The following is a 144,179-nucleotide window of genomic DNA, read 5'->3' on the forward strand; positions in this document are numbered from 1 at the left end:
GCAGAGTTGTGCAGCCTCAGGACAATGGAGCTTTGGAGGAATACGCAGATTTAAAGAGGAGTCCGTAATTTGCTTTCTAATGACCATGATCTTTTCCTCAAAGAAGTTCCTAAATTTATTTCTGCTGAATTGAAAGCCATTTTTAGTTAGCTTTGCGACAGTATCAAAAAGAAATTTCGGATTGTTCTTATTTTCCTCAATTAAGTTGGAAAAATAGGATGATCGAGCAGCAGTGAGGGCTCTTCGATACTGCACGGTACTGTCTTTCCAAGCTAGTCGGAAGACTTCCAGTTTGGTGTGGCGCCATTTCCGTTCCAATTTTTTGGAAGCTTGCTTCAGAGCTCGTGTATTTTCTGTATACCAGGGAGCTAGTTTCTTATGACAGATATTTTTAGTTTTTAGGGGTGCAACTGCATCTAGGGTATTGCGCAAGGTTAAATTGAGTTCCTCGGTTAGGTGGTTAACTGATTTTTGTCCTCTGACGTCCTTGGGTAGGCAGAGGGAGTCTGGAAGGGCATCAAGGAATCTTTGGGTTGTCTGAGAATTTATAGCACGACTTTTGATGCTCCTTGGTTGGGGTCTGAGCAGATTATTTGTTGCAATTGCAAACGTAATAAAATGGTGGTCCGATTATCTAGGATTATGAGGAAAAACATTTATTCCATGGGACAAAACTAGGTCCAGAGTATGACTGTGGCAGTGAGTAGGTCCAGAGACATGTTGGACAAAACCCACTGAGTCGATGATGGCTCTGAAAGCCTTTTGGAGTGGGTCTGTGGACTTTTCCATGTGAATGTTGAAGTCACCAAAAATTAGAATATTATCTGCTATGACTACAAGATCCGATAGGAATTCAGGGAACTCAGTGAGGAACACTGCATATGGCCCAGGAGGCCTGTAAACTGTAGCTATAAAAAGTGATTGAGTAGGCTGCATAGATTTCATGACTAGAAGCTCAAAAGACGAAAACGTCATTGTTTTTTTTTGTAAATTGACATTTGCTATCATAAATGTTAGCAACACCTCCGCCTTTGCCGGATGCACGGGGGGTATGGTCACTAGTGTAACCAGGGAGTGAGGCCTCATTTAACACAGTAAATTCATCATAGGTGGCACCAAATCGTCCCACCTACGTAACAGCCAGTGTGATCCCGTGGCGCGTTATTCAAAAACCTCAAAAATGCAAAAACTTCCATTTTTCAAACATATGACTATTTTACACCATTTTAAAGACAAGACTCTCGTTAATCTAACCACACTATCCGATTTCAAAAAGGCTTTACAACGAAAGCAAAACATTAGATTATGTCAGCAGAGTACCCAGCCAGAAATAATCAGACACCCATTTTTCAAGCTAGTATATAATGTCACATAAACCCAAACCACAGCTAAATGCAGCACTAACCTTTGATGATCTTCATCAGATGACAACCCTAGGACATTATGTTATACAATACATGCATGTCAAGTTCATATTTATATCAAAAACCAGCTTTTTACATTAGCATGTGACTAGCATGTGACTAGCATTCCCACCGAACACTGCCGGTGAATTTACTAAATTACTCACGATAAACGTTCACAAAAAGCATAACAATTATTTTAAGAATTATAGATACAGAACTCCTCTATGCACTCGATATGTCCGATTTTAAAATAGCTTTTCGGTGAAAGCACATTTTGCAATATTCTCAGTAGATATCCCAGCATCACAGGTCTAGCTATTTAGACACCCAGCAAGTTTAGCACTCAGAAAAGTCACATTTACTATAAGAAAAATGTTATTACCTTTGCTGTCTTCGTCAGAATGCACTCCCAGGACTTCTACTTCAATAACAAATGTTGGTTTGGTTCAAAATAATCCATAGTTATATCCAAACAGCGGTGTTTTGTTCGTGCGTTCAAGACATTATCCGAAAGGGTAAATAAGGGTGACGAGCATGGCGCAATTCGTGACAAAAAATTCTAAATATTCCATTACCGTACTTCGAAGCATGTCAACCACTGTTTAAAATCAATTTTTATGCCATTTTTCTCATAAAAAAGCGATAATATTCCGACCGGGAATCTGCGTTTAGGTAAACAGACAAAAGAAAATAAAGCATTCGGTCGACTCGGGCACGCGCCTAAGCCCATAGTACTCTGAGCGGCCACTTGCCAAAAGCGATAATGTGTTTCAGCCAGAGCCTGCCTCGATATCGTTCAGCTTTTTCCCGGGCTCTGAGAGCCTATGGGAGCCGTAGGAAGTGTCACGTTAGAGCAAAGATCCTCAGTCTTCAATAAAAAGAGCCAAGATGAAACACCACTTGTCAGACAGGCCACTTCCTGCATGGAATCTTCTCAGGTTTTGGCCTGCCATTTGAGTTCTGTTATACTCACAGACACCATTCAAACAGTTTTAGAAACGTTAGGGTGTTTTCTATCCAAAGCCAATAATTATATGCATATTCTAGTTACTGGGCAGGAGTAGTAACCAGATTAAATCGGGTACGTTTTTTATCCGGCCGTGTCAATACTGCCCCTAGCCCTAACAGGTTAAGCCATGTTTCAGTCAGGCCAATCACATCAAGATTATGATCAGTGATTAGTTCATTGACTATAACTGCCTTGGAAGTGAGGGATCTAACATTAAGTAACCCAATTTTGAGATGTGAGGTATCACAATCTCTTTCAATAATGGCAGGAATGGAGGAGGTCTTTATACTAGTGAGATTGCTAAAGCGAACACCGCCATCTTTAATTTTGCCCAACCTAGATCGAGGCACAGACACGGTCTCAGTGGGGAAAGCTGAGCTGACTACACTGACTGTGCTAGTGGCAGACTCCACTAAACTAGATGTAATGTAAGAAATCCAGCTATGCCCTCCGACGAACCATTAAACAGGCAAAGCTTCAATACAGGACTAAGATCGAATCGTATTACACCGGCTCCGACGCTCGTCGGATGTTGCAGGGCTTGCAAACTATTACAGACTACAAAGAGAAGTACAACCGAGAGCTACCCAGTGACACGAGCCTACCAGACGAGCTAAATAACTTCCATGCTCGCTTCGAGGGAAATAACACTGAAACATGCATGAGAGCACCAGCTGTTTCCCGGAAGACTGTGTGATCACGCTCTCCGCAGCCGATGTGAGTAAGACTTTCAAACAGGTCAACATTCACAAGGCCGCAAGGCCAGACAGATTACCAGGACGTGTACTGCGAGCATGCGCTGACCAACTGACAAGTGTCTTCACTGACATCTTCAACTTCGCCCTAAAAAGTGTCATAGACTCCAGCCACCCAAGTCATAGACTGTTCTCTCTGCTACCACACGGCAAGTGGTACCGGAGTGCCAAGTCTAGGTCCAAGAGGCTTCTAAACAGCTTTGTTGGTTAGGGGCTCGTAAGTAAGCATTTCACTGTAAAGTCTACACCTGTTGTATTTGGCGTATGTGACTAATAACATTTGACTTGATTTGACTTCTGTTAATATAGTTAAACACTTCCAAATACACACACACACACACACACACACACACACACACACACACACACACACACACACACACACACACACACACACACACACACACACACACACACACACACACACACACACACACACACACACTCTCTCTCTCTCTACGGACATCATGTTTGATGTGTGAGCATGAATATCTGGATTAGCCTACTCAGACCATGGCCCAAGGATGAGAGAGGGAGAGAGGGAGAGAGAGACGGAGAGAGAGACAGATATTCACAACAAACACCTGTACTAATTATATATGGAGATTCCTCAAAACTGAGCCAATATAGATCTCTAGTTTTTATCACCCTGTCATCACTGAGGGCGCTTTATACTTGTACCCGTATACAGCTTGAGAATGGCAGATTTGGGCTCTCATATATGCCGAAATTAGAACGCAGTGACTGTACAGTAACATGCTATGCATGACATCAGAGCTCTAGCTTTGTGCTTTGTAGCGCTGTACTGGTTTTGACTGACAGCCATTCTGAACTTGAGCACCTTGCACAACAATAAGTTGTCCCCAACACTCCCACTAATTTGGCAACTGTTTTGTTGTCTGAGTGAGGGAATTGCTGTCAACTCATATCAACATAATATCAACATTAATTGTTAATCTTTTGCAACTGGGGACTCCTTCCACATTCAGCTACCGTGTAGGTTGGTCCACAGTGAAGAGCATTGTGTCCACGGTGGCGAAAGCCCTCTTGGTTGGTCTGGTTCAGGAGTACATGCCTGTCCCCAAGGAGGAAGACTGGAGGGCCATTTTTAGAAAGTTCAAGGAGAAGTGGAACTTTCGCTGCCTTGGAGCAATCAATGGAAACGAATGTGGATATCCAGGTACTACCGTGCTCTGGGTCCAGTTTTACAACTAGAAGTGGACCTATTCCATCGTCCTCTTGGCAGTGGTCGATGCAATCTACTGCTTCAGAGTCGTTGACGTCGGTGCCTATGGCAGGACAAGTGATGGAGGGACTCTCTGGGATACTGCCTTCGGCCAAGCTCTCCGAGATGGCACTCTGGTGATCTCACCATCAGCTACAATCCCAGGTGCAGACAACTTGGGACCAGTCCCTTATTGTATTTTAGGAGAGGAGGCCTTCCCCCTGAAGCCCAACCTCATGAGGTCCTATGCAGGACCCCAGGAGCCAGGGAGTCCTCTAACTACCGGCTGTCATCTTCCTCCTCCACAGTGCCACCTTAAAGGCTCTTTTAACAGCCACCCACAGCTATCACAAAATGAACAAAAATATTCCATTAAAGTCATATCTGTGTTTGTGTCATTTAGTCATAATTTGCTTTTATATTGCACTTAATACCAAAGCATAAATGTGTATAGTTTGTCCTTGCTACACCTACTATACACTATACCATACACTATGTGTGTGCATAGATTTATTTACATAATCATAATTATTCACCACATGACAAACTTCAGAACAACGTGTTTTTGAATGACTTACAATAACACTGCAATGAAAGGAAATAGAGATTAGACTGTAGGGCAGTGCTTCCCAACCCTCTCCTTGGGTTCACAAGATGTTTCATATAGTTGTTGTAGCCCTGAACTGGCACACGTGATTCAATTAGTCAAGGGCTTGGTGATCGCTGACTAATTGAATCAGGTGTGCCAGTTTAGGGCTGCAACAAATATGTGAAACGCCTGGTGAACCCCGAGAATGTTTGGAAGCACTGCTGTAGGCTATATTTCCTGTCATTGAAGTGTTATTACACTGACTCAGGGGAAAGACAAAGGTGTATAAGAGAGACACTGTATGAATTCCTACATGTACATAATATATGCATTATAACATTTCCAAATAAGCATCACACATCATTTATTCATTCCCTGTTATGACTGCACCCTAATTATGTTGTAGCCACATGTATACAGTGTTTTAATTAAAGAATAAACAGAGTGATGATTGCAATGCAAATACCTGAGCGCTGACCTTGTTAATAACCTTCCAAAAGAAAAACTAAAGAACATTGATGCGTACATGCTGACCATTCCACACCGCTCGCTCTGAAAAATAATTCTACACATACATGTTATTCAATAATTTAATCTAAACTGCTCGAGAGTGTCTGCGTAGCCAGGCGGTAAAATAGAACTTGGTTCTATTATTGATGCTTGACATACTGCAAGTCCCGCCTTTCCCATCTCCTCATTGGTTTTTAGTAGCATAAACCCACGTGGTTGATTGAAAGATGAACTGAGGTCCACACTCCAGTCCAGTTGATGGTGGTAATGCACCTTAAAGTGAAGAAGAAGACTACTACTGAAGGAGAGATCATTAGAAACTAGCAACAGCAACAGCAAGCTAGCTTCAGTGCCTTGCAAAAGTATTCATACCCCTTGGCATTTTTCCTATTTTGTTGCATTACAACCTGTAATTTAAATTGATTTTTATTTGGATTTTATGTAATGGACATACACAAAATAGGCCAAATTGGTGAAGTGAAATGAAGAAAAAAAATCCTTCGAAAAAAATTCAAAAAACAAAACGGAAAAGTGGTGCATGCATATGTATTCACCCCCTTTGCTATGAAGACCCTAAATAAGAACTAGTGCAACACATTACCTTCAGAAGTCACATAGTTAGTTAAACAAAGTCCACCTGTGTGCAATCTAAGTGTCACATGATTTCAGTATATACCTGTTACTAATGGCCCCAGAGTCTGTAACACCACTAAGCAAGGGGTACCACCAAGCAAGTGGCACCATGAAGACCAAGGAGCTCTCCAAACAGATCAGGGACAAAGTTGTGGAGAAGTGCAGGTCAGGGTTGGGTTCTAAAAATATATCCAAAACTTTAAACATCACATCAGAGCACCATTAAATCCAATATTAAAAAATGGAAAGAATATGGTACCACAACAAACCTGCCAAGAGAGGACCGCCCACCAAAACTCACGGACCAGGCAATTCATCAGAGAGGCAACAAAGAGACCAAAGATAACCCTAAAGGAGCTGCAAAGCTCCACAGCGGAGATTGGAGTATCTGTCCATAGGACCAATTTAAGCCATACAGTCCACAGAGCTGGGCTTTACGGAAGAGTGGCCATAAAAAAGTAATTGCTTAAAGAAAAAAAATAAGCAACATGTTTGGTGTTCACCAAAAGGCATGTGGGAGACTCCCCAAACATATGGAAGAAGGTACTCTGGTCAGATGAGACTAAAATTGAGCTTTTTGGCCATCAAGGAAAACGCTATATCTGGCACAAATCCAACACCTCTCATCACCCCGAGAACACCATGCCTACAGTGAAGCATTGTGGTGGCAGCATCATGCTGTGGGGACGTTTTTCATCGGCAGGGACTGGGAAACTGGTCAGAATTGAAGGAATGATGGATGGTGCTAAACACAGGGAAATTCTTGAGGGAAACCAGTTTCACTCTTCCAGAGATTTGAAACTGGGACGGAGGTTCATCTTCCAGCAGGACAATGACCCGAAGCATACTGCTAATGTAACACTCGAGTGGTTTAAGGGAAAATATTTAAATGTCTTGGAATGGCCTAGTCAAAGTCCAGACCTCATTCCAATTGAGAATCTGTGGTATGACTTAAAGATTGCTGTACACCAGCGGAACCCATCCAACTGAAAGGAGCTGGTGCAGTTTTGTCTTGAAGAATGGGCAACAATCCCAGTGGCTAGTTGTGCCAAGCTTATAGAGACATACCCAAAGAGACTTTCAGCTGTAATTTCTGCAAAAGGTGGCTCTACAAAGTATTGCCTTTGGGGGGGTGAAGAGAAATGCACGCTCAAGTTTTCAGTTTTTTTGTGTTATTTCTTGTTTGTTTCACAAAATATTTTGCATCTTCAAAGTGGTAGGCATGTTGTGTAAATCAAATGATACAACCCCCCCCCCAAAATCTATTTTAATTCCAGGTTGTAAGGCAACAAAACAGGAAAAATGCCAAGGGGGTGAATACTTTGTAAGCCACTGCAGCTAAATGTCCATGAATTTTTCATGTTTTTCGACCTTTCCCCAAATTAATATAGTTGGTTCAGAGTTCGTGTGGATATTTCAACCTGCGTGTCTTGGATCGCATCTGGTGTGGATGTACGAAATCAACAGGCGCGCGCGATGGCGCACACGGACACAGATGTGTGTCGGGTCTAAACAGCATATTAGTGAAGACGTTTAGTGAGAGGACATTTATCTGGATCATATAAAACAAATGTTTAAATGTTTAATAGAGTAGAGCATGGCTCTCCAACCCTCTTCCTGGAGGGCTACTATCCTGTAGGTTCTCTCCAACCCTCTTCCTGGAGGGGTACTATCCTATAGGTTTTCTCTCCAACCCTAATCTAGCACAGTTGATTCTAATAATTAGCTGGTTGTAAAACTGAATGAGGTTACTTACAACTGGGGCTGGATTGAAAACCTACAGGAGGGTAGCTCTCCAGGAACAGGGTTGGAGAGCCCTGTAGTAAAGAATCTAAACGCATAACAATATACAATAGCAGTGGTGTCTCAGAGAAGTAGAGCCAGGTACACAAACATCCTGACGCCTTCTCAGAGAGAACGTAAGAGGAGGATATCGGTGTATGTTTTAGAATGGCTCAATTCCGCCTCTCCCATCTCCTCATTGGTTTTTAGAAGCATGTACCCACGTGGGTGATTGAAAGATTTTAAGTAAGAATTTGTTCTTAAAACCTACTTATCCCCTAAACCAGTGGTCACCAACCTTTTCTGAGTCAAGATCACTTTTTGAGTCAAAATGCAAGCTGAGATCTACCGCTATTTTTTTTTAAACATGACTTAAAAAACGTAAGTCTATGCAACATTAACCAATTAATAGTTCTGTAGCGATGAGGTTTGTGCAGTAGGCTATAGGCCCAATACATTATCACTGCATATTGGCTATGTTTGATTTGCCCTGCCAATGTAGTTCTTCTCAGACCATTTAGAAATGTTATTTAAAAAAATAGATCATTTGTGGTATTACTTGTAAGGTACAGATAAGTGAGCATAATAATTCACTTTTTTTCACTGGACTGATGGCCTGCATCCGATGGTCAGTCTGAGGGGAGGCAGGGAGCAGCAGTGAGGCTACCTCTCACCTGACTCACCCTCCCGCCGCCCTCCTTCCCTCCGCTGAGAAAAGAGAACCCAGCTGATGGCGAAACTTAAGTGGCACTGCATTATATCTGCCTCATGCACAAATTCATGTTGTTACTCCTATGACCAGAGAAAGTGAAATAGTCCTAGATATTAAAAAAGACACAAGCTGCCAATAATAACATTGCAAGCTTATCGGAACACTTTGCTGGAGAATGGCGCCGGATGGGATGGCTGTCGTTTTACGGGCTCCTATCCAATTGTGCTATTTTCTGTGTTTTTTTGCATTGTTTTTAAATTACTTTGTACATAATGTTGATGCTACTGTCTCTTATGACCGGAAAGAGCTTCTGGATATCAGAACAGCGATTATTCACCTCAAACTGGATGAAGATTTTTTCTTTAATGAGTCTGACGCGAGGGATATAATGTTGCTCCCAGACAAGGCTCAAATCCCCGCCATTCACATGAAGAAAAGAAGGAAATACATGGGGCGGAGATCAGGGTGCCTTGTGAGATTTCGTTGGCAAGTGGGTAGTCCACCTCTACCATCCGTTCTATTAGCCAACGTGCAATCACTGGAGAATAAACTGGATGAGCTCCGTTTGAGACTATTCCACCAATGGGACATTAAAAACTGTTTATATCTTGTGTTTTACCAAGTCGTGGCTGAACAATGACATGGATAATATACAGAACAGCTACGTCCGGTAAGACGAGGGGTGGGGGTTTGTGTCTATATGTCAATTACAGCTGGTGCGCGATGTCTAATATTAAGGTAGATCTCGAGGTATTGCTCGTCTGTGGTAGAGAATCTCATAATAAGCTTTAGACCACACTATCTACCAAGAGGGTTTTCACCTATATTTTTCATAGCCATCTATTTACCACCACAAACCGAAGCTGGCACTAAGACAGCACTCAACGAGCTATATAAGGCCATAAGCAAACAAGAAAATCCAGAGTGGGCACCCATAGTGGCCCGAGGACTTTAATGCAAGCAAACTTAAATCCGTTTTACCTAATTTCTACCAGCATGTCACATGTGCAACCAGAGGGAAAAAAACTCTAGACCACCATTACTCCACACAAAGAGACACGTACAAAATGTCCCTCTCCCTCCATTTGGCAAATCTGACCATAACTGTATCCTCTTGATTCCTGATTACAAGCAAAAACTAAAGAAGGAAGTACCAGTGACTAGCTCAATACGGAAGACATCAGATGACGCAGATGTTAAGCTCCAGGACTGTTTTGCTCGCACAGACTGGAATATGTTCCGGGATTCTTCCAATGGCATTGAGGAGTACACCACATCAGTCACTGCCTTCATCAATAGGTGCATCGATGATGTCGTCCCCACAGTGACCGTACGTACTACCTCAACTAGAAGCCATGGATTACAGGCAACATCCACACTGAGCTAAAGGGTAGAGTTGCCGCTTTCAAAGAGCGGGACTCTAACCTGGACGCTTATAAGATATCCTGCTATGCCTGCCTACGAACTATAAGAACAGGCAAGGCGTTGAATCCTACTACAGTGGCTCTGACACTCGACGGCTGGGGCAGGGTTTGCAAACTATTACGGACTACAAAGGGAAGCACAGCCACGAGCTTCCCAGTGACACAAGCCTACCAGACGAGCTAAATGGCTTCTATGCGCCCCGCTCCTCTTTCTTTCCTTCTCTGCTCATTTCTCTTTTATGGATGTATCTGTCTATGTATCTGTCTCTCAGGTAATTCAGGAACTAAATGACTACCAACCAGTAACACTCACTTCCGTCATCATTGAAGTGCTTTGAAGGGCTAGTTAAAGAGCATATCACCTTCTCCTTCCCCAACACACTCGGCCCTCTCCAATTCGTCTACCGCCCTGACAGATCCACGGACGGACGCAATAACCATTGCACTGCACACTGCCCTTACCCACTTGGACAAAAGGAACATGTGAGGATGCTGTTCATCGACTACAGCTTGGCCTTCAATACCATGGCAACCTTTAAGCTCGGAAAACGTCATTTCCGGTCACATCTTGCAGACTTGTTTACGTGCTGCTGTGTGTTTTGTTGCCAACCTTACTTTGCTACTTGACAACTTTGCGGTTTTTACTTTTTACTGTTTATATTTTTAGTTTTTCCCTCACTCAACTTTTTTTCATTCAACTTTTTCACTCAGGACGCTTTATCTGGACATGGTTCGTCAGGACCTGCAACAGCCAAAGCGAAGTAGTAACATTAACATGATGCCTTCTAATTGCAGTCGCTGTACTCATAATATACAGGAGAACGATCACCTTAAGGCGAGGATAACTGTGCTGCAAGCCCAGCTTCAGACGCAATTGTTAGGCAAGGGTAATTTCAGTGTAGGGAAGGATGAAACAGCGTCTGTACCACCAGTAAGTACAGATAGTAGTATAAATCCCCTCGCACGGTCCCCGCAGCCGGACAATTTTCTCATGGCTTCAGGAGGGAAATGCTGTAGGAATGCTCAACCGGTGTCGCTCATTCAGCTGACAGAAACTTTCAACCGGTTCTCCCCATTAACCTCTAGGGGCTAGGGGGCAGTATTTTCACGGCCGGATGACAAACGTACCCAATTTAAACAGGTTACTACTCCGGCCGGCCCAGAAAATAGAATATCCATATTATTAGTGGATTTGGATAGAAAACACTCTGAGGTTTCTAAAACTGTTTGAATGGTGTCTCTAACTATAACAGAACTCATATAGCAGGCAAAAACCTGAGAAAAAATACAAGCAGGAAATGAAAATTTTGTGGCTGTACTATTTTCAAGTCATTGGTAATAAATCACACAGTGACAAAGGATTCATTTTGCACTTCCTATGGCTTCCACTAGATGTCAACGATCTTTATAAAGTTGTTTGAAGCGTCTATGATGAACAGAGACCGGATGAGAAGGAAGGGAAGTTGACGTCCCTGGGAGGTCGTCACTTCATTATTGCGCGCACATGCGCATTCATGTGAGGCGAGACATTTTTCAAAACTTGTTTCAAGACACAGGAGAGGTCGGGTTGAAATATTACTGATGTTTCACGTTAAAAATGGACCAAAAGATTGATGCTAAACAACGTTTGACATGTTTGAACGAACGTAAATAGATTTTTTTGGGGGACTTTTCGTCATGACTTTTCCCTCCCATTTTGAGTAGCCTACCGAACGGCTAACAACTCGGAACAGCATGGAGTTATTTGGACATAAATTATGAACTTCATCGAAAAAAAGAACATTTGTTGTGGACCTGAGATTCCTGGAAGTGCCTTATTAAAGTTAAGGGAATATTGCTGATGTTATTGATGGTTTTAGATGATTCCAACATAGCGGCTAGCTGTTTAGCCTAGTGTATTTTTCTGACCAGAGTACTCAGATTATTGCAAAGTATGCTTTCCCAGTAAAGTTATTTTGAAATCTGTCAATGCGGTTGCATTCAGAATGCAACCGTTATTCTTTGAATAACAGTTTAATACTTTAACCACGTTTTATAATGAGTCTCTTTTTGTAAATTCACTGGCAGTTTTGGGGGAGACACATTTTCTCAATGACACGCGCCGATGTAGAATGCTGCTTTTGGATATAAATATGAACTTGATAGAACAAAAATGCATGAATTGTCTAACATAATGTCCAAGGAGTGTCATCTGATGAAGATTGTCAAAGGTTAGTGCATCATTTTAGCTGGTTTTCTGCTTTTGGTGACGCCTGTCCTTGAATTGAAAATGGATGTGTGTACTTTTTTGGCTATGTACTCTCCTAACATAATCTAACTTTATGCTTTCGCCGTAAAGCCTCTTTGAAAATCGGACAATGTGGTTCGATTAAGGAGATGTTTATCTTTTAACCTGTTGGGGATAGGGGGCAGTATTTGCACGGCCGGATAAAAAACGTACCCGATTTAATCTGGTTACTACTCCTGCCCAGTAACTAGAATATGCATATAATTATTGGCTTTGGATAGAAAACACCCTATAGTTTCTAAAACTGTTTGAATGGTGTCTGTGAGTATAACAGAACTCATATGGCAGGCAAAAACCTGAGAAGATTCCTTACAGGAAGTGGCCTGTCTGACCATTCCTTGACCTTCTTGACTCTGTTTATTGAAAACTGAGGATCTTTGCTGTAACGTGACACTTCCTACGGCTCCCATAGGCTCTCAGAAGCCGGGAAAAAAACATAACAATTATTTTAAGAATTATAGATACAGAACTCCTCTATGCACTCGCTATGTCCGATTTTAAAATAGCTTTTCGGTGAAAGCACATTTTGCAATATTCTCAGTAGATAGCCCGGCATCACAGGGCTAGCTATTTAGACACCCAGCAAGTTTAGCACTCACCAAAGTCAGATTTACTATAAGAAAAATGTTATTACCTTTGCTGTTCTTCGTCAGAATGCACTCCCAGGACTTCTACTTCAATAACAAATGTTGGTTTGGTCCCAAATAATCCATAGTTATATCCAAATAGCGGCGTTTTGTTCGTGCGTTCAAGACACTATCCGAATGGTAAAGAAGGGTGACGAGCACGACGCATTTCGTGACAAAAAAATTGTAAATATTCCATTACCGTACTTCGAAGCATGTCAACCGCTGTTTAAAATCAATTTTTATGCAATTTTTCTCGTAAAAAAGCGATAATATTCCGACCGGGAAAGCGTGTTTACGTTCAAAGAGAGAGAAAATAAAAACATCTCGTGCCCTCGTGCACGAGCCCCAGTCTGATGGTCCTCTGACAGGCCACTATCCAAACGCGCTAATGTGTTTCAGCCAGGGGCTGCCTCGATATCATTCAGCTTTTTCCCGGGTTCTGAGAGCCTATGGGAGAAGTAGGAAGTGTCACGTTACAGCAAAGATCCTCAGTCTTCAATAAACAGAGCCAAGATGAACAAGAACTTGTCAGACAGGCCACTTCCAGTAAGGAATCTTCTCAGGTTTTTGCCTGCCATATGAGTTCTGTTATACTCACAGACACCATTCAAACAGTTTTAGAAACTTTAGGGTGTTTTCTATCCAAAGCCAATACTTATATGCATATTCTAGTTACTGGGCAGGAGTAGTAACCAGATTAAATCGGGTACGTTTTTTATCCGGCCGTGTAAATACTGCCCCCTATCCCCAACAGGTTTTAACCACCTAACTGAGGAACTCAATTTAACCTTGCGCAATACCCTAGATGCAAATTGCACCCCTAAAAATGAAAAACATTTGTTTTCAGAAACTAGCTCCCTGGTATACAGAAAATACCTGAGCTCTGAAGCAAGCTTCCAGAAAATTGGAACGGAAATGGCGCCACACCAAACTGGAAGTCGTAGAGGAAAATAAGAACAATCCAAAATTTATTTTTGATACTGTCGCAAAGCTAACTAAAAAGCAGCATTCCCCAAGAGAGGATGGCTTTCACTTCAGCAGTAATACATTCATGAACTTCTTTGAGGAAAAGATCATGATCATTAGAAAGCAAATTACGGACTCCTCTTTAAATCTGCGTATTCCTCCAAAGCTCAGTTGTCCTCAGACTGCACAACTCTGCCAGGACCTAGGATCAAGGGAGACACTCAAGTGTTTTAGTACTATATCTCTTGACACAATGATGAAAATAATTATGGCCTCTAAACCTTCAAGCTGCATACTGGACCCTATTCCAACTAAACTACTGAAAGAGCTGCTTCCTGTGCTTGGCCCTCCTATGTTGAACTTAATAAACGGCTCTCTATCCACCATATCCAAACTCCCTAAAAGTGGCAGTAATAAAGCTTCTCTTGAAAAAGCCAAACCTTGACCCAGAAAATATTTAAAAAACTATCGGCCTATATCGAATCTCCCATTCCTCTAAAAAATGTTAGAAAAAGCAGTTGCATAGCAACTCACTGCATTCCTGAAGACAAACAATGTATACGAAATGCTTCAGTCTGGTTTTAGACCCCATCATACCACTGATACCACTTGTGAAGATGGTAATGACGTTTTAATGGCGTCAGACTGAGGCTCTGCATCTGTCCTCGTGCTCCTAGACCTTAGTGCTGCTTTTGATACCATCGATCACCACATTCTTTTGGAGAGATTGGAAACCCAAATTGGTCTACACGGACATGTTCTGGCCTGGTTTAGATCTTATCTTTCGGAAAGATATCAGTTTGACTCTGTGAATGGTTTGTCCTCTGACAAATCAACTGTAAATTTCAGTGTTCCTCAAGGTTCCGTTTTAACACTATTGTTTTCACTATATATTTTACCTCTTGGGGGATGTCATTTGAAAACATAATGTTAACTTTCACTGCTATGCGGATGAGAGGGGTTATATCCTGCCTGTTTTAGCCCTGTCCGGGGGTATCATCGGATGGGGCCACAGTGTCTCCTGACCCCTCCTGTCTCAGCATCCAGTATTTATGCTGCAGTAGTTTATGTGTCGGGGGGCTAGGGTCAGTCTGTTATATCTGGAGTATTTATCCTGTCTTATCCGGTGTTCTGTGTGAAATTAGTTATGCTCTCTCCAATTCTCTCTTTCTCACTTTTTTCTTTCTCTCTCTCGGAGGACCTGAGCCCTAGGACCATGCCTCAGGACTACCTGGCATGATGACTCCTTGTTGTCCCCAGTCTACCTGGCCATGCTGCTGCTCCAGTTTCAACTGTTCTGCCTGCGGCTATAGAACCCTGACCTGTTCACTGTGATTACTATTATTTGACCATGCTGGTCATTTATGAACATTTGAACATATTGGCCATGTTCTGTTATAATCTCCACCCGGCACAGCCAGAAGAGGACTGGCCACTCCTCATAGCCTGGTTCCTCTCTAGGTTTCTTCCTAGGTTTTGGCCTTTCTAGGGAGTTTTTCCTAGCCACCGTGCTTCTACACCTGCATTGCTTGCTGTTTGGGGTTTTAGGCTGGGTTTCTGTACAGCACTTTGATATATCAGTAGATGTAAGAGGGGCTATATAAATACATTTGATTTGATTACAAAGCTCACGGCCCTGGATCTAAACTCCTCCCTATGCAACTGGGTCCAGGACTTCCTAACGGGTGCCCCACAAGGGTGCGTCATCACACTGCCTGCCCTACGGGACACCTACAATACCAGGTGTCACAGGAAGGCTAGGAAGACCATCAGGGACCCCAGCCATCCAAGCATTGTTCTCCACGCTTCAATCACTCAGATGCGGGCAGTACAGGAGCATCATGTGAAAAACTGGAAGACTGGACAATAGTTTCTACCCTCAGATCCTCAAGCTGCTGAATAGCCACCACTCATCAGCTATTTGACCCCCCCCCCCCCCCGCTAATCTCCCTATGGAAATGCCCCCACCCCCTCAACGGTCGCTTGCCTACCCTGCTGCTCTCCCTATGGAAATTCCCCCAACTGACTTTTACTCTACCCCCAACTCCACTACATTCGTCACTATGCATTGTATTATTATTTTTTTAAATTATGATTTGTATTGTTTTTTTGTTGGGTTCCACACCCCCTCAATGGTAATGCTGCTCCCCCATGGTCATTCCCCCCCCCCCCTTCAACAGTCTTTACTCTGTCACCACCCCAATGGACATTTATTTAACTTCTTTGGGATAGGTGGGACAGTAGGGTCCCACCTGGCCAACATCCGGTGAAATTGCAGAGCGCAAAATTCAAATTAAATTACTATAAATATTAAACTTTCATGAAATCACAAGCATAATACATCAAAATAAAGCTTAACTTGTTGTTAATCCAGCCACCATGTCAGATTTCAAAAAGGCTTTACTGCGAAAGCAAACCATGCGATTATCTGAGGACATCGCCCTGCACACAAATGCATAACAAATCATTTTCAACCAGGGAGTTGCGACACAAAAGTCAGAAATAGCGATATAATATATGCCTTACCTTTGAAGATCTTCTTCTGTTGGCACTCCAAAAGGTCTCAGTTACATTACAAATGGTCCTTTTGTTCGATAAAGTCCTTGTTTATATCCATAAAAACTCAGTTTAGCTGGCGCGCTTCAGTCAATAATCCACTTGTTTGGATAAGTTTATTGGTAATGTTTGGGATTCATTTTGTATGCATTTTGAAGGAGGGAAACCAAGTCAATCAATGTTTATAATCAATCCTTAGGTACCCTAATACTCAAATGATACAATTTAAGACGGAGAATCGTTATTGTCTTTACTGGAGAAAAATACCAAAGAACGCGCTCTCAGTCACACATTTGGAAACACTAAAGCCAAAATGGGAACCACCTAGAAAAACTACAATTTCTGGCTCATTTTTCCAAAAACCAGACTGAAACTCTTTCTAAAGACTGTTGACATCTAATGGAAGCCCTAGGAACTGCAATTGGGCACGATTTTGCCCTATTATAAATGTGCCAGCCATTGAAATCAGTGGTAGGATGAAATCTTTTTTTGGGGGGATGGTTTGTCCTTGGGGTTTTGCCTGCCATTTCAGTTCTGTTATACTCACAGACATGATTTTAACAGTTTTAGAAACTTTAGAGTGTTTTCGATCCAGATCTACCAATTATATGCAAATCCTAGCTTCTGGGCCTGAGTAGCAGGCAGTTTACTTTGGGCATGCTTTTCATCCGGATGTCAAAATACCTCACCCTATCCCAAAGAAGTTTAATCATCACTTCTACAGTTGTTATGATGTATATTGTGCTATTTCTATTTCTAGTGCTGTTTTTTTATTACCATTTTCATATCACTTAGTCCTGCATGTTGTAACTCGGAGCCTAAGATTTTCATTGTACCCTGCAATCACACTTGCAACCCTGTACATGTGACTATTAAACACCGAATCTGAATTAAAAAAAATACTCTGCAGTCATCTACAGTGACCAAAAAACAAACGATCTTATGCACTTCTCTCTCTATTTCTCTCTCGCTCTCGCTCTCGCTCTCACACTCACACTCACACCAACACTCACACACACACACGGCTAGAAGATAATTAGCCTCTACGCAACATGGCTAGCTGGAGTTGGCAAGCTGGTCTATCTTAATTCTACAGCCTATTAACCAACCTGGCATCTTAACGTGTGCTGCAACAAGTTTCCATGCTGCGTTTTTGGAATTCTGGTCATGGTATACATCAGAAGTTATATCGAATATCTCAGGGTACACGGAGAAAGGCAAAATTTTTGCGTGATCTGGACTCTGAAGATGCGGAGCATGGATTGTGACAATTGTGTAAAATGTACCATACGCCAACGTGATGACACAAGCTGTGTACACGCGGCTTAACACTGTAATATCATATTTTATAACTTAGCTACTCAGGATGGCAGTAGCTTTCAAATGCCCACCTGAGCCAAATTGTTATTTAGAATTGTGTGAGTGTGGGGATGCTGGGTTGTGTTCCGAACAAAACAACTAGAAAAAAAAGAACCTTATAATTGAAGACACTTCTTTGAGTCATAAAGGTGCATTGAATTGACTTAGGAACTGTGGCCACTTGGAGACACCAGTTAGTCCTCTCACTGAAATGCTTGTCATGTTTTATCTCATGTTGCACCTACCCACATTTTTCAACAAACATTTTTATCATGTTACTGAATGTATGCGGAGTATTTTCAGATTTCGTTATCAATAAATGCGTCAAAAAGTACAGAATGTAAATTCACATAAAATAAACAGTATATTGTTTGGATTCAGTCTTGTGTCAGGTGAACTGTTGTGTCCTCACCTTTGGTCTAATAATTTCCCCATAATCTTGAAACGGTTTCCTTTCAATTCCCTTTCAAAAAGATGTTCATATTTATTCTGTAAGAAGCATTTAAATGTAACCCTATTCATATAGGCCAATTCTCATGAGTGTAAAGGTTTAAGGAAATGAATAACATAGCCTACAGTATCCCCTGCTCTGCTTCAGGTCAGAAGTGATATCAGGTCAATATTAGAATATGAAATATTTATCAGATGTGAGTTTAGCTGAAGTTGTTGTGTTGTAAGTGTTGATGGAATGAAGAAAACACATTTCTTTGAGAGAGTGTGTTTGTAATGCATTTTAAGTGGCTAGTGACACACACACACACACACACACACACACACACACACACACACACACACACACACACACACACACACACACACACACACACACACACACACACACACCAGACCATACTAAATAGAAGACACTAAAACAAAGCACTAAATATAAAGGAGGTATTTCTGTCCCTGTTTCTGTTCTTCATCAATAATGAATGTTGAAGATGATGTTTCTGTGGTCCGGTCCTCTCTCTGGTTTTCTGGAAATGTGTGTGTGCTACAAGCTCCCACAGTCTCACTGCAGAATTATACGTTAAGGTTTGGGATAGGGTTGAAAAAAAAAAAAAGTGTCCGCCACTGGGATTGTACATGCAACCTTCTGATCCAGAATCATGGATTACATCTGTCCACCACCCCCATTCATAACCCCCTAGAAAAACCCAAGCCTAATGGATGGTAATAGCCCTCACTGTTGCCCCTAGTGGACAGTTTTGAAGGCATTTCCCGACATCCTCAGGACATGGACAGACGTACAATTTAGAAGTCAATCTTGTGCTATCTGACTGGTGTGTGTGGGTTTGTGTGCGTGGGTGGGTGTGAGTAAATATCTCCATCAACCACCATAAGGGACTCAGTAATGCAACAAAGAGGGCAGCCAAGCCTATCGAAAATTTACCTCAACACACATTTCTCTGTCTATGTGCATTTCTCTAACATCTGTGCGGTATTTGTGTGACATGTCCCTGCATAGGGTCTGCCTGGCCAGTGTGTCTGTATGTCTTGAGTGAACTGAACTGAACACAGTAATGCGTCATTCTGCTTGTCTCAGACTCTCCCTATTCTATCGGTCTGACTGGAATGCATAGGTGTATGTGTGTGTGTGCGCATGTGTGTGTGTTGTGTGTGTGTATGTGTGTTGTGTGTGTATGTGTGTGTGCGCATGTGTGTGTGTTGTGTGTGTTGTGTGTGTGTGTGTGTGTGGGCACCAGGCTAGCTGATGGAGTGTGTTCAAACCGCAGTGACAGTACAGTATGACCATCCTAACATGGAGCTGAAAGCTGAATGAGTTGACTGAATAGCATGGTGCAATTTAGCAGAATACACTGTGTCTGTGTGACTTCAAAAACACACACCAAGTACTTGAACACAACCTGGTTGGGCCATCAGCTGAACACTCACAACCCTAAAGAGGGCTGGAGAGAGCTGACTGAGTGGTGACAGTGTGGACATTCTGAAAGCCAGTTAAGAAATGCATAGTGAACAGGCTAACAATATAACCTTCTATTCTAGTTTAGACCTGCTGCTGGCTTACACTGTAAATCTTCTACACCTCTCTCCCTTCACTCTCTTTCTCCACCTCGTTATGCCTAGCTCTTTCCCTTCAGAATAACTATCTGCAGTGTTACAGAAGTGTAAGCTCTGTAGTCATGTGTTAGGACTGCCTGTCCTACATTTTTTATTTCACCTTTATTTGACCAGGTAGGCCAGTTGAGAAGAAGTTCTCATTTACAACTGCGACCTGGCCAAGATAAAGCAAAGCAGTGCGAAAAAAAACAACAACACAGAGTTACACGTGGGATAAACAAAAGTACAGTCAATAACACAATAGAAAAATCTATATACAGTGTGTGCAAATGGAGTAAGGAGGTAAGGCAATAAATAGGCCATAGTAGCGAAGTAATTACCATTTAGCAAATTAACACTGGAGTGATAGATGTGCAGATGATGATGTGCAAGTAGAAATACTGTTGTGCTAAAGAGCAAAAAAAGTTAATAAAAACAATATGGGGATGAGGTAGGTAGATGGATGGGCTATTTACAGATTGGCTGTGTACAGCTGCAGTGATCGGTAAGCTGCTCAGATAGCTGATGCTTAAAGTTAGTGCGGGAGATATAAATCTCCAACTTCAACGATTTGCAATTCGTTCCAGTCATTGGCAGCAGAGAACTGGAAGGAAAGGCGGCCAAGAGTTTTTGGCTTTGGGGATGACCAGTAAGATATACCTGCTGGAGCGTGTGCTACAGGTGGGTGTTGCTATGGTGACCAGTGAGCTGAGATAAGGCGGAGCTTTACCTAGCAAAGACTTATAGATGACCTGTAGCCAGTGGGTTTGGCGACGAATATGTAGCGAGGGCCAGCCGACGAGAGCGTACAGGTCGCAGTGGTGTATTAGAGCTGAGAAACATTATCGTAGCGGTTTCTGTTATACAGTACATGTACAAGGCTGTAGAACAGGGAATTTATTTTATGGATCAAAGGTTCATAATGAGATGTTGACAGGGGATGGAAATGGAAATCCAATGCATATTTATATTTTCCCCACTGCACTTGCTTACACACATACACACACACACACACAATCTACGGACGTCATGTTTGATGTGAGATTATATATATCTGCAGTAGCCTACTCAAACCATGGCCCACGGATGTGAGAGAGAGAGTTTGTAATGCATTTTAAGTGGCTAGTGATACAAACACATACATACAAATGCTGACGGTACTCAGTAGCAGACACTAAAATGTAGCATTAAATATAAAGGTGTTTCTGTCCTCCGTCAATAATTAATGTTGAATATGATGTTTCTGTGGTCGTGTCCTCTCTGGTTGTCTGGACCTGTGTGTGTGTGTGTGTGTGTGTGTGTGTGTGTGTGTGTGTGTGTGTGTGTGTGTGTGTGTGTGTGTGTGTGTGTGTGTGTGTGTGTGTGTGTGTGTGTGTGTGTGTGTGTGTGTGTGTGTGTGTGTGTGTGTGTGTGTGTGTGTGTGTGTGCGCGCAACAAGCTTTCACAGTCTCACTGCAGAATTATACGTTTTTTTTCTCTAAACGTCAAATTTCAATGTTGCTCCAAACATCACATTTCTAAACTAAGGGTTAAGGTTCAAGGTTTCAAACTTTTAGGCATTTACTCCGATCTTGTTAAGTTAAGGGTTAAGGTTTTTGATAGGGTTGAAACAAAAAACAAGTGTCTACCACTGGGGTTGAACACACAACCTTCGGCACACTAGTCATGGGATTAAGGTTTAGGGTTAAGGTTTGGGACAGTGTAAAAACATGTTTTTTTTTTTATTTATGAGTGTCAAATCTGGGATTGAACACACAACCTTCGGACCTGGGAATCATGGGATTAAGGTTAAGGGTTAAGGTTCAGGATAGGACTAAAACATTCAGTTCAGGCATTCATTGCGAATGGAACACGTGACCTTCGGCTCCGTTGTCATGGGATTAACGTTAAGGGTTAAGGATTAAGGGTTAAGGTTTTGGATATGGTTAAAAGAAAAATGGAAAAACGACTGTCTATACCACTGTGATTGAACACACAAACTTTTAATTCGTAGTCATGGGATTAAGGGTTAAGGTTTTTGATAAGGTTAAACCATTACGTTTAGGCATTCATTCAGAATTGTTAAATTAATGGTTAAGGTTTGGGATAGAATTATTGTCTACCACTGAAAATGAGCACGAAACCTTTGGATCCAGAGTTGTCTATCCACCACCCCTGTCCATAACACCCTAGCATATCCCAAGCCTACTTGATCATTATTATTATTAACCTTTATTTAAACAGGGGAAACAAGCTGAGACAGATTCTCTTTAACAGTTGTGCCCTGTGATACAACAATAAAAACAACACAGCAATTAATAAGAATTTAAAACCAAACAAAATTAAAACATATAAAAAGTACAAGATGGAGATTAAAAATATTAAAATAAATAAACTTCTATACGAAAAATACACATTACAAAAAGCAATCACAGTTTATAATAAAAAGTTAATGTAATGTGCATTTAAACTGTCTTACAGGTGCCAAAACATCTAACTGGAGTTCTCTCTGCAATTCATTCCATGAGTGTGGAGAATGATATTCTAATGTCGTTTTGCCTAACTCAGAATGAATCTGGGGTATCTCTAGCACTAGCATGTCCTTTGACCGAGTCTGATAGGAAGTTTCTGTAAGACAGCTTTCTAAACAAATAGCAACCAGTGTCTGGTCCTTCTAAAAGTCAGGGAGTCCCAGCCAACCGAAGTGTACAAAAGGCAGTGATGTGTGCAAAAGTTTGCACCAGTAACAAAGCTCAATGCTGCATGATACACTGCATCCAATTTCTTCAGTACTGATGCTGATCCATGCATATATAAAACATCACCATACTCAAGCACTGACATAAAAATGTCCTTTCTGTGCTGTGATGACAGACAACATTTATTTCTATAAAAAAAAATCAAATTCTCAATTTCAGCTTCTTTACCAGCTCAGTTATACCACTTTTAAAAGAGAGATTATCATCTAAACAAATGATAAATGTATTTATAGGTGGGAACACGTTCCAAAACAGAGCCAACATTGGTAGCAATGTTCACATTAGCCAATTGTATACTTTTGGATCGTGAAAATACCATATACTTAGTTTTACTTGAATTGAGCACCAGCCTAAGATCTACAAGTGCATCTGAAGCAATCGAAAGTCAAACTGCAGGATTATAAATGCTTGAGCGAGTGATGGTGCCCACTGGTGCCCATAGTGGGCATTTCCCGACATCTTCAATACATGAATAGACATCCAGTTTCGAAGTCAATCTTGTGCTATCTGGTTGGTGTGTGTATTACTGTTTGTGTTTGTTTGTGCGCATGTGCATGTGTGCGTGTGTATAAAGATCTCCATCAAGCACTGTAAGGGACTCAGCAATGCAACAAAGAGGGCAGCAAAGCCTATCTAATATTTACCTCAACACACATGAGCATATGTGTGTGTGTGTGTGTGTGTGTGTGTGTGTGTGTGTGTGTGTGTGTGTGTGTGTGTGTGTGTGTGTGTGTGTGTGTGTGTGTGTGTGTGTGTGTGTGTGTGTGTGTGTGTGTGTGTGTGTGTGTGTGTGTGGGCACCAGGCTAGCTGATGAAGTGTGTTCAAACCGGAGTGACAGTACAGTATGACCATCCTAACATAGAGATGAAAGCTGAATGAGTTGACTGAAGAGAGAGGCATGGTGCACTTTAGCTAAAGCACTTCGGTACGTCGCGCTGTAGCGTACAATTGACCTTATTTTAGCGCCCCAAAAACGTAATACTTCCAGGTCAACTGTAATATAATACGAATGTAAAGAACAATTATTCCCCTTTCCAGCAAAATCAATGACGAGACCTTTATGCTGCCCATATCTGCATGATTGAAGAAGGCAATGAGCTCTGTCAGGTCGTTTTAAAAATGACGGGTGGGGAAGCGAAACCTACTGTGTGATACGGAAAGGAGGAGATAAGCTGTGAGGGAAAACAACTTTTTTCACCTGATCTGTCCAACTTATCACCTCTAAAATGTAAATAAAACACTATAAAGAGTTTATATAATGTGTCATTACATACCTATCTGATAGTTTGTGTCGAATTTGAATCGGGTTTTAGGGCGGAGGCGCTAAAGTTATCTTCAGAAGTAAACAGCGGCTGTCGCGACTTTTGAGAGTCATGATTGCTTGCAGTGATGACGCAAAAAAATGAATGCATTCAGTTGTACAATTGACTAGGTATCCCTCTTACCCTGTCCCTGTCCCTGTCCCTTTCTTGTTTTTAAACTGCGAGAGAAGCGTTACACCTGGTGGAGAGAGGCTGTACGACACAGAATGAGTTGCTTTATGCGTGCTGTACGCTATGTCATGACACGTCACAATTTAACGAACAGCTTCGGAGGGGTCCGTTTATTTAACTTCTCTCCAATACTATCGGGACATTACCATGTCAATCAACGCTTGAATAGAAACGTAGTTTACACCCCAGATTTTGATGCCAACACAGTCGCTACAGTACCATTAGTTTTGCAAATGTTGTGGGAGTGGTTGTTGTCCTGGCACTACACTCACATTGGGTACGGAGAGCAAGATCACACAGTTGTCCGGAACTGCTGGTGCTCTCATGCATAGTTCACTGTTGCTTGCCTCAAAGCGAGCATAGAAGGAATTTATCTCGTCTGGTAGGCTCGCCTCATGGGGCAGCTCATGGCTGGATTTCCCTTTGTAATCCGTGATAGTTTGCAAGCTGTGTCAAATCCGATGAGCGTCAAAGTCGGCATAGTAGGATTCGAATATAGTCCTATATTGACGTTTTGACTGTTTGACGGCTCGTCAGAAGTCGTAGCGGGATTACTTATAAGTGTCTGGATTAGTGTCCCACTGCTTGAAAGTAGAAGCTCTAGCCTTTAGCTCAGTGCGGATTGTGCCTGTAATCCATGGCTTCTGGTTGGGATATGTACATACGATCACTGTGGGGACGTCGTCGTTGATGCATTTAATGAAGTCAGTGACTTCTCAATGTTATCGGGTGAATCCCGGAATATGTTTCAGTCTGTGCTAGCGAAACAGTCCTGTAGCTTAGCATTCGCTTCATCGGACCACTTCCGTATTGAGCGCGTCACTGGTACTTCCTGTTTGAGTTTTTTCTTGTAAGCAGGATTCAGGAGGATAGACTTATGGTCAGATTTGCCAAATGGAGGGCAAGGGAGAGCTTTGTATTAATTTCTGTGTGTGGAGTAAAGGTGATCTAGAGTTTGTCTGCCTCTTGTTGCACATGTGACACGCTGGTAAAAATTAAGTAAGACAGATTTCAGTTTCCCTGCATTGAAATCACCGGCCACTAGGAACGTCACCTCTGGATGTGCATTTTCTTGTTTGCTTATGGCCTTATACAGCTCGTTGAATGCGGTCTTAGACCAGCATCGGTTTGTCGTGGTAAATAGACAGCTATGAAAAATATAGATAAAAAAGTTATTGGTAAATAGTATGGTCTGCAGTTTATCATGAGGTATTCTAACTCAGGCGCGCAAAACCTTGTGACTTCCTTGACATTAGAGATTGTTCACAAGCTGTTGTTAACAAAGAGATACACACCTCCCCTTAACCTTATCATAGCTGCTATTCGGTCTTGACAATGCATACAAAAAACAGCTATATGTATATTATCCATGTCCTTGTTTAGCCACGACCCTGAGAAGCATAGGATATTACAGCTCTTCGGGTCTCGTTGATAGAATAGTCTAGAACAGAGTTTGTCCAATTTGTTCACTACTGATTGTACGTTCGCCAATAGAAAGGAAGGTAGAGGCAGTTTATTTACTTGTCGATGTAGTCTCGTCAGGGAGACCACACGTTTGCCTCTCTTGCTCCGTCTCTTCCTCTTTCGAGTCCCGGGGTTTAGAGCCTGGTCCGTGATGAGCAGTACATCCACAGCTGCTGACTCATTAAAGTAAAAATCTTCATCAAAATTGAGGTTAGCGCTGTTCTGATGTCCAGAAGCTGTTTTCGGTCATAGGAAATGGAAATGAAACTAGCAGAATTGGTCTGGAACATGTAAGACAGCATGCTATCAATCGCTGCTGCGCCGTCAGTCTATGCCGTTGAGGTAAATACATATATTATTCAGACTCCAAGACTCTACTCTATGTCATGTGTTGAAATGGCTTGGTAATTCACACATTTCACGATATTGCAACATGACAGAAGTGCAGGTTTAATTGAATACCAGCCATGCACTGGGCAGATGAGAAGAGAGGGCTGAGATAAGACAACTAGGAGGCAGCAGAGAAGTGTGTCTCTTTTTACAGATGGGATACAGGGGTGTGTGTGTGTGTGTGTGTGTGTGTGTGTGTGTGTGTGTGTGTGTGTGTGTGTGTGTGTGTGTGTGTGTGTGTGTGTGTGTGTGTGTGTGTGTGTGTGTGTGTGTGTGTGTGTGTGTGTTACACGAGCAATGGATATTAGACCGGTGAAAATCTGTCCCTTGTACTGATGAGTCCAAATTTGAGATTTTTGGTTCCAACCGCCATGTCTTTGTGAGATGCAGAGTAGGTGGGCGGATGATCTCCACATGTTTGGTTCCCACCGTGAAGAATGTGATGGTGTGTGGGGGCTTTGCTGGTGACACTGTCTGTGACATATTTAGAATTAACCAGCATGGCTACCACAGCATTCTGCAGCGATACTCCATCCCATCTGGTTTACCCTTTAATGGGACTAACATTTTTTTTTCAACAGGACAATGACCCAACACACCTCCCGGCTGCGTAAGGGCTATTTGACCAAGAAGGAGAGTGATGGAGTGCTGCATCAGATGACCTGGCCTCCACAAAAAATTATTAAGAGACCACAGCAAAATTATCAGTTTCTCTGGTTTTACTATTTATAGGTATGTGTTTGGGTAAAATTAACATTTTTGTTTTATTCTATAAACTAACTGACAACATTTCTCCCAAATTCCAAATAAAAATATTGTCATTTAGAGCATTTATTTGCAGAAAATGGCAACTGGTCAAAATAGCAAAAAAGATGCAGTGTTGTCAGAACTCGAATATTGCAAAGAAAATAAGTTCATATTCATTTTTAAACAACACAATACTAATGTTTTAACTTAGGAAGAGTTCAGAAATCAATATTTGGTGAAATAACCCTGATTTTCAATCACAGCTCATGCGTCTTGGCATACTCTCCACCAGTCCTTCACATTGATGTTGGGTGTCTTTATGCCACTCCTGGCGCAAAAATTCAAGCAGCTTGGCTTTGTTTGATGGCTTGTGACCATCCACCTTCCTCTTGATCACATTTCAGAGGTTTTCAATGGGGTTCAGGTCTGGAGATTGGACTGGCCATGACAGGGTCTTGATCTGGTGGTCCTCCATCCACACCTTAATTGACCTAGCTGTGTGCCATAGAGCATTGTCCTGCTGGAAAAAAACAATACTCAGAGTTGGGGAACAGTGTCAGAGCAGAAGGAAGCAAGTTTTCTTCCAGGACAACCTTGTACGTGGCTTGATTCATGCGTCCTTCACAAAGACAAATCTGTCCGATTCCAGCCTTGCTGAAGCACCCCCAGATCATCACCAATCCTCCACCACATTACACAGTGGGTGCGAGACACTGTGGCTTGTAGGCCTCTTCAGGTCTCGCACCCACTGTGAAATTTGGTGGATCTTTGCATCTTTTTTATTATTTTGACCAGTTTTCATTTTCTGCAAATAAATGCTCTAAATGACAATATTTTTATTTGGAATTTGGGAGAAATGTTGTCAGTAGTTTATAGAATAAAACAAAAATATTAATTTTACCCAAACACATACCTATAAATAGTAAAACCAGAGAAACTGATAATTCTGCAGTGGCCTCTTAATTTTTTCCAGAGCTTTATATATTTTTTACCTCGCCTACTTAACTAGCGAATTCAGCTAGCTAGTTTAGCCTAGTCAAACACCCGGCTCAAACAGCGAGGGATGCTATGTTAGCTAGCTGGCTATGGCTATCCAGCACTGGAACTCTTCGAAGTCAAGGTAAGCTTTTGGTTTTATTAATTTGTTGCCACCGGGGCCCGCCGGTGTAACTGATAAACTCCTTGCTGCTGAATGTACTGCATGATTGTAGCGGGTTTACTAACCCGTTAGTTCTAGTAGCCATGTTGAATATGACGTTAATATGGTGACAACGATGTTTGTAGCGGTTAGTAGTTATGATATGAAGGTTTGGCTTGGGAAGGTTTTTTTCACCTGGTGACAGAAAGCTAATGTGTTGTACACTCAAGTCCACACGCAAAGGGAAAAGATGAGCGCATAGATGTAAAAAGGAATACAACGATCAAAGGGATCGTGCTTTTTTTATGTGGCTGCTAAGAAAGTGAACTGTGTTTTTCGTGTGATCAGGGGTGTATACATTCCGCCGATTCTGTTGAAAAACATTTTCTTAAATCGAAGCAAACCAAACAAATCAGGAATAAACATAGCTGAATTTGTCCAATAGAAACTCTCGTTTGCAACTGTTGGACTAATGATTACAAATAGTCCTCCCTCATCTTAAACGGCACCAACCGCCACTGGTTTTTACTGATGTCACGTCTATGCTAATATGGCAAAAATTGTGTGTGTGAGCTGTTGGGTGGTCAACTTTGTCTTGTCTTAGGTATTACTGTGATGGGTGATTGATACAGGATCGCTCACCTGCTCTCTCTCTCTCGATCTCTCTCAATTCAATTCAATTCAATTTCAATTTAAGGCTTTACTGGCATGGGAATCACATGTTAACATTGCCAAAGCAAGTGAAGTACAGTACCAGTCAAAAGTTTGGGCACACCTACTCATTCCAAGGTTTGTATATATTTTTGTTATTTTCTACATTGTAGAATAATAGTGAAGACAACAAACTATGAAATAACACATATGGAATCATGTAGTTACCAAAAAAGTGTTAAACAAATCAGATGCTTCAAAGTAGCCACCCTTTGCATTGATGACAGCTTTGCACACTCTTGGCATTCGCTCCACTAGCTTCAACTGGAATGCTTTTCCAACAGTCTTAAAGGAGTTCCCACATATGCTGAGCACTTGTTGGCTGCTTTTCCTTCACTCTGTGCTCTAACTCATCCCAAACCATCTCAATTGGCTTGAGGTCTGGTGATTGTGGAGGCCAGGTCATCTGATGCAGCACTCCATCACTCTCCTTCGTGGTCAAATAGCCCTTACACAGCCTGGAGGTGTGTTGGGTCATTGTCCTGTTGAAGAACAAATTATAGTCCCACTACAGTTTTTCCCAATTGCTAAAACACAATTTTGCAAACTAGGCTATTTTTATCAAAATAACACAATTCACAAAACCACACACCCAAACTGCAAAATACCTAATTTATCCTGCAAAATGAAGCACTGCAACCAAAACTACATATAGCATTATCAAAATCAAACGTTTGCACGAAATGGCACACACTTCATTCATATTAACAGATTTTTGTCTAACCAACTACACGCTGTTGGGCATAATGAAAAGCACTCTCATCTTTAGTATGCTTTGCCATAATACTAAAATAGCTCAAATTGTAGAAAATTCTTCAGATGGACAGAAATATTTGCAGATACACACACATGCTGTTGAAACATTTTATTTTTCACCAAACAAGTCAGTGCAACATATGCACAGCAGATATATTTACATTGGACTGAACAAAAATATGGTCACAAAAAAACAGTAAACTGAAAAAGAAAATTGCAGAAGAAATGTGCAGAAAAAATATATAGAAAAATAAAAGAGGCAAGAAAAATAATTAGGCGGCATCTTGCCGCACAGCTGGGTCTGGCCACAACGCCTCATCCACATCACAGGCAATATCTCCCCTTGCCAGACATCGAGGGAAGAAGCGCCTTGAGTGCCTTATCCATCCCTGAATCGCACCCACATCAATCTCATCCCATGCCTCTTCCATAGGCTGCACAAGAGGCATGCGCACAAAGGGCTGCCGGTCGTATACCTTCCACCGCCATGCCGAAAATAACTCTTCTATGGGGTTCAGAAATGGTGAGTATGGTGGGAGGTATTGCACGAGAAATGATGGGTGGTCAGCAAACCAGTTTTGGACTGGGGCTGCACGATGAAAGCTCACGTTGTCCCATACTACAACGTACCGGGTTCTTTGATGGTCTGCATCATTCATACACTCTGGTGGTATGAGAATGTTGTGGAGTCTGTCCAGAAATGTGAGAATATGGGCTGTGTTGTATGGTCCAAGGTTGGCATGACGTTGAAGGACACCATGCGTATTGGAGATGGCAGCGCACATTGTGATGTTCCCACCACGTTGGTCAGGAACATCTATAATGGCTCTGTGGCCAATGACGATTCTCCCCCTTCTTCTGGTCTTTGCAAGGTTGAACACAGCCTCATCTATAAATATGAACTCATGTGGGATTGCATGAGCATCTATTTCCAGTACTCCCTGAAAACAAAGGACAAAGGAGTCAATATGGTGTTATCCAGTACACTGGGAAACCATGTTGCGTGTAGTGTACTGCAGTCAATATTGTACTTACATCCACATATGCTCGTCTGAAATCTTTGTTTCTTTGAGAGTTTCTCTCAAACGGCACCTTATAAAGTTGTTTCATTCTGATTTGGTTTTGCTTGAGAATGCGAGCCAATGTGGACAGACTGACTCTTTGAATGTTGTTGAATATGGTGTTGTCTTGGATGATGTGGCTTTGAATTTCTAGTAATCTGATTTCATTATTTTCCAAAACCAAGTTTGCAATGGCAGCTTCCTGTACCCCGGTGAACATTTGGCCCCTTTCTCCACCATGGTTGCGTCTCTCAGTCTTTTAGAAAAACAAAAAAACAAAAATATAAGGCTTGGACAATACAGCCTAAAGATATTTCCCTCACAGTAGAGTAAATTCTACAGGAAATTTGTGCAGTTAGTGTATGACATCAGCCATTCATGAAGTAAACAGGTGTCACCCAACTGATACACTATGACATGGGGTGTACTACATAGTGTGAAATAAATTTTGGTTACATACCGGTACTCCAGTCTAAATGTCCGGATGACACAGGCGACAGTAAAGCGGCTCAAGTTGGGCTGCACTCTCTGTCCAGCCTCTCGCATTGTCAGCCCATGGTTGATGACATGATCAACTAAGGTTGTTCTGATTTCATTGTACTGTCACGTCCTGACCAGCAGAGGGTGTAGTTGTGTAGTATTTTGGTCAGGACGTGGCAGAAGATGTCTGTATGTTTGTTCTGGGTTGCATGTTTCTATGTTGGTCTGTGTGGCTCCCGATCAGGGACAGCTGGTTATCGTTGTTCCTGATTGGGAGTCATATATTAGGTGTGTGTTTTTCACTTGGGTTTGTGGGTTGTTGCGCTAGCACTGCTATTATTTTGTATGTATAGCCTGTTAGCCTGTCGTGAGTCGTTCTTGGTTATTGTTTTGGTGTTCACTTTATTTAAAATAAATATTAAAGATGAGTATCCACATCCCGCTTGCATTTTGGTCTCATGTTGACGACAATCGTTACAATGTGTGTAAAGCAGAAAATGTGTTTAGACTTTTGGAGACTTGAGAAGAGGTTTTGCTCTGTGTGTCAGTTTAACCCTTTCACACGTACCATCACACGGGGTGTGATCGTTCTACAGTGGTCCCTGAAGCGTACGATCACACCCCGTGTGATTAGAACGCTCATTTAGAACGCATTTGAGCTGGCCACATTTTTCTCAGAAACTATTTACACAAACAGTCCTTACAAAGTTATGTCCAGAATGTGAGCAGTTTATTTTTGAATGCAATGTTAAGATATTCACAGAAGTATCTATAGCATAACACAATCATCCTAACTGGAAAAATGTAGGCTACATTTGTCCTAGCGCTAACTGAGGAAAGATTGACGCAACACAAGCGGTCATATTTTCTAACTCTCGGCTGACGTAAACTATACCATGAATTAGCTAATAGCAATTACTATGTATAATTAATCACATCACGAGTGAGCTCACCATTGATCGAAATAATTAGGTAAAACACTTTCTAGAAATTGAAAGCAATCCGTCGATTTAGTTTCAGCGCGCAGCCATGCATTTTTTCCTCACAGAAACCGAAGATAAGAGAAGACAAGATGAGTTTGGTCTGTTTACAGTATGCATGTTGAAGGGGTGTGTCATCTACTGTCGTTCACATCCCACCATTCATTTGCAGAATTCCTCAAATGAGTGAACTCTTACTCACCTCATTTTGTTATTTACATTTACATTTAAGTCATTTAGCAGACGCTCTTATCCAGAGCGACATACAAATTGGTGCATTGACCTTATGATATCCAGTGGAACAACCTGATTGGGAGTTATAACATCTTTGGTCAAACGGATGATTACGTGAAACCCAGAATGCATTGTATGTCAACAAACATGGCTCCATACACAGCTGGAATTAGCTTAGCTCATCATAATCAGTACAACCTTCAAAACATTTTACACACATACTATGCGAACATTACAATTTATGCAAAAATCGGAATGCATGATTTATCACGGGTAATTGAAAAACGTCAATAAAATACTAAATATATCAATAATACCACACAAAACATTTTCTGATAGTGATTTATTGATACAAATGGCGCGTGCAGGCAGTCAATCATGGTAACCTCTCACTCCCACTCTGAGCCATTCAGTGTTGTTGTTTATGTAACAATCACATCCTGGAATGGAGAGAACGTTCGAACATCACGTGCATAAAAAAACTCACGCTGAGGCGACCGTTAGAGATATTTGGAACTCACGCGTGAAAGGGTTAAATAATTGTGCTGTGCATGTCATTTTAATGTGTTAGCAATTGGAAAAAACTGTAATGCAAACCAGATGGGATGGCGTATCGCTGCAGAATGCTGTGGTAGCCATGCTGGTTAAGTATGCCTTGAATTCTAAATAAATCACAGACAGTGTCACCAGAAAAGCACACCCACACCATCACACCTCCTCCTTCATGCTTTATGGTGGGAACCACACATGCGGAGATCATCCGTTCACCTACTCTGTCTCATAAAGACACAGCATTTGGATCCAAAAATCTCAAATTTGGACTTATCAGACCAAAGGACAGATTTCCACTGTTTGACATCTCTTATTATTTGTGCCCTTTAGCAGTGGTTTCTTTGCAGCAATGCGACCATGAAGGCCTGATTCACACAGCCTCCTCTGAACAGTTGATGTTGAGATGTGTCTTTTACTTGAACTCTGTGAAGCATTTATTTGGGCTGCAATTTCTGAGGCTGGTAACTCTAATGAACATATCCTCTGCAGCAGAGGTAACTACAGGTCTTCCTTTCTTGCCATAATATGGATTTGGTCTTTTACCAAATAGGGCTATCGTCTGTATACGCCCCGTACCTTGTCACAACAAAACTGATTGGCTCAAAAGAAATTCCACAAATTAACTTTTATCAAGGCACACCTGTTAATTAAAATGCATTCTAGGTGACTACCTCATGAAGATGGTTGTGAGAATACCAAGAGTTTTCAAAGCTGTCTTCAAGGCAAAGGGTGGCTACTTTGAAGAATCTCAAATATAAACTATAGTTGGATTTGTTTAACACTTTTTTGGTTACTATATGATTCCATTTGTGTTATTTCATAGTTTTGATGTCTTCACTATCATTCTACAATGTAGAAAACAGTAAAAATAAAGAAAAACCCTTGAATGGGTAGGTGTGTCCAAACTTCTGACTGGTACTGTAGATAATAAACAAAAGTGAAATAAACAATACAAATGAACAGTAAATATTACACTAAAAACAGTTCCAAAAGAATAAATATCATATATTATATAGTCATATTATATGCAAATAGTTAAAGTACAAAAGGTAAATTAAATAAACATAAATATGGATTGTATGTACAATGGTGTTTGTTCTTCACTGGTTGCCCTTTTCTTGTGGCAACAGGTCATAAATCTTGCTGCTTTGATGGCACACTGTGGTATTTCACCCAATAGATATGGGAGTTTTTCAAATTGGGTTTGTTTTCAAATTCCTTGTGGATCTGTGTAATCTGAGGGAAATATATGTCTCTAATATGGTCATACATTTGGCAGGAGATTAGGAAGTGCAGCTCAGTTTCCACCTCATTTTGTGGGCAGTGTGCACATAGCCTGTCTTCTGTTGAGAGCCAGGTCTGCCTACGGCGGCCTTTCTCAATAGCAAAGCTATGCTCACTGAGTCTGTACATAGTCAAAGCTTTCCTGGTCAGGTATTCTGCCGCTGTAAACTCTCTGTTTAACATTCTAGTTTGCTCTGTTTTTTTGTTAATTCTTTCCATTGTGTCAAGTAATTATCTTATAGTGTTTTCATGATTTGGTTGGGTCTCTCTCTCTCTCCCTCTAAAGTTCAGCCTGTGGGAAGAAACACAATATTAGATCTTCAAGGTCTCTGCTTTTCTTTCTCTCAGTTTTTTCATTCCTTTTCATCATCCCTCTCTCCCTCTCTTCCTCCCTCTCTCTCTCACTTGTTTAAGTCAAGCAGTTTCTCAGCAACTTTCTCTATTTGTCAACACGCCATCTCTTCTCTCTTTGCTTTAGATCCACAGGTTTTTGGAAGGCACACGGAGAGGAGTGGGTGAATAAACCGTAGGATGGACAGAAGAAGGGAGGGATGGAGAGATGGATGGAGGGAGATGGGAAAGAAGATGAAGAGAATATAAAGCGAAAAACAAAACGATTTTGTGTCCAAGATTCGCCTACTGCTTAGTGTGTGTCTGTGTGTGTGTGTGTGTGTGTGTGTGTGTGTGTGTGTGTGTGTGTGTGTGTGTGTGTGTGTGTGTGTGTGTGTGTGTGTGTGTGTGTGTGTGTGTGTGCATTTGTGTGTGGTCAACTATGTCTTGTCTAAAGTGTTACCGTGATGACTGATTTATACAATATCTCTCTCTCTCTTCAAAGTTCAACCTGTGGGAGGGAACACAATATCAGATCTTCAAGGTCTCTGCTTTTCTTTCTCTCAATTTCTTCATTCTTTTGCATCCTCCCTCTCTTCCTCCCTCTCTCTCACTTGTTGTAGTCAAGCAGTTTCTCAGCAACTGACTCCTTATTTGTCAGCACTGCATCTCTTCTCGCTTTTCTTTTGGATGGCATACGGAGAGGAGTGGGTGAATAAACAGAAGGAAGGACAGAAGAACAGAGGGAGGGAGATGGGAAAGAAGATAAAGAGAAAATTGAGCGAAAAACTATGAGATCTTGTGTCCAAGATTCACCTAGTGCTGAGAGTTTGTATCAACGTGTTTGTGTAAATGTAAGTGTATGCTTGTGTCTGTGTGTGTGTGTGTGTGTGTGTGTGTGTGTGTGTGTGTGTGTGTGTGTGTGTGTGTGTGTGTGTGTGTGTGTGTGTGTGTGTGTGTGTGTGTGTGTGTGTGTGTGTCCGACATGTCCCTACCGCAGGCATAGTCTCTTATAGCCCTCTCTGTCAGATTGGTCCCATCTGCTACCAAGATGGGTGCAGTCTGGGCCTAGGAGGGAGAACACTGAAACACACACACACTAACTATCTGGCTAGTTAGCTCAGCCCGGTCACAACAAATCCAATGCACTATTCAAAGTGTGTCTAGGTCCACAGGACATCAGGAAATGCCTTCAACACCAGCCAATAGGGACAACGCTATTACCATGAAGTAGCTCCAGCTCCGAGGATAGCGGTTTCAATCCCAGTGCTAGACACTGTTAAAAATAAAAGATAATGTTCCAAACCTTAACTCTTTAACGCCCACACCAGTAGAAATCCACTTTTCTAGCTAAAAGACAATGTCAGGAGCTTACCCATGATGTTTCTCAACAATTTAAGTCAATAAGTCATCATTTTAATCAAAGTATGATATATTTGGGCTTTAAGTGACATATCCGAACTGCCCACTTCGTGCAAATCCATGTGAATGCGGTGACTTTTCCTATGACATGACATATTTATTATTTTCAGCCCACATTTAGTTTCAGGTCTGGGTTTTATTTGAATGTTACCACCCACTAGCATGGTATTGTTTATTAAAGGCCATGTTGCAAGTTACATTTGCAATATACATCCCTTGTAGATGGATTGCTAAAGAAAAGAAAATTGTGACGCACTTGCGTTAGCAGCCTGTGATTTTGCCTTTGACATTCGTTCAGGTGAACACTCTGGAGCTGACTGGGGACAACATCTGGTGAAGACACCGATTCTACAAACAAGTAGATATTACACCTCGGCCTGAATAGGCAAGTCAGTTAATTATTTTTTACATTTTTTTAATTGAACCTTTATTTAACTAGGCAAGTCAGTTAAGAACAAATTCTTATTTAGCAGTCTAAGGCACTGTATCACAGTGCAAGAGGCGTCACTTCAGTCCCTGGTTCGAATCCAGGCTGAATCCCATCCGGCCGTGATTGGGAGTCCCATAGGGCAGCGCACAACTGGCCCAGCGTCGTCCGGGTATGGCTGACTTGCCTAGTTAAATAAAGGTTAAATAAATAAAATAAAATAAAAAATGAACTGACTTCCTAGTTAAATAAAGGTAAAAAATTCAAATTAAATAATAATAATGAGTAAAGCCAGTGTATCTATGTGTATTTATGTATGCGGATGACTCAACACTACACACTTCAGCTACTGAAATGATTTCAACACAAAACAAACACAAAACAACCTAGTCAGTTGTACAGTCGTGGCCAAAAGTTTTGAAAATGACACAAATATTAATTTTCACAAAGTTCGCTGCTTCAATGTCTTTAGATATTTTTGTCAGATGTTACTATGGAATACTGAAGTATAATTACAAGCATTTCATAAGTGTCAAAGGCTTTTATTAACAATTACATGAAGTTGATGCAAAAAGTCAATATTTGCAGTGCTGACCCTTCTTTTTCAAGACCTCTGCAATCCACCCTGGCATGCTGTCAATTAACTACTGGGCCACATCCTGACTAATGGCAGCCCATTCTTGCATAATTAACCTGTTGGGTCTAGGGGGCAGCATTTGCACGTCTGGATAAAAAAAATGTACCCGATTTAATCTGGTTACTAATCCTACCCAGTAACTAGAATATGCATATACTTATTATATATGGATAGAAAACACTCTAAAGTTTCCAAAACTGTTTGAATGGTGTCTGTGAGTATAACAGAACTCATTTGGCAGGCAAAACCCTGAGACATTTTCTGACAGGAAGTGGATACCTGATGTGTTGTATTGACTTTAAACCTATCCCATTGAAAAACACAGGGGTTTAGGAATATTTTGGCACTTCCTATTGCTTCCACTAGATGTCACCAGCCTTTACAAAGTGTTTTGAGTCTTCTGGAGGGAGATCTGACCGAACAAGAGCCATGGAACGATGATGGCCCATTAGACACCTTGCGCGCGAGTTCATCTTGGGTACCCTCGTTCCAATACGTTATAAAAGAGTATGCATTCGTCCACCTTGAATATTATTCATGTTCTGGTTAAAAAAGGCCCTAATGATTTATGCTATACAACGTTTGACATGTTTGAACGAACGGAAATATATTTTTTCCCCTCGTTCATGACGAGAAGTCCGGCTGGCTTACATCATGTGCTAACGAGACGGAGATTTTTGGACATAAATGATGAGCTTTTTTGAACAAAACTACATTCGTTATGGACCTGTGATACCTGGAAGTGACATCTGATGAAGAGAATCAAAGGTAATGGATTATTTACATAGTATTTTCGATTTTAGATCTCCCCAACATGACGTCTAGTCTGTATCGCAACGCGTATTTTTCTGGGCGCAGTGCTCAGATTATTGCAAAGTGTGATTTCCCAGTAAGGTTATTTTTAAATCTGGCAAGTTGATTGCGTTCAAGAGATGTAAATCTATAATTCTTTAAATGACAATATAATATTTTACCAATGTTTTCTAATTTTAATTATTTAATTTGTTACGCTGACTTGACTGCCGGTTATTGGAGGGAAACGATTTCCTCAACATCAATGCCATAGTAAAACGCTGTTTTTGGATATAAATATGAACTTGATAGAACTAAAAATGCATGCATTGTCTAACATAATGTCCTAGGAGTGTCATCTGATGGAGATTGTAAAAGGTTAGTGCATCATTTTAGCTGGTTTTATGGTTTTGGTGACCCTGTCTTTGACTTGACAAAACATTACACACAACTCTTGTAAATGTACTGTCCTAACATACTCTAAATTTATGCTTTCGCCGTAAAACCTTTTTGAAATCGTAAAACGTGGTTAGATTAAGGAGATGTTTATCTTTCAAATGGTGTAACATAGTTGTATTTTTGAAAAATTTGAATTTTGACATTTATTTGGATTCAAATTTGCCGCTCTTGAAATGCACCTGCTGTTGATGGAGTGCACCACGGGTGGCACGCTAGCGTCCCACCTAGCCCCAAGAGGTTAATGCTTTGAGTTTGTCAGAATTTGTGGGTTTGTGGGACCACAAGTTCTCAATGGGATTAAGGTCTGGGGATTTTCCTGGCCATGAACCCAAAATTTTGATGTTTTGTTCCCCGAGCCACTTAGTTATCACTTTTGCCTTATGGCAAGGTGCTCCATCATGCTGGAAAAGGCATTGTTTGTAACCAAACTGTTCCTGGATGGTTGGTAGAAGTTGCTCTCGGAGGATGTGTTGATACCATTCTTTATTCATGGCTGTGTTCTTAGGCAAAATTGTGAGTGAGCCCACTCCCTTGTCTGAGAAGCAACCCCACACATGAATGGTCTCAGGATGCTTTACTGTTGGCATGACACAGAACTGATGGTAGCGCTCACCTTGTCTTCTCCGGACAAGCTTTTTTCCGGATGCCCCAAACAATTGGAAAGAGGATTCATCAGAGAAAATGACTTTACCCCAGTCCTCAGCAGTCCAATCCCTGTACCTTTTGCAGAATATCAGTCTGTCCCTGATGTTTTTCCTGGAGAGAAGTGGCTTCTTTGCTGCCCTTCTTGACACCAGGCCATCCTCCAAAAGTCTTCGTCTCACTGTGCGTGCAGATGCACTCACACCTGCCTGTTGCCATTCCTGAGCAAGCTCTGTACTGGTGGTGCCCCGATCCCGCAGCTGAATCAACTTTAGGAGACGGTCCTGGCGCTTGCTGGACTTTCTTGGGCGCCCTTAAGCCTTCTTCACAACAATTTAGCAGCTCTCCTTGAAGTTCTTGATGATCCGATAAATGGTTGATTTAGGTGCAATCTTACTGGCAGCAATATCCTTGCCTGTGAAGCCCTTTTTGTGCATAGCAATGATGACGGCATGTGTTTCCTTGCAGGTAACCATGTTTGACAGAGTAAGAACAATGATTCCAAGCACCCCCCTCCTTTTGAAGCTTCCAGTCTGTTATTCGAACTCAATCAGCATGACAGAGTGATCTCCAGCGTTGTCCTCGTCAACACTCACACCTGTGTTAACGAGAGAATCACTGACATGATGTCAGTTGGTCCTTTTGTGGCAGGGCTAAAATGCAGTGGAAATGTTTTTGGGGGATTCAGTTCATTTGCATGGCAAATAGAGACTTTGCAATTAATTGCAATTCATCTGATCACTCTTCGTAACATTCTGGAGTATATGCAAATTACCATCATACAAACTGAGGCAGCAGACTTTGTGAAAATTAATATTTGTGTCATTCTCCAAACTTTTGGCCATGACTGTACATCTGAAATGTGTCTTCCTCATTTAAACCATCCCCTCTGAATCAGAGTGGAGCAGAGGGCTGCCTTAATCAACATCCACGTCTTTGGCACCCAGGCAACATTGAGTTAACTGCCTTGTTCAGGGGCAGAACGGTCAGCTCTGGGATTTGATCCAGCAACCTTTCTGTTACTGTCCCAATGCACCTACCCGCCAGGCTACTTGCCACCCCAAAGAGCTACAATTAGTTTCAAAATGCGTAGCAAGGAATAAGCTAGTCCTAACTATTTCAAAAACTAAAAGCATTGTATTTGGGACAAATCATTCAATAAACCCTGAACCTCAACTAAATCCTGTAATAAATAATGTGGAAATTGAGCAAGTTGAGGTGACTAAACTGCTTGGAGTAACCCTGGATTGTAAACTGTCATGATCAAAACATATTGATACAACAGTAGCTAAGATGGGGAGAAGTCTGTCCAAAGTAAAGTGCTGCTCTGCCTTCTTAACAACACTATAAACAAGGCAGGTCCTACAGTTGTGTGGTCAGGTACCACAAAGAGGGACTTAGGGAAATTGCAATTGGCTCAGAATGGCAGCACGGCTGGCCCTTGGATGTAGACAGAGAATTAATATTAATAATATGCATGTCAATCTCTCCTGGCTCTAAGTGGAGGAGAGATTGACTTCATCACTACTTGTATTTGTGAGAGGTATTGACATGTTGAATGCACCAAGCTGTCTGTTTCAACTACTTGCACACAGCTCGGACACCCATAATTACCCCACAAGACATGCCACCAGAGGTCGCAAGCAGTAACATTTGATTTTAAAAACAGATACAAATACATCTTATGGAACAGCGGGGACAGTGAAGCAACACAAACATAGGCACAGACACATGTATACACACACAAGATAACATGTGCACTATACACACACATGGATGTTGTAAATATGTGGTTATGGACTTGTCACGGTTGTCGTAAGGAGAAGCGGACCAAAGTGCAGCGTGTGTGTCATTCCACATTTTATTTACACTGTGAAACTATGCAATACATAAACATAATGTTATGGCTGTCGTAGAGAGGGGACCAAAGCGCAGCGTGTTGAGTGCTCATGATGAAATGTATTTTAACTCAAAAACACTAACGACAAAATAACAAAGACAAAAACGAAAGCGCACAGTTCTGTCAGGTACATAGACTAAACAGAATACAACTACCCACAAACACAGGTACTCACAAAACGGAAAACAACTACCCACAAAACCCCATAGACAAACCCAAACTTAAATATGATCTCCAATTAGAGACAACACAAACCAGCTGCCTCTAATTGGAGATCATCCAAATCTCAACCTAGAAATAGAAAAACAAGAACAAAACATAGAAACAAAAAACATAGACTGCCCACCCATATCACACCCTGACCTAACTAACCAGAGAAAAAACAGCTCTCATAGGTCAGAGCGTGACAACCAACAGGATGTCGTGACTTGACTTAACATCAATCTGATGACTGTTATTTATCTAATCAACTAACCATGTTTAATTGTTACCCGATTAAATTAATCATGTGACAATTAACTCATTAGGATCTGGGGCACCACGAAAGCGGTTCTTTAACCTGTTAGGGCTAGGGGGCAGTATTGACACGGCCGGATAAAAAACGTACCCGATTTAATCTGGTTACTACTCCTGCCCAGTAACTAGAATATGCATATAATTATTGGCTTTGGATAGAAAACACCCCAAAGTTTCTAAAACTGTTTGAATGGTGTCTGTGAGTATAACAGAACTCAAATGGCAGGCCAAAACCTGAGAAGATTCCATGCAGGAAGTGGCCTGTCTGACAACTTGTGTTTCATCTTGGCTCTTTTTATTGAAGACTGAGGATCTTTGCTCTAACGTGACACTTCCTACGGCTCCCATAGGCTCTCAGAGCCCGGGAAAAAGCTGAACGATATCGAGGCAGCCTCTGGCTGAAACACTTTATCGCTTTTGGCAAGTGGCCGATCAGAGTACTATGGGCTTAGGCGCGTGCCCGAGTCGACCCCATGCTTTATTTTCTTTCGTCTGTTTACCTAAACGCAGATTCCCGGTCGGAATATTATCACTTTTTTATGAGAAAAATGGCATAAAAATTGATTTTAAACAGCGGTTGACATGCTTCGAAGTACGGTAATGGAATATTTAGAAATGTTTTGTCACGAATTGCGCCATGCTCGTCACCCTTATTTACCCTTTCGGATAGTGTCTTGAACGCACGAACAAAACGCCGCTGTTTGGATATAACTATGGATTATTTTGAACCAAACCAACATTTGTTATTGAAGTAGAAGTCCTGGGAGTGCATTCTGACGAAGACAGCAAAGCTAATAACATTTTTCTTATAGTAAATCTGACTTTGGTGAGTGCTAAACTTGCTGGGTGTCTAAATAGCTAGCCCTGTGATGCCGGGCTATCTACTGAGAATATTGCAAAATGTGCTTTCACCAAAAAGCTATTTTAAAATCGGACATATCGAGTGCATAGAGGAGTTCTGTATCTATAATTCTTAAAATAATTGTTATGCTTTTTGTGAACGTTTATCGTGAGTAATTTAGTAAATTCACCGGCAGTGTTCGGTGGGAATGCTAGTCACATGCTAGTCACATGCTAATGTAAAAAGCTGGTTTTTGATATAAATATGAACTTGATTGAACAAAACATGCATGTATTGTATAACATAATGTCCTAGGGTTGTCATCTGATGAAGATCATCAAAGGTTAGTGCTGCATTTAGCTGTCTTCTGGGTTTTTGTGACATTATATGCTAGCTTGAAAAATGGGTGTCTGATTATTTCTGGCTGCGTACTCTGCTGACATAATCTAATGTTTTGCTTTCATTGTAAAGCCTTTTTGAAATTGGACAGTGTGGTTAGATTAACGAGAGTCTTGTCTTTAAAATGGTGTAAAATAGTCATATGTTTGAGAAATTGAAGTAATAGCATTTCTAAGGTATTTGAATAACGCGCCACAGGATTCCACTGGCTGTTACGTAGGTGGGACGATTTGGTGCCACCTGCCCTAGAGAGGTTAAAGATTTACTATGTCTCCAATTACACTCTATAAGGTCTTTTCCTATCACATCTATAAACAGTCAATTTATTAATCATAACCTTGTATCAATATCATCATTCTGAACAGTCGTAACCTTGCATCTGCAAAAACCCGAGCCTTACTTATGATTCAGTGCTACACAAATAAGTATAATTATTTATTTACTAGCTAATTAAATAGTAACACAGAATAAACATACACACTTAATACGTTAAAAACAGGTCCCGAGCGGAATGACACAACATGGCTGCTTGTTACAAAAGAGATGGAGAAAGGGCAGAGAGGGACAGAGACACTAAACATTGGTACTTTCAGAAACTACTCTCACTTACAGTAATCATATACCTTGCACACGAACCAGCACCCTCTTTAAGTAAGAAATTATGAATGTATTATGTGAAATGCCTGGGTTGCCGTGTATCTTCCTCAAAACCGGTCTGCCTTAGAAAGGGGGTTGGGCCTTTTCGCGACATGCTTGTTTGGTTCTGTTTGTCCAAAAGGGTTCCAACAAGTCTTCTACTGATGTTCTCCTCTTTATTTTCCTTCCATTCGCTCTCGAAGATGTTTATTTTGAAGATAGGCTTGCCAGCCGTGTTGATGGTTCCCAGTGGGGTGATGAGAGTAGCGTAATACGATGGTTTGAGCAGAGTAGTAGAATGGTCCCACTTAAATTAACTTTGGAAGATATTTACTTAGGACAGCTAATCAGCCGTACCAGTGATTGTCCGAGAGGTGAGTTCATTGTCTATACCTCATGTTGAGATTCAAAATTCAGACCACTTTAAATGTGCAACTGCAGCTTTAAGTCTCTCTGGTCTAGTATGTTTATTTCTGGAAGGGGTGGTTCCGTCAGGCTGACAGCCTCTCTGACCTCCCTCAGGGGTTGTGGCTTCTTACTCTGCTCAGTTATAACAAACAAATATCTCTTAGAGTTTGTCAAATCACATCCCTCTCTTAACAAAAACTGTTTCATAATTTTTCATATTACATGCACAACGCATAGGATGGAAACTTCGTACATGTAGTGGGTATACTTTCCAAGTTACAGTATTTCCTTCATCAAAAAATAACGTGTTCTATAGATCGCCTCTGACCATTCCCCATGTTCTATGTTAGAAATATTGTTCCAGTGAGTTGTTAATCCCGTCTAGTTCTTTCCTCCCCTCCCTTTGCGGGTGAGAGGGGGTCTGAGTGATGACCTGGTTTGTGGATCATCGTGACAGTCCCCCTCTGGTGGATTAACTTGGTAAGATTTCTGCAAGCTGCAGACTCCCACAAGAATGGTCATGGGATGTCCTGGTTGTGGATTATCATTCCAGACCCGTCGTCCGGTTGTCCAGGCTGGTGGATCTCGGCAGTAACTTAGACAGACGTTAATAACGCACAACATTCACGCAATACATCGTTACATTTCTTCCCCAAATTAGCGGCGTTGTGGCACTAACTGGTGGTCGTATGGGGAATTTGTTTGTGGCAGTATCACTTCCTAAGTGTCAAAGAAAATGAAAATAAAAATTGAGAATAAAAAAATATATACAATATATAGTTACCACACTTTAATCATCTAATTGATGATATCATGACGTAGTCTAATGTCATGTCTAGGGCGGCCCTACTTGAAGGTGTGAGGACAGACGTTCCGCTAGCGGAACCCCGTTCCGCCTGCGGAACCCCTAGCCAGCAGCCAATGGCATCGTACGGCGCGAAAATACAAAACCAACTAAAATACCACAATTCGAGTTTCTCAAACAATCAACTATTTTACACCATTTTAAAGATAAGACTCTCGTTAATCTAACCACATTGTCCGATTTCAAAAAGGCTTTACAGCTAAAGCAAAACATTAGATTATGTCAGGAGAGTACCCAGCCCAAAAATAATCAGACACCCATTTTCAAAGCAAGCATATATGTCACATAAACCCAAACCACAGCTAAAGGCAGCCCCACCCTTTATGATCTTCATCAGATGACACTCCTAGGACATTATGTTATACAATATATGCATGTTTTGTTCAATCAAGTTCATATTTATATCAAAAAACAGCTTTTTACATTAGCATGTGATGTTCAGAACTAGCATACCCACCGAAAACTTCCGGTGAATTTACTAAATTACTCATGATAAACGTTCACAAAATACATAACAATTATTTTAAGAATTATAGATACAGAACTCCTTTATGGATTTGCGGTGTCAGATTTTAAAATAGCTTTTCGGCGAAAGCACATTTTGCAATATTCTCAGTATATAGCTCGGCCATCACGGCTAGCTATTTTGACACCCACCAAGTTTGGGACAACCTAAACTCAGAATTACTATTACAAAAATTGGATTACCTTTGCTGTTCTTCATCAGAATGCACTCCCAGGACTTCTACTTCAACAACAAATGTTGTTTTGGTTCCAAATAATCCATAGTTATATTCAAATAGCTCAGTTTTGTTCGTGCGTTCAGGTCAGTATCCGAAGGGTGACGCGCGAGCGCATTTCGTGACAAAAAATGTCAAAATATTCCATTACCATACTTAGAAGCATGTCAAACGCTGTTTAAAATCAATTTTTATGCTATTTTTCTCGTAAAATAGCGATAATATTCCAACCGGACAATAGTGTATTCATTCAAAGAGGAAAATAAAAAAACAGAGAGGTCTCGTGAAAGCGCATATCCAATCTCTCTGTCACCAGGCAGACCACTGAGAAACTGAGCTACCATACTCTGCCCAGAGACAGGAGACGCCTCAATGCGCTTTCTGAAGGCTTTAGAGAGCCAATGGAAGCCTTAGAAAGTGCTACGTAACCCCAGAGATACTGTAGTTTCGATAGAGAACCAAAAGAAGAACTACAAATTCTCAGACAGGCCACTTCCTGCTTGGAATTTTCTCAGGTTTTTGCCTGCCATATGAGTTCTGTTATACTCACAGACACCATTCAAACAGTTTTAGAAACTTCAGAGTGTTTCCTATCCAAATCTACTAATAATATGCATATTCTCGTTTCTGGGCAAGAGTAGTAACCAGTTTAAATCAGGTACGTTTTTTATCCGGCCGTGAAAATACTGCCCCCTAGCCCAGACAGGATAAGTACACCAAATCAAATCAAATTGATTTATATAGCCCTTCGTACATCAGCTGATATCTCAAAGTGCTGTACAGAAACCCAGCCTAAAACCCCAAACAGCAAGCAATGCATGTGAAAGAAGCACGGTGGCTAGGAAAATCTCCCTAGGAAAAACTCCCTAGAAAGGCCAACAACCTAGGAAGAAACCTAGAGAGGAACCAGGCTATGAGGGGTGGCCAGTCCTCTTCTGGCTGTGCAGGGTGGATATTATAACAGAACATGGTCAAGATGTTAAAATGTTCATAAATGACCAGCATGGTCAAATAATAATAATCATAGTAGTTGTCGAGAGTGCAACAAGCACGTCCGGTGAACAGGTCAGGGTTCCATAGCCGCAGGCAGAACAGTTGAAACTGGAGCAGCAGCACGGCCAGGTGGACTGGGGACAGCAAGGAGTCATCATGCCAGGTAGTCCTGAGGCATGGTCCTAGGGCTCAGGTCCTCCGAGAGAAAGACAGAAAGAGAGAAAGAGAGAATTAGAGAGAGCATATTTAAATTCACACAGGACACCGGATAAGACAAGAGAAATACTCCAGATGTAACAGACTGACCCTAGCCCCCCGACACATAAACTACTGCAGCATAAATACTGGAGGCTGAGACAGGAAGGATCAGAAGACACTGTGGCCCCATCCGATGTACAGCCACTGCCTGTACACTGCCTGGTCCTGTTGCCTAGTTGAAATTGAAGTGGTTTGCATCAGGTGTGGAAAACAAATCGAATCTTTCACATTATGTCATCTCAGACACAATGAATTGTCATTGTGCAATAGACAACCACGCCATACGTAGAATGCAATTCAACATCAGGTTTCCAGGCAAATGTTGAAGCAACCCTCCTTCACAAATCAAATGAACACCACACAGATCCTTACCTAGATGTCGCTGCAGGAATGCTAGCGATATTTTATTACAGAGATCGATGGCAACCTGAGAGTTGATCTCTCCTTTCAGCTTCAGGATCGTCCTGATCCAGTTGCCTGTCAGGAAGGTGAAATCTGGGAAGCTCTGGTGAACCATTCCCCTGTGTTTCTCACATAACAATTGAGGCAATTGTGTGTTCTTTGGATTGTGAACTGTGAAGTTGGACTGAGAAAAGAAGTTCCTCCTTTGAGGAGGATACACAACTCGGAGGTTTTTCTTGCACTGATAGACTTGTTTCAAATCAGGAAGTGGTTTTGTAAGTGCCAGACACGAGATAAATGACAGCAGACCAGAGTGGATTCAGAGATGGTGTTTGTTTTGTTTGGTCTTGTGCCATACCAATGCCACACCACCTTGCAAGTGGTCTAGATGACGGTAAGAACAACGATCAACGAATGCCGTTGGCATGCCAAGACATACGTTCTTGTTGAAGTAGTGATGGTTTGAAGACAACGGCAGAGGTACGTCACACGGGGGCAGTTTGAAGTCAGTGGCATCGTCACCACAGCTTTGACACACCACCAAAGCTCCAGCCACACACCAATTCAGCAAATTCGACATTGAAGAAGAGTGGGACAACATTCCACAGGCCACAATCAACAGCCTGATCAACTCTATGCAAAGGAGATGTGTCACGCTGCAAGAGGCAAATGGTGGTCACACCAGATACTGACTGGTTTTCTGATCCACACCCCTACTTTTTTAAAAGGTGTCTGTGACCAACAGCTGCATATCTGTTTTCCCAGTCATGTGAAATCCATAGATTAGGGCCGAATGTATTTATTTCAATTGACTGATTTCCTTATATGAACTGTAACTCAGTAAAATCTTTGAAATTGTTGCATGTTGCGTTTATATTTTTGTTCAGTGTACAAATAATATTATTGTGAGTTTGGGGGGTAGCCAAGAGATTCGAACCTCTGAACAAGGGTGCTAAGTGTTATGTTATAGGTCCAATGGAGCTGTTTTTATCTCAATATCAAATCCTTTCTGGGTAACAATTAAGTACCTTACTGTTATTGTTTTCAATTAAAATGGTAAAAAATAAACAAACATTTCTTAGCAAAGACCAATTTGACAAGCAGGAATTTAAGATGGCAAAATATTCTCTCAGCCTCATGACAAAATGTGTAGAATAGCATCATTATTGATAGAATTTGGTAATTTAGCAAGAGAGCTAGGGACTTCTTGGGTCCTCTCTAGCACTTGAAAAACTGACTTATTGGTGTAAGTCAACCATCTAAATGACTGGTCTGAAACATCACATTGAGAAACACTGATTTAGTATAAATGTTTATCAAAAGTGACACTGTATACTGTATATTGTCAGTATACAATATGGGACCATGAGGGAATCAAACTCACAACTCTGGTGTTAATTAAATCAGCACGTTCCAACCAACCATTGAAACCAGATCTTAAATGTGCCAGATCTTAAATGTGCCAATGTAATCTAACCTCAGTAAAAAAAGAAACGTCCTCTCACTGTCAACTGTGTTAATTTTCAGCAAACTTAGCATGGGTAAATATTTGTATGAATATAACAAGATTCAACAACTGAGACATGAACTGAACAAGTTCTACAGACATGTGACTAACAGAAATTGAATAATGTGTCCTTGAACAAAGGGGGGTTAAAAATCAAAAGTAGCAGTCAGTATCTGGTGTGGCCACCAGCTGCATTAAGTACTGCAGTGCATCTCTTCCTCGTGGACTGCACCAGATTTGCCAGTTCTTGCTGTGAGATGTTACCCCACTCTTCCACCAAGGCACCTGCAAGTTCCCAGACATTTCTGGAGGGAATGACCATCACCCCTGTTGAGACAAAACCGTGACTCGTCAGTGAAGAGCACTTTTTGCCAGTCCTGTCTGGTCCAGCGACGGTGGGTTTGTGCTTTGCCTAAGGTCTGTATGACTTAAAAATGTAGCTATAGGCTAACTAGCATGCTAAATTAAGTTGTAATCCGCGAGCTCAGGCTCAGAGTATCACAGGTTAAATCCAACATTTGACAGTTAAGTTTAGGAATTAATTCCGAATGGTAAAGATAAGGGTTCAGGTTTGGAATAGGGTTAAAACAGAATAAAATGTAAACCAGTCCCTAGCACTGGGATGAAACCTGCGATCCTTGAAGCCGGAGTGCGTGGTTCAAGCCCTTCCTCTATCCAAATCCACAAAGCCCTAGCAAGCCGATGGTATTGAAAGCACCTCCCAACGTCCTGGGGACCTGGACAAACGTTGAAAACTGAAGACGATCTGGTGTGACCTGGCTGAGAGAGAAACCTTAGGGCTGTAGGTGAGACATGAGAGTGACTGCCTCCACAGTAAGTACATTTTTTATCTGATATTGACAAGATCACAGATATACTGAATGCAACAAATAAACGTTTATTTGTCCCGTACACAGATTAGCAGATGTTACAGCAGGTGCTGCAAAATGCTTGAGTTTCTAGCTCATACAGTGCAGTAAAACAAAATCAATATATATACCAATATGCAAATAATCTAGAAAATCTAAAACAAGAAAGAAATGCATCCCCAACTGGCCTGTATGTGGTTTTATTTGGCCCCCCAAGGTTTCTGAGCAAAACAAAATACATATTTTAAATATATTATATATTATAAATATATCGTTTTTATTGTTGGACATAAAAGACTATAAAAACACCAGGAATTCAACTCCAATGGATTTAAATTAAATAAATCTGTTCCCAAGTATTCCCACCCATAATAGAGAGACACGTGATCGCATACAATATGTAAGCAAGGTTTGAAATGATTATGTTTTAGTCAAACATTATATCTGTTTGGGCTTCTTGCAGTCTACAAATGATTTGTAATTATGTTACCGCCCTCCGACCATCCGCTCAAGAACAAATCGGCCCGCGGCTGAATCTAGTTGGTGATCCCTGCCCTATACAGTAAACATGTATCCAAAATGAAGTTTCTGGGTTCTTTTTGATGGGGAAGGGAGGGTTCACACTGCTTTACAAAAATTACATTGGCCAATACAGAACTCTAATACTATAGTATATGCCATTTACGTAGCAGACACTTTTATCCAAAGTAACAACAGCCCACAAATGATGGTATTGTATGTGTACCCAGTGGAAATCGAACCCACAACTCTGATGTTGCTACTAGTGTCATGACAAAAGTTTTTTTATGTGATTTCGATGAAAACCTATGGAAAAATTCTCAATACAGGCTTGATGCAAACTAGTACCTGCAAAGAATTGTTTCTTTCATTTCTTTCATTTAATTACATTGTGGAAGATGTCTTCAATGATCACACCTTTGATCACACATGGGATGAAAGGTGATTTACAATATTGTAGCATACTTTTGAAACATGTACTGTATCTTACATTTTTTGCTATTCGATTAACTGGTTGTTAAAATAACTACAGTGAGAAGATATCATTATGCTGTGTTTTGGTGATTAAACCAATGCATATTTCCCAGTAAACGTATATGTTGGATCAATTGTTGTGTGGTGAAAGATGTCTACAAATAAAATGAATGCACAATGAAAGGTTTTGAATGTAAGACTGGCTGAATTACAAGTGTTACCAGTTTGGAGTTTTGTACTAGGAGTTAAAAAAATTCACCATATACTTGTGAAAATAGTACCAAAGCGATAAAAAACACTGTAACATAGAATACAGTGTTACAGTTGTGATAGCGTGGGAAAGGAAAACAGACACTCAGGCTTTTGGCAGTAATGGTGTTCAGTTTAAGAGGCAGCCAGCACTTGCAAATATTTTTAATTGTTTTCAATTCATTGCTTACCAGCAGTCTCAATAACAACACATTCTAATTGACACTGCTAATATGTCAAGTGTGTGTGTGTGTGTGTGTGTGTGTGTGTGTGTGTGTGTGGTGTGGTGTGTGTGTGTGTGTGTGTGTGTGTGTGTGTTTAATTATTCTAGTAAACAAACAAAAATGTGACCAACTGGGAACATTTTGTTAGTCCCCACAAGGTCAAATGGTATTTCTAGGAGGTTTAGGGTTAAGATTAGAATTAGTGTTAGGGTTAGAATTACATTAAGAGCTAGGGTTGGGAGCTATGATTAGGTTTAGGGTTAGGTTTAAGGTTACGTTTTTGGTTTAAGGTTAGGGTTAAGGTTAGGGTTAGGGTAAAAGTATGGGTTAGGGTTAGGAGTTAGGGAAAATAGGATTTTGATTGGGACTGATTTGTGTGTCCCCACAAGGTTAGCTGTACAAGACAGGTGTGTGTGTGTGTGTGTGTGTGTGTGTGTGTGTGTGTGTGTGTGTGTGTGTGTGTGTGTGTGTGTGTGTGTGTGTGTGTGTGTGTGTGTGTGTGTGTGTGTGTGTGTGTGTGTGTGTGTGTGTGTGGTGTGTGTGTGTGTGTGTGTGTGTGCCATGAGAAGCTAGTTGGATGAAGTCTGTTTCTGCAATAGATTTATGGATTGGGCTGCAATGCACCGTTTATTAATTTGCATTATATCTTCTATGTTCTGATTTAAAGGCTGAGTTTGCATCCAATCTTATGCACACTCTGACTGTCCGATTTAAGTGTGAGAAAGCAGCAAGAGAGAAAAACAGACAGAGAATAACTTGCCGTGGAGATGAAGAATTAAACATGCAGCAGAAATTCCTTTTGCTGGTCTGCTCATCATTATCATTATGATTACTGAAACAGCAACAACAAAATAGAACAGTATTCTTACTCCTCTCTCATTCTGTTTTTTTTCTCTCTCTCTCTCTCTCTCTCTCTCTCTCTCTCTCTCTCTTACTCTCTCTCTTACTCTCTCTCTCTCTCTCTCTCTCTCTCTCTGTCTCTGTCTGTGTGTGTGATGAATTGGTGATGGTAAAAAGCCTGTCTCTCTGTGTGAGATGTATTTACTGTGGTGTCAGTCAAGCCACAAGCTGAACACATAGACTCCTGTACACAAAAACACAATTCACGTACATGATGCCCGCTCGCGCGTACACACACGATGTATGTCTGCAAGAGTTATGCAGGGAATCATGTCCCTATACATGTGACAGTATGCAAGGTACGTCTTACAAATCACATGAGTGAATACAATTTGTGACCTTGTATTTTTCCTACAGCAAATAGAATTCACAAAATAAAAATACAATTCTGCTTTCTTTCAAACGCCTTTCTTATTTAAACTGACCGACTTGATGGGATTGTTAAATACATTTAAGACAGCATTAGTTTTACAAAGCAATATTTACAGTCCCTTCTCAGGCTTAGTTGTAGAGTTAAAGGCACAATAAGAAACGTTCATATTTTGCTGTTGTTCCCATTTATTGCATCTATTGGAATAGACTCAATGGGCACTTGTGTCAATCTATTTCAAAATTAAATATTTCTGTTAAACAAGCTGTGTGTGAGAGTGAGTGATTGCATGTTTTGACAGTGCACGCACACACACACACACACACATACACACACACGTTCTTCACACATTGAACCACGTACATCACACATAGTTATCATTGGCCTTGGCTTTGCACAGTAATGAGTCACACTCTCAACCACAAACATCACAAATTACTGTACACACACTCCCACACACACATGGCACACACACATACAGTATACTTCAACTTGGTGCTAAACAGTATACTGTACAACTATAAGCAACTATAAGACTTTCAGTACCACGGACAATGATCATACACCAAATCACATTTTATTGGTCACATACACATGGTCAGCAAATGTTAATGCGAGTCCAGCGAAATGCTTGTGCTCTAGTTCCGAATATGCATTAATATCTAACAAGTAATCTAACAAATTCACAACAATTACCTTATCCACACAAATACACACACATGTAAAGGGATGAATAATAATATGTACATACTATAAATATATGGATGAGCGATGGCGTGCGGCATAGACAAGATGCAGTAGATGGTGTAGAATACAGTACCTACAGTTGAAGTTGGAAATGTACATACACCTTAGACAAATACATTTAAACTCAGTTTTTCACAATCCCTGACATTTAATTATAGTAAAAAGTCCCTCTCTGAGGTCAGTTAGGATCACCACTTTACTTTAAGAATGTGAAATGTCAGAATAATAGTAGAGAGAAGGATTTATTTAAGATTTTATTTCTTTCATCACATTCCCAGTGGGTCAGAAGTTTACATACACTCAATTAGTATTTAGTACCATTGCCTTTAAATTGTTTAACTTGGGTTAAATGTTTCGGGTAGCCTTCTACAAGCTTCCCACAATAAGTTGGGTGAATTTTGGCCCATTCCTCCTGACAGAGCTGGTGTAACTGAATCAGGTTTGTAGGCCTCCTTGCTCGCACACGCTTTTTTCAGTTCTGAACACACATTTTCTATAGGATTGAGGTCAGGGCTTTGTGATGGCCACTCCAATACCTTGACTTTGTTGTCCTTAAACCATTTTGCCACAACTTTGGAAGTATGCTTGGGGTCATTGTCCATTTGGAAGACCCATTTGCGGCCAAGCTGTAACTTCATTCCTGAGCAGTATGACGGCTGCGGGGTTTTTTCTGAGGTCTTGGCTGATTTCTTTTGATTTTCCCATGATGTCAAGCAAAGAGGCACTGAGTTTGAAGATAGGCCTTGATATACATCCACAGGTACACCTCCAATTGACTCAAATGTTTTGAATTAGCAAATCAGAAACTTCTAAAGCCATGACATCATTTCTGGAATTTTCCAAGCTGTTTAAAGCCACAGTCAACTTAGTGTATGTAAACTTCTGACCCACTGGAATTGTGATACAGTGAATTATAAGTGAAATAATCTGTCTGTAAACAATTTTTGTAAAAATGATTATGCCATGCACAAAGTAGATGTCCTTACCAGCTTGACAAAACTATAGTTTGTTAACTAGAAATTTGTGGAGTGGTTGAAAAATGAGTTTTAATGACTCCAACCTAAGTGTATGTAAACTTCTGTCCAGCACCCAAAACTACACATAGAAAAACAAACCTAGAACCTATACCAAAACTAACACACCCCACTACACCACACACAAAACCCCACAATACAAAACAAATATACCTCTGCCACGTCCTGACCAAATATAATACTTAAATATTGGTCAGGACGTGACATTACCCCCCCCCCCCCCCCCCAAAGGTGCATACACCGAATGCACCAACATAAAGAAAACCCAATACAAAAATAAACCCCCTAAACTAAAGGGAGGGAAGGGAGGGTGGCTGCCGTCAACGACGGCACTGTGCTACACCCCCCCTCCCCAACCCACCTATATTGGAGGTGGCTCCGATTCTGGCCTACTGCCCTCCAGACCGTAGACAGACTTGTTTGGCTTTGGACAGTAGGCGGACTCCTTCGGTTCCAGGTCGTAGGCCGACTCCTTCGGTCCCGGGCTGTAGGCAGACTCCATACATTCACAGTTAACCTGTTTAGGATAGGGGGCAGTATTGACACAGCTGGATAAAAAACATACCCGATTTAATCTGGTTACCACTCCTACCCAGTAACTAGAATATGCATATACTTATTACATATGGATAGAAAACACCCTAAATTTTCTAAAACTGTTTGAATGGTGTCTGTGAGTATAACAGAACTCAAATGGCAGGTCAAAACCTGAGAGATTCCTTTACAGGAAGTGGGCTGTCTGACCATTTGTTGAAATTCTTTTCCATCTCTATCATTTACTAAGGATCTCTGCTCTAACGTGACACTTCCCACGTCGTCCATAGGCGCTCAGAGCCCGGGAAAAAACAGAATGTCGTCATTCCAGCCCCAGGCTGAAACACATTATCGCCTTTCTCAAGTGGCCGATCAAGGGACACTGGGCTTATGCTCGTGACCCCGACCGCCCCCGCCTTTGGGATTTTTTCCTCTGTTTGCCGAAAAGGAGATTCCCTGTCGGAATATTATCGCTTTTCTACGAGAAAAATGTCATAAAAATTGATTTTAAACAGCGGTTGACATGCTTCGAAGTACGGTAATGGAATACTTAGAATTTTATTGTCACGAATTGCGCCATGCGCGTGACACTTCTTTACTATTTCGGATAGTGTCTGGAACGCACGAACAAAACGCCGCTATTCGGATATAACGATGGATTATTTTGGACCAAACCAACATTTGTTATTGAAGTAGCAGTTCTGGGTGTGCATTCTGACGAAGACAACAAAAGGTAATCAAACTTTTATAATAGTAAATATGATTATGGTGAGTGCTAAACTTGCCGGGTGTCTAAATAGCGAGCCCGTGATGCCTGGGCTATGTACTTAGAATATTGCAAAATGTGCTTTCACCAAAAAGCTATTTTAAAATCGGACATATCGAGTGCATAGAGGAGGTCTGTATCTATAATTCTTAAAATAATTGTTATGCTTTTTGTGAACGTTTATCGTGAGTAATTTAGTAAAATGTTAGCGAATTCCCCGGAAGTTTGCGGGGGGTATGCTAGTTCTGAACGTCACATGCTAATGTAAAAAGCTGGTTTTTGATATAAATATGAGCTCCGGGCAGACGGGCCACTCTGGCAGCTCCGGGCAGACGGGCCACTCTGGCAGCTCCGGACTGGTCGGGCGGCTCTGGCGACTCCTGACTGGCGGGCGGCTCTGGCGACTCCTGACTGGCGGGCGGCTCTGGCGACTCCTGACTGGCGGGCGGCTCTGGCGACTCCAGACTGGTGGGCCGCTCTGGCGACTCCTGACTGGCGGGCGGCTCTGGCGACTCCTGACTGGCGGGCGGCTCTGGCGGCACCAGACTGGCGAGGCTGGGCTGACGCACTAGATGCCTGATGCGTGGGGCTGGTACAGGATGTGCCAGTCTGGGCACACGCACCTTAGGGCTAGTGCGGGGAGCGGGAACAGGCTGAACAGGACTAGGCTGACTATTGGGAAGCTTGGTCCGGGTTGCTGGTACTGGTCGTGCTAGACTGGGAGTACTCACTTCCGGGACACTCCGAGAGGCATGAACCGGAAAGACTGGGCCATGGAGGCGCACAGGTGTCCGTGATCGCACCGCCTGCACAACCCGTCCTGGCTGGATGGAACTAGTAGCCCTGCACAAGGGGGTGCTGGTACAGGGCGGACTGGGCTGTGCGTGCTTATGAGCGAGATAGTGCGCACCTCGGCGAAACACAGTGCTCTCCACCTTCTTCGCCCCTTCCTGCACTCACGGGTAGCTGGCTTATGGCTCTTCCTACGCCCAGCCAAACTACCCGTGTGCACCCCCAAAAAAAATTATTGGGGGTGCCTCTCCGGCTTCCTAGCCAGACGTGTCCCAACGTAGCATTCCTGTTCCACCCCAGCCTTCTTCCATGGGCCATCTCCGGCCAGTATCTCTTCCCAAGTCCACTTTTCACAATAATCCCTATATTCCGCGTCCCGCTCTTTTCTCCGCTGCTTGGTCCTGTTGTGGTGGGTAGTTCTGTCACAGAAATCTTCGTCGTCAGACGATATAGCGAAATCATCGTCAGAGAACGTGGACCAATACGCAGAGGAGTTAGTGCTCATCATCTTAATTTATTAAATGAATGTGAACACGGAGAAAAAACAAGAAAACGAATAAAGACTAGTGACAGTTTTACAGGCAGAATAAACGCAGTGCAAAATACAACTACCCACAACCTACCAAACAAACACACACCTACTTATAGGACTCCCAATCAGAGGCAACTAGAAACACCTGCCTCCAATTGAGAGTCCAGCACCCAAAACTACACATAGAAAAACAAACCTAGAACCTATACCAAAACTAACACACCCCACTACACCACACACAAAACCCCACAATACAAAACAAATATACCTCTGCCACGTCCTGACCATTTATAATACCTAAATATTGGTCAGGACGTGACAGAGATGAGTAATGTAGGATATGTAAACATTTTTAAGTAGGTTATTTAAAGTGACTAGTGATACCTCTATGTAAACATTATGAAATGGACTAGTGATAGTCCATTTATTTAAGTGGCCAGAGATTTGAGTCTGTATGTTGGCAGCAGCCTCTCTATGTTAGTGATGGCTGTTTAACAGTCTGATGGCCTTGAGATAGAAGCTGTTTTTAGTCTCTCTGTACCAGCTTTGATTCACCTGTACTGACCTCGCATTCTGGATGATAGCGGGGTGAACAGGTGGTGGCTCGGATGGTTGTTGTCCTTGATGATCTTTTTAGCCTTCCTGTGACATTGGATGCTGTAGGTGTCCTGGAGGTCAAGTAGTTTGCCCCCGGTGATGCGTTGGGCATACAGCACTACCCTCTGGAGAGCCTTGCGGTTGAGGGCTGTGCAATTTCCCTGCCAGGGGGTGATACAGCCCGACAGGATGCTCTCGATTGTGCATCTGTATAATTTTGAGTGTTTTAGATGACAAGCCAAATTTCTTCAGCCTCCTGAGGTTGAAGAGGTGCTGTTGCGCCTTTTTCGCTACGCTGTCTGTGTGGGTGGACCATTTCAGTTTGTCCGTGATGTGCACGCCGAGGAACTTAAAACTTTCCACCTTCTCCACTACTGTCCCGTCAATGTGGATGGGGGGTGCCCCCTCTGCTGTTTCCTGAAGTCCACGATCATCTCCTTTGTTTTGTTGATGTTGAGTGAGAGGTTATTTTCCTGACACCACACTCCGAGGGCCCATACCTCCTCCCTGTAGGCTGTCTCGTCATTGTTGGTAATCAGGCTTACCACTATAGTGTCGTCTGCAAACTTGATGATTGAGTTGAAAGCTTGCATGGCCACGCAGTCATGGATGAACAGGGAGTACAGGAGATGGCTGAGAACACACCCTTGTGGGGGCCCAGTGTTGAGGATCAGCGGGGTGGAGATGTTGTTTCCTACCTTCACCACCTAGGGGAGGCCTGTCAGAAAGTCCAGGACCCAGTTGCACATGGCGGGGTTGAGACCAGGGTCTCAAGCTTAATGACAAGTTTGGAGGGTACTATGGTGTTAAATGCGACGCTGTAGTCAATGAACAGCATTCTTACATAGGTATTCGTCTTGTCCAGATGGGATAGGGCAGTGTGAAGTGTGATGGCGATTGCATCGTCAGTGGACCTATTGGGGTGGTAAGCAAATTGGAGTGGGTCTAGGGTATCAGGTAGGGTGGAGGTGATAAGGTCCTTGACTAGTCTCTCAAAGCACTTCATGATGACAGAAGTAAGTGCAATGGGGCAATAGTAATTTAGTTCACTTACCTTAGCTTTCTTGGGAACAGGAACAATGGTGGCCATCTTGAAGCATGTGGAGATAACAGCCTGGGATATGGATTGGTTGAATATGGTCACAGAGGTTACAACATCTCCGATGCACTTGCAAATATACTCACTCACTGAGTCAGCGTATACGTCAATGTTGTTGTCTGAGGCTATCCGGAACATATCCCAGTCCACGTGATTGAAGCAATCTTGAAGCGTGGAATCCGATTGGTCAGACCAGCATTGTATTGACCTGGGTACGGGTGTTTCCTGTTTTAGTTTCTGTCTATAGGCTGGGAGCAACAAAATGGAGTCATGGTCAGATTTTCCAAAGGCAGGGCACGGGAGGGCTTTGTATGCATCGCGGAAGTTCGAGTAGCAATGATCCAGAAAGCAACCAGCTCGTGTCACGCATTCAATATGCTGATAGAAGTTAGGAAGTGTGGTTCTTAGGTTAGCTTTGTTAAAATCCCCAGCTTCAATAAATGCAGCCTCAGGATGTATGGTTTCCAGTTTACATAGAGTCCAGTGAAGTTCTTTCAGGGCTGACGAGGGATCTGCTTTGGGGGGATATACACGGCTGTGACTATAATCGAAAAGAATTCTCTTGGAAGATAATGTGGTCGGCATTTGATTGTAAGGAATTCTAGGTCGGGTGAACAAAAGGACTTGAGTTCCTGTATGTTGTTGTGATTATACCATGAGTTGTTTATCATAAGGCATACACCCCCGCCCTTCTTCTTACCAGAGAGATATTTGTTTCTGTCGGCGCGATGCATGAAGAAACCGGGTGGCTGTACAGACTCTGACAACATATCCCGAGTGAGCCATGTTTCCGTGAAACAATCTCTGATGTCTCTCTGGAAGGCAACTCATGCCCTAATTTCGTCCACCTTGTTATCTAGAGATTGGACATTGGCGCGTAATATGCTCGGAAGCGGGGGATGGTGTGCTCGCCTTCTGAGTCTGACCAGCAGGCCGCTCCGTCTGCCTCTCCTGTGGCGACCGCGTTGTTTTGGGTCGGCCTCTGGGGTAAGATCGCATGTCCAGGGTGGAGGTCCGAACAAAGGATCCGCTTCGGGAAAGATATATTCCTGGTCGTAATGACGGTAAGATGAAATCGCTTTTATATCCAATAGTTCTTCCCGGCTATATGTTATAACACTTGAGATTTTCTGGGCTAACAATGTAAGAAATAATACATAAAAAAACAAAGAACTGCATAGTTTTCTAAGGACCTGAAGCGAGGCGACCATCTCCGTAGGCGCCATCTTGAATGAACCCTATGTTCACCCATACACTCACTAGCCAAGGTAGCAGCAGGTACTGTAGCCTAGCGGTTAACCTCTATGGGCTAGGTGGGACTCTTGCGTCCCACCTACTCAACAGCCAGTGTAATCCCGTGGCGCGTTATTCAAATTCCTCAAAAATGCAAAAACTTCAATTTCTCAAACATATGACTATTTTACAGCCATTTAAAGACAAGACTCTCGTTAATCTAACCACACTGTCCGATTTCAAAAAGGCTTTACAACGAAAGCAAAACATTAGATTATGTCAGCAGAGTACCCAGCCAGAAATAATCAGACACCCATTTTTCAAGCTAGTATATAATGTCACATAAACCCAAACCACAGCTAAATGTAGCACTAACCTTTGATGATCTTCATCAGATGACAACCCTAGGACATTATGTTATACAATACATGCATGTTTTGTTCAATCAAGTTCATATCTATATCAAAAACCAGATTTTTACATTAGCATGTGACTAGCATGTGACTAGCATTCCCACCGAACACTGCCGGTGAATTTACTAAATTACTCACGATAAACGTTCACAAAAAGCATAACAATTATTTTAAGAATTATAGATACAGAACTCCTCTATGCACTCGATATGTCCGATTTTAAAATAGCTTTTTGGTGAAAGCACATTTTGCAATATTCTCAGTAGATAGCCCGGCATCACAGGGCTAGCTATTTAGACACCCAGCAAGTTTAGCACTCACCAAAGTCAGATTTACTATAAGAAAAATGTTATTAGCTTTGCTGTCTTCGTCAGAATGCACTCCCAGGACTTCTACTTCAATAACAAATTTTGGTTTGGTTCAAAATAATCCATTGTTATATCCAAATAGCGGCGTTTTGTTCGTGCGTTCAAGACACTATCTGAAAGGGTAAATAAGGGTGACGAGCATGGCGCAATTCGTGACCAAAAATCTCTAAATATTCCATTAACGTACTTCGAAGCATGTCAACCGCTGTTTAAAATCAATTTTTATGCCATTTTTCTCATAAAAAAGCGATAATATTCCGACCGGGAATCTGCGTTTAGGTAAACAGACGAAAGAAAATAAAGCATGGGCTCGACTCGGGCACGCGCCTAAGCCCATAGTACTCTGATCGGCCACTTGCCAAACGCGATAAAGTGTTTCAGCCAGAGGCTGCCTCGATATCGTTCAGCTTTTTCCCGGGCTCTGAGAGCCTATGGGAGCCGTAGGAAGTGTCACGTTATAGCAAAGATCCTCAGTCTTCAATAAAAAGAGCCAAGATGAAACACAACTTGTCAGACAGGCCACTTCCTGCATGGAATCTTCTCAGGTTTTGGCCTGCCATATGAGTTCTGTTATACTCACAGACACCATTCAAACAGTTTTAGAAACTTTAGGGTGTTTCCTATCCAAAGCCAATAATTATATGCATATTCTAGTTACTGGGCAGGAGTAGTAACCAGATTAAATCGGGTACGTTTTTTATCCGGCCGTGTCAATACTGCCCCCTAGCCCTAACAGGTTAAAAACGTTGGGCCAGTAACCAAAAGGTCGCTGGTTTGAATCCCTGAGGTGGCAAGGTGGAAAAAGCTGTCGTTCTGCCCTTAAGCAAGGCAGTTAACCCCCAAAAACTGTTCCCCGGGTGCTTTGGATGTCGATTAAGATCACCCCCAACACCTCTCTGATTCAGAGGATGCATTCAGTTGTGCAACTGACTAGGTTTTCCAATGACAATACTTGTTCACACTGACTGACAAATTATGAGTGGACTCTGGCCAATGAGTGATGTGAATATACCTACTGTATAGAGACTGTGGGTTTAGTTAAGTTTTTTAATTCGACCATTTAAAAAAAACAAGCAGACATAAAACTTAAAAGCCGTACATGCACATGAATAAAATCATTGAGGATAACACACAATAAGTCTGGGACTTATTTCCATTGTGATCCTCTTTAGACAAGATGGCCAGACAAGGTCGAACACAGTATGGCAGTGAATAATAAAACAAAAACATAAAAGAAGAACATCTATCTCATCATTCCAGTTACATCATAGGGGTTATTCATATGGGCACAGAGGACATCAAACATATTTTTACTTTATTTTTAAAGCTGTCCAGAGAGGACGTTGTTTTTATAGACAGAGGCAACTCATTCCATTCTGAGGCTCCAGTATACAAGAAAGTACCTTTCCCAGTATTACTCCTGAACCTGTATAAGCACACATCAGCAACACCTGATCTGGTGCTGCGATTGTGTGCATCCCTAACATGAGGAAAGTAATCACTTAGATATCTGGGCGCAGGACCATAAATACTCCTGTAAACCAAATCTAGTCTAATCTGGGACACTCTAGCCTCAACAGGCAGCCAGTTTAGTTCCTGATAGCAACTCCTGCCTATGTGAGTACGTGGACTCACCTTCAGTACTACCCTGATCAACTTATTCTGGGCTATCTGGAGCTTCCCCTTCATAAATTTAGATAAGATAACATAAGACACCCACCTCTGATTTGCAAACCAACAGGTGTATCCCATCGATCTTCGGTAGTAGGCTTCGGACATTTAAGTGAACAAAATGTAAGCCCTTCTTCCCAAAGGCCTCATTGAATTCCCGATCCACTTGTAACTCGCCTCCCACTGCGCTGCCATCTTCCCACTGCCCTGCCTCCGGTGGTCTCTCTGTCACCATGGAGCACCCCTCCCCAGGTGCCACTCCATCGTCCTCACCACCGTGTCCCCCGTCACTCACCTCTGGTTGTCTCTGCTCCGCTGTGGACCCCCCCCCCCCCCCCTCCTCCGGGGCACTCTCCACCCTCGGTAAGTCCTCTGGTCTCACTCCACCTTCAATGCTCACACACCCCACGGGTACAGCACACCGACAGCAATGGTAAGCTTCATTGACCCCTTGCCCAAAGCTAGAATCGCTGCATTTTAAATGAATCCACTGCGCGCATTCCAAACATACCAAAGCTTTGCTGTTACTCTTTTTGCGATTTCAGACTGGATTTCGATGATCGTTTTGGTTTGTGCCAAGGTGCTATGAAAGTTTGGTATATAACATTCCTTCCAAATCCGAAGTGCTGGATGCCATCAAAAGTGTTTGCATGACTGAGAAGTTGCTGAGAATTTACTATTCTTTCATCTAAATAGCAGATGCAATTATTTCCAGTAACATTTAAAACAAACACATACAGTAAAAGTGCTGCCACCATGCCGAACTTGCCGGTCGCCATCTTGGGCAATGATACAGTACCTTCAGAAAATATTCACACCCCTTGACACATTTTGTTGTGAGATTAAAATTGATTTAATTGTCTCTTTTTTGCCAACAATCTACACAAAATACTCTGTCAAAGTGAAATAATGTATTTATTTTTTGTTAATGGAAAATGAAACACTTATTGATTAGTTAAGTGCTTGACCTCAGCTGAATCTGGTAATGAATGGTGTGGTAGTTGAACAAGTTGAGGAGACAAAATTACTTGGCGTTACCTTAGATTGTAAACTGTCATGGTCAAAACATATAGATTCAATGGTTGCAAAGATGGGGAGAGGTCTAGCCGTAATAAAGAGATGCTCTGCTTTTTTGACACCACACTCCAAAAAGCAAGTTCTGCAGGCTCTAGTTTTGTCTAATCTTGATTATTCTCCAGTCGTGTGGCCCAGTGCTGCAAGGAAAGACCTAGTTAAGCTGCAGCTGGCCCAGAACAGAGCGGCACGTTTTGCTCTTAATTGTAATCAGAGGGTTAATATTAATACTATGCATGCCAGTCTCTCTTGGCTAAGAGTTGAGGAGAGACTGACTGCATCACTTCTTTTTTTTATAAGAAACAATGTGTTGAAAATCCCAAATTGTTTGCATAGTCAACTTACATACAGCTCTGACACACACACTTATCCCACCAGACATGCCACCAGGGGTCTTTTCATAGTCCCCAAATCCAGAACAAATTCAAGAAAACGTACAGTATTATATAGAGCCCTTATTGCATGGAACTTCCTTCCATCTCATATTGCTCAAATAAACAGCAAACCTGGTTTCAAAAAACAGATAAAGCAACACCTCGCGGCACAATGCCTATCGCCTATTTGACCTAGATAGTTTGTGTGTATGCATTGATATGTAGGCTATGTGTGCCTTTTTAAAAATGTATGTAGTTCTGTCCTTGAGCTGTTCTTGTCTAATGATGTTCTGTATTATGTCATTCTGTATTGTTTCATGTTTTATGTGGACCCCAGGAAGAGTAGCTGCTGCTTTTGCAACAGCTAATGGGGATCCTAATAAAATACCAAATACCAATAGGTGCCCTTCTTAAAACCTACCTGGTCTTTGTGGTTGAATCTGTGCTTTAAATTCACTGCTCGACTTAGGGACCTTACAGATATTTGTATGTGTGGGGTACAGAGATTGGGTAATCATTTAAAAAGCACGTTAAATGCTATTATTTCAGTTGAGTCCATGCAACTTATTATGTGACTTGTTAAGCACATTTTTATTCACTAATTATTTAGGCTTGCCATAAAAAAGGGTTGAATACTTATTGACTTCAACTTTTAATTTGTAAACTTTTCTAAAACCAAAATTCCATTCTGACGTTATGGGGTATTCAGTGTAGATCAGTGACACAAAATCTCAATTTAATCAATTTTAAATTCAAGCTGTAACACAACAAAATGTGGAAAAAGTCAAGGGTTGTGAGTACTTTCTGAAGGCACTGTAGATGCATGTGCCTGGTGTGAGCCTGCTGGGAGTAGAAGAGAGAAACACAGAGGAAAAGAGAGAGAAACAGACTCGATGCCCCCGGGAGTCCAATGTGTGAAGGAGAGAGGGAGAAGTTGATGATGAGGCTCTTAATGATAATTACTAATTGCTAATTAGTAGGAGCTCCAAGTTAACAGGGACTGCAGGAGGAGGAGTTAGACGTTATGGACAAATCTGAAACTGTATCCCATTCTCTACCCATTCCTCTACTTGGCTTGTTAATGGTAGAGATGGCTACCCAGCAAACCGGGAACATTCTCAGAACATTAACTCAAATGTAATAGTTCTTTAAAGGTTCGCAGAATGTTTCATTAGGTTGTGAGAACAGACTGCTAAGAATATTGTGGGGACCTTACAAAAGATATGTTCCCAAAAACACAAAAAACTGTATAGTTGTGCTGACACTAATTTTATATTTAAGTTTTACTTAATATTACCACAACATTCTAAGCTCCTTAACCCATAACAGTCTAAGCCCTGTCTAAGCCGGGGGAGGGTCATACCAAGGATCATTTAGCTATTTTAAGACCCCTTGAAAAATAGAAAATAAATATATAAAACAATTATTTGATGAGAAATGTAAATTGGCCTTACTGCTATTAGGCCATACAAATGCATTGAATAACAGATTCATTACACGGAACAATAGATTTTCCCGAAGAAAAAAAAGCTGGTTTGTTTTGAAGTGCCTGCCCTATATCTGAGAGATATGAGAAAGATGAGGAAACATTTCTAATTCTTTTTGTTTGTTATTACACTTAACCCCTTGTTTTTAGTCTCCATATGTACTGTACTTCCATTCATTTTTTCAACTGGTACCGGTGGACCTTCAGATGAGTCTTCTGAGGCCTGTGGGCATCCTAGAGCAAAACAAAGGGGTTATATTGTTTTCCACAGAGGGGTCATGTTAGTGTGTAGCCCAAACTGTTCGGAAGATACAGACAGAAGTTGGCAGATCGGCTGTACCGACTTCAGACGAGTCCCAAGATGCTGGTGGGCGTCATAGAGCAAAACAGAGAACGCCATTGTCTTCGTGAGAGTCAACATTTTTTACATATTAAAACATACAATCTACCTGCAGTGAAGCCGCTCAACATTTACATTACATTCAGTCATCCTGCAGACTCCCATCCAGAGCAACCCACAGGATCAACCAGGGTCAAGCATCCCGCCCAAGGGCACATTGACAGATCTCCCACCAACTCAAATCGGGGACCCGAACCAGCGACCTATTGGCCACCGGCCCAAGCTCCCAACCGCTAGGCCACCGACAATCCAAAATCAACCACAGTTCCCCGAGAGCTGCCCCTCAACCAACCAAAAAACCACTCCCTCCACTCCCCACCCCCAAAACCCCCCTCCCAAGCCACCATCCCCCAAGCATCCAACAAAATAAACAAAAGAGAAAAAAGAGAAAAACAACAACAGAAAACAACAAAGCAAAAACAATAGACATCAAGGACAAGAAAAATCTAAACAGCAAGTCCGACTGTATGCGTTTGAGTGCATGTGTTGCACTATATCAGTGTACACGTGTGCGTTTGAATGTGTGTGTGTATGCATGTGAATGTGCGTACAAGCACCTGCGAGGCATCAACCTCAGGCAACAGGCATTGGATGTAACAGTGTTGCTCCTCAGTGTCATTCAAACATTTAGTTTTTTATTTTTAACTTTACAGTCATTCTATCCGCCACCCATCAAATTCACTCCCACTTGTCTCCAGTTCCACATCCAAACACTCAGTTTCCCTCAGCCCATCCCACCTACAGTTGTGGCCAGAAATATTGACACCCTTGCACTTCTTTCAAATAATGCACCATTTCTTCCAGAAAAATGTGGAAATTAAAAAAATATTTTGGTATCCACGTACAGTATCAGTCAAAAGTGTGGACACACCTACACATTCAAGGGTTTTTCTTTATTTTTACTATTTTCTACATTGTAGAATAACCAAGAAAGTGTTAAACATATCAAAATATATTTTAGATTTTAGATTCTTCAAGGTAGCCACCCTTAGCCATGACGATAGCTTTGCACACTCTTGGCATTCTCTCAATCAGCTTCAGCTGGAATGCTTTTCCAACTGTCTTGAAGGAGTTTCCACATAAACTGAGCATATTTTGGCTGCTTTTCCTTCATTCTGCGGTCCAACTCATCCCAAACCATCTCAATTGGGTTGAGGTCGGGTGATTGTGGAGGCCAGGTCATCTGATACAGCACTCCATCACTCGCCACCAGTCTAATGTCCATTGCTCGTGTTTCTTGGCCCAAGCAAGTCTCTTCTTATTATTGGTGTCCTTTAGTAGTGGTTTCTTTGCAGCAATTTGACAATCAAGGCCTGATTCACGCAGTCTCCTCTGAACAGTAACTCTAATGAACTTATCCTCTGCAGCAGAGGTAACTCTGGGGCTTCCTTTCCTGTGGCGGTCCTCATGAGATCCAGTTTCATCATAGTGCTTGATGGTTTTTGCGACTGCACTTGAAGAAACTTTCAAAGTTCTTGAAATTTTCCGTATTGACTGAACTTCATGTCTTAAAGTAATGATGGATTGTTGTTTCTCTTTGCTTATTTAAGCTGTTCTTGCCATAATATGGACTTGGTCGTTTACCAAATAGGGCTATCTTCTGTATTCCACCCCTACCTTGTCACAACACAACTGACTGGCTCAAACGCACTAAGAAGGAAAGCAATTTCACAAATTAACTTTTTACAAGGCACACCTGTTAATTGAAATGCATTTCAGGTGACTACCTCATGAAGCTGGTTGAGAGAATGCCAAGAGTGCCCAAAGCTGTCATTAAGGCAAAGGGTGGCTACTTTGAAGAATCTCAACTTTAAAATATTTTTACATTTGTTTAACACTTTTTTGGTTACTACATAATTCCATATGTGTTATTTCACAGTTTTGATGTCTTCACTATTATTCTACAATGTAGAAAATAGTAAAAATAAAGAAAAAAACCTTGAATAAGTAGGTGTGTCCAAACTTTTGACTGGTACTGTATATATGTCTATGTTTTGCAGTTGAACAAAACAAAACATTCTGAATAATTTACTAAATGTTAGCTTTTTCCACAAAGACATCCTAAAATGGCACGGACAATATTATTGGCACCTTCTAGAAGTAGTTCGAAATAATTAGAGTTCAAGCAGGTGATTCTCATTTACATTGGAATTGAACTCACCTGTGGTGAGTTACAGGTGCCTGCAATATAAAAATCAGAGAAAAGTGTTCATTCTCCTGTTTTGTGTCACTGTGTGTATCGCAATGATCATGAGAAAATAAAAAAAACTGAGAATTATCTGAGGTCAGATGTAACAGATGTATAGCATACTCTCCTTGCGTTGTGTTTTTTTTTCCTAATAAATCACATCAGCCAGCGGTCCCAGTTGAGCATCATTTATTCCTGTTGTTAAATGAGAAACAGCACGGTAGTTGTGCAGGGCTTAATGGTACTGATGGCTGTCGATGACAAAAGCCCTTGCATCACATTTTCATACTGGGTCACAAAATACAAAAATACAATACAAAATATAACGTGTAAATACCTGTTGTTAAATGAGAAACAGCACGGTAGTTGTGCAGGGCTTAATGGTACTGATGGCTGTCGATGACAAAAGCTGTAGCATGAAGACAACTGTGTTAGCAGTGGGCTTATGTGACCATTACAACGATGTATGCTAGCTAACACTTATCTACAGCAATCATATGCCAAAGCACATCCCAGAAAGCCCCTCAATCCCTAACAGGTACCATATACTCACACATGTATAAATCTGTAACGTACAGCAAACTTGAACACATTGTAAAATATAAAATATAAAACAGTATTCAGAACGTGACCTACCCCTTGCATCACATTTTCATACTGGGAAGACCTGACGTTCGCGATCTCCCCCTATCTGCAAGCGGGGCCAATCACAACACACCTTAGTGTCATCAGTTGAACCAACCAATACGAATGCTTGAACATTAAGTACACATTTCTTTAGAGGCAAGTGGAAACATAACCAACCCTGTTACATTCTCCCCTGCTGAATTACACTTGCACACTATAAAGAAACAAAATGAGGTATGCAATACCTTGCAATACATATGTCACCAAATATTCCAGTGCAAAGACTATTCTCCAAAGAGAATTAGGGGAATTCAAAGACCCCGTAGGAAAACATGCCTGTTACATGTTCAGCACACTCAGTGACAATAAGAACCTCACAGAAAGACCTTGGTCTACTTGACCTCTGACCCATGACCTCCATGGGGTCTCTTGAATGAGAATTTAAAAAAAATGGTCTACAGACTTGGATTCTAATCCTACACCCACACAGGTATTGTAATGAATTCTGTATGAAAAACCCTCTGTGTCTGCATAGTCTCTATGAGTCTCACCGGGCGTTTCTTAACCCGACCAGCCGCTGACCTGACAGGCCTAACAGAGATATTACGTTTAACCTGTTCACCTACAACCACCACTGGTGGGTCACTTTCCACAGTCGGTGGATAGTCAAGGTCAAGGGTTCTGTGACTGTTGCTGGAGCTTGTGCTACCAGCGGCATCTTCAGAATGCCTTTCTTCTTCAGAGGGTTCGGACATTTCTTCTCCAAAGGTTAGCTCTGACACGCTTGTGCCACCAGCGGCACCCTCAGAATGTGGTGAGTTCTGAGGGTCCCTCGCCAGTGGCCCATCTTCCAGCACATCTGGGGTTTCTTTTTCAGAGTGCTCCGGCTGTGCTTCCCCCGAGGTCTGTTCTGATACCCACACACTAGTCCTCTCACTAATGTCTATTTCTGGTATATCGTTCACAGATGAGTCCTCCATCTCCTCACTCGGATCCTCACGGTCTCCCATATTAGGTGTCTCCAAGGCAGTGTCAGGTAGAGGCAAGAAGTTCACAGGCATTATCAAATTACGGTGGACCGTTTTCTCCTGGCCAGTCGACATGTTCTGTATATTGAAGATGTGGATGTCGCTTCTAAACATACCCTTGTAAAACTGACTATCCTACCAATCCTCGACTTCGGCGATGTCATTTACAAAATAGCCTCCAACACTCTACTCAGCAAATTAGATGTAGTCTATCACAGTGCCATCCGTTTTGTCACCAAAGCCCCATATACTACCCACCACAGCGAACTGTATGCTCTCGTTGACTGGCCCTCGCTTCATATACGTCGCCAAACCCACTGGCTCCAGGTCATCTATAAGTATTTGCTAGGTAAAGCCCCGCCCTATCTCAGCTCACTGGTCACCATAGCAACACCCACCCGTAGCACACGCTTCAACAGGTATATTTCACTGTTCATCCCCAAAGCCAACTCCTCCTTTGGCTGCCTTTCCTTCCAGTTCTCTGTTGCCAATGACTGGAACTAATTGCAAAAATCACTGAAGCTGGAGACTTATATCTCCTTCACTAACTTTAGGCATCAGCTGTCAGAGCAGCTTACCGATCACTGCACCTGTACAACAGCCCATCTGTATATAGCCCACCCAACTACCTCATCCCCATATTATTTATTTTTGCTATTTTGCACCCAGCATCTTTACTTGCGCATCATCATCTGCACATCTATCACTCCAATGTTAATACTAAATTGTAATTATTTCGCCAGTATGGCCTATTTTTTGCCTTACCTCCCTAATCTTACTACATTTTCACACACTGTATATAGATTTTTCTATTGTGTTATTGACGTTACGTTTGTTTAGCCCATGTGTAACTCTGTGTTGTTTTTGTTGCACTGCTTTGCTTTATCTTGGCCAGGTCGCAGTTGTAAATTAGAACTTGGTCTCAACTGGCCTACCTGGTTAAATAAAGGTGAAATAAATACAATTTAAATTTAAAAGTGTGAATATTCTGTGCAACCTATGTGAATATCACAAGAATATTAATTCAACATCCCAGACATCTCCCATAACTTAGTTAAATGTTCTGGGAACCTTTGAAGAACTTAGACCAGGTGTTCTGTCAACATTATTACAACATTTTAGGAATGTCCTGTGCAACCTAACTTAAACATTGTATGAATTTTTTCACAACTGAGCATATTTTGTGTTTTGGGAACTTATCTCTTGTAATGTACCCACAATGTTCCCACAACCTAATGAATTGTTCTGAGTACCTTTAAATAACTTAGTAAGGTTGTTCTGTCAGCATTCTTGCAATATCAAAGGAATATTTTATGCACCTTGATACAAACATTATCTGAATGTCAGCACAACTGGACAGTTTGTGTTTTGTCATATCCCCACAATGTTCCCACAACCTAATGACACATCCTGGGAACCATTAAATGAAAGACAATGTGTTCTAGGACTGTTATTGCAGCATCAGGTTAATGTTTTTTACACCCTAAAAGAAACCACACAACTTCACAGTTTTGGTGTTTTGGGAACTTTTTGTAATGTCCCCACAATGTTCTCACCAGACTGTTCCCACAACCTAATGAAACATTCTGGGAACTTCTAAAGATAAAATGTGTGCTAGAAATGTTCTTGCAACATCAGGCGAATGTTTTATACAAACGTTCTGTGATCATCAGCACGGGACTGTTTTTGTATTATGAAAACATCTGCCGAGACCTAACGAATGTTCTGGGAACTTTTAGGGAAACACTTTTGGTTTGCTGGGTAGTATACTATATAAGACATGGGGAGCTATATCAGACCTCCTTTGGGCAAGTGCAAACACTTTGTTGAGGGCTGAGGGATACTTGCTGAAAATTCATTGTACATTGATTGTTTAACATTGATCATCTATCCACTACTTCAGTGATAGTACAACATTCCTGAACATGTATATTTCCTCTTATAGTGCCTCCCAACCCTCTAAGCTCTGAGAACAGCTTGACTTTATTATGTATCCGATCTATTTTCTCCAACACATTGATCCTGTGCTTCTGCTAGGTCGGTGGCTCCAGAAGGGCTCCAGCCCAGGGGAGCATCTCCTGCCGTGAATCCCAGCAGAGGGCCTCGTCACTGGGCTGGGGGAGCAGCTGGGTGACATGCTGGTTCTCCACTCTTTCATCTCCCAGGGGGACGGAAGTCTGTTTGTGCATGTGTGTGTGCGCGCACACATGCATGCGGATGTGCAGGCGTGTGTATTATGTTTGAATGGCAGGAACCCGGTTACCAACATTTACAGAGATTTACCACCCAAAACCACTCCCTTTTCCTGAGATAAATAACTGTGAGAAACCGGTAAATAAAAATTAATTATTTATATAACGAAACGGAACTGTTAAACTATATGCATTGTCTGAATCTTGCTTCTCTGTGCTCTTCTCTCTGCATGATCATGATCATCAATGCTCATGTTGGGGACAGGCAGCCCATCTCAGCATGGAGTGCCGTTTACAATGCATGTAGTCCTATCATTTCATAATTTTTTTCTTGTGACAGGTAAGCCTACAATTTTTTATATTTTTCTATTTATTTTAGCTTTATTTAACCGGGTAGGCCAGTTGAGAACAATTTCTCATTTACAACTGCAACCTGGCCAAGATAAAGCAAAGAAGTGCGACAAAAACAACAACAGAGTTACACATGGGATAAACAAACGTACAGTCAAGATGCTCTGACAGCTGATGCTTAAAGTTAGTGAGAGAGATATAAGTCTCCATTCATTCCAGTCATTGGCAGCAGAGAACTGTAAGAAAAGATGGCCAAAGGGGGAGTTGGCTTTGGGGATGACCAGTGAAATATACTTGCTGGAGTGCGTGCTACGGGTGGGTGCTGCTATGGTGACCAGTGAGCTGAGATAAGGCGACGATTTACCTAGCAAAGACTTATAGATGACCTGGAGCCAGTGGGTTTGGCGACGAATATGCAGCGAGGACCAGCCAAGGAGAGCATACAGGTCGCTGTGGTGGGTAGTATATGGGGCTTTGGTGACAAAATGGGTGGCACTGTGATAGACTGCATCCAATTTGCTGAGTAGAGTGTTGGAGGTTATTTTGTAAATGACATCGCCGAAGTCGAGGATCGGTAGGATAGTCAGTTTTACGAGGGTATGTTTAGCAACATGAGTGAAGGAGGACTTGATGCAAAATAGGAAGCTGATTCTAGATTTAATTTTGGATTGGAGATGCTCAATGTGAGTCTGGAAGGAGAGTTAACAGTCTAGCCAGACACCTAGGTATTTGTAGTTGTCCACATATTCTAAGTCGGAACCGTCCAGAGTAGTGTGAGAGACCAATGTGAGAGACGGAGACTCAGTCTCAACCTTTAAGTCTTTACTGAAGACTTATCTCTTCAGTAGGTCCTATGATTAAGTATAGTCTGGCCCAGGAGTGTGAAGGTGAACGGAAAGGCTGGAGCAACGAACCGCCCTTGCTGTCTCTGCCTTGCCGGTTCCCCTCTTTCCACTGGGATTCTCTGCCTCTAACCCTATTACAGGGGCTGAGTCACTGGCTTACTGGTGTTCTTCCATGCCGTCCATGGGAGGGGTGCGTCACTTGAGTGGGTTGAGTCACTGACGTGGTCTTCCTGTCTGGGTTGGCGCCCCCCCCCCCCCCCTTGGGTTGTGCCATGGCGGAGATCGTTGTGGGCTATACTCGGCCTTGTCTTAGGACGGTAAGTTGGTGGTTGGAGACATCCCTCTAGTGGTGTGGGGGCTGTGCTTTGGCAAAGTGGGTGGGGTTATATCCTGCCTGTTTGGCCCTGGTATCCTGCCTGTTTGGCCCTGGTATCATCGGATGGGGCCACAGTGTCTTCTGATCCCTCCTGTCTCAGCCTCCAGTATTTATGCTGCAGTAGTTTATGTGTCGGGGGGCTAGGGTCAGTCTGTTACATCTGGAGTATTTCTCTTGTCTTATCCGGTGTCCTGTGTGAATTTAAATATGCTCTCTCTAATTCTCTCTTTCTGTCTTTCTCTCGGAGGACCTGAGCCCTAGGACCATGCCTCAGGACTACCTGGCATGATGACTCCTTGCTGTCCCCAGTCCACCTGGCCGTGCTGCTGCTCCAGTTTCAACTGTTCTGCCTGCGGCTATGGAACCCTGACCTGTTCACTGGACGTGCTTGTTGCACCCTCGACAACTACTATGATTATTATTATTTGACCATGCTGGTCATTTATGAACATTTTAACATCTTGACCATGTTCTGTTATAATATCCACCCTGCACAGCCAGAAGAGGACTGGCCACCCCTCATAGCCTGGTTCCTCTCTAGGTTTCTTCCTAGGTTTTTGGCCTTTCTAGGGAGTTTTTCCTAGGGAGTTTTTCCTAGCCACCATGCTTCTTTCACATGCATTGCTTGCTGTTTGGGGTTTTAGGCTGGGTTTCTGTACAGCACTTTGAGATATCAGCTGATGTACGAAGGGCTATATAAATAAATTTGATTTGATTTGATTTAGTGATGCTAGTCGGAAGGGCGGGTGCGGGTAGCGATCGGTTGAAGAGCATGCATTTCGTTTCACTAGCATTTAAGAGCAGTTGGAGGCCACGGAAGGAGTGTTGTATGGTGTTGAAGCTCATTTGGAGGTTTGTTAACACAGTGTCCAAAGAAGGGCCAGATGAACACAGAATGGTGTCGTCTGCGTAGAGGTGTATCAAAGAATCCTCCGCAGCAAGAGCGACATCATTGATATATATAGAGAAAAGAGTCGGCCCAAGAATTGAACCCTGTGGCACCCTCATAGAGACTGCCAGAGGTACGGACAACAGGCCCTCCGATTTTACACACTGACTCTATCTGAGAAGTAGTTAGTGAACCAGACGAGGCAGTCATTTGAGAAACCAAGGCTGTTGAGTCTGCCGATAAGAATACGGTGATTGACAGAGTTGAAAGCCTTGTCCAGGTCGATGAAGACGGCTGCACAATACTGTCTTTTATCGATGGCGGTTATGATATCGTTTTGGACTTTTAGCGTGGCTGAGGTGCACCAGTGACTAGCTCGGAAACCAGATTGGGGAAGGTACGGTGGGATTCGAAATGGTCGGTGATCTGTTTGTTCACTTGGCTTTCGAAGACTTTAGAAAGGCAGGGCAGGATGGATATGCAGTTGAAGTCGGAAGTTTACTTACACCTTAGCCAAATACATTTAAACTCAGTTTTCCACAATTCCTGACATTTAATCCCAGTAAAAATTCCCTGTCTTAGGTCAGTTAGGATCACCACTTTATTTTAAGAATGTGAAATGTCAGAATAATAGTAGAGAGAATGATTTATTTTGGCTTTTATTTCTTTCATCACATTCCCAGTGGGCCAGAAGTTTACATACACACAGTATCCCAGTATTTGGTAGCCTTGCCTTTAAATTGTTTAACTTGGGTCAAACGTTTCGGGTAGCCTTCCGCAAGCTTCCCACAATAAGTTGGGTGAATTTTGGCCCATTCCTCCTAACAGAGCTGGTATAACTGTATCAGGTTGTAGGCCTCCTTGCTCGCACACGCATTTCCAGTTCTGCCCACACATTTTCTGTAGCATGAGGTCAGGACCTTGTCATGGCCACTCCAATACCTTGACTTTGTCACCCTTAAGCCAGTTTCCACAACTTTGGAAGTATGCCTGGGGTCATTGTCCATTTGGAAGACACATTTGCGACCAAGCTTTAACTTCCTGACTGATGTCTTGAGATGTTGCTTCAATATATCCAAATACTTTTCCATCCTCATGATGCCATCAATTTTGTGAAGTGCACCAGTCCATCCTGCAGCAAAGCACCCCCACAACATGATGCTGCCACCCCCGTGCTTCACGGTTGGGATGGTGTTCTTCGGCTTGCAAGCGTCCCCCTTTTTCCTCCAAACATAACGATGGTCATTATGCCAAACAGTTCTATTTTAATTTCATCAGACCAGAGGACATTTCTCCAAAATGTTTGATATTTGTCCCCATGTGCAGTTGTTAACCGTAGTCTGGCTTTTTATGGCGGTTTTGGAGCAGTGGCTTCTTCCTTGCTGAGCGGCCTTTCAGGTTATGTTGATATAGGACCCATTTCACTGTGGATGTAGATAATTTTGTACCTGTTTCCTCCAGCATCTTCACAAGGTCTACAATTTTTTTCTGAGGTCTTGGCTGATTTCTTTTGATTTTCCCATGATGTGAAGCAAAGAGGCACTGAGTTTGAAGGTAGGCCTTGAAATACATCCACAGGTACACCTCCAAGTGACTCAAATGATGTCAATTAGCCTATCAGAAGCTTCTAAAGCCATGAATTTTCCAAGCTGTTTAAAGGAACAGTCAACTTAGTGTATGTCAACTTCTGTTCCACTGGAATTGTGACACAGTGAATTATAAGTGAAATAATCTGTCTGTAAACCATTGTTTGAAAAATGACTTGTGTCATGCACAAAGTAGATGTCCTAACCTACTTGCCAAAACTATAGTTTGTTAACAAGAAATGTGTGGAATAGTTGAAAAACGAGTTTTAATGACTGCAACCTAAGTGTATGTAAACTTCCAACTTCAACTGTAGGTCTGTAACAATTTGGGTCTAGAGTGTTTCCGCCTTTGAAGAGGGGGATGACCACGGCCGCTTTCCAATCTTTCCGCTTTCCAACAGAGGAGGAGTAGGATGAGGATACGGCTATCTATTTGCTTCAGTATAGCCTAGGCTACAGTAACATAAGGACCGAATGCACTTCTAATTTATACATCTCCATCTGGCTTTCAGGGGTCACCATATTATTTTCTTGTAAAGATGTATTTTTATATTTATTGCAGCTGCAGAGTTTAAAATAGTCTATCACTATTGTTCCGTTGAATTAGAGCATGCGCAAGCAGTCTTTCTCTCTTTCCATCAATTTCATTCAAATTGCATCCAAAATAGATAATCCTGTTCAAGATTGACATATATACTGTGTATGTACACTGCTCAAAAAAATAAAGGGAACACTTAAACAACACATCCTAGATCTGAATGAAATAAATAATCTTATTAAATACTTTTTTCTTTACATAGTTGAATGTGCTGACAACAAAATCACACAAAAATAATCAATGGAAATCCAATTTATCAACCCATGGAGGTCTGGATTTGGAGTCACACTCAAAATTAAAGTGGAAAACCACACTACATGCTGATCCAACGTTGATGTAATGTCCTTAAAACAAGTCAAAATGAGGCTCAGTAGTGTGTGTGTGGCCTCCACGTGCCTGTATGACCTCCCTACAATGCCTGGGCATGCTCCTGATGAGGTGGCGGATGGTCTCCTGAGGATCTCCTCCCAGACCTGGACTAAAGCATCCGCCAACTCCTGGACAGTCTGTGGTGCAACATGGCGTTGGTGGATGGAGCGAGACATGATGTCCCAGATGTGCTCAATTGGATTCAGGTCTGGGGAATGGGTGGGCCAGTCCATAGCATCAATGCCTTCCTCTTGCAGGAACTGCTGACACACTCCAGCCACATGAGGTCTAGCATTGTCTTGCATTAGGAGGAACCCAGGGCCAACCGCACCAGCATATGGTCTCACAAGGGGTCTGAGGATCTCATCTCGGTACCTAATGGCAGTCAGGCTACCTCTGGCGAGCACATGGAGGGCTGTGCGACCCCCCAAAGAAATGCCACCCCACACCATGACTGACCCACCGCCAAACCGGTCATGCTGGAGGATGTTGCAGGCAGCAGAATGTTCTCCACGGCATCTCCAGACTCTGTCACATCTGTCACGTGTTCAGTGCGAACCTGCTTTCATCTGTGAAGAGCACAGGGCGCCAGTGGCGAATTTGCCAATCTTGGTGTTCTCTGGCAAATGCCAAATGTCTTGCACGGTGTTGGGCTATAAGCACAACCCCCACCTGTGGACGTCGGGCCCTAATACCACCCTCATGGAGTCTGTTTCTGACCGTTTGAGCAGACACATGCACATTTGTGGCCTGCTGGAGGTCATTTTGCAGGGCTCTGGCAGTGCTCCTCCTGCTCCTCCTTGCACAAAGGCGGAGGTAGCGGTCCTGCTGCTGGGTTGTTGCCCTCCTACGGCCTCCTCCACATCTCCTGATGTACTGGCCTGTCTCCTGGTAGCGCCTCCATGCTCTGGACACTACGCTGACAGACACAGCAAACCTTCTTGCCACAGCTCGCATTGATGTGCCATCCTGGATGAGCTGCACTACCTGAGCCACTTGTGTGGGTTGTAGACTCCGTCTCATGCTACCACTAGAGTGAAAGCACCAACAGCATTCAAAAGTGACCAAAACATCAGCCCGGAAGCATAGGAACTGAGAAGTGGTCTGTGGTCTCCACCTGCAGAACCACTCCTTTATTGGGGGTGTCTTGCTTATTGCCTATAATTTCCACCTGTTGTCTATTCCATTTGCACAACAGCATGTGAAATGTATTGTCAATCAGTGTTGCTTCCTAAGTGGACAGTTTGATTTCACAGAAGTGTGATTGACTTGGAGTTACATTGTGTTGTTTAAGTGTTGCCTTTATTTTTTTGAGCAGTATATATATATATATATATATATATGTCCTAGCCTACCTCTTTCAGGTAATACATTCAATGCAGTATTAGCCTGATATTTAGCTAATGAATAATGGGTTATGCATAATAATACTCCAATTTATTGCCTCTGTCTGTGCAATACGCACGCGCCTGTGCTCCGCTGGCCTCTCTCCTTAAAAAACACCCCTTAGCTCTTGGAGTCCCATGCAAGAAAAGCTAGACTAGAATAGCTTGCTGGATATTATTTTTGTGCATTTCTTACACCAATAGAATATTCAAAGAGGGAAGCAAGCACTTGTTTGCTGAATGTTAAATACAGCAGCCAATAGAACTCAGGAGTAGTTTAAAAGAAGAGTGAACGCGTGATGGCGGTAGCCTATAGCAGCTATTTCTTCAGACCCATAACCATTCAATCTTCTCGAAGAGAAGTGAAAGCCTTCTGTATCTAATTCTATTCCTATATTATTCAAGCAAGTCATTAGAATGATGAAGATAAGGACAACAAAACTTATTTCATTGAACTGTTGAATGCGAGAAAGGAATGAAGCAGCAATAGAGAGAGAAAGAGGAGGTAGGCTAATAACATTAGGGGAAATATTATGAAAGGTAGCCTATATATGCGCCACCCAACTAATTATGCAAACAGGCCCTTTTATATTTCAAAATTAAATTCTAATTTGCTGGCCTATACTTGTAACTTTGTAGGCCGTGTGTACTGCACCAGAATTGCATGTTCTCTCAGCTTTATCATGGTTTGAACAAGGTGCGTAATTCCAGTCATATAATACAGTACAATACAACACAGTACAGTAACACAGTTCACACTCAAAAAGATTAGCCTATTTACCCAAGAGAGCATATAGCTAGCTACATCTATGGGCTTTTCTGTTTTTCTGTTGTGCGTAATGCGCAGTAGCCTATATATCATATACAGTGCATTCGGAAAGTATTCAGACCCCTCGACTTTTTCCACATTTTGTTACCTTATAGCCTTATTCTAAAATGTACATTTACATAAGTATTCAGACCCTTTACTCAGTACTTTGCGATAACAGCCTCGAGTCTTCTTGAGTATGATGCTACAAGCTTGGCACACCTTTATTTGGGGAGTTTATCCCATTCTTCTCAGCAGATCCTCTCCAAGCTCTGTCAGGTTGGATGGGGAGCGTCACTGCACAGCTATTTTCAGGTCTCTCCAGAGATGTTCAATCGGGTTCAAGTCCAGGCTCTGGCTGGGCCACTCAAAGACATTCAGAGACTTGTCCCGAAGCCACTCCTGTGTTGTCTTGGTTGACTTTAACATTAATCTGAAGACTGTTATATATCTAATTAACTAACTATGTTTAATTGTTACCCGATTTAAAATAATCATGTAACAATTAACTCATTAGGATCTGGGACATCTGCAAAAACCTTGCATCTGCAAAAACCCGAGCCTTACTTATGATTCAGTTCTACACAAATTGGTTTAATTATTTATTTACTAGCTAATTAAATGGGAACACAAGATAAACATACACACTTTGCACCGGTTATTGACAACATGGCTGCCTGATAAAGAATTGATGGAGAGGGAGAGAGAGAAGGACAGAGATACTTAACATTGGTACATTCAGAAACTACTCTCACCTACAGTAACCATATACTTTACACACGAATAGCAGCCCGCTTTGAATAAGAAATCATGAATGTATTTATGTGAAATGCCTGGATTTGCCAGGGATCTCTCGGTGTACAGGGCAGCCTTGGACAGTGGGATGGGCCATTTCTCGGCACGCTTGTAAGGCTCTGATTGTCCAAAATGGTTCCAACAAGTCTTCTATTGTTGTACTTCTTTGTAGTTGTCCGGTATCCGGTGACTTGTCGTGTAGTCCTGAACAGAACTACAGAGTTGAATTTCCTGCTATTCACTCTTGAAAATGATTCTTTGAAGATAGGCTTGCCAGCCATATCGATGGTTTGACCAGAGTAACAGGATGGTCCTACTTAAATTCACTTACGAAGAAACTTTACTTAGGACAGCTAATCAGCCGTACCAGTGATTGTCCGGGAGGGGAGTTTATCGTCTCCACCTCATGTTGAGATTCAAAGTTCATACCACTTTAAACGTTCAGCTGCACATTTTTCTGGTCTGATGTGTTTTTTCTTAACCCATCATTTATACAGTTTGCTCAAAAGGGGCGGTTCCGGCAGGCTGGCATGCTCCCTGACCTCACTCCAGGCGGTAACTACTCACTGTGCAAAGTTTATGGAAAACAATTCTGTTACAGCTTCTCAAATCACATCCCTCTCTTAACAAAGCACTTTCATAATTTTTCACATTACATGCACAACACATAATATGGAATCTTCATATATGTAGTGGGTATACTTTCCAAGTTACAGTATTTCCTTTATAACATTTTTAATTACATCACAAATTAACAACCAAAAAGTAGATTAGTGTTCTACAGATCGCCTCTGATCATTACCCACATTCTATGTTAGAAATTATTGTTCCAGTATTCGCTTTTGAACATGTTAGTTTCAGTGGGAAGAAGTCTGTTGAAACAAAGTACAGTTGTGGCCAAAAGTTTTGTGAATGACACAAATATTAATTTTCACAAAGTCTGCTGCCTCAGTTTGTATGATGGCAATTTGCATATACTCCAGAATGTCATGAAGAGTGATCAGATGAATTGCAATTAATTGCAAAGTCCCTCTTTGCCATGCAAATGAACTGAATCCCCCAAAAACATTTCCACTGCATTTCAGCCCTGCCACAGCTGACATGTCAGTGATTCTCTCATTAACACAGGTGTGAGTGTTGACGAGGACAAGGCTGGAGATCACTCTGCCATGCTGATTGACTTCGAATAACAGACTGGAAGCTTCAAAAGGAGGGTGGTGCTTGGAATCATTGTTCTTACTCTGTCAATGGTTACAATGGCTACCTGCAAGGAAACACATGCCGTCATCATTGCTTTGCACAAAAAGGGCTTCACAGGCAAGGATATTGCTGCCAGTAAGATTGCACCTAAATCATCCATTTATCGGATCATCAAGAACTTCAAGGAGAGTGGTTCAATTGTTGTGAAAAAGGCTTCAGGGCGCCCAAGAAAGTCCAGCAAGCACCAAGACCGTCTCTTAAAGTTGATTCAGCTGCGGGATCGGGGCACCACCAGTACAGAGCTTGCTCAGGAATGGCTGCAGGCAGGTGTGAGTGCATCTGCACGCACAGTGAGACGAAGACTTTTGGAGGATGCCTGGTGTCAAGAAGTGCAGCAAAGAAGCCACTTCTCTCCAGGAAAAACATCAGGGACAGACTAATATTCTGCAAAAGGTACAGGGACTGGACTGTTGAGGACTGGGGTGAAGTCATTTTCTCTGATGAATCCCCTTTCCGATTGTTTGGGGCATCCGGAAAAAAGCTTGTCCGGAGAAGACAAGGTGAGTGCTACCATCAGTTCTGTGTCATGCCAACAGTAAAGCATCCTGAGACCATTCATGTGTGGGGTTGCTTCTCAGCCAAGGGAGTGGGCTCACTCAAAATTTTGCCTGAGAACACAGCCATGAATAAAGAATGGTATCAACACATCCTCCGAGAGCAACTTCTCCCAACCATCCAGGAACAGTTTGGTGACGAACAATGCCTTTTCCAGCATGATGGAGCACCTTGCCATAAGGCAAAAGTGATAACTAAGTGGCTCAGGGAACAAAACATCAATATTTTGGGTCCATGGCCAGGAAACTCCCTAGACCTTAATCCCATTGAGAACTTGTAGTCAATCCTCAAGAGGCGGGTGGACAAACAAAAACCCACAAATTCTGACAAACTCTAAGCATTAATTATGCAAGAATGGTCTGCCATTAGTCAGGATGTGGCCCAGAAGTTAATTGACTGCATGCCAGGGTGGATTGCAGAGGTCTTGAAAAAGAAGGGTCAACACTGCAAATATTGACTCTTTGCATCAACTTCATGTAGTTGTCAATAAAAGCCTTTGACACTTATGAAATGCTTATAACTATACTTCAGTATTCGATAGTAACATCTGACAAAATATCTAAAGACACAGAAGCAGCAAACTTTGTGGAAATTAATATTTGTGTCATTCTCCAAACTTTTGGCCACGACTGTATGTATTGGATAATGGAACAATCATTTGGGCTTTTTTGGGCTTGGGATTATAAAATGTATTTTTAATGTAGGGCTCATAAAATGTATTTCATGTATGGCTCATTAGGCTCAGGGAGCATCAGGCTTGAATTTTAGGTTAAAGCTCTAATCAATTCCAGATATTGGCCTATTTATATGCTTTTGAATGACACTTCCGGTTTTGGCGGGAAATACCGAGTTGCCTGGGCGAAAGGTGATTCTCCAGGATGGAGAATTTGTAAAATACTGGGAACATATTCAACCCTAGTGTGTATGTCATCTCCCAGGGGTGAATAAGGGCCTGGCTGGCATGTGTGTTTGATTTGGTAGCTTGACCTTGTGACTGGAGGCTGTAAACACAGTATGTGGCTCTTAGTGTGTATTTGTGTTTACATATTGTGTGTGTATCTATAGTGTGCACATTCATTTTATAGCACACAAGTGGCCAATATCTAACCCAGTATCTGGTGACTGTAAATCTCCTTTACCTGTAGGTGACTGCTGCTTGAGGGTGAAGGGATGCATTAAGTGCCATTCCAACCACACACATAAGCACACTACTAGAGTGTGAGGGCAGTAAGGAAACCGCCCAGGATGTAGTAGCTCTCTCTCTAGCTGAAAGGCATCTAGTCTCATGCTCTCCACTGAGTCCCCTTTTCTTAATGTAAACTGCATTCCAGAGGCATTGTGTGGGTCTCTCCCTCAAGCACACAGCCCCAGGTCCCAGGCCTGTTCTGATCTTATCCACAATGAAGTGATGCCATTGTGTAATTACGTAATGCAGCTCCTGTCTCTGTGTTGTACACATTTAGAGCAGAGCAAGGGGATGCCCTTCAGATACTGAAACTATGAGATACTGTACTGACTGATTCACATTTCAGAGTATTTTCCTACTGGATTCACTCTTCCGGTAAGGTACTGATATCTCACTGTACTACAACCTCAACTGCTGCAGGGGCCATCCCTTAAGGATGTCTCTCACTGTACTGGCCTAAACACATTGATAATATGACACTACCTCACAGAGTTCTTTCCTATGGGCTACACTCTTCTGATCACACACACACACACACACACACACACACACACACACACACACACACACACACACACACACACACACACACACACACACACACACACACACACACAGATAACAGCTCAGTTAGGTGTCAATAGCTGCCACACCGGATTGAAATGAATAATTTTTACATTTTAGTCATTAAGCAGACGTTCTTATAAAGAGCAACTTACAGGAGCAATTAGGGTTAAGTGCCTTGCTCAAGGGCACATCAACCGATATTTCACTTAGTCGGCTCAGGGATTCAAACCAGCAACCTTCCTGTTACTGGCCCAAAACTCTTAAGCTCTTCACCTGCCACCCTAGATCTAGTCATGAATATCTTTATGACACCAGCTTTGATGCTCAGTGCAGGACTCAGTGTGTTTGCAAAGACAGTGCAGTATAAAGATGGGCAGAAACTGACATGTTTTCATTTTCATCAGGAAATAACTTTATATTGAAGGAGTGCCTTTGATTTGATGGCCTGCACATGCGCAGTTCGGCACAAGAAAACATTAGACCTGATAAAATGTTTCAGCGCATGAGCTTAGATAGCCAACGTCGCCATGACATCGCCTACAAGGGTGATCAGGGATTTCTATTTCTAATAAATAGTTAAATGTACAAGTGGTGTTTCCTTTCTGAAATTAGGTTTAGTAGAGAGAGGGAGGAAACGTGGCAGATTGAGAGTAGAGGAAGGGGCAAAGAGAGTTGGGGGGATGTGGGATGGATAAGGGGGAGAAGGAGATGAAGGGGGAGAGAAGGAGGGGAGAGAGAGATTGGTAGGTGATTAGTATGCTGGTGCAGTACCACTTCTCTCTGCATCTCTCTCAATTGAGGGCAGGAGGAGATGTGATATGACACGCAAGAAGCTGCTAACAGAGCCACAAGGAACGTGCACATGCACACACACACATTAGTGCCACTATTCATTCATACATCACTGCCACAGAAATCTGGACACATATAATACATTAAATTATATCATGTTTTAATCACATAACTTCAATGTCAAGTAAACGGTCAAATATACACCAGATTCTCAGACTATTAAATCAACTGTTGATAATTGCTGCAAATAGTTACATTACATTAAATTAACCAAGTGAAATAGCAGACCTACAGTATAAAACTCAAGTTCCCTTTATCAGCATGTGGAATTGTATAAGGGAGAAGAAAAGGAAATGAGAGGGATATAGGAGGATACTGTAGGAGAGGGGGAGGAGAAGGCATGAGAATAAGGATAATCTACAGTGACGGAAAAAAGTATTTGATCCCCTGCTGATTTTGTGCGTGTGCCCACTGACAAAGAAATGATCAGTCTATAATTTTAATGGTAGGTTTATTTGAACAGTGAGAGACAGAATAACAACAAAAAAATCCAGAAAAGCGCATGTCAAAAATGTTATAAATTGATTTGCATTTTATTGAGGGAAATAAGTATTTGACCCCCTCTCAATCAGAAAGATTTCTGGCTCTCAGGTGTCTTTTATACAGGTAACGAGCTGAGATTAGGAGCACTCCCTTTAAGAGTGTGCTCCTAATCTCACCTTGTTACCTGTATAAAAGACACCTGTCCACAGAAGCAGTCAATCAATCAGATTCCAAACCCTCCACCATGGCCAAGACCAAAGAGCTCTCCAAGGATGTCAGGGACAAGATTGTAGACCTACACAAGGCTGGAATGGGCTACAAGACCATTGCCAAGCAGCTTGGTGAGAAGGTGACAACAGTTGGTGCGATTATTCGCAAATGGAAGAAACACAAAAGAACTGTCAATCTCCCTCGGCCTGGGGCTCCATGCAAGATCTCACCTCGTGGAGTTGCAATGATCATGAGAACGGTGAGGAATCAGCCCAGAACTACACGGGAGGATCTTGTCAATGATCTCAAGGCAGCTGGGACCATAGTCACCAAGAAAACAATTGGTAACACTACGCCGTGAAAGACTGAAATCCTGCAGCGCCCGCAAGGTCCCCCTGCTCAAGAAAGCACATATACATGCCCGTATGATTTTTGCCAATGAACATCTGAATGATTCAGAGGACAACTGGGTGAAAGTGTTGTGGTCAGATGAGACCAAAATGGAGCTCTTTGGCATCAACTCAACTCGCCGTGTTTGGAGGAGGAGGAATGCTGCCTATGACCCCAAGAACACCATCTCCACCGTCAAACATGGTGGTGGAAACATTATGCTTTGGGAGTGTTTTTCTGCTAAGGGGACAGGACAACTTCACCGCATCTTTTGACCGGGCCATGTACTGTCAAATCTTGGGTGAGAACCTCCTTCCCTCAGCCAGGGCATTGAAAATGGGTCGTGGATGGGTATTCCAGCATGACAATGACCCAAAACACACGGCCAAGGCAACTAAGGAGTAGCTCAAGAAGAAGCACATTAAGGTCCTGGAGTGGCCTAGCCAGTCTCCAGACCTTAATCCCATAGAAAATCTGTGGAGGGAGCTGAAGGTTCGAGTTGTCAAACGTCAGCCTCGAAACCTTAATGACTTGGAGAAGATCTGCAAAGAGGAGTGGGACAAAATCCCTCCTGAGATGTGTGCAAACCTGGTGGCCAACTACAAGAAACATCTGACCTCTGTGATTGCCAACAAGGGTTTTGCCACCAAGTACTAAGTCATGTTTTGCAGAGGGGTCAAATACTTATTTCCCTCATTAAAATGCAAATCAATTTATCAAATTTTTGACATGTGTTTTTCTTGATTTTTTTGTTGTTATTCTGTCTCTCACTGTTCAAATAAACCTACCATTAAAATTATAGACTGATCATTTCTTTGTCAGTGGGCAAACGTACAAAATCAGCAGGGGATCAAATACTTTTTTCCCTCACTGTAATTAAATGGAACATTCTTCCCACAAATCTTACAGGTAGAATAAACCTCTTCAGAAATGGCATGGCTCAAAAACGTTTTATATTTATTCTTGGTAATACCAATTACCCCACCAAAGAGATTTGTTTAAACAAGTATATTCGCTCATGAAATACATTAATATGGGCAAATAAAACTCATAGAATAAAAAGGAAAGTTTTACATCTTCCTAATTCTGAAGATGGTTTAAATGGTATTAACCTTTCAGACATGGAATTGTATAAACTCGCCACCAAGGCTTTTACTTGCAACATACAGTTAAATACACAAAAGAGGAACAATGAGTACATATTGAAGATGCGCATGCTCATCCCCAGAATATTTTTACGTGTCTATTTTCAAAAGATAAAGGTAAGAACATTAACAACTTCATAGTTAATAACACAATTTAATTGTATCTTTATTTAACTAGGCAAGTAAGTTAAGAACAAATTCTTATTTACAATGACAACCTACCAGAGTTAACAGTGGGTTAACTGCCTTGTGCAGAACGACAGATGTTTTTACCCTGTCAGCTCAAGGATTCAATCCAGCAAAAGGTATGCTTAATCCAGTATAAACTAATGTACAGAATTTGTTACACGAGACAGAATTCACAAATTCTACAGCACAAAGGCAGTCATGTCTTAAGGTTAAAACGAACAATGACTCAATAATGCATGCCTTCTGGGAATGCTGTAAAGTCCAAAAGTTTGCTGTCAGAAGTATTTCAATGTAAATGTACTTTTAATCTGTCTGTCTGCATATTTCAAGAGATAGCATATGAGGGTGCAATTAGATACCCGATGGGTTGGACGATACTTTCACACCAATCATCTTGGAAAAAACGTATACATCAAAACTAGAAATCAACCAATCGTCCATCGTTAACACAATGGAAAGGTCAGATGCTTTATAATCTAAATGTTGAAATTGTGTGGGCGACGGAGAGAAACAAAATAGTGCAGTTTAAGTCCATGTGGAAGAGAGTGGTGCGGGTGCTGGAGATGGGGGTGTGAGCAGGTGGGTCTGGGCAGGTGAGACATTGTTGATGTTTGTGCTGTATGCTGTCGTTTGTATGTGTATGTTTTGCTTTGTTTGAAAAATAGATATGTTACAAAAAAAAAAGATTTATGAAATGCCAGATCTAGTTTATGTACAGAATGCTTAACATTTCTATTCTATTCGTGCTCAGCATTCTTCTCCAAATGATTATAGATTGTGTGGTTGTGTGTGTGTTGGATTGTACTGACATAGACAGATGGTTTGTATTTTAAAACATCAAGGTTGTTCAGTTACTGTTCAGCTTTCCAATATAATCTGTTACAGGTCAAAAAACTAGTACATTCATTTTAAGTTACACACACACACACACACACACACACACACACACACACACACACACACACACACACACACACACACACACACACACACACACACACACACGCACGTTAGTTTTACTATCCTTGTGGGAACCAAACAATTGATTCTCACTCCAAATTGTCCTTGTTTTACTATCCATGTGAGGACTTCTGGTCCCCACAAGGATAGTGAAGGGATATCGCCGAATAGTATGATCAGCTAGTATGTCACCCTTGTAGAATGTTAGCTCTGTAGAATATGGCCATGTATAGTCTTGTATAATCTACACCATTCGTGCCTTAATGTCCTGTATATGAATTTCTTCGATGTCCTGTACATGCAAGTCCCTTGGAAGTACACCAGGCAATCCTATAGATCCAAAGAGGCCCTGTACACTGTAGTATGTGTTATATAAGTATTACGTTTGCAAGTCGTGTCTGTAGACACCATGTTCTTCTACAGCACTTAATCTTAAGCTAAGTGAACAATCACTCTCTTGGGATGTAAGTGCACTTTATATGAACTCGGTTGTTAGCTGGGGGAACATCAGTGTTAGAATGTCCCCTCTTCCTAAGACAAGGAACAGATGGTCAATGTATACATTATAGACATTGGAGCCTGTTGTGATTTATGCTTGGGTTCATGCACCAACCCACACGATGAAGGGAGATGTGACGCTTGTCGTAATGAGTAGACCAAGGTGCAGCGTGTCGAGTGCTCATGATGAAAACTTTATTTTAACTCAGAACACTATACAAAACAAACAACCGAAAAACGAATGTGACGTTCTACAGGCTACTAAGCTATGCAAAAACAAGATCCCACAAACCCAGGTGGAAAAACAAAACCTACTTAAGTATGATCTCCAATTAGAGACAACGAGGACCAGCTGCCTCTAATTGGAGATCATCCCAAAAAAACAACATAGAAATAGAAAACTAGAACCTAAACATAGAAATACAAAACATAGAAAAACACCCCCTGTCACACCCTGACCACTCTACCATAGAAAATAACAGCTTACCATGGTCATGACGTGACAAGAGAGCCTTTTCTATAAGTACTAATTTCAGATGAAGGCTCAGTGAATTGTACACTGTAAATGCTATTTCCACGACCGGTCGTTATTAAATATTCTAAACTTGATTAAAGTCTTTTTGTCATTTTGTTCTCAATTATATTCATACCATCCATTTGAGAGAACAGTTCACTAGTAAAAAACAAAACACACACACACACATAATCTCTCTTTTTTCTTTCATTCTCTCTATCTGAGCTGTTGTATTCCTATACCCTGTTAGGGCTAGGGGGCAGTATTGACACGGCTGGATAGAAAACATACCCGATTTAATCTGGTTACCACTCCTACCCAGTAACTAGAATATGCATATACTTATTACATATGGATAGAAAACACCCTAAAGTTTCTAAAAATGTTTGAATGGTGTCTGTGAGTATAACAGAACTCAAATGGCAGGTCAAAACCTGAGAGATTCCTTTACAGGAAGTGGCCTGTCTGACCATTTCTTGAACTTCTTTTCCATCTCTATCTTTTACTAAGGATCTCTGCTCTAACGTGACACTTCCCACGTCTTCCATAGGCGCTCAGAGCCCGGGAAAAAACAGAATGTCGTCATCCCAGCCCCAGGCTGAAACACATTATCGCCTTTCTCAAGTGGCCGATCAAGGGACACTGGGCTTAGGCGCGTGACCCGACCGCCCCCGCCTTTGTGATTTTTTCCTCTGTTTGCCGAAAAGGAGATTCCCTGTCAGAATATTATCGCTTTTCTACGAGAAAAATGGCGTAAAAATTGATTTTAAACAGCGGTTGACATGCTTCGAAGTACGGTAATGGAATATTTAGAATTTTTTTGTCACGAATTGCGCCATGCGCACGACCCTTCTTTACCATTTTGGATAGTGTCTGGAACGCACGAACAAAACGCCGCTATTCGGATATAACGATGGATTATTTTGGACCAAACCAACATTTGTTATTGAAGTAGCAGTCCTGGGAGTGCATTCTGACGAAGACAACAAAAGGTAATCAAACTTTTATAATAGTAAATATGATTGTGGTGAGTGCTAAACTTGCCGGGTGTCTAAATGTACTTAGAATATTGCAAAATGTGCTTTCACCAAAAAGCTATTTTAAAATCGGACATATCGAGTGCATAGAGGAGGTCTGTATCTATAATTCTTAAAATAATTGTTATGCTTTTTGTGAACGTTTATCGTGAGTAATTTAGTAAAATGTTAGCGAATTCCCCGGAAGTTTGCGGGGGGTATGCTAGTTCTGAACGTCACATGCTAATGTAAAAAGCTGGTTTTTGATATAAATATGAACTTGATTGAACAAAACATGCATGTATTGTATAACATAATGTCCTAGGGTTGTCATCTGATGAAGATCATCAAAGGTGAGTGCTGCATTTAGCTGTCTTCTGGGTTTTGGTGACATTATATGCTGGCTTGAAAAATGGGTGTCTGATTATTTCTGGCTTGGTACTCTGCTGACATAATCTAATGTTTTGCTTTCGTTGTAAAGCCTTTTTGAAATCGGACAGTGTGGTTAGATTAATGAGAGTCTTGTCTTTAAATAGCTGTAAAATAGTCATATGTTTGAGAAATTGAAGTAATAGGATTTTTAAGGTTTTGAAAATCGCGCCACAGGCTTCAACTGGCTGTTACGTAGGTGGGACGAATTCGTCCCGCCTAGCCCAGAGAGGATACAGTGACTTCAGAAAGTATTCGCACCCCTTGACTTTTTCCACATTTTGTTGTGTTACAGCCTGAAATTAAGATTTTGTGTCAATGGTCTACACACAATATCCCATAATGTTAAAGTGGAATGAATTTACAAATTATTTTAAAAGCTGAAATGTCTTGACTCATTAAGTATTCATAACAGGATGCAACCACCACCATGCTTGAACATATGAAGAGTGGTACTCATTGTTGTGTTGGATTTGCCTCAAACATAACACTTTGTATTTATGACATAAAGTTAATATCTATGCCACATTTTTTTGCAGTATTGTGGAGTAACTACGAATGTGTTGAGCCATCCTCAGTTTTCACATATCATAGCCATTAAACTTTGTAACTGTTTTAAAATCACCATTGGCCTCATGGTGAAATCCATGAACGGTTTCCTTCCACTCCACCAACTGAGTTAGGATGGACGATTGTATCTTTGTACACGACTGGGTGTATTGATAAACAATCCAAATCTTAATGAATAACTTCACCATGCTCATATTCACAGTCTTTTTTTTTACCCATCTACCAATAGGTGTCCTTCTTTGTGGGGCATTGGAAAACCTCCTTGGTCTTTGTGGTTGAATCTGTGCTTGAAATTCACTACTTGAATGAGGGCCCTTACAGATAATTGTATGTGTTGGGTATAGAGATGGGTTAGTCATAAAAAAATTATGACAAATACTATTATTGCACACAGAGTGAGTCCATGCAACTTATTATGTGATTTGTTAAGCAATTTTTACTCCTGAACTTATTTAGGCTTGCCATAACAAAGGGATTGAATACTTATTGACACCACTGAGCACCACATCATTTCAACCTGGATAATTGGGTAATATTTGGTTGAGACGTTGATCATTGAGATTACAACCTATATTCACCCACTCAAAAAGATAGACAGAAGTTACTTGAATTTCCAATGTGTTATCTTTAGGCCTTCAACCATCTACAAGCGCAAACAAATTCCAATGAATTTTTTTCTTTCAATTTTTGGTTTAGTTGTCACCCAAAAGTGCATCACTGCGCTTCAATCATTTAAAAGCACAGCAATGTTCAAATCGGAACACAATGTCAGATATTCTGTTTATTTATACAACAGATTAATGTGTTATCACTGTGCTTCATTTACGATAAATAACAAACGACCTGGTTTGCGGTTGAGAACACGTTAAAAGTACTGTACCAGTCAGAAGTTTGGACACACCTACTCATTCAGGGTTTTTATTTATTTTTACTCTTTTCTACATTGTAGAATAATAGTGACGACATCAAAACTATGAAATAACACATATGGAATCATGTAGTAACCAAAAAATTGTTATACAAATCAAAATGTATTTTATATTTGAGATTCTTCAAAGTAGCCCTGATAACAGCTTTGCACACTCTTGGCATTCTCTCAACCAGCTTCACCTGGAATGCTTTTCCAACAGTCTTGAAGGAGTTCCGACATATGCTGAGCACTTGTTGGCTGCTGTTCCAATACTTTGCAGTGCAACTCTTCCCACGCCATCTCAATTGGGTTGAGGTTGGGTGATTGTGGAGACCAGGTCATCTGATGCAGCACTCCATCACTCTCCTTCTTGGTCAAATAGCCCTTACACAGCCTGAAGGTGTGTTGGGTCATTGTCCTGTTAAAAATCAAATCATAGTCCCACTAAGTGCAAACCAGATGGATGGAGTATCGCTGCAGAATGCTGTGGTAGCTATGCTGGTTAAGCGTGCCTTGAATTCTAAATAAATCACCAACAGTGTCACTAGCACCCCCACACCATCACACCTCCTCCTCCATGCTTCTAGGTGAGAAACACATGCGGAGATCATCCATTCGCCTACTCTGCGTCTCACAAAAAAATCTCAAATGTGGATTAATCAGACCAAAAGACAGATTTTTCCCGGTTTAATGTTCATTGCTTGTGTTTCTTGGCCCAATCAAGTCTCTTCTTCGTATTGGTGTCCTTTAGTAGTGGTTTCTTTGCAGCAATTCAACCATAAAGGCCTGATTCACGCAGTCCCCTCTGAACAATTTATGTTGAGATGTGTCTGTTGCTTGAACCCTGTGAAGCATTTATTTGGGTTGCAATTTCTGAGGCTGGTAACTAATGAACTTGACCTCTGCAGCAAGGATAACTCTGGGTGTTCCTTGCCTGTGGCGGTCCTCATGAGAGTCAGTTTCATCAACGCTCTCAATAGATTTTGCGATTGCACTTGAAGAAACTTTTCTTGAAGTGTTCCGGATTGACTGACCTTCATGTCTTAAAGTAATGATGGACTGTCGTTTGTCTTTACTTATTTGAGCTGTTTTTGCCATAATATGGACTTGGTCTTTTACCAAATAGGGCTATCTTCTGTATATCTTGTCACAACATAACTGATTGTCTCAAACGCATTAAGAAGGAAAGAAGTTCCACAAATTAACTTTTAACAAGGCACACCTGTTAATTGAAATGCATTCCAGGTGACTACTTCATGAAGCTGGTTTAATTAATACCAATAGTGTGCAAAGCTGTCATCAAGGAAAATGGTGGCTACTTTGAAGAATCTCAAATATAAAATATAGTTTGATTTGTTTTACACTTTTTTGGTTACTACATTGAATGTTACACTAGTTTGTAAGATAATCCTAACTTCAGGCTATTTTCTGTATTACAAAAGTAATATCAAAAAGGAGTATGTTTGGTTGATAACGCAACCAAATATCAACATTTAAAGTATATTTTTTCTACTGCTTGGATAGTTCCATCTGAGCCACTGGCTTAATCCCATTCTTTAACTTGTATTTTTTGGTTCAGTTTAAGATGTGAATCAAACATATAATTTGTTAACAAGTTAATAGGCTATTTATTGGGGAGGTGGGTTCTACTAGGCTAACATATGGAACTTTTTAAGATGGTCTTACAAGGATAATTTAACTATTTGATATAGAATTGTAGGACCCCTTTAGGTATCCAAAAAATATATACACAAATTATTTGAGGAAACATTGAACTTGGCCTTACTGCTCATAGAAATGCCTTGAATAACATAATTATACATAGAAAACAGATGGTCAAACAAAAAATCGAAAGGACGTTTGTTTTTAAGTGTCTGTCTTATATCTGAGAGATATGAAACAGATCAGGCACTAAACTTCTTCCATAAAGACTGAGTATACAAAACATTAAGAACACCTGCTCTTTCCATGGGATAGACTGACCAGGTGAATCGAGGTGAAGGCTATGATCCCTTATTGATGTCACCTGTTAAATCCACTTCAGTCAGTGTAGATGAAGTGGAGGAGACAGGTTAAAGAAGGATTTTTAAATGTGCAAGTCAAAATATTTAAATATTTAAGACTGGATATGGTAGTAGGTGCCAGGTGTACCAGTTTGTGTCAAGAACTGCAATACTGCTGGGTTTTTCACGCTCAACAGTTTATAGTGTGTATCAAGAATGGTGCATCACCCAAAGGACATCCAGCCAACTTGACACAACTGTGAGAAGCATTGGAGTCAACATGGGCCAGCATCCCTGTGGAATGCTTTACACTTTGGAGAGTCCATACAGCGATGAATTGAGGGCAAAAGAGGGTCCAACTCAATATTAGGAAGGTGTTCCTAATGTTTGATATACTCAGTGTACACTTCCATAAATATTTTTAACAAGTGCTGGGCTACCTTCAGAAGAGCAAAACCACCGACATGTACATGTTCGTGAGAGTCTCACCTTTCCAAAAAGGCCAAACCGTTCACACACAACAGACATTTTAGTGAGAAGACCTATATATAGGTAATCCACTTCAGGATGTCTCATGGTCTGACAAACACGGCTGTAGCTCTGCCACCTTTCACCGCAGACCTGGAAGGGGTGGATTGAGATATCTGTAGCTTAAACACATTTTTATGGGGATTTTTTTATTATGCTGACTAGATTTTTGCGGGGTCACGATAATTGACTCGAGAATTTTAAAGGGATACAGAAAAACCAGCTACTTCCCCAAATGGGAGACCAAAGGGTAGCAATTCTCTAGGAGGAGCTGCTGCCCAGCCTATGGTATTTTCTGATAGTGGATATAATGTTGAAGATCTGACGTTGCTTTAAAGGTACAAATACAATATAATTTATATAGTGTTTGTCAATGTTGAAATGTGGTTACCATGATGACAATCCTGTGTCTGAAATTTCACCCTCAAAACAACAGTTTACGTTGTTTACTTTTTTTTTGTTCCATGTTAAAATACGTTGACAAATGATGTTGAAAAAACGTTGCTTCAACCAGTTTATGCCCAGTGGGTCAAGACATTTTTGCTTTTCATTTCTCTTTTTTTTATATTCTGAAAACCAAATTCCACTTTGACAATATGGGTTATTGTTTTAGATCAGTGACACAAAATCTTAATTTAATCAATTTTAAATTCAGGTTGTAACACAGCGTCTATTAAAACATTCCCAAACCAGAAACCGTGGATTGATGGCAGCATTCACACAAAACTGAAAGCGTGAACCATTGCTTTTAATCAGGGCAATGTGACCGGAAACATGACCGAATACAAAAAGTGTAGCTATTCCCTCCGCAAGGCAATCAAACAAGCTAAGTGTCAGTATAGAGACAAAGTAGAGTCACAATTCAACGGCTCAGACAAGAGAGGTATGTGGCAGGGTCTACAGTCAATCACGGATTACAAAAGGAAAACCAGCCCCGTCGCGTACCAGGATGTCTTGCTCCCAGACAGACTAAACAACTTCTTTGCTCGCTTTGAGGACAATATAGTGCCACTGACACGGCCCGCTACCAAAACCTGCGGGCTCTCCTTCACTGCAGCCGACGTGAGTAAAACATTTAAACGTGTCAACCCTCACAAGGCTGCATGCCCAGACGACATCCCCAGCCGCGTCCTCAGAGCATGCGCAGACCAGCTGGCTGGTGTGTTTACGTACATATTCAATCAATCCTTATCCTAGTCTGCTGTCCCCACATGCTTCAAGAGGGCCACCATTGTTCCTGTTCCCAAGAAAGCTAAGGTAACTGAGCTAAATGACTACCGCCCCGCAGCACTCACTTTCGTCACCATGAAGTGCTTTGAGAGACTAGTCAAGGACCATATCACCTCCACCCTACCTGACAACCTAGACCCACTCCAATTTGCTTACCGCCCAATAGGTCCACAGACGACGCAATCACAATCACACTGCACACTGCCCTATCCCATCTGGACAAGAGGAATACCTATGTGAGAATGCTGTTCATCGACTACAACTCAGCATTTAACACCATAGTACCCTCCAAACTCGTCACATCAAGCTCGAGACCCTGGGTCTCGACCCCGCCCTGTGCAACTGGGTCCTGGACTTCCTGACAGGGCGCCCCCAGATGGTGAAGGTAGGTAACAACATCTCCACCCCACTGTTCCTCAACACTGGGGCCCCACAAGGGTGCGTTCTCAGCCCTCTCCTGTACTCCCTGTTCACCCACGACTGCGTGGCCATGCACGCCTCCAACTCTATCATAAAGTTTGCAGACGACACTACAGTGGTAGGCTTGATTACCAACAACGACGAGACGGCCTACAGGGAGGAGGTGAGGGCCCTCAGAGTGTGGTGTCAGGAAAATAACCTCACACTCAACGTCAACAAAACAAAGGAGATGATCGTGGACTTCAGGAAACAGCAGAGGGAGCACCCCCCTATCCACATCAACGGGACAGTAGTGGAGAGGGTAGAAAGTTTTAAGTTCCTTGGGGTATACATCACGGACAAACTGAAATGGTCCAACCACATAGACAGCGTGGTTAAGAAGGCGCAGCAGCGCCTCTTCAACCTCTGGAGGCTGAAGAAATTCGGCTTGTCACCAAAAACACTCACAAACTTTTACAGATGCACAATCGAGAGCATCCTGTCGGGCTGTATCACCGCCTGGTACGGCAACTTCTCCGCCCATAACCGTAAGGCTCTCCAGAGGGTAGTAAGGTCTGCACAACGCATCACCGGGGGCAAACTACCTGCCCTCCAGGACACCTACACCACCCGATGTCACAGGAAGGCCAAAAAGATCATCAAGGACAACAACCACCCGAGCCACTGCCTGTTTACCCCGCTATCATCCAGAAGGCGAGGTCAGTACAGGTGCATCAAAGCAGGGACCGAGAGACTGAAAAACAGCTTCTATCTCAAGGCCATCAGACAGTTAAACAGCCATCACTAATATTGAGTGGCTGCTGCCAACATACTGACTCAACTCCAGCCACTTTAATAATGGAAGAATTTATGTAATATATGTATCACTAGCCATTTTAAACAATGCCACTTCATATAATGTTTACATACCCTACATTACTCATCTCATAAGTATATACTGTACTCTATACCATCTACTGCATCTTGCCATCTTGATGTAATGTATCACTAGCCTCTTTAAACAATGCCACTTTTATATGTTTACATATCCTAAATTACTCATCTTATATTTATATACTGTACTCTATACCATCCACTGCATCTTGCCTATGCCATTCTATACCATCACTCATTCATATATTTTTTTATGTACATATTCTTATTCATTGCTTTACACTTGTGTGTATAAGGTAATTGTTGTGAAATTGTTAGGTTCGATTACTCGTTGGATATTACTGCATTGTCGGAACTAGAAGCACAAGCATTTCGCTACACTCGCATTAACATCTGCTAACCATGTGTATGTGACAAATAAGATTTGATTTGATTTGAACAAATTGCAAAGAAAGTCAAGGGGTGTGAATACTTTCTGAAGGCACTCTACTGTATCTATTACCATAGGGAAAATGCAAGAGCACTGAGGAGGGTTCAAATCAGTTCATCAGATATTTGTCCATTTGTTTAAGAATAAGAATGTCAGCCAAATAGGCCATTTTACAACATGAGAATGTCAAGCAATATCAACAAAACAGCATTCCATACAACTTAGTTTTACATAATTGTTCTTAACAAATGCAAAAATAAAATGGACAAATGGTGTGTGTGTGTGTGTGTGTGTGTGTGTGTGTGTGTGTGTGTGTGTGTGTGTGTGTGTGTGTGTGTGTGTGTGTGTGTGTGTGTGTGTGTGTGCATGTGTGCTTCTGCATATATTGGGCGAGATGGTGTGCTGAGTGCTGATATGATTAATGAGCAGGCTCGAAAGCCCCATCACCCCAATCACACACACACACACACACAATAATCTGCGTGTTGATGTTTTAGGCCAGTAGCTAATAATTACTGATTGTGTTAATGTGATAACAAGCACACTGGCTTGTTGGCGAGAGAACCATCCCTGGACACTCATATTCTAACAGGGAGCCAAACACGGATACATACGCACACGCACATGTACACACATAGTCTGTGGACATTTGTTTTCTCACTGGGAGCCAAATAATAATACGTGTGCCATTATATACTGTGACACTGATGCTATTAGTCCCATTAATTCAGCGAGAACCTCGGCAACAGTGACTGTGTATCAGGTACCATGGGGTAATGACTGATCCTGTTAATGATGAGGGAGACACACTGGTACAGCCAACATAGAGCGTTGTGTGGACGAGTTTAACTATACTTGTGGGGACCATAAGTCCCCACAAGAGTAGTAAACGAACAAAATTGTGACCAACTGGGGACATTTTGTTAGTCCCAACAAGGTTGAATGCTATTTCTAGGGGGTTTAGGGTTAAGGTTAGAATTAGTGTTAGGGTTAAGGTTAGAATTAGTGTTGGGGTTAGAATTAGGTTTATGGTTATGGTTAGGAGCTAGGGCTAGTTTTAGGGTTAGGAGCTAGGGTTAGTTTTAGGGTTCGGAGCTAGGGTTACGGTTATGGTTAGGGTTAAGGTTAGGTTTTCGGGTTAAGGTACGGGTTAGGTTTAGGATTAGGGGTTAGGGAAAATAGGATTTTGAATGGCACTGAATTGTGTCCCCACAAGGTTAGTTATACAAGACTCTGTGTGTGTGTGTGTGTGTGTGTGTGTGTGTGTGTGTGTGTGTGTGTGTGTGTGTGTGTGTGTGTGTGTGTGTGTGTGTGTGTGTGTGTGTGTGTGTGTGTGTGTGTGTGTGTGTGTGTGTGTGTGTATGTGCACGCATGCACTTGTGTGTTGGCCCAGGCAGTCAGGGGAGTAGCAAGCAAACGGAGCATGAAGACAAGGCAAGGATTCGAGCAGGGAGAGGATAGCATTACTGTCAGACAGGATGTGCTTAGTTACACATTCTGTTCAACACACACACACAGGATGTGGCTAGTTACACACCTTATTCAGCACACACACCAGATCGAACAGAAAGCCTGGAGAGAGGGCCCCACACACAGATCATTGTGTCTGTGCATGCGTAAGTGTGTGTGTTTGTGTCTGTGCGTGTGTGTGTGTGTGTGTGTGTGTGTGTGTGTGTGTGTGTGTGTGTGTGTGTGTGTGTGTGTGTGTGTGTGTGTGGGTGTGTGTGTGTGTGTGTGTGTGTGTGTGTCAGAATTGTATTACCCTCTTGCTTCACCCCACAGGACTCTGGGACGCATCCAAGAAGCTGGCAGCAGTGAATGTAGTTATAGCACATACACACACACACCCACACATACAGTACACACCCACACATACAGTACACACCCACACATATGGTACACACCCACACATACGGTACACACCCACACATACAGTTCACACCCACACATACGGTACACACCCACACATACGGTACACACCCACACATACGGTACACACCCACACATACGGTACACACCCACACATACAGTACACACCCACACATACAGTACACACACCCACACATACAGTACACACACCCACACATACGGTACACACCCACACATACGGTACACACCCACACTTACAGTACACACCCACACATACAGTACACACCCACACATACGGTACACACACCCACACATACAGTACACACCCACACATACATTACACACCCACACATACAGTACACACCCACACATAGAGTACACCCCCACACATACAGTACACACCCACACATACAGTACACACCCACACATAGAGTACACACCCACACATACAGTACACACACCCACACATACAGTACACACCCACACATACAGTACACACCCACACATACAGTACACACTCACACATACAGTACACACTCACACATACAGTACACACACCCACAAATCAAATCAAAATCTAATCAAATGTAGACCTTACTGTGAAATGCTTACTTACAAGCCCTTAACCAACAATGCCATTTTAAGAAAAATAAGAGTTAAGAAAATGTTTACTAAAGAAACTAAAGTACAAAAATAAAAGAGCAACAATAAAATAACAATAACGAGGTTGTATACAGGGGGCACCGCTACCGAGTCAAAGTGTGGGAGTACATGTTAGTTGAGGTAATTGAGGTAATATGTACATGTAGGTAGGGGTAAAGTCACAGTGCATAGATAATAGAGTGGGTAGAATCAACGTAATAGTACACACACCCACACATACAATAGACACACACAGAGAGAGACAGAAAATATTGTTTGACAAAAAAAAATAACAAGGTTTCCCTCCTGTCATACAAAAACACACACACACACACACAAATGATCCTCCTTTCCAACAAGTTAAGAGCGATTCAGCACAGTACAGCTTCCCCACCAAGCAGGCAAAAACGGTGGAGAGATAAATGTATTTTCCTGCAATTCTACATATTTTGCAATGGTGCATACAGTATGGGGCATACACATATGGAATCATCACCAAAAATCTCAAATTTGGACTCATCAGACCGGTCTAATGTCCATTGCTCATGTTTATTGGCCCAAGCAAGTCTCTTCTTATTATTGGTGCCCTTTGCAGCAACTCGTCCATGAAGGCCTGATTCACGCAGTCTCCTCTGAACAGTTGATGTTGAGATGTCTGTTATTTGAACTCTGTGAGGTGCAATCTGAGGTGCAGTTAATTGCTGATTTATGAGGCTGGTAACTCTAATGAATGTATCCTCTGGTCAGTCAACACCGTGTATTCCTTTCCTGTGGCGGTTCTCATAAGAGCCAGTTTCATCATAGCGCTTGATGGTTTTTATAACTGCACTTGAAGAAACTTTCAAAGTCTTTAATTTTCTGGACTGACTGACCTTCATGTCTTAAGGTAATGATGGACTGTTGTTTCTCTTTACTTATTTGAGCTGTTCTTGCCATAATATGGACTTTATATTTTACCAAATAGGGATATCTTTTGTATACCAACCCTACCTTGTCACTACATGACTGATTGGCTCATTCGCATTAAGAAGGAAAGAAATTCCACAAATGAACTTTTAACAAGGCACACCTGTTAATTGAAATGCCTTCCAGGCTACTACCTTATGAAGCTGGTTGAGATAATGCCAAGAGTGTTCAAAGCTGTCATCAAGGCAAAGGGTGACTACTTTAAAGAATCTCAAATATGAAATATATTTGGATTTGTTTAACATTTTCTTGGTTACTACATAATTCCATGTGTTATTTCACAGTTTTGATGTCTTCACTATTATTCTACAATGTAGAAAATAGTGAAAATAAAGAAAATCAATTGATTGAGTAGGTGTGTCCAATCTTTTAACTGGTACTGTAGATCAAATGTTTTAAAGCAAGTTTTCTCCAGTTATAGACATTTTGCGATGGGGCAAAGGCATTTTGGCAGGTTTAAAGCTACTTTCCTGTAATTCTGCACATTTTGCCATGACTTATGCCTTATGTTAATGATATCTGAGTGAGAGTGAGTAACAAAATCAGTGGGGTCCCCCTGGAGGTCAGGGCCCCTGGGCATGTGCCCTGCCTGCCCGGTCGGTATTCAGCCATGATTTCTATAAGTTTCGATAACTGGCTAGATCAACTTACCAATCTAATAATTGTTAGATGACATGGCTAATTGAGTGACTGTCAGTGACTGACAAAACAAGAGAAAAACTGCTGATGTGCAACCAAACTTGTGACTTGTATATTCTACTATTCTAACTCTCAACAGTACGTTGAGACCCCGACGGAGTCTTCCCCCCTAGGGGCCCTAAGCAATCGCTTATGTAGCTTATGCCTGGAGCCATCCCTGTTTCTAACCTCCATTCTATTTGGATGAATGTCTTCTCTGTCATGTCCACACAGCCATTAAAGCCAACTAAAACAGAATCAACCTACTAGTGAAGGTCAAACAACAACTTAGGATATCTGTAAACAGTGCAGGTTGATATTGGCATTATACACCTGTTTAGCCCATATGAGGCCATTTCCCTGTAAAGTGGGATTTTAAAAGCTTGGCTGTTTGCCCAGTTTACCTCTTATCAACACATGTATGAACCATCTTTCTCTTTACCTTTTCTCATCTCCCAAGAGGGTTATCCACTACCTTGCATCAGCAGACGTTTCTCATTCAGTGTGTGTGTGTGTGTGTGTAACGTGTGTGCTTGTACTTACTCTCAGAATCACCCGAAATATTAGCGTGCCTACCTTGGCATCTGAAGGAGAGCCATGTGTGTATGTGAGTTAGGTTTCAGGGGACTTACATCAGAGAAATGTTAACTCCACACTAGCTCTAATATGTGGAGCTGGCAACAGAAGCCCCAGAGTTCATTTAATTATAAAAGATAACTCCCGCACACACATTTGTCTCTGCCATGTCTACAAAATGTTGCAGACCGAACATCAATAGTAAGCAACACCTGGAAAGGTGACTGTGTGCTCAAGACTTATATTTAATAGAGAACCAGTCAGTCCAGCAATGAACTCGTGAACGCCCCCTGTTCTCTACACGGGATCAGTATAAGGGTCTCAGACAGTAGCCCTGTCTCTCTGGTGGCTAGAACCAGCCACCATCTTGCCTTTGCAGAGTGAGAGAATAACTATTGCCCATTGTACCATTGAAATACACTCTTACTCGTAGGTCTAAATAATCGATATCCATGTTCCTGCAACAACCATGAAATAGTGACTAATTATAATTTGAACAAAAGGACCAAACAGGGTGTCAAGAGACAAGCCTGGCCAAAGAGGCAGAACATGGCAAAGAGGGAGGAAGGAGGATGAAGGATGGAGGTTGAGCTCCTAATTGCCAAGGCAATTACCTCAGACTTGTTCAACAGGGCAAAACATTGTGAAACATTCGGTTAGAAATATATAATGTTCTATATAGTAGAAAAGACATGCCTCCCTGACAAGTAGAGTAAATAATTGAGTTACAGATGTTGGATCTTAATTTGACCACCCTGTTGTGTGAGACTTTTCCTGCAATGCAAACTTGTAGTTGATTCAAAGTTTAAAACAGCTTCTAAAGTTTGTAATTTCCACTTTAACATTTTAGATTTACCCTAATGAAAGATGTGTCAACCCCTACAAAAATGTCTAGAAATTGTGAGAAAATTGGCAAATTAAGATCTCATATCTGTAGCTGTCTGTATTCATGACATTTCTATCTACAACATTCTGAAACACATGCTGACTAGAGCACTACCAAGAGAGGAGGTATAAGAGCAAGACAGAGAGGGGGTAACAGAGTACAGTACCGTAGGCTGGCTAGTGAAGAGAGGATTAACCAGTGAAAGTACACCGTAGCATGTGTGAGAATCATCCTGCTGAGGACTATGCAGAGTGAGAGAGAGAGAGCGACAGAGAGAGTTTATCCATTTCACTTGCTTTGGCAATGTAGACATATGTTTCCCATGCCAAAAAAGCCCCTTGAATTGAATTGAAAGAGAGAGAGAACGTCAATGCCGGTTGAGCTTTAATATTACGTGTCCTAGTTTCAACTGCTCCCTCGGGACAGCACAGAGACAGAGGGTGAAGAGCGACACAGTGATTTTTATGGAAAGATTACATTTATTCAGTGGATTGTATAATTTATATTTTGCCATGTCTAACTCATGAGGATCTCCTTTACATCATTGGATCAATTCCAACAAACTTCAATGGGAATAACATTTAGGGCAACCCTAAACCTAGTCCTAGCTTCATGCCCACATCTCATGAAGGTAAGGTAAGGGTTTGGGTTGAGGCTAGAGTTATGGTTGAACCAAGATGTGGACCGGGATGTGGACAGTACCCTAACCTCAACCCAAACCCTAGCCCTAGCTTCATGTCCCAAACCCTAACCTTAGCTTCATGGTTTGTGGACATGTAGCTAGGATTAGGGTTTGGGTTGAGGCTAGGGTTAAACCAGGATGATGACATAAATCTTGGGTTAAGGTCAGGGTTCGGGTTGAACTTGGATGTGGAGATGAAGCTAGAGTTGAGCCGGGATGTGGACATGAAGCTAGAGTTGAACCGGGATGTGGACATGAAGCTATATATTTTCTTCTTAAGTTTGAAAAATGTTTGTCTTCTGTGAGACTAAAAGTTGGATTGTTTTGTTTCATTTAAATGTTTAAGTAAAACATCTCTTTGAATAAAATACAATCAAGTAATGAGGAAACCTTACAAAAAATGTCCACTAATGTCACAAGTGTAGAGAGGAGTAGGCAGGAGGCAGTCGCAGGTTTAGAAATACTGAAATTGTTAAAGCACCATATATAAAGCGGGACGAAACCCAAAGTGCAAAATAATGAAGTACTCAGGAAATAGTAGGGGAGATTCCTCTCAGGAAAACAAGCCACATTTACAATGACCGACAAAGACAAATGACAGAGGGTGTATATATACATTGTATATATATGCCGAACGCCTGAGCTGGACAGGAGGGGGAGCCAAAGAGAATGCTGGTGTGACAGTACCCCCCCCCCCCCCCCCCCCCCGAGGCACTAAAGACCTTGGGGACGACCCCTGAGACGCGGTGCGAATGAGAGAACGGACCAGAACGTACAGTGCCAGAACCCAGCACCATTCTTCGGGACCGTACCCCTCCCAGTCGACCAGGTCGACCAGGTACCGGAGAGACAACCCATGACACCGTGAGTCCAACAGGCTGCGGATGGAGTACGCCGGGGGATGCAGAGCTGCACCATCGGCCTGAGCGATACATGAAATGAGGGTGAGATACAGTAATTGACGGGGAGCTGTAATCTGTACATCACCTCATTGACTCTCCTCAGGACTTTGAATGACTCCACCAGACCCTGTCACCAGGGTGAAAGACCGGGACCACACTGTGGTGACGATCGGCGCGCTGGAGGACGGCGCGCTGGAGACGGGTGTGCACTCTGTTCCATACCTCCTTGGTGCACCGGAACCAATCGTCCACCGCAGGAGCCTCGATCTGACTCCGGTACCAGGGTGCCATGGCCGGCTGATAGCCTAGAACACACCGAAAGGGTGTGAAGTTAGTGGAGGAGTGACGGATGGAGTTTTATGCGTATTGTGCCCAAGGCAGAAACACAGCCCATTCCCCTGGCCGGTCCTGACAGTAACTACGAAGGTACCTACCCAATTCCTGATTGATTGGGGACGGTACCCGGAGGTGAGGCTGACCGTGACCCCCAGTCTTTCCATGAATGCCTTCCAGACACAGGAGGTGAACTGAAGACCACTGTCAAACACGATGTTCTCTGGGATCCCGTTGTGCCGGAAGACATGAGAGAAGAGATCCTCCGTGGTAGTAGGGAGACCAGGCAGAGGAATCAAACAACAGGCTTTGGAAAACCGGTCCACAACAACCAGGATGGTGGTGTGCCCTCCGAGGGGGGAAGGTCTGTGACAAAGTCCATGGAGAGATGGGACCAGGGTCATTGTGGAACCGGCAGCGTGTGGAGTTTGCCATAGGGGAGGTGTCTCGGTGTCTTGCTCTATGCGCAGGTGGAGCAGGAAGAGACGTAAACCCAGATGTCCTGGGTCAAGGTGGGCCACCAGTACTTGGTGGAGAGACAGTCGATAGTACGGGCTATACCCGGGTAGCCCGACACAGGTGCTGTGTGTGTCCAGGCGAGGAGATGGTCCCGCACATCAGAGGGCACGTAGGACAGGTGGGTTCATAAAACGTTCCTTGAGCTCAAGGAAGGCTTCGTTGGCCTCCTCAGTCCAGTGTAGCTGTTGAGGAGCTCCCTTCAGGAGGGAGGTGAGAGGGCCACCACTGTGCTGAAACCCCAAATGAAGTGCCTGAAATAGTTGCTAAAACCACGACCATACTGCACTGACCCTCTGCTTTTCCATATCCTCACGCAGGGGATATCCGATAGCCCAGGTAGGAGACCGCCTGTTGGAAGAAAAGGCACTTCTCCGCCTTGGATACAGGCGATGCCCTATCAACCTCTCCAAAATGGACCTGACATGAGAGACATGTTGCTCGTGTGTAGTGGCGTACACCAAGATGTCGTCTATGTACACCACTACACAGCGACCCAACATGTCTCTAAACACCTCGTTAATGAAGGATTGAAACACCGAGGGTGCATTTGTCAGGCCATAGGTCATTACCCGGTATTCGTGGTGCCCGGTGCTGGTGTTGAAGGCAGTCTTCCATTCATTCCCTCTCTGATGTGCACCAGATTGTAAGCACTGCGTAAATCCAATTTGGTAAAGTACTGAGCGCTGTGAATCTGTTCGATCGCAGTGGGTATGAGAAGCAGGGGATAACTGAATTGAACCTGTTTAGGATAGGGGGCAGTATTTTCACGGCCGGATAAAAAACATACCCGATTGAATCTGGTTATTACTCCTGCCCAGAAACTAGAATATGCATATAATTATTTCATTTGGATAGAAAACACCCTAAAGTTTCTAAAACTGTTTGAATGGTGTCTGTGAGTATAACAGAACTCATATGGCAGGCCAAAACCTGAGAAGATTCCATACAGGAAGTGCCCTCTCTGACCATTTCTTGGCCTTCTATAACCTCTTTATCGAAAATAGAGGATCTCTACTGTAACGTGACATTTTCTAAGGCTCCCATAGGCTCTCAGAAGGCGCCAGAACAGGGAATGATAACTCTGCAGTCCCTGGGCGAAAAACAGTAGGGCTTTTGGAAAGTGGTCGTTCTGAGAACAATGACACGGGTGTGCGCGTGCATGTGAAGACTCCATTTTCTATTTTCAGTGTTTGAAAGAAAAAAAGCTCTCCGAAGAACAGCAAAGGTAATCCAATTTTTCTTATAGTAAATCTGAGTTTGGTGAGTGCCAAACTTGGTGGGTGTCAAAATAGCTAGCCACGATGGCCGGGCTATCTACTCAGAATATTGCAAAATGTGCTTTCACCGAAAAGCTATTTTAAAATCGGACACCGCTGTCACGTCCTGACCAGTATAAGGGTTATTTGTTATTGTAGTTTGGTCAGGACGTGGCAGAGGGTATTTTGTTTATGTGGTCTGCCTGCGACCCGGAACCAAGGGAGTCTGCCTGCGACCCGGAAGCGAAGGGGTCTGCCTGCGACCCGGAAGCGAAGGGGTCTGCCTGCGACCCGGAAGCGAGGGAGTCTGCTATGACCCAGAACCGGGTGAGTCTGTCTGCGACCCGGAACCGAAGGAGTCTACCTACGACTCAGAACTGAAATTGACTAACTGTGTTGCAAATGAGTCTGCCTACAGCATGGAAATGAGGGAACCTTCCCACGAGCCACAACTTGAGTCTGTCTATGACCCGGACCCCAATGAGTCTGTCTACAACCTGGAGGGCAGGAGGCCGGAACCAGAGCCACCTCCAGGATAGGTGGGTTGGGGAGGGAGGGTGTAGCACAAGTGCCGTCGGTGACGGCAGCCACCCTCCCTTCCCTCCCTTTAGTTTAGGGGGATTTTTTGTTGTTGTTATTGTTGTTTTATTTTTTATTTTTTTATTTATGAGGTGCATCCGGGGTCTGCACCTTTGGGGGGGGGTACTGTCACGTCCTGACTAGTATAAGTGTTATTTGTTATTGTAGTTTGGTCAGGACGTGGCAGAGGGTATTTTGTTTGTGTGGTTCGGGGTGTGTGTATGATGTAGAGGGTAGTTGATTTATGTATTCCGGGGTTTTTTGGTCACTGCTAATATGTTAGTCTATTTCTATTATCTTTCTAGTTAGTCTGTTTCTATGTGTAGTTAATTGGGGTGTGGACTCTCAATTGAAGGCAGGTGTTGTCTAGTTGCCTTTGATTGAGAGTCCTATATATTAGGGTGTGTTTGTAATTTGTGGGAGGTTGTTTCTTGTTTAGCTGTCTATGCCTGACAAGACTGTCTTTTCGTCGTTCATCATTATTGTTATTTTTGTATACGTGTTTGTTTGGTTTTCCTTCTTTCGCCTATTAAAAGGAAGATGAGTATACAACCCGCTGCGTTTTGGTCCTTTCCAGATGACAACCGTGACAACCGCGATTGCATAAAGGAGTTCTGTGTCTATAATTCTTAAAATAATTGTTATGTTTTTTGTGAATGTTTATCGTGAGTAATTTAGTAAATTCACCGGAAGTTTTCGGTGGGTATGCTAGTTCTTCACATGCTAATGTAAAAAGCTGGTTTTTGATATAAATATGAACTTGATTGAACAAAACATGCATGTATTGTATAACATAATGTCCTAGGAGTGTCATCTGATGAAGATCATCAAAGGTTAGTGCTGCATTTAACTGTGGTTTTGTTTTTTGTGACATTATATGCTAGCTTTAAAAATGGGTGTGTGATTATTTCTGGCTGGGTACTCTCCTGACATAATCTAATGTTTTGCTTTCGTTGTAAAGCCTTTTTGAAATCGGACAATGTGGTTAGATAAAGGAGAGTCTTGTCTTTAAAATGGTGTAAAATAGTCATATGTTTGAAAAATGGAAGTTTTTGGATTTCTGAGGTGTTTGTAATTCGCGCCACGCTCTATCATTGGATATTGGCGAGGCGTTCCGCTAGCGGCACATCTAGATGTAAGAGGTTAACCTGTTAACCTGCTTCCTGTTTCCGGTCACAACTTGCAGACTTGTTTACGCTGCTGTGCGTTTTGTTGCCAATCTTACTTTGCTACCTGACGTTTTTTTTACTTTTTCATTACCGTATATTTTAACTTTTTCCCTCACTCAACTTTTTTCATTCAACTTTTTCACCCCGGAGGTTTTATCTGGACATGGTTTGTCAGGACTTCAAACAGCCGAAGCTAAGTAACATTAACATGATGCCTTCTAATTGCAGTCGTTGTACTTATAATATACAGGAGAACGATCGCCTTATGGCAAGGATAGCTGTGCTGCAAGCCCAGCTTCAGACGCAATCGTTAGGCAAGGGTAATTTCAGTGTAGGAAAGGATGAAACAGCGTCTGTGCCACCAGTAAGTACAGATAGTAACGTTAGTATAAACCCCCTCGCACGGACCCCGCAGCCGGACATCTTTCTCATGGCTTCTGGAGGGAAACGCTGTAGGAATGCTCAACCGGTGTCGCTTATTCAGCCGACAGAAACTTTCAACCGGTTCTCCCCATTAAGCGAGTCGGAGTCGGAGGCCGAGACTTCTCTGGTCTCTACTCCTCCAGTTGTGGGGTCTGAGACGCCGACGGCTCCCACCATTAGCTCTGACAAATTGAAAACCCTAGTCATTGGCGACTCCATTACCCGCAGTATTAGACTTAAAACTAATCATCCAGCGATCATACACTGTTTACCAGGGGGCAGGGCTACCGACGTTAAGGCTAATCTAAAGACGGTGCTGGCTAAAGCTAAAACTGGCGAGTGTAGAGAGTATAGAGATATTGTTATCCACGTCGGCACCAACGATGTTAGGATGAAACAGTCAGAGGTCACCAAGCGCAACATAGCTTCAGCGTGTAAATCAGCTAGAAAGATGTGTCGGCATCGATTAATTGTCTCTGGCCCCCTCCCAGTTAGGGGGAGTGATGAGCTCTACAGCAGAGTCTCACAACTCAATCGCTGGTTGAAAACTGTTTTCTGCCCCTCCCAAAAGATAGAATTTGTAGATAATTGGCCCTCTTTCTGGGACTCACCCACAAACAGGACCAAGCCTGGCCTGTTGAGGAGTGACGGACTCCATCCTAGCTGGAGGGGTGCTCTCATCTTATCTACGAACATAGACAGGGCTGTAACTCCTCTAGCTCCACAATGAAATAGGGTGCAGGCCAGGCAGCAGGCTGTTAGCCAGCCTGCCAGCTTAGTGGAGTCTGCCACTAGCACAGTCAGCGTAGTTAGCTCAGCTTTCCACATTGAGACCGTGTCTGTGCCTCGATCTAGGTTGGGCAAAATTAAAAATGGCGGTGTTCGCTTTAGCAATCTCACTAGTATAAAGACCTCCTCCATTCCTGCCATTATTGAAAGAGATTGTGATACCTCACATCTCAAAATTGGGTTACTTAATGTTAGATCCCTCACTTCCAAGGCAGTTATAGTCAATGAACTAATCACTGATCATAATCTTGATGTGATTGGCCTGACTGAAACATGGCTTAAGCCTGATGAATTTACTGTGTTAAATGAAGCCTCACCCCCTGGTTACACTAGTGACAATACCCCCCGTGCATCCGGCAAAGGCGGAGGTGTTGCTAACATTTACGATAGCAAATTTCAATTTACAAAAAAAAAACCAATGACGTTTTCGTCTTTTGAGCTTCTAGTCATGAAATCTATGCAGCCTACTCACTCACTTTTTATAGCTACTGTTTACAGGCCTCCTGGGCCATATGCAGTGTTCCTCACTGAGTTCCCTGAATTCCTATCGGATCTTGTAGTCATAGCAGATAATATTCTAATTTTTGGTGACTTTAACATTCACATGGAAAAGTCCACAGACCCACTCCAAAAGGCTTTCGGAGCCATCATCGACTCAGTGGGTTTTGTCCAACATGTCTCTGGACCTACTCACTGCCACAGTCATACTCTGGACCTAGTTTTGTCCCATGGAATAAATGTTGTGGATCTTAATGTTTTTCCTCATAATCCTGGACTATCGGACCACCATTTTATTACGTTTGCAATCGCAACAAATAATCTGCTCAGACCCCAACCAAGGAGCATTAAAAGTCGTGCTATAAATTCTCAGACAACCCAAAGATTCCTTGATGCCCTTCCAGACTGCCTCTGCCTACCCAAGGACGTCAGAGGACAAACATCAGTTAACCACCTAACCGAGGAACTCAATTTAACCTTGCGCAATACCCTAGATGCAGTTGCACCCCTAAAAACTAAAAACATCTGTCATAAGAAACTAGCTCCCTGGTATACAGAAAATACACGAGCTCTGAAGCAAGCTTCCAGAAAATTGGAACGGAAATGGCGCCACACCAAACTGGAAGTCTTCCGACTAGCTTGGAAAGACAGTACCGTGCAGTATCGAAGAGCCCTCACTGCTGCTCGATCATCCTATTTTTCCAACTTAATTGAGGAAAATAAGAACAATCCGAAATTTATTTTTGATACTATCGCAAAGCTAACTAAAAAGCAGCCTTCGCAAATGGAGGATGGCTTTCACTTCAGCAGTAATAAATTTATGAACTTCTTTGAGGAAAAGTTCATGATCATTAGAAAGCAAATTACAGACTCCTCTTTAAATCTGGGTATTCCTCCAAAGCTCCATTGTCCTGAGTCTACACAACTCTGCCAGGACCTAGGATCAAGGGAGATACTAAAGTGTTTTAGTACTATATCTCTTGACACAATGATGAAAATAATCATGGCCTCCAAACCCTCAAGCTGCATACTGGACCCTATTCCAACTAAACTACTGAAAGAGCTGCTTCCTGTGCTTGGCCCTCCTATGTTGAACATAATAAACGGCTCTCTATCCACCGGATGTGTACCAAGCTCACTAAAAGTGGCAGTAATAAAGCCTCTCTTGAAAAAGCCGAATCTTGATCCAGAAATTATAAAAAACTATCGGCCTATATCGAATCTTCCATTCCTCTCAAAAAAATTTGAAAAAGCTGTTGCACAGCAACTCACTGCCTTCCTGAAGACAAACAATGTATATGAAACGCTTCAGTCTGGTTTTAGACCCCATCATAGCACTGAGACTGCACTTGTGAAGGTGGCAAATTACCTTTTAATGACGTCAGACCGAGGCTCTGCATCTGTCCTCGTGCTCCTAGATCTTAGTGCCGCTTTTGATACCATCGATCACCACATTCTTTTGGAGAGATTGGAAACCCAAATTGGTCTACATGGACAAGTTCTGGTCTGGTTTAGATCTTATCTGTCGGAAAGATATCAGTTTGTCTCTGTGAATGGTTTGTCCTCTGACAATTGTAAATTTCGGTGTTCCTCAAGGTTCTGTTTTAGGACCACTATTGTTTTCACTATATATTTTACCTCTTGGGGATGTCATTCGAAAACATAATGTTAAATTTCACTGCTATGCGGACGACACACAGCTTTACATTTCAATGAAACATGGTGAAGCCCCAAAATTGCCCTCGCTAGAAGCCTGTGTTTCAGACATAAAGAAGTGGATGGCTGCAAACTTTCTACTTTTAAACTCGTACAAAACAGAGATGCTTGTTCTAGGTCCCAAGAAACAAAGAGATCTTCTGTTGAATCTGACAATTAATCTGGATGGTTGTACAGTCGTCTCAAATAAAACTGTGAAGGACCTCGGCGTTACTCTGGACCCTGATCTCTCTTTTGAAGAACATATCAAGACTGTTTCAAGGACAGCTTTTTTCCATCTACGTAACATTGCAAAAATCAGAAACTTTCTGTCCAAAAATGACGCAGAAAAATTAATCCATGCTTTTGTTACTTCTAGGCTGGACTACTGCAATGCTCTAATTTCCGGCTACCCGGATAAAGCACTAAACAAACTTCAGTTAGTGCTAAATACGGCTGCTAGAATCCTGACTTGAACCAAAAAATTTTATCATGTTACTCCAGTGCTAGCCTCCCTACACTGGCTTCCTGTTAAGGCAAGGGCTGATTTCAAGGTTTTACTGCTAACCTACAAAGCATTACATGGGCTTGCTCCTACCTATCTTTCCGATTTGGTCCTGCCGTACATACCTACACGTACGCTACGGTCACAAGACGCAGGCCTCCTAATTGTCCATAGAATTTCTAAGCAAACGGCTGGAGGTAGGGCTTTCTCCTATAGAGCTCCATTTTTATGTAATGGTCTGCCTACCAATGTGAGAGACGCAGACTCAGTCTCAACCTTTAAGTCTTTACTGAAGACTTATCTCTTCAGTAGGTCCTATGATTAAGTATAGTCTGGCCCAGGAGTGTGAAGGTGAACGGAAAGGCTGGAGCAACGAACCGCCCTTGCTGTCTCTGCCTTGCCGGTTCCCCTCTTTCCACTGGGATTCTCTGCCTCTAACCCTTTTACAGGGGCTGAGTCACTGGCTTACTGGTGTTCTTCCATGCCGTCCATGGGAGGGGTGCGTCACTTGAGTGGGTTGAGTCACTGACGTGGTCTTCCTGTCTGGGTTGGCGCCCCCCCCTTGGGTTGTGCCATGGCGGAGATCGTTGTGGGCTATACTCGGCCTTGTCTTAGGACGGTAAGTTGGTGGTTGGAGACATCCCTCTAGTGGTGTGGGGGCTGTGCTTTGGCAAAGTGGGTGGGGTTATATCCTGCCTGTTTGGCCCTGTCCGGGGGTATCATCGGATGGGGCCACAGTGTCTTCTGATCCCTCCTGTCTCAGCCTCCAGTATTTATGCTGCAGTAGTTTATGTGTCGGGGGGCTAGGGTCAGTCTGTTACATCTGGAGTATTTCTCTTGTCTTATCCGGTGTCCTGTGTGAATTTAAATATGCTCTCTCTAATTCTCTCTTTCTCTCTTTCTGTCTTTCTCTCGGAGGACCTGAGCCCTAGGACCATGCCTCAGGACTACCTGGTATGATGACTCCTTGCTGTCCCCAGTCCACCTGGCCGTGCTGCTGCTCCAGCTTCAACTGTTCTGCCTGCGACTATGGAACCCTGACCTGTTCACCGGACGTGCTTGTTGCACCCTCGACAACTACTATGATTATTATTATTTGACCATGCTGGTCATTTATGAACATTTTAACATCTTGACCATGTTCTGTTATAATATCCACCCTGCACAGCCAGAAGAGGACTGGCCACCCCTCATAGCCTGGTTCCTCTCTAGGTTTCTTCCTAGGTTTTTGGCCTTTCTAGGGAGTTTTTCCTAGGGAGTTTTTCCTAGCCACCGTGCTTCTTTCACATGCTTTGCTTGCTGTTTGGGGTTTTAGGCTGGGTTTCTGTACAGCACTTTGAGATATCAGCTGATGTACGAAGGGCTATATAAATAAATTTGATTTGATTTGATTTATGGCTAGAGGGCAGTATTTTCACAGCCGGATAAAAAACGTACCCGATTTAATCTGATTATTACTCCTGCCCAGAAACTAGAATATGCATATAAGTATTAGCTTTGGATAGAAAACACTCCAAAGTTTATAAAACTGTTTGAATGGTGTCTGTGAGTATAACAGAACTCATTTGGCAGGCCAAAACCTGAGAAGATTCCATGCAGGAAGTGCCCTGTCTGACAATTTCTTGTCCTTCTTGATTATCTCTATCCATTACAGAGGATCTCTGCTGTTACGTGACACTTCCTATGGCTCCCATGGGCTCTCAGAAGGCGGCAAAAAGCTGAATCGTGGCTTTGCAGGCTCTGGCTGAAAAAAAGTAGCGCGTTTGGATAGTGGCTGGTTACAGTACTGTGAGACTGAGGCGCGTGCCCGAGTCGACCTCATGCTTTGTTTTCTTTTGTCTGTTTACCTAAACGCAGATTCCCGGTCGGAATATTATCGCTTTTTTATGAGAAAAATGGCATAAAAATTGATTTTAAACAGCGGTTGACATGCTTCGAAGTACGGTAATGGAATATTTAGAAATCTTTTTTCACGAAATGCGCCATGCTCGTGACCCTTATTTACACTTCGGATAGTGTCTTGAACGCACGAACAAAACGCCGCTGTTTGGATATAACTATGGATTATTTTGAACCAAACCAACATTTGTTATTGAAGTAGCAGTCCTGGGAGTGCATTCTGACGAAGAACACCAAAGGTAATCAAACTTTTCTAATAGTAAATCTGACTTTGGTCAGGGCTAAAGTTGGTGGGTGTCTAAATAGCTAGCCGTGATGGCTGGGCTATCTACTCAGAATATTGCAAAATGTGCTTTCACCGAAAAGCTATTTTAAAATCGGACACCTCGATTGCACAAAGGAGTTCTGTATCTATAATTCTTAAAATAATTGTTATGTTTTTTGTGAACATTTATCGTGAGTAATTTAATAAATTCACCGGAGGTTTGCGGGGGTATGCTAGTTCTGAACATCACATGCTAATGTAAAAAGCAGTTTTTTTATATAAATATGAACTTGATTGAACAAAACATGCATGTATTGTATAACATAATGTCCTAGGGTTGTCATCTGATGAAGATCATCAAAGGTTAGTGCTGCATTTAGCTGTGGTTTTGTTTTTTGTGACATTATATGCTAGCTTGAAAAATGGGTGTCTGATTATTTCTGGCTTGGTACTCTGCTGACATAATCTAATGTTTTGCTTTCGCTGTAAAGCCTTTTTGAAATCGGACAGTGTGGTTAGATAAAGGAGAGTCTTGTCTTTAAAATGCTGTGAAATAGTCATATGTTTGAAAAATTGAAGTTTTTGTATTTTAGAGGAATTTGTAATTCGCGTCATGCCTATCATTGGATATTGGAGCAGGTGTTCCGCTAGCGGAACGTCTAGATGTAAGAGGTTAAGAGTTGCCTTATTCAGTGTTCGGTAAATCGATACAGGGGCGTAGACCTCCATCCTTCTTCTTGGAAGAGGCAGGAGAGGTGGGCGGATGGAGGAATCCTTGGGCCAGCGCCTTCTGGACGTAGACCTCCATGGCTTCGGTCTCTGCATGCGAGAGACAGTAGATGTGCCCCCACACGAGGGTAGAACCAGGCAGTAGGTTGATAGCGCAGTCCCATGGGCGATGAGGGGGCAGGCACGTGGCACGAGTCTTTGGAAAAGCCACCTGTAGGTCCCGGTATTCGTGGGTTTCCTGGTCCGGGCCTTCCACGGAGGTGGCACAGATAGACACAGAGAGACACCTCCCCTGACACTCCTGCGACCAACCACACAACCTCCTCTCTGTCCACAATATCCTGGGGTTATGCAACTGTAACCAGGGGAAATCTAAAACTATGGGGAGTGCAGGACAGTCTAAGATGAGGAAGTGATGCATTCATGGTGGTTGTGAGCAACTGTCAGGGAAATGGGAATCGTGGTTTGGCACACCAGTCCAATTCCTATGGGACGGTTGTGTAGGGCATAGACTGGGATAGGGGGTTGTAAAGGGACTAGAGGAATACGTAGTGATAAGGCCACTGACCAGTCTAGGAAATTGCCTGCAGAACCTGAGTCCACTAGGGCAGGACTCAGTGGGGGGCCAGGATAGTCCGGGAAGGTGACACGAAGGAGTAGGGGCAGGGTGGACAGAGAGGAGCAAAGCACATCCACGCCTACCTGGGAAGGTGCAGGAGCGCTCCTCGGCCTGTCGCTTCCACGCCTGGTTCTCCTTCTGGGACAGGTGTTCCAGGGGTGGTCCAACTCTCCGCAGTAGGAGCAGAGACCCTGTTTATGGCGGCATTGACATTCCTCGGGGGAAGGTGCGTCGTGCCCACCTCCATGGGCTCAGTCTCGCTGGAGGTTCCTGGGAGAGACCCGAACTCCCGGGATGGGCAACGACAGGCACTCATGAGATTATCTTGGCGGATGGCCATGGCGATGAGCTGGTCCAGCGTGAGGTCATCATCGCGACAGGCCAGCTCGGTCTGGACATCCACCTGTGGCCCACCGCGGAATGCCGTCAACAGGGCCTGGTCGTTCCAGACAGTGGACTCTGCCACCGTCCGGAAATACAGTGCATACTCAGACACTGTCCTGGACCCCTGGCGTAGACGGCGGAGAAGCTCAAATCCCTCTCGGACCTCTGTAGGGTGGTCGAAAACGGCACAGAAGAGTTGGGTGAAGTATTCATAGGACAGCACTTCTGGACCGTCCCCCTCCCAGACGGCGTGCTCCCACTCCAGAGCTCGGCCTGTCAGCACCGAGATCACCAAGGCCACCGTGTCCCTCTCAGAGGCCGTCCCGGCATGACGGGCAAGGTGGAGGTCCCACTGCAGGAGAAACCCACTACAGTGAGCTGGGGTGCTGTCAAACCGCTCCGGGAGGGGAAGGTGGACGTTGCTGATCGGACCGGGTGATGTAGATGGTGGTGGGGTGGCTAGAACGACAGCAGAGAGCTGGGAAGGTGGTGGTGTAGCCTGCAGCTGGCGTACGGTCCGGAGCACCTCGTCCATGGCAGTCCCGATGTGCTCCAGGCACAAGTCGTAAAGAGGTCGGGATTTCCTGCTGCTTCCTGTTCTCTTGGGTCGGTCATTCTGTCACAAGTGTAGAGAGGAGTAGGCAGGAGGCAGTCGCAGGTTTAGAACTACTGAAATTGTTACCTTCTATGGGCTAGACACAGCCAGTGAAATATCAGGGCGGAAAATTCAAAAATAACAAAATGTCATAATTCAACTTTCTCAAACATACAACTATTTTACACCATTTTAAAGATAAACTTCTCGTTAATCTAACCACATTGTCCGATTTCAAAAAGGCTTTACAGCGAAAGCAAAACATTAGATTATGTTAGGAGAGTACATAGACAAAAATAATCACACAGCCATTTTCCAAGAAAGGACATGTGTCAATAAAACCCAAAACACAGCTAAATGAAGCACTAACCTTTGACGATCTTCATCAGATGACACTCCTAGGACATTATGTTACACAATACATGTATGTTTTGTTCGATAAAGTTCATATTTATATCCAAAAACAGCATTTTACATTGGCGCGTGATGTTCAGAAAATGTATTCCTACCAAAACGTCCGATGAATGTGCACATCAATTTACAAAAATACTCATCATAAACGTTGACAAAATATATAACAATTATTTTAAGAATTATAGATAGACTACCCCTGGATGCAACCGCTGTGTCAGATTTTAAAATAGCTTTACGGAGAAAGCACATTTTTCAATATTCTGAGTACACTGCTCAGCCATCACGGCGAGCTATTCAGACACCCGCCAAGTTCGGGGCAACCTAAACTCAGAATTAGTATTAGAAATATTCTCTTACCTTTGCTGATCTTCGTCAGAATGCACTCCCAGGACTGCTACTTCCACAAGAAATGTTGTTTTTGTTCAAAATAATCCATATTTATGTACAAATACCTTAGTTTTGTTCGTGCGTACAGATCACTTATCCAAAGGCATAACGCACGAGCGCAGAACGACAGACGAAAAGTCAAAATGTTCCATTACCGTACTTAAAAGCATGTCAAACGCTCATTAAAATCAATCTTTATGGTATTTTTTACGTATAATTGCGATAATATTCCAACCGGACAATAGCATATTCATTCAAGAAGAAAAAGAGGGAACGGCGTGCTCGCGTGACCGAGCATATCCAATCCCTTTGTTGCCAGGCAGACCACTCAGTAAGTGAGCTCCTATTATCTGCCCAGTGACAGGAAAATGCTCAAACCACTTTCTGAAGGCTTTAGACAGCCAATGGAAGCCTTAGGAAGTGCAAGGTCACCCCACAGACACTGTAGCTTCGATAGAGAATCAAAAGAAGAACTACAATTCTCAGACTTTTCACTTCCTGCTTGGATTTTTCTCAGGTTTTTACCTGCCATATGAGTTCTGTTATACTCACAGACACCATTCAAACAGTTTTAGAAACGTCAGAGTGTTTTCTATCCAGATCTTCTAATAATATGCATATTCTAGTTTCTGGGCCAGAGTAGTAACCTGTTTAAATTGGGTACGTTTTTCATCCGGCCGTGAAAATACTGCCCCCTAGCCCAGATAGGTTAAAGCACCATATATAAAGCGGGACGAAACCCAAAGTGCAAAATAATCAAGTACTCAGGAAATAGTAGGGGAGATTCCTCTCAGAAAAACAAGCCACATTTACAATGACCGACAAAGACAAATGACAGGGAGTATATATACAGTGATAGAGTGGGGATTGGAACCAGGTGTGTGTAATGATGACGAGACAAGTCCGGGGTTGATGAGTGAATGGCGTTTGCCAGCAGCAGGTTCGGCAGCAGCTGGAAGACCGGCGACGCCTCAGCTGAACAGAATGGTGGCCAAAGGCTGGTAGGACAACTAAATGCTCTAAACAAATGTGGTGTGTGATCTTCATAGAGATTGTACCCCCTGAGAACAGCAGTAAATATATACTTGCAAAACCTATCAGTGTGTTGTTGACATGACTCTTCTACCGTCTATTTTACTACAGTTTAACAAGGAAATAGGTGATTAACAGATATTCATTATGGTAATCGTCAAAATGAAGTGTCTATATGGATCTTTAACAGCAGTAATGAAAGACTGGTATGCTAACCACTCTGTCTTGTATTATGGATTAATACGCCACTAATAGATGAATAATGAGAACCCCATGCTTATTATTCTACCCACACAGCACAGCCCTGTTGATGTATGCATGTAATACAATGTGTTTCCATCATAGCATGCGTGGACATAATGGTATAGAGATTCTCTCTCGATATTCCTCTTTCTTTTTATTTCCCAGTCCCAACCTGGCCAGCAGCCAAAGGCTTCTCAGCATTAAATTAGAAAACTAGATATAGCCTGGGCTTGTCTGGCTTTCTCTATCACAGCACAATTACAATATTTATAAGAACAGCCCTGTGGTAGGAAACCTCTGTTTTATTCTCTAGCTGTTTCTCTCCCTTCTTGTAGAGTAGACTTTTTTAATGAAACACGGCCAAGGAAATCACTCAGGCATTTGTCAGAGTAATTGTACTGGACGTTTAAAACTGCTGACAGGCAGAGAATAAAACACTGAACAGGGGATTGTGTGTGTTTGTGTGTGTGTGTGTGTGTGTGTGTGTGTGTGTGTGTGTGTGTGTGTGTGTGTGTGTGTGTGTGTGTGTGTGTGTGTGTGTGTGTGTGTGTGTGTGTGTGTGTGTGTGTGTGTGTGTGTGTGTGTGTGTGTGTGTGCGTGCGTGCGCGCATGAGTGTGTGCATGTGTTTTTCCTTATTTCCCTTTAAGGAGTAGAATAAATGATAACTTAATTGGGTGTGAATAAAGTGTTCATTACTCTGACCTTAATGAGAAGAAGAAGAAGAAGAAGAAGAAGAAGAAGAAGAAGAAGAAGAAGGCATGGGGAAGAGAAGCAGCTGGGAAGCTACAGCTGTGGGACTCATCTAATGGCTAATGTAAAAGTGTCTTCTATGAAATACCTAATAGATGATCTCTGATCTCTCTCTGATGCTTATCACTACAGACTCTTTAACACTTATGACTGCTCTAACATGCAGATATAATGATCTTTCTAGGAAGAGTATATAAGAGTGTCCAAATGACATGCATTATCCACTACTACATGATCTTATGAAGACTTTATGAATGCTCTATGAAGCTTTCATAAGATTGTTTGTCTAAAGTGGAACCCAAAACTCTCTCTGCAGTGTGGAGGACAGACGGACTAGCGGACAGACAGACGTCCCTCTGTACAGTACACTGTGAAGTGGGCCAGCGGAGCTCGCAGCCTCCAACATCAAAGTGTTTGCTGGGGAGTATGTTCCTTACATCATCAAAACCAATCGCTGTCAGTCAAGGTTATTTCTCCCCACTGAACAGCATGCATTTTTTCCCTCATTCCTTATTTCCCTGTTGTTGTATAAAGTAGAGGTTATGTGGGATTCTCAGTGTGCTAGTTTAAGCAGTGGATTCAGTTTGTGTGTAGACTACAAAATCAGTTACAGATGTAGGATCTAAATTTGAGCCAGTTTGCTACAGCAGAAAAATTATCTTGCAGCAACAGGAAATGTGAATTATAAAATGGATTATAATTATAATGTTATAATGTTTTTTAGGCATTATTACATTTCTCCTTAAGCATATCTAGTCTGAGATTCTAAGGTGGAAATAATCAACTTTAGAAGCCTTTTTAAACCTTGAATACACTACAAGTTTGCATTTTCTGCTGTGCAGGAAAATACTCAGCAACAAAATAAATTAAATGTGCCTATCACAAGGCAAGGTGAAGGATTACCTATACCTATTCCATCCTAACCAGTTCTACAGGAGTGCCTTCTGGGTAAAAGGTAGGGGATAGAAGATGGGAGCTTGGGAGCTTGGGGGTAAGAGGTAGGAGATAGAAGATGGGAGCTTGGGGATAAGAGGTAGGGGATAGAAGATGGGAGCTTGGGGATAAGAGGTAGGGGATAGAAGATGGGAGCTTGGGGGTAAGAGGTAGGGGATAGAAGATGGGAGCTTGGGGATAAGAGGTAGGGGATAGAAGATGGGAGCTTGGGGATAAGAGGTAGGGGATAGAAGATGGGAGCTTGGGGGTAAGAGGTAGGGGGTAGAAGATGGGAGCTTGGGGGTAAGAGGTAGGGGATAGAAGATGGGAGCTTGGGGGTAAGAGGTAGGGGATAGAAGATGGGAGCTTGGGGGTAAGAGGTAGGGGATAGAAGATGGGAGCCTGGGGGTAAGAGGTAGGGGATAGAAGATGGGAGCTTGGGGGTTGATTTGGGATTCAGTTACAGACATGAGAGCAGAGAAATATTTTCAGTCAGCTGTCCACAAGCTTATTGGGCCTGACTCATATTTGCATGAGAAAATAACCTGTCTCACAACACATTAGTCAGACTAGGACAGAACACACTCTCACTGATGCTGGTGCTGTTTGAAGAAAATAACAGAATATAAATCAGGATATTGTCCATTCAGAACATTTTCTCAGTCTGAGGGGAATGGAATGTCTGGTTTGGTTGCACTGCAGACTTCCCCTTCAGAATTGATCCATTTTATTACAAAGTGGAATTCAGTCTGGGACAATAACCTGTGTTCTGCTGTGTATCTATCCCCCCAGTGTTTTACAGTTGTCTATGCAGTAATGGGCTTTGACTTTGTGTAAATGGATGTGTCGCATTGAATAAGTCCCCTGTAATAAGGGTTCTGTACACTGTAGTTTCTATGGTCATTCCTTCAGTCCACAGTGCTTATTTCAGTGCCTATGTGCCTATATGCCTGTGTATATGTGTGCGTGGGTGTGTGTGTATGCATGTAAAAGTATTCTACTCACAAGTCCTTGAAACATCAGAATATGTTGAACGGAGGGTGTCTGGTGAACCACGATGGTGTAGTGAGTAACCTTGCTTGAGACCTGAAGACTTGCTTCACAATGAATTGCCTCGGTTTTAGCTCAGTGGCATAACACAGTCTTGTGAACCATGTCGGCCATCCACAAACCAACACGTTGTGAGGATCCACCTCCTGCAGCTTGGGTCCACCATCTGTTGGTCCTCCAGCTGGGACTCCTGTAGATCAGCTCAGCAGCTGTGGAACCTACACTGGGACACAAGTCTACCAACACACACACTAACACCAACACAAACACACACACACACACACAGAGAGCACTGTGTCCTGTGAGAGTCTCTCCCTATCCCAGTCTGCTGTCCCCACATGCTTCAGGATGGCCACCATTGTTCCTGTACCCAAGAAGACAAAGGTAATTGAACTAAATGACTATCGCCCCGTAGCACTCACTTCTGTCATCATGAAGTGCTTTGAGAGGCTAGTCAAGGATCATATCTCCTCCACCACCTGTCACCCTAGACCCACTTCAATTTGCTTACCGCCCCAATAGTTCTACAGACGATGCAATCGTCATAACACTGCACACTGCCCTATCCAATCTGGACAAGAGGAATACCTATGTAAGAATGCTGTTCATTGACTATAGCTCAGCATTCAACTCCATAGTACCCTCCAAGCTCATCAATAAGCTTGAGGCCCTGGGTCTCAACCCCGCCCTGTGCAATTGGGTCCTGGACTTCCTGACTGACCGCCCCCAGGTGGTGACGGTAGCGAACAACATCTCCACTTCGCTGATCTTCAACACTGGGGCCCTACAAGGGTGTGTGCTCAGCCCCCTCCAAGCTCATCTGTTCACCCATGACTGCGTGGCCATGCACGCCTCCAACTCAATCATCAAGCTTGCAGACGACACAACAGTAGTAGGCTTGATTACCAACAACAAAGAGGGAAGAGGTGAGGGCACTCGGGGTGTGGTGTCAGCAAAACAACCACTCACAACTTCAACAAAACAAATGAGATGATCGTGGATTTCAGGATACAGCAGAGGGAGCACCCCCCTATCCACATCGACGGGACAGTAGTGGAGAAGGTGGAAAGCTTTAAGTTCCTCGGGGTACACATGACGGACAAACTGAAATGGTCCACCTACACAGACAGTGTGGGGAAGAAGGCACAACAGCGCCTCTTCAACCTCAGGAGGCTGAAGAAATTTGGCTTGTCACCTAAAACCCTGACAAACTTTTACAGATGCACAATTGAGAGCATCCTGTCGGGCTGTATCACTGCCTGGTACGGCAACTGCACCGCCCACAACCGCAAGGCTCTCCAGAGGGTGGTGCTGTATGCACAACGCATCACCGGGGGCAAACTACCTGCCCTCCAGGACACCTACAGCACCCAATGTCACAGGAAGGCCAAAAAGATCATCAAGGACAACAACCCGAGCCACTGCCTGTTCACCCCGCTGCCATCCAGAAGGCGAGGTCAGTACAGGTGCATCAAAACTGGGACCGAGAGACTGAAAAACAGCTTCTATCTCAAGGCCATCAGACTGTTAAACAGCCATCACTAACAAAGAGAGGCTGCTGTCTACATACAGACCTGAAATCATCATTGGCCACTTGAATAAATGGAACACTAGTCACTTTAAAATTGTTTACATATCTTGCATTACTCATCTCATATGTATGTACTGTATTCTATACTATCTATTGCATCGCCTATGCCACTGTGTCATTGCTCATCCATATGTTTATATGTATATATTCTTATTCCATTCCTTTACTTAGATTTGTATGTATTAGGTATTTGTTGTGGAATTGTTAGATTACATGTTAGATATTGCTGCACTGTCAGAACAAGAAGCACAAGCATTTCGCTACACTCGCAATAACATCTGCTAACCATGTGTATGTGACCAACAACATTTGATTTGATTTGAGAAGGTAATGGCAGTGTGTGTGAGGAGTCATGTCTCTGTAGTGAGCTGTAGGACAGGTGTTTATACACACACCATTGACCTCTACACCAGCCCATATAACCCTATTCACACTGCTGTTCAACTTACCCCTATAAAACACTACAAGCCCTCGTCGTCTAGACAACACCCAAGCCATTATTCATGAGTTGGGAATGTGAGTGAGCAGATAGAGTGACAGGTTTGGGATCAGTGGAGGGTTTCTAGGGAGTAAAGGATTGTGGGAGGGGAGTGGAGGGGAGCGGAGCGGAGCAGAGGGGTTAAGGTTATTTGCAAAAGGTTCATTCTCATAGATATTCCCTGTTGACTAATTTAGACATATACTTCATTGCGACAAAATGTGACCTCAATACGCAAATGGAAGACACAGATGTCCATCTATAATGCATCAGTATGGTGCACCAGCAGTGACATTATTCTAGTCATGTTCAAACATTCAGGGTTTCCTCCCATTTCCATTTAATACTGTACTGCATATTTACAGCATCAAAATGAGCCTCTCGTATTTATCATGTTAATGTCAGCTGTCAGCACTGCAGGTGTTCTTGATTACCTGCCCGGTGTGTGTGTGTGTGTGTGTGTGTGTGTGTGTGTGTGTGTGTGTGTGTGTGTGTGTGTGTGTGTGTGTGTGTGTGTGTGTGTGTGTGTGTGTGTGTGTGTATTCAGTGTGAAATATGAAATAAGGAACATTTTAGATTCAGAAACATTTCTATCTGCAACATTCAGAACTTTAAGTCCAACAAACACACTATCTTTTGGTCTTCTAGCTGCACTACAGCTTCTCCAATAGGTCTGAACCCTTATGGCACAGATGGTACTACCTCTCTCTCTCTCTCTCTCTCTCTCTCTCTCTCTCTCTCTCTCTCTCTCTCTCAAATGATGAGTCACTCAGACTCTCAGAGCAACTGTGTCAAGCACAGTGTGCATGTGTGTGCTTGTGTGCGTGTGCGTGTGGACAAAATCAGCAGTACCAGTTGTCACAGCGCTGACATAAACTGTATCTCTGCTGCCCCACACAGGACACTGCCTGCCACTACATCTCTCTCTTTTTTTCTCCTGCTACAAAACAGTGATTCTTATCCAAACACACCTCTGGTGCTTGTTCCTCTCCCTCAGGAGGACTGATATCATCACAGTGGCTCTTGCTGCTCACATACACATACACAAACACACACACACAAACAAACGCACAGCCTGATAGTCAGATGGTTGGAAAATGAGAAGGGATCATACTGACATTTACTCTGCAGACCATACTAATCAAGTGAATATAGAAAGAGAAGATAAGGAAAAAATTGAGAAAGAATAAACAGAGGGAGAGAGAGAGTTTTTGTTTCCTTTTCTTTTTCTTTGAACTGTATTTGTTAGTCTTTTGGTCCAAGAAAAGCCCTGCATATTGTAAATTCAATGTATTACCCAATGTTGTATTATCAGTATTGGGGGGCATACTCTCAGTGGATTTATATCAAATCAACAAACATTACTTGTATACCTGTTCTTCTCTGTGGTCTTTGCAGTGGCTGTCCTGGGGGTTCAACTTGCTGGCTCAGCTGTTTGTTTGTTGGTATACAGATTTTCAGGCTACAGTTTCATCATCTATAACAGTCAATGTTATGGTCTCATACACAGAGAATATTGACAGTTCTTTCAGTGCACACTTGTGCTTTTAGTTTGCCTGCTAGGCCAACATTATGCTACTTTAGTCTTTGTCACAGGATAATGTGAAACTGGAGAACCCATAGATGCTACTGGTTCGACTAGGGAAATAACATTGTCTGTGCTTATTATTATTTAGGTGTGTGTGTGTGTGTTTTTTAATCAATTATCTCTGATTTATATCCGTTCCATTATATTTTGTATTCTTCCCTCTATTATTTTATCCATTCCCATTTTTTTAAAAATTTTTAATTCAGTTTTATTCATTCCTGCGCTTTTTGAGAGATCAACGAGGGTTTGATGAGGATCTCGTACAGACCTTCATCAATGAATAGGTAGGCCTATGTGTTAGCTAACTTTTAGAGGTTTTATAACAAAATAGTTATAGTGCAGGGATGAGAGCGCATCATTGAAATTGCACCTGTTAACACAGAAGCCTCCAGTCCTAGAAAGTATTCCTTTCTGCCTCTTGACCATTAAACAATCATAAACACATCAAGGCGTGTGCCTGCTGTCATGTTTTACTGGACGATCCGATCATGATGGCAGTATAGCAAGCACATTTAGTTCCAGGTGGAGAAAGTTGCATTCTGTACATGGTTCTCTGCATGGTTGTGCTCTGTTTTTACAAATCGGCAATCGCATAATGTAGTTGACAGTACAGTAAGGAGCAAGCAAAATATACTTTCCAATAACCTGAACCATTGTCATGTCAGTGCTCTTTCATGGTGTAATCTCTAAATTATCTACCAGGTGGCGCTGTTCATGTTGTCCATGTGACATGAATCCGAGTTTGCGCATAGTGTCAAGTTTGCATTGGAAACATGCATAATTTAGTTATGACAGCTAATGAGGGTCCTGACTTTTCAGGTTATTGAAATTACTCATTCTAAAAGCCTACACACATCAACTATGTTAACTATAAAGTCAGCCATGGTTCTGAAAAGGTAGTAAAAAAAAGGCAGTAAATGAGTTTGTCACAATAATATGTTACAATACTAAACAAGCAATGAATTCATAGACTATTATAATTGCCAAAAGTTGTAATGAAATAATAAAAACAAAAGAAATGACTAATACATGCAGTTCAAACCGTCAAAGAAAAGTGTCTAGTCAAACAACATTCTAGCCAGATAAACCAAGTGTATCAGAGGAACGTTGTCCATAAATCTAACCATAAACAGCTTCACGTAAGAAAATTGATATTAAAGACACTAAAGGCTGTCATGTTACCGCAAGGCTGCCTATCGGCGCACGTAACAGCTGCCCAGTAAATACAAACAATGATAGATTTTTTCTTTAAATGTTTTATTTAACTAGGCAAGTCAGTTAAGAACAAATTATTACTTACAATGATGGCCCACCAGAAGGCAAAAGGCCTCCTGCGGGGACAGGGGCTGGGATTTAAAAAAATATATAAAAAAATAAAAAATTGGGACAAAACACACATCATAACAAGAGAGACACCACAACACTACATAAAGAGAAACCTAAGACAACATCATAGTATGGCAGCAACACATGAAAACACAGCATGGTAGCAACACAACATGACAACAACATGGTAGCAACACAAAACATGGCACAAAAATTATTGGGCACAGACAACAGCACAAACGGCAAAAAGGTAGAGATAACAATACATCACACGAAGCAGCCACAACTGTCAGTAAGAGTGTCCATGATTGAGTCTTTGAATGAAGAGATGGAGATAAAACGGTGCAGTTTGAGTGTTTTTTTGCAGCTCGTTCCAGTCTCTAACAATAACAAACAACCGCTTTTACTGAAATACATCCACAGGTACACCTCCAATTGACTCAAATGATGTCAATTAGCCTATCAGAAGCTTCTAAAGCCATGACATAATTTTCTGGAATTTTCCAAGCCATTTAAAGGCACAGTCAACTTAGTGTATGTAAACTTCTGCCACACTGGAATTGTGATACAGTGAATTATAAGTGAAATAATCTGTCTGTAAACAATTGTTGGAAAAATTACTTGTGTCATGCACAAAGTAGATGTCCTAACCGACTTGCCAAAACTATAGTTTGTTATTAACAAGACATTTGTGGAGTGGTTGAAAAACGAGTTTTCATGACTCCAATCTAAGTGTATGTAAACTTCCGACTTCAACTGTATATATATATTTTTTTATCCCTGCCCCGTCCCAGCCCCGTCCCCGCAGGAGGCCTTTTACCTTCTGGTCGGACGTCAATGTAAATAAGCATTTGTTCTTAACTGACCTGCCTAGTTAAAATTAGGTTAAAAAAATATACACTGCTCCAAAAAATAAAGGGAACACTTAAACAACACAATGTAACTCCAAGTCAATCACACTTCTGTGAAATCAAACTGTCCACTTAGGAAGCAACACTGATTGACAATACATTTCACATGCTGTTGTGCAAATGGAATAGACAACAAGTGGAAATTATAGGCAATTAGCAAGACACCCCCAATAAAGGAGTAGTTCTGCAGGTGGGGACCACAGACCACTTCTCAGTTCCTATGCTTCCTGGCTGATGTTTTGGTCACTTTTGAATGCTGGCGGTGCTTTCACTCTAGTGGTAGCATGAGACGGAGTCTACAACCCACACAAGTGGCTCAGGTAGTGCAGCTCATCCAGGATGGCACATCAATGCGAGCTGTGGCAAGAAGGTTTGCCGTGTCTGTCAGCGTAGTGTCCAGAGCATGGAGGCGCTACCAGGAGACAGGCCAGTACATCAGGAGACGTGGAGGAGGCCGTAGGAGGGCAACAACCCAGCAGCAGGACCGCTACCTCCGCATTTGTGCAAGGAGGAGCAGGAGAAGCAATGCCAGAGCCCTGCAAAATGACCTCCAGCAGGCCACAAATGTGCATGTGTCTGCTCAAATGGTCAGAAACAGACTCCATGAGGGTGGTATGAGGGCCCGATGTCCACAGGTAGGGGTTGTGCTTACAGCCCAACACCGTGCAGGACGTTTGGCATTTGCCAGAGAACACCAAGTTTGGCAAATTCACCACTGGCGCCCTGTGCTCTTCACAGATGAAAGCAGGTTCACACTGAGCACATGTGACAGACGTGACAGAGTCTGGAGATGCCGTGGAGAACGTTCTGCTGCCTGCAACATCCTCCAGCATGACCAGTTTGGCGGTGGGTCAGTCATGGTGTGGGGTGGCATTTCTTTGGGGGGCCGCACAGCCCTCCATGTGCTCGCCAGAGGTAGCCTGACTGCCATTAGGTACCGAGATGAGATCCTCAGACCCCTTGTGAGACCATATGCTGGTGCGGTTGGCCCTGGGTTCCTCCTAATGCAAGACAATGCTAGACCTCATGTGGCTGGAGTGTGTCAGCAGTTCCTGCAAGAGGAAGGCATTGATGCTATGGACTGGCCCACCCATTCCCCAGACCTGAATCCAATTGAGCACATCTGGGACATCATGTCTCGCTCCATCCACCAACGCCATGTTGCACCACAGACTGTCCAGGAGTTGGCGGATGCTTTAGTCCAGGTCTGGGAGGAGATCCCTCAGGAGACCATCCGCCACCTCATCAGGAGCATGCCCAGGGGTTGTAGGGAGGTCATACAGGCACGTGGAGGCCACACACACTACTGAGCCTAATTTTGACTTGTTTTAATGACATTACATCAAAGTTGGATCAGCCTGTAGTGTGGTTTTCCACTTTAATTTTGAGTATGACTCCAAGTCCAGACCTCCATGGGTTGATAAATTGGATTTCCATTGATTCTTTTTGTGTGATTTTGTTGTCAGCACATTCAACTATGTAAAGAAAAAAGTATTTAATAAGATTATTTCTTTCATTCAGATCTAGTATGTGTTGTTTAAGTGTTCCCTTTATTTTTTTGAGCAGTATATATTACGTTGAGATGTTATTTTCAACTCAGAGAGGCCCATCCCCACCAAGAATACCCAGAATCAGAATTCGGAGAGAAAATGTGTTCCAAGACCTGAATGCTGCCTTTCAAGATGGGAGTTTTTCTGTAGAAGACTTAATTTTATAGATAGAAAAGGTTCTACCCAACGGGACCACAGAGAAAGGTGAGGACCATGGTGGAGTCCTAAGTGAATACTGGGAAACATTAATGAAGAAGTGCACAAGTGGAACCACAATAGAAATTCCCATGACAATGCATGACATGAAGGACTCATGGGAAATTGTTGCAAAAGTGATGGTCCTTGGATATAACATGGTAGGCTATCCCTATTGCATTGGCCAAGCCATTTCTGCAACGCTGTCTTGGAGAACAGATTCCTGCCTACATTGCTGAGTCATGAGAAAATTCTCAACCTCGTTGGGGCTGGCATAGGCATTGCTAGTGTGGTGCGCTGTGGAAAGTCTCATGGGCGAGAGACTGCTATGATATTGTTCCCATTCCCGTGAACTTTAGAATTGTGAATACACTTAAAGATTATTGCAACTACTGCATTTACATTTACATTTAAGTCATTTAGCAGACGCTCTTATCCAGAGCGACTTACAAATTGGTGCATTCACCTTATAATATCCAGTGGAACAACCACTTTACAATAGTGCATCTAAATCTTTTAAGGGGGGGTTAGAAGGATTACTTTATCCTATCCCAGGTATTCCTTAAAGAGGTGGGGTTTCAGGTGTCTCCGGAAGGTGGTGATTGACTCCGCTGTCCTGGCGTCGTGAGGGAGCTTGTTCCACCATTGGGGTGCCAGAGCAGCGAACAGTTTTGACTGGGCTGAGCGGGAACTGTGCTTCCTCAGAGGTAGGCAGGCCAGAGGTGGATGAACGCAGTGCCCTTGTTTGGGTGTAGGGCCTGATCAGAGCCTGAAGGTACGGAGGTGCCGTTCCCCTCACAGCTCCATAGGCAAGCACCATGGTCTTGTAGCGGATGCGAGCTTCGACTGGAAGCCAGTGGAGAGAGCGGAGGAGCGGGGTGACGTGAGAGAACTTGGGAAGGTTGAACACCAGACGGGCTGCGGCGTTCTGGATGAGTTGTACTGCTCCAGATCTTTTGGTTTCTGCAACAGGCCATAGAAAATAAACTGATAGGCCCATATGACTTATACTCGGGGGGTGGGGTCTATTGATTGAACTTGAAGTTGGACGCTTGTCTGCCCCAAACAGCATGCAATTAAATTGCCACTAGATATTGTCACGCCCTGACCTGAGAGAGCCTTTTTATGTCTCTATTTATGTTTGGTCAGGGTGTGATTTGGGTGGGCATTCTATGTCCTTTTTTCTATGCTTTGTATTTCTTTGTTTTGGCCTTGTATGGCTCTCAATCAGGGACAGCTGTACATCGTTGTCGCTGATTGGGAGCCATACTTAGGCAGCCTGTTTTCCTTTGGGGTTTGGTGGGTAGTTGTTTCTGTTGTGTGGTTTGCACCTGACAGAACTATTGGCGTTCGTTTGTTTCTTATGTTGAAATATTTTGTATTATTAAGACTTCAATTTGAACACTCACCACGCTGCATCTTGGTCCCCTCTTTCAGATGATCGTTACAGATATGGTAAGTCATAGGGAAATAAAACTGATTATTAAGAATTACATTCTGTCCAAGTTTTCGGATACAATACAAAATATACTTGTAATTGCAGTATTGGTCAGGTACATGGACAAGGAAGAAGGAAAAAGTTTATTCACATAGCAAAGTGCAGTACAGTGTGTCACATACCTGTACCAAGCCCAGGAAGCAGAACAGCAATATGTTTTTCTCCAAGAAAACCCAGTTGAAATCACCTTTCATCCTCTTTCAGTCTATGGAGGTGCTCAAGCCAAAAATCAACACACACTTTACACAGAAACCCCCACCAGCTTTAGTTTCTCTGATTGCTGATGGATCGACCTTATAAGAAGCTTTTCTCACCACCATAGGCATCATCATTATTGCGTTGTAAGTACCATTGCATGTCCCGGACACAGCTGTTCTCCTCCCCATGTCTGCTCTTACAATTCGGTCACAGCCCCCCACTTCCCCAACCGTATCAAGGAAATAGCCACCAACTTTGGTGGTGCTGCTGGTCGTGTATGCGTTGAGACATGTTATTTTTATTGAGAACCCATCAATGGCACCATTAATGCAGATCCCAAACGGTTTAAATGTATCATAGGAATCAACATGCCACACAAAGTTGGGCCCCTTTGCAAAGTATTCTCGCCTTCTAAGTCATCTGCTCATTCGAATCTCTATGCCAGTTGGGTAAAGTGTGGCTAGAATTAAGCCTATGTCTTCTTTCCGTGCATGCCACCCCCTTTCTTTGCACTTATTGTACATCCACCGGTACCCATGCAAAGCCCCGGAGCCCTGTAGCGTGACTCTAATAAACTGTACACTTTCTGCCAAGTTGTCAGGCCTTGCTGGCGCAGCAAACATTTCAGAGTTGCTAGGCTGAGAATGATCTTGTGTTTAACACTCAAAACGTGAAGAATATCTTTGTATATCAAACCCAGATTGAAGTAAAATTCATTTAACTCTGATTGATCCATGATAAGCAGTAAGCACATGCGCTGGAATCTGCAGGGGAGATCCAAAGGAACGAAATTGAATTAATAAATTGAGGGAATGAAAGACCAACTGGAAATAAGTTATTGAATGGTCAGTGATGATCACCATTTGAAACATGTAATTAATTAATTAATTAATTAAATAGAATTACATTTAAGCTGCAATATGTCATGGCCAAGTGGGACCATCATGGTAGCCTACATAAGAAGAAGAAGAGGGAACGAATAAAACATGAGTGAACGGTTAAAAAAATCTGAGGGAATGGATAAAACAATCCAAGGGAATGCTGGTGTTGTATGCGTTGACATGTTATTTTTATTGAGAACCCGTCAATGGCACCATTAATGAGGTTGTTTTTTTTTCTCCACCATGAGGCCTAACACCATGCCCAAATCAGACACGCCCGCCATCGTGCGCAAATTGATTTTGTGCCCCCACACCAAACGCGATCATGACACGCAGGTTGAAACATAAAAACAAACTCTGAACCAATTATATTAATTTGTGGACAGGTCGAAAGCATTAAACATTTATGGCAATTTAGCTAGCTTGCAGCTGCTAGCTAATTTGTCCTATTTAGATAGCTAGCGTGCTGTTGCTAGCTAATTTATCCTGGGATATACACATTGAGTTGTTATTTTACCTGAAATGCACAAGGTCCTCTACTCTTACAATTAATTCACACATAAAACGGTCCACCGACTCATTTCTAGTCATCTCTCCTCCTTCCAGGCTTTTTCTTCTTTGGACTTTATATGGCGATTGGCATCTAACTTTCATAAGGTGTATTACCACAACTGACCGACCAACCTCAGTTCATATTTCAATCACCCACGCGGCGTATAACCAATGAGGAGATGGCAGGTGGGTATACAGTGAGAAAAAATAATTTGATCCCCTGCTGATTTTGTATGTTTGCCCACTGACAAAGAAATTATCAGTCTATAATTTTAATGGTAGGTTTATTTGAACATTGAGAGACAGAATAACAACGAAAAAATCCAGAAAAACGCATGTCAAAAATGTTAGAAATTGATTTGCATTTTAATGAGGGAAATAAGTATTTGACCCCCTCTCAATCAGAACGATTTCTGGCTCCCAGGTGTCTTTTATACAGGTAACGAGCTGAGATTAGGAGCACACTCTTAAAGGGAGTGCTCCTAGTCTCAGCTTGTTACCTGTATACAAGACACCTGTCCACAGAAGCAATCAATTAACCCCTGTGCGGCCTGATTTTTCGCTGGATGTCCGTCCCGCATACGGGACGGACATCCAGCGAAAAATCATATCGCCATTAGCATAACAAAATGTAATAATTAAAAAAAATAAAAATTCAAATTATATCGTTTTATAGATACACCTCTCCTGAATCGAACCACGTTGTCCGATTTCAAAAAGGCTTTACAGCAAAAGCAAAACATTAGATTATGTTAGAGGAGTATATCGTAAAAGTAGCCACATAGCCATTTTCCGACCAACCACATGCATCACAAATAACCAAAAAACAGCTAAATGCAGCACTAACCTTTGACAATCTTCATCAGATGACACACCTAGGACATCATGTTACACAATACATGCATTCTTTTGTTCGATAAAGTTCATATTTATATATAAAAACAGCATTTTACATCGGTGCGTAACGTTGACTAACTATTTTCCCTCAAATGCATCCGATGAAACAGAGCTACAATTTACTAAATTACTATTCGAAAACATTTTTAAAATGTAATATTGTCATTCTAAGATTTATAGATGAATATCTCTTGAAAGCACCTGTAATGCCAGATTTTAAAATAACTTTACTGGGTAATCACACTTTGCAATAAAAGGGGATGCGATACTCAGAACAATAGGCTAGCAATAGCAATAGGCTAGCCATCTTGGAACAATCGCATATCACATCTAGTCTTGTATACTATTGTCAATAATCCCTTACCTTTGGTTGTCTTCATCAGAAAGCACTTCCAGGAATCCCAGGTCCACAACAAATGTATTTTCGTTCGAAAAAAATACTCCTTTATGTTCCAAGAGCTTGTTCTTGTTAGCGCATCTGAAGGCTGCTCCAAAACTTCCGTCGGCCACGGGACAGCCATTTCGAGAAAATGCATTTTTTTCCCATTTAGGTTCGTTCAAACATGTCAAACGTTGTATAACATAAATCTTCAGGGTGTTTTTCAACAAGAGAGCCAATAAGATTCGAGGGGGACGATTGCATTGTGTTTCAAAACGTTTCGAAAGGGGAGGGTAACCAGGGGCGTCGGCGTCATAATGGTGATGGCCCTCTCCGTGTGACCATGTTCCACAGCGTCTCATTCATTCAGTTTTAACAGTAGGAGACTCAAACCACTTTGTAAAGACTGGGGACATCTAGTGGAAGCAATAGCTCATGGTGTGATTAATAGGCAACGTGATGAAGTTGCGTTCGCAATTCAGAATTCCACTTCCTGTTTCGATCTGTCTCGGGGTTTTGACTGCCATATGAGTTCTGTTATACTCACAGACACCATTCAAACAGTTTTAGAAACTTTAGGGTGTTTTCTATCCACAAGTATTAATTATATGCATATCCTAGCTTCTGAGTTTGAGTAGGAGGCCGTTTAAAATGGGCACGAATTATTTTCAAAAATCGCTTTAGCGCCCCCTATCCTAGGGGAACGCCAATTAATCAGATTCCAAACTCTCCACCATGGCCAAGACCAAAGAGCTCTTCAAGAATGTCAGGGACAAGATTGTAGACCTACACAAGGCTGGAATGGGCTACAAGACCATCGCCAAGCAGCTTGGTGAGAAGGTGATAACAGTTGGTGTGATTATTCGCAAATGGAAGAAACACAAAAGAACTGTCAATCTCCCTCGGCCTGGGGCTCCATGCAAGCTCTCACCTCGTGGAGTTGCAATGATCATGAGAACGGTGAAGTATCAGCCCAGAACTACACAGGAGGATCTTGTCAATGATCTCAAGGCAACTGGGACCATAGTCTCCAAGAAAACAATTGGTAACACACTACGCCGTGAAGGACTGAAATCTTGTAGCGCCCACAAGGTCTCCCTGCTCAAGAAAGCACATATACATGCCTGTCTGAAGTTTGCCAATGAACATCTGAATGACTCAGAGGACAACTGGGTGAACGTGTTGTGGTCAGATGAGACCAAAATGGAGCTCTTTGGCATCAACTCAACTCGCCATGTTTGGAGGAGGAGGAACGCTGCCTATGACCCCAAGAACACCATCCCCACCGTCAAACATGGAGGTGGAAACATTATGCTTTGGGGGTGTTTTCCTGGTAAGGGGACAGGACAACTTCACCGCATCAAAGGGACGATGGACGGGGCCATGTACCGTCATATCTTGGGTGAGAACCTCCTTCCCTCAGCCAGGGCATTGAAAATGGGTCGTGGATGGGTATTCCAGCATGACAATGACCCAAAACACACGGCCAAGGCAACAGAGGGGCTCAAGAAGAAGCACATTAAGGTCCTGGAGTGGCCTAGCCAGTCTCCAGACCTTAATCCCATAGACCATCTGTGGAGGGAGCTGAAGGTTCGAGTTGCCAAACGTCAGCCTCGAAACCTTAATGACTTGGAGAAGATCTGCAAAGAGGAGTGGGACAAAATCCCTCCTGAGATGTGTGCAAACCTGTTGGCCAACTACAAGAAAAGTCTGACCTCTGTGATTGCCAACAAAGGTTTTGCCACCAAGTACTATGTCATGTTTTGCAGAGGGGTCAAATACTTATTTCCCTCATTAAAATGTAAATCATTTTATAACATTTTTGACATGCGTTTTTCTGGATTTTTTGTTATTCTGTCTCACTGTTCAAATAAACCTACCATTAAAATTATAGACTGATCATGTCTTTTCAGTGGGCAAACGTACAAAATCAGTAGGGGATCAAATACTTTTTTCCCTCACTGTATGCTTCTATAAATGAGGAGATGGGAGAGGCAGGACTTGCACTGCGTTCAGCGTCACAAATAGAACTGACTATTTTTAGTGCTTGGCAACGTGCGTTGGCGCAGGCAAGCAGTGTGGGTGCAATGATTGAATAACATGTATGTGTAAATGTATTTTGCAATGCTCACGCACACGACGTGAGCGGTGTGGTCAGCATGTAAGTGGCTCCATAGTTTTCTGGCCTATTGAATTAAACTTCGACAATGTCCCTTTTGCCTCGGTGGATTGACGTGAACTTTTTCTGCCCGTTCTCAAAAGCATTATTTTGCGATTGGCTGTGTAGGTGATTTGGTGTGTGCACAGTTAAGCCCTACATTTTTGGTTTATGCACTAATACCAGATACCAGCCTATAATAATGAAGGAAAAACCTCAATGTAGCCTATATAAATTGCTTAAGAATTATACTTTTATGGATTTTTTTAAAGTATTGTTTCTCTTATTCAACCCGCGCATCACTAGAGTGTGTGTATGTGATGACTAGATTATCCTTATCTGTAATGACTCCGCAGATACAGTTAGACATTCTCATTCAGCAGAAATCAATAGCTATTCTACATACTAATTAAACCCTGAAACAATTAACTCAATTGGCCTCTTCTCTCCAGGTAATGAATGAAGTTCCTCTCTAATACATTCTGCCTTGGGCCGCTCTAATGAAACCAACCTGAGAAAGTGTCATTAAGGGTAAATTCTGTATTTATTCAGTCACTGATAGCCCAAGTTCCCAAACAGGGTTTCCAGTAGACTGAGAGTTCTGGCCATTTGCTGAAATGTGTGGTTGTGTACGTGTGTGCGCGTGCAAGTGCCCGTGCGAGCGCCCGTGTGTGCATTGCATACTCAGCGTTATCCTGTCTTCAGGCTGCAGTATTCATCCTCTCTGTAATATGCAGCGTTAATGTGAGTCGGTGTCTAATTGAAAATGAAGCAGTCTATTTCCCCCTGTGGAGCCATTAAAACGCTGTTAGAGGGACAGACACACACACACACTCAGCATGACACAGGAGCGAGGAAGGAGAGTGGAGCGAGGAAGGAGAGAGTGGAAGGGAGAACAGGGGGATACAGAAGTGCTGGATTGTCCCTGTGTTAACTCTGTTTTATTCAAGACACCACACCCTTATAGTTGTTTTTTCTTAATCATAACACGATTAGCTTTTACCAGTTGAATGTAGACACAAATATAATACTTATTTGTATTACAATTTCTGAAATATTGTATCAAATATGTACATTAGGTTATACTCATTAAATATGTGGATATACCACAAATCCCTTTTTCTGGACACTGGATGAAGTCAGCCTAAGTATTTTCGTTTAATTTTGTTAAAACACTCCAGGACCAGACTTACTCAGACCAGATTATGGATAAACACTTTTTCATCCTTCTATCTGTAAAATACTAAAAACAACATTTATTTTTGGCACATTTTTCCCAGAAAAGACTGACACAGAATTTTAGCCTACCAATCACCAAATGCCTATTTTGACCCAATCACCATCTCTTCAAATTAAGTTAGTACATATAGTCCAGCTTGCAACATTTTCTATGAAATGGTCTTTTAAATTATGTGTGATTCAATGTAGAGAGCCTTGTATTGTAAACTAAAGAAAATACATATTTACATTAAGTTTTTGACATTTTCATGTCCACCTTTTGAAAGCACTCATTACTGGACTAAAATACCAAAAAATTGCCATGTTGATAAGTAGATATAAAATGGCATGGCGCCTGGCGAAGACGAAAAGCTTGACGTTTCTGCCATCAATGGCCTTCATCAGAACACTGACAGAAAGGGATTGGACATGTACATATAGGTCATAGGAAAGACAATTATGGAGAAAACTCTACAGCTGGTGGTCTCAACGAAAGATGGCATGGTAGACAATACAAGTTGGTCCTGAGAGGTAATGTGGTCGATAGCTCCAAGCGTACAATACAAAAAAAAATAATAATAATACAATGGAAATAAATAACAAATTAGGGCACACCCAATGTGTAAATCAAATCCTGACCAGTAATTAGACCAGGAAAAAGCAGTGAAAGATCAGTGGAGACTGTAGAACTGCTTCTCTGTTGAGTATGTGGACGTGCAGACAGCTGCAGAAAGAGAACAGGTATGTTGTAGTAGTGTATCTTGGCCACCAGGAGGCTGTATGGCACTGGATGGTTAAACAGCTGATTGATACAGTTATAAGCAGCCTCTGGATCAGAAAGCACTGTAGGAAAACTTCAGGGAACAGGAAGGAAAATATGCTTATACATATTATAGAAGCATAGGGACCCCCTTGTGTAAGAATCAACTTGGATCTCAAATCATGCTACAACACTAAAGTTCAAAGAAATACTGAATTACTAAGATGAGAAAAATAAGTACATATTGTCATATCCACAAAACCAATTCAAATAGACCCAAAATAAAGTTCAGAATGTTCAAATAGAATCCGAACAAAAATAGTCCCAAAGTCAATCAAAAGACAAAATGTGTTATCCCCCTTCAAATAGCCTAAGTGTGTTATCCCCCTTCAAAAAGCCTAAATGTGTTATCCCCCTTCAAAAAGCCTAAATGTGTTATCCCCCTTCAAAAAGCCTAAATGTGTTATCCCCCTTCAAAAAGCAAAAATGTAAGTAATCCAATAAAGCAAGTGTCACACTGACCTAGGAGAGCTGTGTTTCTCTGTTTAGCTAGGCCAGGGTGTGATAGGTGGGTGGGCATTCTGTTTTATTTTCTATGTTTTGGCCGGGTATGGTTTCCAATCAGAGGCAGGTGTCTATCGTTGTCTCTGATTGGAAGCCATACCTGAGCCAACTCCCTGTGCTTACCGTGGGGAGCGAGTGACTAAGCAAGCACCGTGTTATGCGGTGATACGCACTGTGTCGCCAGTGCGTACTCACAACCCGGTGCGCTCGGTGCAAGCTCCTCACCGTTGCCATGCTAGAGTTGGCTGGCAGCCAGGGAGAGAAGTGCACCGGCTCAACATATCTGGTCTCCAGTGCGTCTCTTCGGCCCAGGCCATCCTGCGCCTACTCTACGCACAGTACCCCTCATTCACCAGCACAGCCCAGTTCGTCCTGTGCCAGCGCTCCGCCCTTGCCAGGCTAGAGTCTACATCGAGCCAGGACGGGTTGTGCCAGCCCTAAGCGCCAGACCTCCAGTACGCCTCCAAGGCCCAGTATACCCTGTGCCTGCTCCGCGCACTCTCCCTCCAGTGCGCCACCATAGCCCAGTACGTCCTGTGCCAGCGCTCCGCCCTTGCCGGCTAGAGTCTACATCGAGCCAGGATGGGTTGTGCCAGACCTGAGCTCCAGACCTCCGGTGCGCCTCCACGGCCCAGTGTTCACTGTGCCTGCTCTGCGCACCCAGTCTCCTGTGCGTCTCCCCAGTCTGGTGAGACCGGTTCCAGCTCCCCGTAGGAAGCCTCCAGTGATTATCCATGGCACGAAGCCTCCAGTGATGATCCATGGCCCGGAGCCAGTAGTGAGAATCCATGGCACGAAGCCTCCAGTGATGATCCATGGCCCGGAGCCTGTAGGGATGTTCCATGGGACGAAGCCTCCAGTGATACTCCATGGCCCGGAGCCTCCAGTGATGATCCATGGCAAAAAGCCTCCAGTGATGATCCATGGCGCGGAACCAGTAGTGATGATCCATGGCACGGAGCCTGCAGCGAAGGTCCCCAGTCCAGAAACTACAGAGACGCTCCTCAGCCCGGAGCCTCCAGCGACGCTCCTCAGCCCGGAGCCTCCAGCGGCGCTCCTCAGCCCGGAGTCTTCAGCGGCGGTCGGCAGCCCGGAGTCTTCAGCGGCGGGCGGCAGTTCAGAGCCTCCGGGGCTGATCCACGGTCTGGTTCCTCCGGCGACACAGAAGCGGGGGAATCAGCGGGGGTTGTGGGGGCTATGCCCCGAACCAGAGCCGCCGCCAATTATAGATGCCCACCCGGACCCTCCCCAATAGGTTCAGGTTTGCGGCCGGGAGTCCGCACCTTTGGGGGGGGTACTGTCACACTCTGACCTAGGAGAGCTGTGTAATTCTCTGTTTAGCTAGGCCAGGGTGTGATAGGGGGGGTGGGCATTCTATGTTTTATTTTCTATGTTTTGGCCGGGTATGGTTTCCAATCAGAAGCAGGTGTCTATCGTTGCCTCTGATTGGAAGCCATACTTAGGCAGCCTGTTTTTCCTTTGTCCGTGTGGGTAGTTATTTTCTGTTTAGTGTATGTTTCACCTGACGGAACTGTTGGCGGTCGTTTTGTTGTTTTGGTTAAAGTGTATTCATTAAAGTTAAAGAATGAGCACTATACACGCTGCGTCTTGGTCTCCATTCTACGACCCCTATGACAGCAAGTCACAAAAGTCAACAGGATAGATCTCACCGGATGGTTGAGGAAGAGGGAAATTCAGCCTGGTGGAGATTTCCTTACAACAGGTACAATTTCATGACATCCTCCAAAACCAACCACACAGGAATCCTTTGTCGCAGGAGTAAAAATGAACAATAATGAGCAACAATTGCTCCCTCTGAATCTAGGCTGCTTAAAAGGTTGTTCACAGAAAAAGAACCTCAGCCAGGTACATACCAAACCTTTCCTCAAACTGCCCTCCTCTTCTTAAAGGGACATGCCTTCTTAAAGGGATAGTCCACCACAAATACAATGGCGGACATCTTAGCTTCAGTCTGGTTTTAGACCCCATCATAGCACTGAGACTGCACTTGTGAAGGTGGTAAATGACCTTTTAATGACGTCAGACCGAGGCTCTGCATCTGTCCTCGTGCTCCTAGATCTTAGTGCCGCTTTTGATACCATCGATCACCACATTCTTTTGGAGAGATTGGAAACCCAAATTGGTCTACATGGACAAGTTCTGGCCTGGTTTAGATCTTATCTGTCGGAAAGATATCAGTTTGTCTCTGTGAATGGTTTGTCCTCTGACAAATCAATTGTAAATTTCGGTGTTCCTCAAGGTTCTGTTTTAGGACCACTATTGTTTTCACTATATATTTTACCTCTTGGGGATGTCATTCGAAAACATAATGTTAAATTTCACTGCTATGCGGACGACACACAGCTGTACATTTCAATGAAACATGGTGAAGCCCCAAAATTGCCCTCGCTAGAAGCCTGTGTTTCAGACTTAAAGAAGTGGATGGCTGCAAACGTTCTACTTTTAAACTCGGCCAAAACAGAGATGCTTGTTCTAGGTCCCAAGAAACAAAGAGATCTTCTGTTGAATCTGACAATTAATCTGGATGGTTGTACAGTCGTCTCAAATAAAACTGTGAAGGACCTCGGCGTTACTCTGGACCCTGATCTCTCTTTTGAAGAACATATCAAGACTGTTTCAAGGACAGCTTTTTTCCATCTACGTAACATTGCAAAAATCAGAAATTTTCTGTCCAAAAATGACGCAGAAAAATTAATCCATGCTTTTGTTACTTCTAGGCTGGACTACTGCAATGCTCTACTTTCCGGCTACCCGGATAAAGCACTAAATAAACTTCAGTTAGTGCTAAATACGGCTGCTAGAATCCTGACTAGAACCAAAAAATGTGATCATATTACTCCAGTGCTAGCCTCCCTACACTGGCTTCCTGTTAAGGCAAGGGCTGATTTCAAGGTTTTACTGCTAACCTACAAAGCATTACATGGGCTTGCTCCTACCTATCTTTCCGATTTGGTCCTGCCGTACATACCTACACGTACGCTACGGTCACAAGACGCAGGCCTCCTAATTGTCCCTAGAATTTCTAAGCAAACGGCTGGAGGTAGGGCTTTCTCCTATAGAGCTCCATTTTTATGGAATGGTCTGCCTACCAATGTGAGAGACGCAGACTCAGTCTCAACCTTTAAGTCTTTACTGAAGACTTATCTCTTCAGTAGGTCCTATGATTAAGTATAGTCTGGCCCAGGAGTGTGAAGGTGAACGGAAAGGCTGGAGCAACGAACCGCCCTTGCTGTCTCTGCCTTGCCGGTTCCCCTCTTTCCACTGGGATTCTCTGCCTCTAACCCTTTTACAGGGGCTGAGTCACTGGCCTACTGGTGTTCTTCCATGCCGTCCATGGGAAGGGTGCGTCACTTGAGTGGGTTGAGTCACTGACGTGGTCTTCCTGTCTGGGTTGGCGCCCCCCCCCCCCCCTTGGGTTGTGCCATGGCGGAGATCGTTGTGGGCTATACTCGGCCTTGTCTTAGGACGGTAAGTTGGTGGTTGGAGACATCCCTCTAGTGGTGTGGGGGCTGTGCTTTGGCAAAGTGGGTGGGGTTATATCCTGCCTGTTTGGCCCTGTCCGGGGGTATCATCGGATGGGGCCACAGTGTCTTCTGATCCCTCCTGTCTCAGCCTCCAGTATTTATGCTGCAGTAGTTTATGTGTCGGGGGGCTAGGGTCAGTCTGTTACATCTGGAGTATTTCTCTTGTCTTATCCGGTGTCCTGTGTGTATTTAAATATGCTCTCTCTAATTCTCTCTTTCTCTCGGAGGACCTGAGCCCTAGGACCATGCCTCAGGACTACCTGGTATGATGACTCCTTGCTGTCCCCAGTCCACCTGGCCGTGCTGCTGCTCCAGTTTCAACTGTTCTGCCTGCGGCTATGGAACCCTGACCTGTTAACCGGACGTGCTTGTTGCACCCTCGACAACTACTATGATTATTATTATTTGACCATGCTGGTCATTTATGAACATTTTAACATTTTGACCATGTTCTGTTATAATATCCACCCTGCACAGCCAGAAGAGGACTGGCCACCCCTCATAGCCTGGTTCCTCTCTAGGTTTCTCCCTAGGTTTTTGGCCTTTCTAGGGAGTTTTTCCTAGGGAGTTTTTCCTAGCCACCGTGCTTCTTTCACATGCTTTGCTTGCTGTTTGGGGTTTTAGGTTGGGTTTCTGTACAGCACTTTGAGAATATCAGCTGATGTACGAAGGGCTATATAAAAATAAATTTGATTTGATTTGACAGTGAAAATAACGCAGTCAAAACTGGCAGATGCATAATATAACAGCATGAAATGAAAATACACATCAAGGTTTTACCTTGCAAGGTTTTGACATTTTTAAACCAGACGTAATGTGCCTATCACCTCACAGTTGTGGCAGTCACATTTGGACAAACATCTAAAAAAAAAAGGGGGAGAGATATTGCCACATCTCTCCCCCAGTCAACAACAACACAATTCAACACAAACAAATAAAGTATTTACCAGAGCACGATGTCACCAGGTGAAGATGATGGTTCTGTTCCTCTGGCAAGATTGAGGAGGTGCTAAATCAGTATATGTGGAGATAAAACCGCACATAAAGCCATCTCAGTCTGCGTGTCTCTAGTTGCTGTGATTTACTATGGGCTGGGATGAAACTGCATACCGTCAGGACCTGTAATGGCTGCTAGCGGCTGCTTTTCATTTCTTTGGCTGGGGGAGGATATGGCTGTTGTTATTTTCTTCCTGATGCCTCCCCAGACACCCCTCTGTTATAGCTGCACCATATGGAACCAAAATGAAGACATTAAAAACACACTTGGACTCGTTGCTAAACAACCCAACTTTGGGTTCAGAAAGTAACAAAGTAACATCATCTTCCTCCAAAAGTGCTGTTCACTGTGCTGGCATAAGTCCACATGGTCACAGGAGAATGCCACCTAGTGCTGTTTCACTGTCCTTTGCTCCTCTGTGTTCACTGTGTCACAGTGTTCAGATGACAGCTCTGCCTCTTCACAGCCCCTCTCCTACACCCCCCCCCCCCCCCCCCCCCCGCTACTCAGATATTTCTCTACACCTTCACACTGTGCGTCATGACATTAGTTGCACTGTATTTAATGCAGTTCTCCTAAAGCACCAGTAGATGCCATCAGTAGTTAAAGAGCAGCTCTCTCCTGAATGCACAACCTAGCCTTGCCTGGCTACCTAGACTCCTTGCTCCAACCAAACGCTATACCACGCCCACGGACTTTAGTTTCTTCAAAGACAGTACAGTATAAAGATAGGCTAAACTGCTTCTCCAATAGAAATCCCCATCACACTTGTAGGTGATGTCATGGTGACTTTGGCTAGCAAAGCTCATGCGTAGAAACACGTCATCGGATCTAACGGTCCTCTCACGCCGAACTGCGTATGTGCAGGCCATCAAATCAAAGGCACTCCTTTGATATAAAGTTGTTTTTGACAAAAATGAAAAGGTTGAATTAATAACATGTTTACCTACTTAAAGACATTGGCTCGAATCCAGGTTGGGCCATTAGATTTAGAAAAAATGAACAACTAAGAAAATAAATTGCACTTCTCTCATTGACTTCTCAAATCCTAAACCCCGGCCTGAACGGCCTGATCCTATGTAAGATGGCGACGAAAGATATGGAAGCTCTGCTTCTAGCTCCGAAGCAATTTAGCACTATTTAGATTTTTTTTGTGTGTTATTTCTTACATTATTAGCCCAGAATTGTTTTTGTGTTAATACATACCACCGGAAATAACCTTTGAATATCAGAGCGCCGATAACTCACCAGCATTACGAACAGGAATACAACTTTCCCAAATTGGATCCTTTGTTTGTACCACCCAGGGCAATTTAACTTATTCCAGAGGCTGCTCCAAAACACTGTAGGCAGAGAAGAGGTGTTCGGAGTAGACTTCTAATCCGACTCAGGAGGCGTGCTCACCATCCACCGCTTCCGAGTATACTACCCGCTAATGTTCAGTCTCAGGATAATAAAGTAGACGAGCTCAGGGCGAGGATCTCCTTCCAGAAAGACATCAGGGATTGTAACATACTCTGTTTCACGGAAACATGCCTCTCTCGGGATATACTGTCCCTGTCCATACAGCCAGCTGGGTTCTCAGTACATCGCCCTGACAGGAATAAAGAACTCTCCGGGAAGAAGAAAGGTGTATGTTTCATGATTAACAACTCATGGTGTGATTGTGCTAACATACAGAAACTCAAGTCCTTTTGTTCAACCGACCTAGAATACCTCACAATCAAATTCTGACTGTATTACCTCCCAAGAGAATTCTCTTCGGTTATAGTCACAACCATGTACATTCCCTCTCAAGCCGATACCACGACGGCCCCCAAAGAACTACAATGGACTTTATGTAAACTGGAAACCACATATCCTGAGGCTGCATTTATTGTAGCTGGGGATTTTAACAAAGCAAATTTGAGGACAATGCTACCAAAGTTCTACCAACACATTGACTGTAGTACTCGCGCTGGGAAAACGTTGTCTCACTTCTAACTAAACTTTTTGAAATGTCTACAGGGCCCTCCCCCGCCCTCCTTTCGGCAAATCTAATCCCGACTCCATTTTGCTCCTCCCTTCCTATGGGCAGAGACTCAAACAGGAAGTACCCGTGCTAAGGTCTATTCGGTGCTAGTCTGACCAATTGGAATCCATGCTTCGGGTTTGTGTTCCGAGTGGCCTCAGAGAATGACATAGCCACTACATCTGTGTATTTGTCTGAGTTCATCGGGAGGTGTGTAGGAGATGTTCAGATCAGGCCAGAAACCATGGATAGATGGCAGCAGTCTCACAAAACTGAGGGCGCAAAACACTGCTTTTGACCATGGCAAGGTGACTGGGAATATGGCCGATTACAAACAAACAGTGTAGCTGTTCCCTCCGTGATGCAATCAAACAGGCAAAACGTCAGTACAGAGACAAAGGGGATTCACAATTCAACGGCTGTGGCAGGGTCTACAGACAATCAGACTGCAAAGGAAAACCCAGACACGTCGAGGACAATAACGTCTTGCTTCCAGACAAGCTAAACACCTTCACCCGCTTTGAGGAT

The sequence above is a fragment of the Salmo salar genome, chromosome 10, assembly GCF_965601325.2.
Source record: "Salmo salar chromosome 10, fSalSal1, whole genome shotgun sequence".
In the NCBI taxonomy this organism is placed as follows: Eukaryota; Metazoa; Chordata; class Actinopteri; order Salmoniformes; family Salmonidae; genus Salmo; species Salmo salar.